Source organism: Cannabis sativa, chromosome 1 (genome assembly GCF_029168945.1).
Source record: "Cannabis sativa cultivar Pink pepper isolate KNU-18-1 chromosome 1, ASM2916894v1, whole genome shotgun sequence".
In the NCBI taxonomy this organism is placed as follows: domain Eukaryota; kingdom Viridiplantae; phylum Streptophyta; class Magnoliopsida; order Rosales; family Cannabaceae; genus Cannabis; species Cannabis sativa.
The window spans coordinates 1511576-1655754 of NC_083601.1; the positions used below are offsets into that span (position 1 = coordinate 1511576).

The window sequence follows — 144179 nt, forward strand, 5'->3', positions numbered from 1 at the left end:
AAATTTTTATTCAAAAATAACAATTTTTTTAGCTGAGGTTAATCCCAATTTATTAGATATTTATTGTTTTAACCATAAAATCATTTTTTTATTAATTTTAAAATAAATAATTATTAATCGTAAAACCCTATTGAACTCACCCAATTCGTTCTAAATATTAATTTCCCCACGCAACCACACAGTGCGATAACAGCTTCAGAATTCTTGGAGATGACTTCCCCTCAGAGAAAGGACTTCCCCTCCGAGAAAAGACTTCCTTTGATCTTTATGACAATCTTTTATTATTTGGTTCATTCATTTATTCAACTCTTGTCTCATACGCAGTGTGTGAGTGAGTGAATGATGTAGAAACATGAGTGATTCCTCCCTAATGGAAGAGACCAATGCCACCTCCCTAATGGAAGCGGCTATTACCAGCGACGGTGGAGAATTTGAGGCGTCTCAAATTGGAGAATTAAACTTCCAACACGTCGCCTTCTATTTTCGTCTCAATGCTTCCGAGTATCACTCTCAAGGTTCATTCACACGTACTCTCTAATTCTAGCTTCTTAATGTGGTTGATTTTTGAAAATTAGCAATTTACTTTTTACAGAGATTAGTTTTCTTTTTCTAATCATAATTGTATCAATTTCGTGATTGATTGATGTGGCGAAGTTTTCTGATTTGGCATTGCTTCTTATTGATGAAAATTATGTTTTAGAAATCTTCAATTAAATTACTCTGTTATTTTGCCAGTTTTTGTTTCTAGATTGATTAATTTTACAGTAATATATTGTTTATATTCATACTAAGTGAATCATCTTAGATTATTTATCTGATGATGAATTTATTTGATTGTTTCCCTTGATGCTAAATAGTTAAAAGTAAGATATTTGGTAAAAAGTATCATTAATATTACTTCAATTTGGTTTGGTGAAAACTCTTTTATTGGCTAATATCGTTTTACATCTCTTAGAGTGCATTTGAGTACTTTTAAACTCTTGTCTCAATAGTTGAAATCTTATTTTTCTTGTATTATATAAATATATATTTATATGTATATAATTATATAAAGTCATACATACACAAATGTATTTATAATTCTTCTTTTCCATAAGTTGCACTCTACTATTTTTGTAGAAAAGAAAAACTACTATATGTGCAATATGTGACAGTGTTGTTAGAATACAAAGTATCTTTTCTTTGACTCTGTTTATAGCAGGAGGTGTTTTAACCACTTACTGGTTTGGCTTCATATCAACACCAGGGACACTTCAATTAGAGGTTTGCTTAAATGTATCAAAGTAGATTGTCAAAATTTAATAGTGTGTTTATTGCTATTATTCCAAAGCAGATTGTCAAAATTTAAAAGTAGTGTGCTTATTGCTATTATTGTAGCAAAAAGTTTATTTAAGTTGTGTTTATTATTGTAGCAAAATTTAGTATACTTATCATAATTTTAAGTTGTGTTTACTTTATTATTCAACATTAATTTTTAGTTTATTTTTAAATTAATTTAAAAATAATTTGTAGTTAGATTATCAAGATTTTTTAAACACTAATATATTGCATTCAGTATTTACTTTTAATTTGTAACACTATTATTTAGATTAATTAAATATACATAAAAATAATTTTAAATAATAACTAACAATATTTTTTCTTCAATTATTTATTGTATTAAATAAAATAGAAAATACCTAATATAAAACTAAGTATACGTGCCTTGCACGTAACTTTATTCTAGTATTATATATGTATATATATATACCTTATTCAAACTTAATTATAATAAAAAAAAAGTCTTATTTATCGATTTTTTATTTTTCTGAATATTCCATAATTTTTTAAGGGAAATTTGACATTCCATGCTAAAAAAGGGAACATGGTGTTTAATTATACCTAATTATAACACATAGAAAAAATATACCAATCTTTCACTTTTCTTCCAAAAATACCCTTCTCATTTCAAACTTCCCACATTCCCTCTAACTACATTCTCTCTCTTCTTTCCCTCTCCCAAACTCACGAACCCACACCCAAACCCACGAACGGACGGACGCAGGAGCAAAGCTCCACCAAAACCCACGAACCCAGACCACCCTTCGAACCCACGGCCACCCAAACGAACGCCCCAACCAATCGGCGCCACCCACGAACCCAGACGTCGAACCCACGACCATACGCAGTCTAACCTAGACGACCCCTCGAACCCACAGCCACCCGCACGACCCAGACGACCAGTCGAACCCACGGCGACCGAGGAGACCCGCGAACCCACGACTGGAAAAACCTACACAGACGTCGAACCCAATACCCAGGTTTGTTCTTTATTTTTTTTTAACTTTAAATTCACAATCTGCGAAAAACCTGAAATGTATTTGTTTGGATTTATGAATTTTAGAGTTTGGGGAAGAAACTAAGTTTAGGGAGATAGATTTTGGGGTTTTTTTGATTTTGTGCGACATTATGCGATGTGTATGCGATATTTGTGCGATTAGTGATACAATTTAAGGTCTGGTTCGTTGTGGGATTGTGTGTGCGATTATGTGCGATTAATGACTACTGTAACTGCAATTGTTAAATTTGTGCAATTTTGTTTGATGTCTTGTGCGAGTTTGTGTGATTTATGACTACTGTGTCTGCAATTATTAAATTTGTGCGATTTTGGTCGATGTCTTGTGCGATTTTGTGCGATTTATATTCAAATATGTTGCCAGCCAGCAAACAGAATTAAATTATTTCTAGTAGTGCGATTTATATGCGATTTATGTGCGAGTTTGTGCGATATAGTATGTTATGCAGTGGCTGTTATGCGATTTCTGTGCGATTTCTATGCGACGTATATGCGATTTATAATCTTTCTGTTTGTATTTGCAGATGGCTTCAGAACTCATTCTCCCCTTGGCTGAGCATTTTCCTGGGCGTATCACTTACCGAGGAAATGGGTACTTTGCTTCAATTAAAGCAAAGTTTGAAGCCTTTAACCTGACCGAGAGGGTGAAGGAAACTCCTTTTGGAGTTTTTTGGAATGCGAATGATATGAAATTCTCCGGGGTGATTGTGCATCAACTGCTGTTGAGGAAAATGAAAGTGACTGAGGTAAAGAATGATGAAGTGTGGTTTTACGTGGGTAAAACCGAGGCCAGATTTGAAAGGTCTGAGTTTGGATTGATCACTAGCCTGAAGATGAGCGGTGGCCCCTCGACTGAAGAATTGACTACACTATGTGAGTCTGATCGGATATTGCGGGACTACCTCAATAATGCCAAACGGCTCACTTTCAAAACCCTTTGGCTAGCTTTTGAGGCGTGCGATGTGGCCGACGACGTGTACAAGCTGGGGATGTGTGCATTTGTTGAAGGTGTGCTACTATCAAGGGCTGAGGGTGTTTATATATGGTCGGATATGCTGAAGTTAGTAGAAAACGAGGAGAAGTTCTTTGAATATCCGTGGGGCCTTCTTTCTTATCAGAAGTTGTTGTCATCCACAGCCAAAAGTATGACTGACCTGAGGAAGAACTACATTGATAAATCTACTAAGAACAAGAAGAAAGGGAAGAAGGAGAAAAATATTACTCAACCTGAGGCGAAGTACAATGTCTACGGATATGCACCGGCGCTACAATATTGGGCCTTTGAGGTGATGCAAGATTTGGAGAAGAAGTACGGGCAGTGCAGAGGGACTAGATTCCCTCGAATGTTGAATTGGAGCACCCCTAACACGGTAACGAAACATGATGTGGAGCAACCTGATGTCGCTACACTATTTGAGAAAAGGGTATGTCAATCTGACTTTCTTTGTTGTTTTGGTATTTGTTTTGCTAAACTGTGATTTTCAACGATTTTATGCGATTTCAATGCGATTTTTGTGCGATTTAAACATGTTTTTTCATTTGCCTCTGTTACATTTTGCGAGTTTATGCGATTTCAATGCGATTTTTGTACGATTTAGACATGTTTTTCATTTGCCTCTGTTTTATTTTGCGAGTTTATGCGATTTTCGTGCGATTTTACTATGCTGAATACGGCTCTGCTATTTTCTGCGATTTTATGCGACATATATGAGATATTTGTGCGACTTTACTATGCTGTATACCAACCTGATCTTTTCTGCAATTTTATGCGACGTATATGCGATGTTTGTGCGATAATTAATATTTTTTTCGTTTTTTTTTTCAGATGGTTGTTCTTCAAATTTTGTATCCTCGGAATTGGGAGGTGGACTATTGGAAGAGCAATTGTGAGGGTGAGGTCCCCACGGTGGAAATGGGGTTGGATGAGGTCGAAGAAACGCAAGTCAGGGCGCAAGATTCGACCGCATTCCAGACCCAAGTCGAACGGGTGGCGGATTATGTGAAAAGGTCCAAAATTATTCCACCATCCCCACCCAAAGAAACACCAGACACCTCCACATCTGCCACTGTGCCCCCAACGCCTGCCACTGTGCCCCCAAGCTCTGCTCCAGCCAATGACTCCGACTACCTCTTGTTGGCTAAGAGATTGGAGAAGGTAGAAACGCAACAACTTGCGATTCTCATTGCCCAGACTGAGATGAAGGCTGACTTCAAGAGAAGTCAGAAAGAGATGAAGAATCTTATCATGGATCAAATTGCGACCGTGATAAGTTTGTTACAGAAGCAGCCTTCGGAGCCGACACAACCATCAGGGCCGGCACATCAATCAGACCCGACACATCCATCAGACAAGGCAGAGCCATTACAGACGGTACATCCATCACCGCCGACATATGATGATGATGATGATGTCTACCCAGAAGATTGGCAACCTGACGTATGTGACGTTCCTTCTACTCCTGACGCCATTGTCATTTCGCTGGGTGATACAGAATCTCAGGATGTGGAAGAGTTGCAGGGGCCACCAGCTGGGGTGGACTTCTGCAGGGTTAGGCGAAAGCGGAAGCCGATTTTCTTGAATGACTACACAGCTGGGAAGAAGAAACAACGACATGGGCCCGTGGTAGTAGACACAGTGAAACCGGCGGACTCCCGGCTGTTAAAATTTTTCCAGAAGTGGATCACTTACGCTAGGGACAACGACCGTCCTAGGGATGTTCACACTGGCGTAGCCACTCGATCCTGGTTCGTGAAATTGATGGTGCTGAACGAATGGCTCGACGATGCTGTAAGTTATTTCTTAACATAATTAATTTATTGTGTTTTTAAATGTTTATGCGACTTATATGCGATTTATATGCGATGTTTGCACTTTCTGTTAAATGTACACCAAGAAGCATCTGTTGATAGAAGCGGTTTACCTGAAGAGTGTGTGATGAATGAATCTCAAATAAGGCAAGTACATACTATTGAACAAAGAACTCAGGGAACACCTGATAATGTCCAAGGGATCAAAACTTTTGGGATTGCTGAAAGGGTGGGTGAAGAAGCTCCATCTTCTTGTGAATTTGTCACAAAAGATGAATTGATCGGTCTTCTTAAAGCTGAAAGAGGGAAGTCATCATCATCGATAGCTTCTATCAATTTTCATCCACCTTACTGTTGGAAATATTTTACCAGGATCTTAGATTTACTAACAAGTATGTTGTTTAACATCCTAAATATGAACTTCTAAAACGATATGAAATAAATACATATAAAGTATGAGAAACCTTACAGTGGTTGCAGCATAATATAATGTCTCCTTCCAGTCAGATCTCTAACCCTTGTATCCTTTCTGTCGCAGAGTATCACCAAGATCTGAGCCCGAATGTCCTTCTCTTGAAACTGAATTCTTCACAATCTTCCACACTGTGATTGAGGTACGACTTGATGTGTGTGGGCACTCACTCACTCACTATAGGGTTCGATTTTCAGAAGTGAAGAAGAGGAAGAGAGAGTGGCGGCTAGGTTTAGGAAGAAGGCACTCAGTTTTTCTCTAAAGGAATAAGATGCATCATCTTTTTCCTGAAGCCATCACTACCTATTTATAGTCAACCACCTAGGGTTAGGTTAAATTTATTTGGCATTAAAATAATGAAAAAATAAATTATAAATACCCTACATAAGTGGCCGGCCATGGTTAAGGATAATTTATTACCTTCGAGAGCTTGAATATGGCTGAGTGTATTGTGTTGGGACTATAATTTTTTTAGAAAGAAACATGTTTTTTAAATTTCTTATAAAGTAACTTGTTAAATAAATTTTATTTTTTCTTTTTGCTTCACGAAGTAACTTGGCACCTGTAATTTTCTTGGAGAATAAATTTTATTAAAGCATTAATTCATTATGTAGGAGAGTAGAATGAAAGTAGCTACTACTCAAATTACAAAGTGATTGGTGTACACTCAGTCATATTTAAAAGTAAGGTACCAGGTTGTTGGGAATTATTTTACCAGGATCTTAGATCTACTCACAAGTATGTTTATTAACATCCTAAATATGAACTTTCTAAAACGATAAATTAAACACATATAAAGTTAAGAAAACCTTACATTGATGCAGCGGAATAAATGTCTCCTTCCACTCAGATCTCTAACCCTTGATTCCTTTCTGTAGCAGAGTATAATCAAGATCTGAGCCCGAATCTCCTTCTTCTTCAAGCTTTGATCCTTCACAGTCTTCCAATCTATGATTGAGTTACTGCTTGTTGTGTGTGGGCACTTGCTCTTTCACTAGGGTCACGAAAAAGATGAAGGGAAAAGAGAGAGAGGTATTTCGGCCAAGGTAGAGAGTGAGGAAGGCTCCGTTTTTCTGAAGAGAGAAATTTCTGTCAGAAAGCTAATGAAAGCCTGTTATGAGACTGAGCCATCACTTTCTATTTATATGCAACTACTAGGTTTAGGTTTAGAATTATTTGGCATTAAAATAATGAAAATAATAATTTGAAAAATCAATATTAAGTGGCCGGCCACATGGTGTTATTGGGCCTTACTTAATTTTGCAATTTTATCAAATTTTATCTCTATTTTCTCAAAAACGCAAATTTTCCAATTCTAACCTTTTAAATGCCAAAACTAATTATTTAATAATTAAAATACATTATTAAATAATATTGTCATTTAATTTAATTATTAATTAGACATATAAAGTCCATTAATAAATAAATAAACCCAGAAAACTCTTTTCCTTACAATTTCACCCCTAATCAGTGAAAATTCATAAAATTAGACATAGTCTAACTTTAGAATTATAATTGATCAATCACGAATCAATTAATGAGTCTTACAAGCAGAATGTTCTCAACTAGAATGGGGACCATGGATCTATATGCTGAGCTTCCAATAAGTGAACCAAATTTACCAAGTAAATTCCTACTTATTAATTCTTCGTTGAATCCACTCTTAGAACTTAGAATTGCACTCTCAGACTTATATAGAGCATATTGTATGTTTCACGATACCAATATACTATCTCATTTAACCATTGTTATAATCTTATTGTGATTTAAAGATCCTCTATATAGATGATTTACATCGAGATGGGATTTCTTTACCGTTCTCACCCCTCAATGTATTTTGCCCCTTAAAACACTTAGCTACCTGTAAATGGTGTTTAGTGATCTAATAATTAGTCAGTTAAACAAGAGCTCATCCATTTACTTCTATTTGCTAAGCTCGAAGGGAATCATCACTTAACTTCTATACACCAGTAATAGCTATAGATTCCATATTTATGTTCAGCACTCCCACTCAATCATACTATCATGTTCCCAAAATATACGTATCACCCTGACCCAAAAGTAGGCTTAACTAATAAATCAAAGAACATGAATAACACTCCTGAGTTGAGCCTAAGCATATCAGGATTTAGATTCTTTTTAATCTTAAGATCAACTACTGATATTGACTTGGAAAGATATGTATAACGGTAAGTTTGTAATATCTTAACTTAGTTGCAATATCGGTCCAGTCCAATGTATACTCCATACACTCGAAACTAGTATACTTTACTAATGTCCTGGAAAGAACATAACACTTACTCCAAGTGTAAGTACACATCATCGCTGATTATCACATTAGTGTAAATCCAATAACACTGATGAAACAGGGACCAAAACTTTTGATTCATATGATCACAATCACATTCCACTGTGTTGACGATACTGTAATTGTGAATAAACATATGATCTGGATTTAACTGATTTTGTGTGTATGAATGTCATAAACATATTAAACATATTAAACCATTAGCATGTAAAATTCATGCAAACATCAATCACTTCAAATTTCTTATGTTGATTACTAATCAGATTGTAAAGAGTTTTATTTAGGGCATAAAACCTAACAAAGGTTACTTTCAAGAGCAATACAAAACCCTAAAATTGAACTAGCAGGTGAATTTTTTCAAGACATGATTTTTTTTTTTGGTTAAAAATTGTAGTCACAGCACAACAAACTCAACTATATTCAAAAGTAAGGTACCATGTTACTTTCAAAAGCAATAGAAAACCCTACGATTGAACTAGCAGGTGACTTTTTTCAAGACATGGTATTTTTTGTTATAAATTGTAGTCACAACACAACAAACTCAGCCATATTCAAAAAGTAAGGTACCAGGTTACTTTCAGAAGCAATAGAAAACCATAAAATTGAACTAGCAGGTGACCTTTTTCAAGACATGATTTTTTTTTTTTGTTAAAAATTGTAGTCACAACACAACACACTCAACCATATTCAAAAGTACGGTAGCAGGTTACTTTCAGAAGCAATATAAAACCCTAAGATTGAACTAGCAAGTGACTTTTTGCAAGACATAGTATCTTTTGTTAAAAATTACAGTCACAACACAACAAACTCAACTATATTCAAAACTAAGGTACCATGTTACTTTTAGAAACTATATAAAACCCTAAGATTGAACTAGCATGTGACTTTTTTCAACACATAGTATTTTTTTGTTATAAATTGCAGCCACAACAAAACAAACTCAGCCATATTCAAATGTAAGGTACCAGGTTACTTTCAGAAGCGATAAAAAATCCTAAGATTGAACTATCATGTGACTTTTTTCAAGACATGGTATTTTTTTATTATAAATTGCAGCCACAACAAAACAAACACATCCATTCGAAAGTAAGGTACCAAGCTACTTTCACAAGTGATAAAAACCCTAAGATTGAACTAACAGGTGACTTTTTTCAAGATATGGCCTTTTTTTTATTGGAAATTACAGTCACAACAAAACAAACTCAGCCATATTCAAATGTAAGGTACCAGGTTACTTTCAGAAGAGATAAAAAACCCTAAGATTGAGCTAGCATGTGACTTTTTTCAAGACATGGTATTTTTTTTGTTATAAATTGCAGCCACAACAAAACAAACACAACCATATTCAAATGTAAAGTACCGGGTTACATTCAGAAGCAATATAAAACCCTAAGATTGAACTAGCAGGTGACTTTTTTCAAGACATGGTATTTTTTTATTATAAATTACAGCCACAACACAACAAATACAGACATATTCAAATTAAGGTATCAGACCATATTCAAATGTAATGTACCATGTTACATTCAGAAGCAATATAAAACCCTAAGATTGAACTACAAGGTGAACTTTTTCAAGATATGAGAGTTTTTTTGTTAAAAATTACAATCACAACACAACACATTACTATGAGAACCAAAATAAAAACCTAAAATTAAAATTTCTTATCAATTTTCCTAAATAATAGGTTAACTACGTCAAAAATGTAATCAAATTCAATAGTTGCTTACCTTTGTCTATTTTGACTTCAGATTTTATTAATTTTCTTCATCGGCAGTAGGAACATGAACACTAAAATGAAGAATCATAATCACACCAAAGGAGAAAGAAAGAAATTGGAGGAGAACAAAGAAATCAGAGGAGAATAAAGGAAATCGCACAGAAGAATGCAAGCCACGATAGAGAATAGATGGAGTTTAGATATATTGGGTGTGGATTTTATAAATGGAAATATTCTTTTATATGTATTTTATTTTTTCCATTTTTTAAGTTTTTTTTTTTTCCAGATTTTAAGTTTTTTCATTAAATGTCCATATTTTTCAAAATGCATTTAAAGAATTCTATATTTATAAAACCCCCCCCCCCCCCCCCCTTTTTTTTTTGGGCTGATCTTGTAAGCCCAATGTAGAATCATGGCCACAACCTCTCTAAAACAAAGAGTTCTTTTAAAACTCTACTAAAAAAAAGGAAGGGTGATAAATTAAGAGAGTAATCACATGACATGATTCACCTTATTTGATTCTTTTGCTTATTTATTTATTTTTTAAAAAAGACATAAACATATATGAATTAATTCTCATTATCAAACCATGTCACTTACACATATTCTTTAGCTTGACGACGATAGTGTGGTACCACAATATTACTAGTACAATCAAGTTTTATATGTTATAAATCTTAATTTAAGAATACTACCGATGAAAAATTAAAATAAATATTTAGAGTTATAAAAAAATATATAATTACGTTAAAACACATATGAATATTTCTTTGTCATGTATATTATTTTTTAAGTTAATTTGAAGTACTTAAAACAAAAGCTTAATAAAAACGAGCTAGAGCTCATATGTTTCTTATCAACAACAGTTACAAAAAAAAGGGTACTTACGGTGTTTCCAAACACTATTAAAATTAAAAAAAAGGGGGAGAACAAGAAAAAAAAAACTCTCTTTACAAAAAAAAAATCTCAAACACGTGTCTACCACTCTTGATTTATTCTATAGTTATAGTGGAAAACTTTGGGATTAAGAACAAAAAGAGGATGAGCCAAGTCTCTTAACGACCTCCGTTCAAATGAGAGAGGATGTTCCTGAGTTTATTAGAATTACGATCGTCTCTCCATTTTTCAACGGCGACAAGCTTACCCTGCCAACTCGAAACATCACCCTGAAGTAGGGTAACTAAAGAGCATAAATATTCCACTGTTTCTTTAGATGAGGAAAGCTCCTCGGTTAACCTTAAGAGCTCAGCACGAAGCTCCTCCATATTTTCCGTGCCCGTATCATGAAAACACGAACGTTGCTTTTTGGTAGGAATAGGAATGATAATTGTGTCCTTCAAAGTACATTTGCCAGATGTGGAGGACGACATATTTGGAAGAGAAATAAGCAGATAATAGAACACAGAGTATGATAAATGAACCAAGCAGTTAGTCTTATTTATAGAAAGAAAACAGGAAGGTGTTAAGGAGATATAAGGAAATAAGTAGCTTCTTCCATCTAGCCTGACATAAAAGCAGTATACCTATTTTAGTAAACAAGTTATATTATATTATATTATATATAATTAACATATTACTAAGATGGAGTAAGTTCATAACATTTCTTTGTAGCTATTACAAAAAAAAAAAAAAAAGTAAGGTGCTACAAACTTAGGTTGTTGAGACTTCGTGACATCTCTCTACAGCCATTACGAATAGCAGGGTACTACAAAACTAGGCTGTTGAAATTTTATAACCTCTTTCTACAAGCCGTTGCAAGACCAACACTACCACAAAATCAGGCCATAAAGAGAAATAAAGTGGTCACACGTAGGCTTGGTACATGAAAGTTGAAAAAAAAAGAACTTTCTTTTAAATATCATCAAGAGTGAGAGGGTTCAGCGCCACCAAAAGGATCTGATAAAGGAACTTCAAATGTGTTGCTGAAAGGGATAACACGATCATTAGGACTAGGAACTGTCAATGAGACTGGATGTTTTGCATCTAAGTAATGACGAAACCATACTTGAATCTCATGTTTTAAGAGCTCTGCATCCCTATTGAATTGGGAACAAAGAAAATCCATATCTCTCTCGTGCTCAGCAAGAATGCACCTTAGCTCAGCTTCCTTTCTAGATATTACAGACAAAGCTTGGAGCAATTCAGTCCTAACAGAAATCATTTTTAGAGAAAGGTCATCAAAATGATCATTAAGATTGTCAAGGTGATAAAGATGATCGCGACATTCAGATGCCCTAATACAGTTAGTGTCATCAGATTCATTAAGCATACGTTCTAGAAAATGTACACGCCTATGCAAATCATTGACATATGATAGAGCATCAGAATGAAGCTTGCTTAACTCACCAACTACATTGAGAGGTGAAGGACGAGAAACATGGCTATTCACATATGACATTTTTTTAGCACTGCTAATTGATAAAATGATATGAAATAAGTATACAACAAGGTATATTTATAAGCAGTCTTCAAGGGATGTTCACCATAAAAAGTAGCAAAAGACTATAGAGCGCGTATCGAGGAACTGCATAGAGTGTCAGTATATTATCTACATAAAGAAAATACAATCTTCTCTATACAGACAGGGGGCTAAATGTTGATAAATAAAAGGGTATAATAAGAAGGGTTATTGTCTTTAATAGAAGCCCTTGGGTGAAGCAGTTAATTACAAATGAGATACAACCTTATCGATCAACAAGTTGATTAAAAGATAAGGTTAGTGCAAGGAGGTTGCATGTAGGGTAGGTTGTATGCAGGGAAGGTTATGTACTCAACCCCTATAAAAGGAAGGTTGAGAGGACACATAACACACATCAAAAGAAAAGAAAAGAAGAGTTTATCTCTAAAAATCTCAGTTTTCATCATTGCTCCCTATTCTCTTCCCTTACACACAACCATCCCGTCTCATCAATTCTCTTCCCTTACACACAACCACCATCATGTCTCATCAATTCTCTTCATACACACAACCATTCCATCTCATAAAAATTCTTTCATACACATCTATCTCATTCTTAATAACTCTCCCTAATTAATCACAACTCTACCAAAAATCATGCTGTCTATTTAGCAAGCTCCTATAAAAACCAGGTTGCCTATTTAGCAAGCTCCTATAAAAATCAGGCTGCCTATTTAGCAAGCTCCTATATAAACTAGGCTGCCTATTTAGCAAGATCTTATAAAAACCACGTTGCTTATTTCATAACCTTTATGAAAACCAAACTGTTCACACTACCTTCCAACACATCAGCTCACCAAGGTTCTTCTACGAATCATAAGTTATTCTATTCACAGTCATTTCTTTCTTCTTACAAACACAGTTATATGGTCTAATACACCTCCCTTATATACAAAATAGGTTAATCTAGGTCACCACATATGCCCAAGATTGATCATTTTTGTAAAAATATAAACATCATTTGCTCTTGATCCTTATAAATTTCACATTAATAAAGATGCACAACTGACTGTTTGCTATCGTAGACGTAGGCATATAAAATTTATTGAACTACGTAAATTTGTGTCTTATTTTTATTTAAAGCAGTATATATATGATATATGTATATATTTAGAGTAACATATATTTATATTATTAAATGTTCAGCTAGAATTCCTGAACAACAACAATGCCATTAATGGTACGGGTGCTATTGTTCATGACTTGGAAGGTTTTCGAGTGAGTTGTTTTGTAAAACATTTACCTGTCTTTTGTCTTTTAAGGAAGGGAGAAGCTTTGGCTCTTTCTTTTACTTTGCAATGGTCTCTGCAACTTGGTTTCTTTATTTCTTTTGTGGAGAATGATACATAAATGGTTGTAAATTTTATACTTTCCTATGTTGAAGTTGTTTTTCAATGAGGTTGTATCCTTCAGATTATTGTAATGTCTTTTCTAGTGCATGTCTTCAAGATGTGATGCTTAATGGAAACAAGTTAGCAAGATATGTGCTACAAATAAAAAATTAAATTATTTGTTTGGATGGAATTCTTCCACAACTTATTGGGTGCTTTTATAATGCATCTTTTAAGAAAAGGGTGTAGCGATGCATTTTGGAATTTTTTTTTTGTTTAAGTTTTTGTTATTTAAGACATCATGTAAAATTTAAAAAATTTGGAAGTGTTCAAATAATTTATTTCACACGAGTATAAAATAAAAGAGTCACGCGTGCAATAAACTATTTGAACCTTATTTTCACATGTTATTTTATTTTTAAATTTCTTAAAATTTTGTAGGATTTCTTCGTACATAATAAGTATGAGTATGGTTGGGTGGTGCATAATTCTTATGGTCAGATTATTATGGCTCGGATAGTAAGCTAGATGAGGGTAGTTGATCCTGTTCTTGCTGAAGTTATCGTGGTTAAAGAAATGTTGAATTGGTTGAAAGAAACACGACGACAAGATATGGTGGTAGAGTCGAACAGTTTGGTCACGATCTAAGTTATTTGAAGTTTGTTAGATATGATTTCTGTTTTTGGATTTTGCATTTTAGAGTGTAGACGAATTCATTCTAGTTTGAATAATGTTTTTTAAATTTTTATCAAACAATTTACTAATCGAATTGTTCATCATTTGACTAGAATTTCGTGATTAAATAATGGTTGTACCTATTCAAATTTTACAATTTCAAGTAGTTTATGTAATATTCATTTGAATAATTTGAGTTAATAAAATTACAATTCTATTAAAAAAAACAACACACTAAATAATTCTCGAGAATACATATCAAATACACCACTTTGTTTTATCTAATTTATTCAGTAGGGCAACTCGTGAAAATAAAAGAGAAAAAATCCCACATCGGTCGCTTAAGGTTAAAACTCATTTTCGCAAATGGCGCTTATTTTCGGACCTTTCCAAACCCTAGCTCCCTTTATATACAACACCATCGCTTAAGCATTTCATCAAAAACCTATGCGGCTCAACAGCACCAGCCTTCTCTTAGCCAGAGGTTCTTTCTACCCTGTTAACCTATTTATGTTTCATTTCAGGCCGGTGATGTTATATCATTCATGTATTGCCTACATTGTTTGATTATCTATTCTGATAAAATGCAATCACCTGATTTTTCTGAGGCCTTTTCAATGTCTTGCCTTTTTCCCCTGTGAAGAAACCCTAATGAGTTTTCGGCTAACGATTGAGTTGAGATGAACCCTCAATTCTCAATTCGTCGTCTTCAAGGTTTGGGTTCTGTCAAATTTGTCTTATTTTTGTTGCTTTCTTTAAATTTTGAAATCGCGGTGATGACTCCATAATATTCAAGCTCAACAGACCGGAATGCAGGCTTCTCATTATAGAGGACTTTGCGTGTCGATAATCCCGCTGAACTGAGCGATTTCTTTTATAAATCTCCATTCTTTTTATCTTCTTTCTACCAATTTTTTATGCTGTTTTTGATATTTTGAGCTTAATTTTTATACATGGGAAAATGTTGGTTGCAATGAGGATATTAAGCTCCCTCTTCTGATTAAAGTTGAGGAAACTCGCTGGCAGAATCGAACCAATAATTACAATTGCCACCACTGAGTAAACCTATCAAATCCCATTTGATTTACTTTTAATTTATTTTCTTTAAGATAGTTAAGAGATTTGCAGTGATGACTCCATAATATTCAAGCTCAACAGACCGGAATGCAGGCTCCTCTGTTTAGAGGACTTTGCGTGTCGATAATCCCGCTGAACTGAGCATTCTCTTTCTATATATGTTTTTACAACTTGTTTTTCTTTGATTTTCTTCAAATTTTTGTTTAGATTGTTCTTATCGATTTTGGTTTTCGAGCTTCGTTTTTTCTACATGGGAAAATTGTGGTTTCGATGAGGATATTAAGCTCCCTCTTCTGATTATGGTTGAGGAAACTCGCTGGCAGAATCGAACCAAATAATAATATTGCCACCACTGAGTTAACCCTTAATTTCCCATTTGAGGTTTCTTTTTGTTTTTTTTTTTCAACTTATAATTGGTTAATGGTTGATTAGGATGAAGCTCAATATTATCCAACACTTGATCTGAGATACTTTACTATCGATTGATGTCACTCGATTTGCTTCTGAATCATTTAATTGTATTTGCTTTATAATTTAGTTTTTATCTTCAATATAGATCTGAGATTTTAATCTCGTGATTTATGTTATGGATGAATTCGTTTTTGATTTTTTTGTTTCAAAGCTATTGAAACCATCAAGTGATGAAATTTGGAATAATCTTAGGACACCTTCCTACACAGTTTGCCAAAGCTGTGGATGAGAACAAAAATCCATTCTGATGTTGATGTTATGATAATTTTAGCTTTAATTTATTTTCTATTGCAAATTGATTGAAGCTATATTTTTCTTATTTTTTATGTATCAAATGATGATTATGGATGTCAATTCTCACGACGGTCGTCTGAGATTTTTCAGTGATGATAAACATCCTTTTCTTCTGATGATTCTACATTTTTTATGATGCTTACTTTTTCTTTAGGTATTTAATAATGTTGAGCATGATGATGATTGTTTTATTAGTCCGATTATATATGAATGGATCTATAACCTCCTACTCATTCTGAATGCCTTCAACATTATTTCTACAATCGAATTTGTTTCTTGTTTTTCAACAATACTTCTTATTTTCCAACAATATCTGTGTGTAAAATGATATTTTTTATTTTTAACTAAAAAAATCACTTCGGACATAAATATTCTTTGTTCGGGCATAAATAATAAACTGAAACACATCTTGCATTCTGGATCATTGGCCTTGTTTAGTAGTGGACAAAGAAAAGTGACATGAACAAAAGGTGCTTCTTAATGATAAATTCAATTTGGCAAAATGAAGTTGGTGATTAAATAATATCAAACCTGATTGAATCAATAAATTTTTAAAAGAAAAAACCCTGATTGAATCAATAGATGCCAAGCTTCAAAAGCTATATTTGCACTTGATATTGCATGGGTTCTAAAGCCACACTATCATTAAGATTTGCACGAGGGGTAAATGTGGGCTGCTTAGTGACCGTGGTTGAGAACAAATCCAGTAATAAAGACTACAATGTGCCTTATTACGGAATATTTTCTGCTTTGGAAATTTTTCTCAAGTAGGGCTGAATACAACCCCGAAGCTCAATTGTGGCATCTGATTTCCTCCAAAAAAAAAAAGTTCTAGGCGCCCATAAAATTTAATCGTATTATTTCAAAATTCATAGGCCTCGGTTATTTGAATGGCAGACGGCTGATACTTGTCAAACGAGAATCATTATTTAAAATGCCAATTTTAGGTTGGAGGCGCTGTAGTTATGAAAGATTTAGCAGCATTTTTTTTTGCTTTCAGGATCTTCATTCCAATTTTCCAAATAGCTTCTTCCTATCTAAATTGAGACCTGGTTGAGGAGCATGAAGTGGTACAATGTGAAATTTTATTGCTTTATGAAAATTGTTAAGCCAATGTAAAAGTAATCAATGCTTTTTTTGAACATTTGCTGCAGAAATTATCTGCCTATCACAAAAATCTCAGCTAGCCAAGTTGAAATGAGCTGTTATTGAAGTGAATATTTCCTTTTGCAAGTTTCTGTTTCACCAAAAAGAAGGCCATCCAGCTTTCAACGTTTGAATGGGATAATTACATCTAATTTAGCTTTTTCATAACAACATCAATCACCTCTTAGACTTGTTCTAGGAAATCCTGGACCATGAGAATAGAATTTTTTATAGTTAGTGTGTTCATTAGACAAGTTGCTACCTGCTCAATGAAACAACTATTTGGGGTGGATTTAGTTGGTGAGGTGATAGTTGGCAGGTTAGAAATGTTAGCTACTATTGCAGTAGCAATGGTGGTTGGAGATGCAGCAAATGGTGTAGTATATGGTTGGAGTATATAGTGCAGTGACAGGGAAACACACAAGTGGCATGGTTGAGTTCTAAGGACCCATGTTTGGTAATGGTGAGCTCCAGGTCCATGGTCTAGAAAGGAGAGAAGGATAAGACTATCAAATCCCAATTATACAAGATTGGAGACAAATATTCTAGTAACAATTAGTAAGGTTGAGCAAGGCAAATCTCAATCAAAAATAGATTTTCCAGACTAGGAAGTTGAGCATTTTTCCCCGAGGCAATGGCTTAGTGAGATCAGGAAGAGCCCGAATCCTCATTTATGGAGGCCTCAACGTCAAGATAGGTACCTCCCTGCTTCCTACCACAACCACCATGTTTCTTGTCTCAGAATTGGGTGTAACATTTTGTACAGTGGTTGTCGAGTGCAAAATTATTTGGTGAAAGCTAAAGTTAAGGTTCTCCTTTGTCAAAACAAAAGAATTTGCCAAGGTTTCCCTACACAACGTTCGTGGATAAGATACAATTCAGAATGGAGATTAGATATTTCAACAACAAAACTACCAGGCCACATGGTTATTGTATGCAGTACAGCGGAAGAACTCTTGAAAGTAAAACATTAGTGAGGTAGACTTTGTTTCCAATATCAAATTCAGAGTCAGTGTCTCTGTTTTGATGAAATTGAGGGCGTCAGACCTGTTGATCCTCAATGCAAGTAGTAAAGTTTTCTACCTGTTTTGCCCATTAAGTGTTGGATCAAACCAGTACGGAAAAGATCGTAAGTTTCAGGGAAGTGTAGGGAAGAAGATGGTGGTTATGGAGGAAGAAAATTAAAAGCAAACCAGGAACAAAATAACGGCCGTGGAGCATCTGCTTTATTGATTTTCATATATACAATCTAGTCACTATGATATTACAATCTTCGACAGATGGATGGTTTTTCCATTGGAGAGCTAGATTCTGTTGTGATCAAGTTACTCAGTTGGGTAGATGCAAAAACACCTATTGCCCTCAAACTTGAGGTGTTATTGGTGGTGCCCCTGTTCAAATCATTGGGGTTCACAACAACAACCATTTTATGACCCTTTTCAATTAGTAACTCTAGGACACGTCCAATTGATGTCGAACTTGTAACAAATGGTGGTTGGCTTCTCATCATAGTCCAAAGTGGTGCATCTAACTGCCAAAACAATGACAAAAACGAAAAGACTCATACATACAAGATCATAGGGTTGGATTGGATAAAGCACATTTTCATATCATAAAACGTTTCAAAGTAAGTTTAAAGTGTCGGGAAAACAAAATGAAAAATTACCTTTGTGCAGTCTTCTCTGTGCAGGAGACCAATGCAGCTACCCCTGTCGTCAATGATAGGTACGATTGGATCCTTGAAGAAACGCATGATAACTTTCCTCAAGTGCAGGGTCTCATGAAGTGGTTTTACTGCTTCAAATGGTATCATGAAAGTACTGACTGGGTCCTCCAGCATCACCTAAACAGAATATATTAATAAACAGAACCAATGATGTTACAAATCTAGAAGTGACAAACACAATGAGTGTACTTGCAAACCTTTTTGATACTTTAAATACCTGAGGAAGTAGATATGGACTCATCATAGATTTAGTAGATCCCGACAGTGCTTCTATTCGTAATGCAATCTGCATTACAATTGAAGGGATACTTGTGCAATTAGTAAAGAATGACCATTGACTACTAATATCAAATTCATTTTCTTGTGAACTCAAAACAAAATTGCAGACAAATGCTTGGCAGGATATCAACGGAATATTTGGAATGCATTCAAGACTTTAACTTGGCCACAATTGAAGGTGAGTCAGGTGAAAATGTTATGTTTTTATAAAACGTCAATCCACTATTCTTTGAAGAAAAAAATGTTGCCTTGCTGTTTAACATTTTATCATTTCATAAAAGAAGGGTAAAGAGAGACCACATACCATCCCTCCTCTACTTGTCCATGATATTGTTTTCCATTTTCTAATTATTTTTGAAAGGAAACCCATTGCCTGATCTACCTGGAAGAGAAGGGTGAAAAATGCATCAGCATCACACATAGGAGCTTGGCCAACAAATTTTATCTTCATCACACATGCAAATTACAATTTTTTTGCACCAAACTAACCAACATTATTTAAATCAGCATGGTAGAAATTGAGAAAATTCATCTCAATCCAAAAATAAAATTTAATACAATAGCTAAAGGGAAAACTACCTGGCCATAATTTAAAGCTGCTTCCATAAGAAGATGATCAGCTTCTTCCTGGAGAGAAGGATAAATTCTTCCGGCAGTATCTGGCCAAATGCGCTTATGTAGACTTCTTACAATATCATAATCTCCTTTGACAGCAAAGGAACGCATCATTGAAAGAAAAAGATGAGGCTTCGGTCGCAAGTCTTTATTCCAACCAGCCAGCTTTAGCATTTCTCCAAATATGCATAAAGCACCTAACATTTTAGACTTCCGTTAAACATAAAGATTTCATGATGAACATTCTGATACTAAAGCTAAAAAAGAATATTTTTATATACATATAAAAAAGACTTTCTGATATTGAAGCTATAAAAATAAACTTTAGTATCCTTCCAAAGCAGTAGGAAAATGGTAAAGAAGAAATTTAATAAGTCTAGCATTTGCAGCATAATGGATACACTTTATCTATCTATTAAGGTGCCATTACAAAGAAAATTCATGTAGGTCTAAATCAAACTCAGATACTATTACACATAAGTTATCGTCATTTACTATTTTGGTACATCATTTTAGTATAGCCTTTTTGAAAACAGAATGTGAAAACCAGTATTGTTCATAAACATGCTGCTTTGTTATATTTACTTAGCATAGAAGCATCGAAGTCTAGCTATGTAAAGTAAATAGAACAAAGCAGCATGTTTATTGTCGAAGGAAAATCAGTGATAAAATTATAAAAGAAATAAAAGAAATTTCATAATTTTTTTTTTAAAAAAAATCCAAAGGTTTAAATGCACTCTACAGAAGTAAGGTGGTTAAATAAAGAAACCTCACTACAAACAAAGCTAGCCTGCTGGCTGCTAAGCTTAAAGTTTGTATCTTCCAAATCAATCACGAATTGTGACATACCCTTATATGAGCCACAATTTAGCAATGCATCAACTATGGCTGTGTATCCTGTTCGATCTATAAAACAATCACCGTATGTTTTCATTTCCAATACAATCTTCTGAATCGTAGGGAGATCCTTTGAAAGCCCAAAACCCTGTAAAAAGCAAAGACAAAAACAAAGATATCAGGGCCTCAGATGAGATTCAGTTCTATTAGCAGGTATAAATGGGAAGGGGAAAGAATCTCTAATATTATTAATGTTAGTCCATTTTGAAGATGATACCTTGAGTAATGTAGTGTAGGTGACCACATCTGGGAAAAGATCACCTTCACTAAATGTCTCTGCTTTCTCCTGAAGAGATTAAGAAAAACAAAAATCTAGTTTCTTCATCAATGCAATTACTTTACGAAGACAATTAGATATAACTTCAGGCTCTAAACTAGCCTTTGATATACATGCTTGGGACCTTCATTTCCTCTAAGAAATGCATTGCTGTATCCAACTTGTTGGTCTTGACGCATGCAGAAATTAAAGTATTATAGGTGTGTCTATCAGGGATTAATCCTAGACGTAGAATTTCTCTATGCATGGATATGGTGCTTTCAGGAGAACCTGCTTTTATGTATCCCTGAAATGAGAAAAGCAGAATCCTTCAGTTGTCTTCTCAAATATGTAAAGATTTTTGCTTTCAACCCCAAAATCTAGCTCACTTTAAAAAACAATAATGCCAGTGCAGAACCTTCATTAGTAAGTTATACGCTGTAACAGAAAAACTCCCTCCTTCACGGAGGAAAAAGCCATATCGAGAAAGAAGAGCATTAGAACGACGTAAATCTCCTGCACTAAACAATGTAAGTGGAGGTATATTAGGGAGAAGCATATATTGGAGAAGTTCATATACAAGGATCAAAAAATCTTACATTGATGAAAGAAATCTTAATGCAATGATGAAAGAAATCTTATTAACTCTACTTATGATTTCATGCACTATTTTTCAAAAAATTAAAAATAAAAAATACTACAGTAACATTGCATCCCAAGGTCATTTCCAAAGATCATTTATGAAAGGACAAACTAAAAGTCCACGAACAATATTTCCATTGAGATGATATGGTATAGTGGAGTTCCAATGAAACGATACGAGGAAGAAACGCTAGATTCTATTATACTAATTTTGAACATATTGTACCAACAGTGTATCGCTTTCTATGGCAGAACTTACAGTTACATAGTACATACTTCAAGAAGCCAAGTGTAATCATTCAACTCAAACCACAAGTAAGTCCAATTCAACAAGAGATCCTACTAATTGCCAGTCAGGAGGAACATTACTTACTGTACTGCAATGCAATGCTAAGAAATACAAATTTCACATCTTTTTCATTTGCACCAAAAAGTCTTGAAGGTCTTCCAAGAAATCTTATTAGCTCAGGAAAAATTCATATCCATGCATCTCAAATTTTCACCTTAACTATAACACCATCCAGACATGTACAAAGAAATATAATTATTTTTGTTCAATTTCTTTTAACAGAATTAGTAACACACCGACCTGCTTTAACTAGAGCGTTTAGCAAACCAAATATAAGAGGTGCTGATAACTTTGGCCTCCCCACAGCAACACCTCGTTCAATTGATTCAAGCAACTGAAATGCATCATCAACTCTTCGTGCCTCACCTAATCCCTTCAATTAAAAGCATAACAAACACCAAATGACCTTTTGTTAAACAAAATGTCCAATTCTCCTGATCAAGAATTTCTCCAAACTATGATATAAACAAGTTAGCAACACTAGTTGTATCCCTACAGAAGGATTAGTAATACTAATATTGCTTGCTGGCTTGAATTAAGGCGAATATAGATGCTCATTTGTAAATCATACATTATATCAGCTCTCTAAATTTAGATACCTTCAAAAGAGTGCCATAGGTAATAGTGTCAACCCCACAACCCCCTGGCTTGGACATTTCGTCGAATATCTTAAGAGCTGTTTGGACATCCCCACAATACACGCATGCCTCCAACACTGCGTTCATGGCTATGGTGTTCAGCTTCCCATATTGTCGTTTTGCTATATCTACCTCTTCCAGTATCTATCATCATCACCACAACAACAACACCACCAACAACCCAATAAAAGACAGAGTGAAGACATAGCTACGTATGAAAATGCATGGTTTAAGATAAAAAATTAGCCAGTATAAGAGGACCTACTTGGTGAAGCTGTCTGCGGCGAGTAAGGTAGACGATGCGGGAGGTGAGCCGCTTGAGAGGAGAGCCAGTACGATACACACGACGTCGTATCGGGGCATATGATGATGAAGATGACGATGACGATGGAGAAGAAGAAGAGAGGATAGTGAGATAGTGAAAGGGTGGAGAAGAAGATAAGGAAATAGCTCCATTCATCGTTGAAGTGCTAAAAGCAGCCATGACTATTCACCTTACCCATCAGAAATGGAGAGAATCTAGAGATGGAAAAGAAGCCATTCGAGAAGAGAAGCCCACTCTTTTTGTGGATTACATGTTTTTATTTTATTTTATTTTATTATTATTATTATTTGTTTTTGATTTTTTGTTTTTTTTTGAAAACTTTTTTAACACCAACTTTAAATGTGGTTGAAAGAGTAAATTTTAGTTGTTTTACTAATCATTTTGCAAGGATTATTAAAAGCTATAATATAGAAATAGATTCTAGATAAGTAATGCTTGAGTTTTCGGAACCAGGATAAATGATATCATATAAGAATCACAATCAAGTTACAAATTTTAGTTTGTAAATCAATACAAAAATGATTCTTACAACAAATTTACCTTAGATCTTGATAACTCAATCAAGATCACAATCTAAGTCCTCTTAGATTTTGAATTCAAGGTCCCTTGAAGTAATCCAACTGAACTTCCTTCTATCTTCTGAAAGGATAATAGCCCCTAAGATAAATTTCCTTAAAGATAAAGAACTGTCTACCTTTGAGAGACTTGCAAACTGCTGCCCTCACCCTTCTATCTTCTGAAAGGATAATAGCCCCTAAGCCAACTGAACTTGTATTATTCAGTACTGCTGCATCAACCATAAGTATTGTATGTCTCTGTTCTTCTTGAGGATCTCTCTATGTACAACTTCTGAATTATTTCTATTTCTTTGAATAGTAAGGCTACTAACCTTGGCTCACGAGCAGATACAACAGTTCCATAATAATTGTCAATCCAATTAACAATTTGTTGTGGTTGTCCTAAATGTTGACCATGAGTAACTTTGTTTCTCTCCGTCCATATGGCCCAAGCACTAATAATAATTTTCTCAAACAAATCATTTTCTACCACCTCAGAAGCATATAATATCACATCTTTGAAATCAATTACCTCTCTCACCTCATGTAGAAATGTAAACTCCAAAAGTTTCCAAATTTCTTGTGCAAAGGGACACCAGAAAATAGCATGAGCATTAGACTCTCCTCCAAAACCACATAACTCACATGAATTATTAGAAACTATTTTTCTTTTTTCCAATCCAATACGCGTTGGCAAGATTTCATGGAAACCCCTCCACGCAAAATGTAAAATTTTCCTGGGTATTTTTAAACCCCAGAATTGCTTCCACCATGTTGAGAACACATCACTAGCTGATGAGGGTAATGACTTATCCAAAGTCATCGCAGTGTTATATCCACTTCCTACCGAATAATTACCATGATTAGTATAATGCCAAAACCACGAATCTTCATGATTGAATGGACTCAACGGGATGGAAGAAATACATTCTGCATCAGGAAGATTAAAGTGCTGATGTATTACGGTAAAATTCCAACATCCAGGTGACCCAATAAGATCTGACACTCTTGCCACCTCATACGCTGGAGCTGAGCTAGGAAGGAAAGAAGGTGGTCTTGGTAACCATGGGTCTCTGAATGTCCTTGTGTCTTTACCATTTCCTATACTCCGTCTAAGACCTTTTAATAACAAATCTCTACCCCATAGAATTCCTTGCCAAGTTGGTGAAGGATATGATCCCTTTTCTGCCTCTAGAATATTGTGAGCCTGAAATATCGTGCTTTCAAAACTTGAGCCAATATTGATGTGGGGTTCATTAAGATCCTCCATGCCTGTTTTGCCAAAAGAGCTTGATTATACTGACTAAAACGTCTAAAGCCTAAACCTCCATCACTCTTTGGTTTACAAATCTTATGCCAAGCTCTCCAATGAATTTTATGTTTGTTGTCAACTGATCCACACCAGTATCTTGCTATTATTTTTTCTATCTTATCCCCGATACCCTCTGGAATTTTAAAACAGGACATTTGGTAGGTGGGCATTGCTTGAATAACAGCTTTGACCAATACTTCCTTACCCCCTTGTGAAAAAAGCTTTGCCTGATACTCATGAAGTTTTGCCCATATTTTATCCTTTATTGGTCTGAAAATCTCAGTTTTGTTCTTTCCACCTATCATAGGTAAACCCAAATATTTTTCAATGGCCTCCGTTGTCTGCATATTTAAGGCTTCTGAATACAGTTTCCTCATTTCTTCCTTTGTATTTGACGAAAAACATAGAATAGATTTATTGAAATTTATTACCTATAAATTAGAAAGAAAGAATTAAAGCATAAAGTTACTTATCCAATTTTTAGAGCAAATAACATTTGGTAATTAATATAATAATGAATTAAAATTCCAATTACCCATACAACCAACTTTTTACCTGTCCTGAGCACCTTGAATAAACTGCAAAAAATTGTTGGATTGAATGCAATGATCCCTCATTAGCGGCCAAAAGAGTAGACTATCGTCAGCGAAGAATAGATGACTAATAGAGGGAGCTTCTCTCGCCACTTTTAGACCAAATATTTCTTTCTTGCTTTCTGCCTGCTTAATTAATGCCGAGAGACCTTCTGCACAAATGAGGAAAAGATAAGGAGATAATGGATCACCTTGTCTTAACCCTCTACTTGGAATGACTTTTCCATAAATGGTACCATTAATTTGGAAGGAGTAGGATACAGTTGAAACGCACTTCATAATAATATGAACCCATTCTTCCTTAAAACCCATCTTCAACATCATCATCTCAATGAATTTCCATTCTACTCTGTCATATACTTTGCTCATATCTAACTTCATAGCCACATAACATCGCCTACCATCTTTCCTCGCTTTTAGGTTGTGCAGGCATTCATAAGCAATGAGAACACTATCGGTAATGAGTCTTCCAGGAACGAAGGCACTTTGGTTCCCACTTATAACTAATGGTAAAAGAATCTTGAACCTATTAATTAGCATTTTAGCAATTATTTTATATGAAACATTACATAAACTAATCGGTCTAAAATCACTAATATTTTTGACTTTAGGAATAAGAGTAATCAAAGAATCATTAATAAGTGTCATATCAGCTACCCCCGATAAGCAATCAAGAATTGTTTTAGATACTAAAGGTCCAACAATGTCCCAATGCTTTTGGTAAAACATTGCACTCATCCCATCTGGCCCCGGGCTTTTATTTGCTGGCATACTAAACACTGCTTCTTCAATTTCCTTTAGAGAAAAAGGCTTTACCAACGTTTCATTCATCTCATCTGTAACTACTTGTCCCATTGCTTGCACCAAAACTTCAATATTCTCAACTGTAGGCTCAATTAATGTAAAGAGAGAAGTATAGTATCTTTTAGTAATATTCCCCATCTCATTATTATTGGTACACCAAACATTTTCTTCATTGAGCAAACCTAATTGAAAAATTAACCTTAATCAACTCATTAATAATTAACATAATATAATAATAGTAACTCTCTATATAGAAAAAACCATAGCCTTCAATACTAACCATTTAATCAAAATAACATTTCAAAATTATATTATCAATACTAATTAAACTCATAATTAACTTCAACTTCCAATTTACTATACAACTCAATGTACCTTTTATTGTATTATTCTTTTTTCTTGCATTTGCTTTTTGATGAAAGTATTTAGTATTTTGATCACCAGCTTGTAGCCACTGAACACGCGCTCTTTGCTTCCAGAAAACCTCTTCTTTCAAGAGCAAATCGCTAAGCTTCCTTTCTAGTTGTAATGACTCTTCTTTTGCTGCTCCCTCGCTTTGTAAATTATGTAAGCTTACAACTTTTGATTGAACCTCTTTAATTTCTTTAAATAAAGATCCATATTTACTCTGGTGCCAAGTAGTTAGGTTAGCAGCGCATCGTTGTATATTCTGAAGTAATTCTAGAATGGGAACATAAACGGGAGTAGTTTGTTTGAGAAGATTAATAAATGAGGTGGAAAAAATAAAAATAGGTGGCAATTATTGATTGGAGGGACAGGGTTGGGATAGGAAAATTTGGGACAGAAGATTTTTTTCCCTAACGGAGCAGTTTGTTTGAAAAGATTAATAAATGAGGTGAAAAAAATAGAAATAGGTGACAATTATTGATTGGAGGGACAGAATTGGGATAGGGAAATTTGGGACAGAAGATTTTTTTCCAAAACGAGCCCCTAATGCATTGGGACGTTGATACCGCGTGGACTTCATTGAGTGTGAAGGGAAGAGATAGGTATAGCCACATTGGGATATATATTACAAAATTAAATTTCCAATGGAATCTATATATATATGATAAGATTATATAAATAAATAAATTAAAAAAATTTATTAATCCACCAATTTATAATGATGATCATGCATGATATAAATTATATGATAAGATTATTGCTATTTTCAGTAAATATATATATGATCGATCCTCACTAATGAGAGTTGAATTTTCTATTTGATTTTGACCCATTGCGAATATATATATATATTTATATATATATATATATATATATATTGCAGTTTGATTGGTTATTAATTTTTCATTGATCATTAAAAGTTGAAATCCCCCAAAGATGGAGCATGCATGGATCAGCTGAGGTGCTTGTCTTGTAAGCATGATGATGCAAAAGTGAGATGATGAGTTATTTTCTAAGTAAGCCACATGGGTTTGGGACAGGAACAGACTCATACACATAAAATATGAGTTGAATTTATAGCAACTTGGTAGATGTGAATAGAAAGGAGAACCTTTTTTGCAACTGGTCCAAGTTGAGAATTTTTTTAGATAATGGTATTAATGTAGAGTGTGTGTCCTATAACTCCTCCTGGCACTTTGGTGACGCATATAGTACTGATCATCTTGGGCCATTTGAGAAGGTTAGTTATATACTCCATCGAGTGTAAAGTTGAAGTTTTATTAAATCCTTAGTATATATATAGAGAGAGATATACAACTTATAAGTTATATAAAGGGTCCATAATTAATAAAAGGGGGTCCTATATATATTTGCAGCTTTTGCATGTGAAATATCTGTGTTGCATAAACAATATTGCTATCCAGATATGAGACACATTAATTAAGAGAACTTCACTTTTTGAACGTGCCTATATATATAAATATATTATGTTTAGCTGCTAATTAAACAAGTCATAATAGATTTTTAACATAAATTCAATCTCTTAGTCCCCATCTTAGGAGCCATTTAAGAATCTAGATCTCTAGTCATCATGACCCAGGACTGGGTAGTGGGTAACCCGTAACTCCTTCTATTTATCTGCAAATATTACATTATATATTATATAATTATACCATGTATTGTGTACCTTTATGTTGGGTTGTATTGTATTTACTATCCTTTTTCTATGCTAATGAAATTTTTCTTGTTATGAGTTGTTTGATATTCCTGTTTTCTTTTTAGAGGTCGATGTGTGTCAAAGAATGATAGAACGAATCATTATTCGGTTAGAGGATTACCATTACGAGACTATATAAATGTTGAAAAATTTGTAGTAAACGTTTTGGTAAACCCCATCTGTTTAGAAGAAGAATTTTTTAATTTTTCTTATTATTGGTACTTTATAGTTATTTAAGATTATTTATACATTTTTAAAAAAATTCAAAATAGTTTATATAGACAAAATTAAATTAAAGTTAAACCAATTACTTGCCATGCGTACAACAAAAAAGTAGTCATACGTGGAATAAAATATTTGAATCTTATTTTTAATACTTGTAATTACAATGTACATGATCATGAAAAAAAATTAAAAAATTCTTGAAGTGCTAAACTAAATAAGCGATCTACCAAAAAGGGTGTTACTATATTACAACATGTTCTGTAGCAATCATCTCTAAAAATTTACACTAATATTTATTTATAGGAAAATATGCTGAAAGAAAAATGAGCCAAAAACAAATATAAACCAAAACTATGCAAAGGACTATTTTTTTTTCATATATATTTTTTAATATATAGATATTGGTTCTATATATCCTATTGGTATACTTCCCATCAATCCAAAAGAAGTCAAACAAAAAGGAAAAATAATGGAGAAGTAGAATCAAACAAAAATGAAAGAAGAAACAAGAGAATAATTTTGCCTTGGGTATATACATAACATAACCTGATCAATTATTGAAAGAGGCTCTTGTGGTTCTCCTTCGTAACATATCCCTTTTTCAACAATCATCGATCGACCCAATATGAAAAATGTTAAAAGGGGATCTTAAAGTGCTCTAGCTATTGTAACTTAATATCTATTCTCATATATTTTGAAAGCATTACTATTAGATATGTGTTACATTACCAATAGTTAAATATTTAATAAAATTTATTACACTATATATGTGAGATTCGATGCTTAACACTAGTAGTATAAATAATGTAATAAATTAGGGTACTAGGTACCATGTGTACTTTTTAGTAATATTTTTCTATTTTTATTTTTTTGAGAAGGAATATTTTTCTATTTTGATTTAATTAATAATGAATATAAAAAATACTAAGTAGGATTTTTATCTTTTAAACTTTGACATATAATAAACTATTTTCCTTGAACTTTTTTTGCCCTTAAAAATTCTCCTTGATCATAATTGAGATTGTTAAATTTAAGGATTTTTGTTCAATTTCATTCAATTTTACTAATTTAGTTATTTATGTACTAAATCATGCTCCCATATTTTGATATCTACCAAATCATGTTCTTCTAACTTTGTAAATTATACTTTTTGAACTTTCATTCAAGTTTGACATTCTTTACTAAAATTTAACAAAAGTCTTTAAATTCAATAATCTCAATAATTTAAAGAGAATTTTTAACGATCTTAAAAATTTAACGTACATAATTTAAACATGTTAAAGTTCAGAGAAAAATATCTTTATTAGCCAATAAAATACTAACTATTGATAATAAGTACTCACATCCACACTTAAAGAAACTTAATAACAATTTAAATATGAAAATGCTATCAAGTATATACTTTCCCAAATTAGATGTCGGCCTCAATTCTTCTTTTTTTTTTTAAGGTTGAGATTGAAAGTAGTATAACCATGTAGTTGTACGTATTAATTGCAAAGAAAAACAAAATAAAAATCAATATAGAATCCACAGGTTTTATTTTTTTTAAAACAAATCGATAATTTTAAATTAATTGAAATATTGAAATTATAGGTATTTAGGTCATTAAAAAAAATATTTTGACCACAAATTATATTCTTTATTTTTTTTTTTTTCCTTTGGAAGAAATAATACTCATTTTTAATAATTGAAAATTTGAGATGTAGTTTTAATTATTTTTAAGAAATTATATTCCGAATTGTTTATAATTAATAAAATTATGGGAACGACTATGTCGACTACAATGTTGAACCAGTACCATATCACACTACAAAAAACTGTTACTTTTAGTGACAACTTTTTAATCACAACATAAATTTTTTGTGACTAAATGTGATTTTTAGTCACAACAAAAAATTATTTGTGACTAAAATATAGTATTTAAACACAAGTTGTCACTAATTTAATTTTAGTCACAACAAGTATTGTGACTAAAAATTATTTAGTCACAACATATTGTAATTTTTGTAACTAATAATAGCATTAGCCACGGACCTTTTAATCACAACATAAGAATAATAATTTATAATTAGTCACAACTTTTTTATTTTTAGCCACAAATTTTGTTGTGACTAAAAGTAAAAATTTTTATAGTGTCATATGCTTATATAGTGCCTTATTGTATGCTTTAGTATGTTGTATGATTCTCAAGCTTTTTTTTTTTCTTTTACATAAAGATATATTAATTATAGTTAGAGCATGTCTCTTGTACATTTTTTTTTTTTAAAATTAAATAGTTTATAAAAGGCCGAAAGTAAGATCAAATAATTAAATATAATATTGCACCGATATATACTTGAAGTTTGAATCTTATTTTCTAAATACTGTATAATTTGGAATTTTTCGAAAACATATACTAAAGATTATTTGATGTAATTAACCGTAATATAAACAACAAAGTTTAATATGACACAGCATAAAAACCATGCCAAAAAAACCAAAATAAAATAGCATTTCTTTTACGTATACATACATTATTCAATTAGAACAACCATTATGGTATCATCAAAATATAAACAACTCATTTCATGAGGAACATTATGAAATATATAAATATTGTAAAACAAAAATATAGAATAGCTAGATTTTAGTTCAAAGATATATGATGTAAGATTGATGTAAAACAAACACATCATAATATTTATTCAAGTGGGTTAGATCTGATCTATGATGTGTGATTCGAATATATATGCACCAAGTCAAAAAGTGTTCTGGTACCAACATAAACATATCATAAGCCAACTGCCAAAGCCTATATAGAAAGATAGGTTTTTGGAGTTGCAGAGGTGGTGGTGCTCTATCTATGGTTGTATATTATGGCGCGTGTCGGTCAGCTAAATAACTAAAAGCTACACCCACTAACTATCATTAGTTTTTGGCTGTAACTTTCAGCTTTAGATAAATTTGAGAGTTGGGTTGTGGACGGTTTTCCATTTTATCTACCTGATCATAATATATATATATATAAAAATATATTTTCTATATTTTCTTTCTTTCAATCGAACTGCTTTTATATTATTTATGCCGAAAGTTTTGAACTTTTTAGTTTTTAAATCCAATTTGTTTCTCATGATTTTAAGACATCTCTTTCTTTCCTGTGTATAGCGCATTCAATTTGAGTGGAAAAAACAGGTTTGTATATTTTAACATATAAATGCAAAATATAATTCATTTTGTTAAAAGTTAAATTATAATGCAAAAATCTCACATAATTAAAATTGATCTAAATTTATATTACAATATAACATGATATAAAATTCGCATCATTATAAATGCTATACTTTTATATTTACAATTATGTTATTTTTAATATTTTATTATTAAATTTTAGCTAACATACTCCTTTGCGTTAAATGACTTGCATTATTATTATTTTATTATTAAATTTTACATTTAACTTTGCATTATTATATTATTATTTTATATTTTTTTTAATAAATTATTAAATTTTACATCAAGATTTACAATTATGCATTAGAGCACAATAATAAAAATTCATTTAAAAATATCATAAAACTACTTTTTGTATAAAATATAGCTCAACTTTTACATCACTTATTAAAGATGGTCTAACAGCATCAATCAAAATAATATAAAATTTACGAGTATTATTCTTTTCTTTATCAATTAGTTTTGCATTTTACTTTACATTCACCCAATTTTACTTAATAACTATTTAAGTTTAATTTTTGACAGTATTAATAACTAAGTTATAGTTTTGAAACTTCTGTAAGTACTTGGATATTAAGTGAAGTAAAATTTCACGTGGCAATCCTTGATTGGTCCAAGTCATTAAATTTTATTTTTTTCTAAAAAATATTAGTTTAAATATACCAATAAGAAAATAACACGTGAATAATGACTTTGACATTTAACGACCAGGTACCTACGGAGTTCTAAAAATATAATTTACTATTATCAACGCTAAAAATTAAGCTTAGGTATTTATTTGTAACTGTAAGTTAAACTTAAGTATAGATACTGCAAATTACTCATTAAAATATTGAGAAATATTCTTTAACTAGCTTTTAACATGTACCAAATCATGTTCCTTAAACTTTTCAGGTCATAATTTTTTTTAACTATTGAAATTGTTCGATTTAAGGACTTTTGTCTAATTTTATTCAATTTTATTAATGCATGTGGCGATTGTCCATATACTAAATTGTGTCCCTAGCTAAACTTTGATATTTACCAAATCATGCCTCTTAAACTTTTAACATATCAAATTGTACTCCAAAAATTTTCATCCACGTTAGACTTTTTTTTAGTAAAATTCAACAAATTCATTAAATCCAATAATCTCAATAGTTTGAGAGAAATTTTTAACGACCTGAAATATTTAAAAGATATAATTTAGTATATGTCAAAGTTTACGAGGTAAAAATTTAAATTAACATCTATTTAAATTTGTGTGAAGAAATAAAATAATCAAATCACTTATTCTAGTATTTCTTTAAAATAATTAATGCTAAATAAAAAAGACATGATCTTATAGTTTTGAAAGATGTAATCTAATAACTTTTTTCTTGGATTAAATCTTCAAAACAAACATTTGTAATCATCATTAGGGTCAAACATGAATATTGGAGCATTCTATAGGATTTTGATTCTAAAAAACATATACAATAGAGATTTGAATTGATCATTTGTCAACGCTAAATTTGATGCAAACTACAAATTTAAATGTTTTTTCAATATCATCTAATTTGCATAATAAAATCAAATGACATGATATCTAATATATAAATTGCAGAAAATGAAAATTTAATAACTCGTAAGTAACCAACTTTATCATATAAACTAAAAAAGTCACAAGTGTAACATTGAGGCGATAACTTCACAACTCAAATAGTATTATTATTTAAGAGTATTATTATTGAGCATCTTAAAGTGCTTAACACTACACTGATTTGGTATGTTGAGAGTGGTTAGAAATTTTTTATATTATTTAATAAATCGAAATGTGTAAAACTTAATATTAAATTACACCAATAACGTCACGTCACATCTTGCGGTACCCGTTAGCGTTTTTAATTATTTAGTGAGCATTGCTATTACACATCAGTAGTGTTTAACACCATTTAAAGGTGATACCATCTAATTAACTAAATACCACTAGTATCTTTTAACATTTCTAATCTTATTTAATTAACACCTTAAACTTAAAAAAATACACAATATTATATAACAAGTGTTGAATAGTATTAGCAATTTGTTTGTTAAATTAAAACAAGTGAAAATAAAAAACATATGACAACTCATAGTGTTGAATAGTAGTCCGTTAATAGTACTTCTAATTCCTCAAATTCATAGTGTTGAATACCGCTGGTATCACAAGTTAGCAATACTCCTAACTCGTCAAATTCAAAAATGATCCACAACTTTCCATTTGCAATGGTCTAATTGTGTGAATAATATGTATTTACTTCACACAAATGTAATATATGTATCAAAATCCAAGTGATCTTCTCCTTTTGTTTTGTGGGATAATAACCATATAACTTTTTATGTGAACAATTAAGTTGGGCCATAATTAGTTGAGAGAAGGTGGTAGATAATATTGGGACGTGGTGGGGCGAATTATCATCTCACAACCCGACAACTGCACCGTGTAACTATCATAAAGTATCGAGAAATGCTAAAGGGCACCACTGGTGCCTAGCACCCTCCTACGTGTCAATATCGCTATTAGTGCAATTAAGTATCGGGTCCCATATAGTTTAATATAATAATTTTTATAGAGTATCGCTAGCCAATTGCAAGTCGACACATTTAGAAGGTGCTTAGGCACCACTGGTGCCCAATAACAATGCTCTAAAGTATCATATCACATTCACATTCACATTCACACACACACATTCACGGGTGACTGACTGATCATATCCACATGAAATCCCATTTACCATCCCACTATAAAACCCCATTGCATATCACACACATCATTACACAATAATCTTCACTCTAACCAACCAATAACAAAAGCCAAATATATATATATTTTTTTTAAAAAAAAGACAATGTATCCCAATACACTCTATTTCTTCACTCTTTTTCTTCTCTTGCTTACTACTGGAACTGCTTTAGCATATCATTCAGGACCAGGTGGCACTAACAGGAAAATGTCTTCAGACCCATCTGGGGGTGGCAACGGGAATCCAACTGGGGCGACTGGTTCGGCTCATGGTCCTAACTGGGACTACAGTTGGGGTTGGGGGTCCAGTCCCGGAGCTGGATGGGGTTATGGCTCTGGCTCTGGTAGGTCCCCAAACGGGTTCGGTAAAGGCTTTGGTTTTGGTTCTGGTTCTGGCTCTGGCTCTGGTTCTGGCTCCGGTTCTGGCTATGGTTCGGGTGGGGCTCACGGTGGTGGATCTGGCTATGGTTCTGGAAATTCAGGTGGTGGTAGTCCAGGTACTATGAATCATTCGCCAGTAGGTTCCAGGGATGGAAATAACCATGGTTGATGTTCTAGAATATTATAAAACTACTATATATATAAAAAATATATATATATATAAGGGGTGTTGATGTTTTATTAGCTATATACATACATAATCTACTTAAGCATAATTAGTATGTTTAGTCCTGTTCTATGTTATAAAGTTTGTACTATATATTCAGATCGTATTAGAAGAGCAATTAGTATACAAATAAAAGTGTAACTGAACCATAAAATATAGTCTTAATCTTATTATAGCTAGTCAAAATGACCTTGACTCACTCACTATATGTCAAAAGATATAAATCCAAATACTAAAAAATAGAAGTTTAAGACTGCAGAATAAAACCAAATACACTTTCTGTACTGCCTACTGGTTTAGTTGCTCACAAGAATTTGGAAAGTGCATAATAAAGCTTTGTGTTTGGAAAGTGTTTCTACAGATAGTTACTCTGTTTTTTTTTCTTCTTTCATTTTTATCTATTAATTAAGAATACTAAGCAAAGAAGCAACAAAAAACAAATGCTATAAACTAAAAGAGACAACTATTATTATTAGTATGTTATCTTCATAAATTAATCAGAGAATAAAAAATTAAGAAAAGAAAATCCGATTGAAAAACTCATTGCCCATGATGGAATTGGGTGGAAAAATAATTCCATTCTCCTTAAATTATGGCCATGCAGAGTCTTGCCTCTCATTTTTTTTTTAAATCCCCCTTAGTTAAAACAATCACTGAAAATTTGAGTGACTATTACTTTATTTAACTGATTATGGCTAGCCGAAATCAATTTAATTAGTGCTAAAAATACAAATAATAGCTAAGGTATAGTCTCATTGCCGACCACTGGTGCAGACACTAGGGGTGTTCAAAAAAATTTACACACCTGAATAACCTGTTTAAACCAAACTAAATAAATTGACAAAAAAGACAACCCGTATAATCTAACGAAAAATTTAAACCGGCTAATAAATATATTGGACAAATTGAATATTATTCCAACTTGTTTAAATAATCCGAATAAACTGATTTATATATTTTTACTAAAATTATTTATAATAAAATATATAATTATATTTAATAGTGAACTACTTTACATTTTAATTTTATAATTTAGAGCGTTTAATTTTAACAATATTTTCAGCACAAATTATCAAATTCATGTGTTCAACACTAATTAACAATATTTATAACCAAACATAGTTATAATATTCCAATTAATCATATTGTTTTCAATTCCGCATACTAAATGACCAATAACCAAAGTTTCATATATGAACTGCATATTTGTAATGAATTCACATTTTTTTTTTTTAAATAAAAATAAATAAAGATTAAAATAGGACACATGATTTTTGTTTTGTATGTGGTACCCAATACTCAATTATATGGAGTGTAATTATTACATCAGTAAGTATTGAATAGGAATAGATATTTAATCAGTAAGGAAGGAAACATTTAAGCTTAACCAAAGAAAAGCTAACAAAAGGCACAAAAGGATTTGGCATAGAGAGATGATATGATTCCTCAATCATCTTCATCCTAAAATTAGAAGATGTTAATTTCTACTTTCAACATTTTTGCTACAACTTTGTACTTTCTACATTGTTTTAACAACACAAAGACAAAAGAGAGAATAAGAGAGTCACCTTTCTATCTAAATTCCACCTTTCAAAAAGCCAAATTCGGCCAGTGTGCAGCTATAGTCATAAGTCAACTCCTGCGATGGCCGTATAACCTTGATCGCAAATAGCATCACATGCGGCACTTTCACATCAGAATGATCATACATAACATATTGGGCTCTAAGATTAGGAGAGTTGCTATGAGTAATAAATCTAGCAACATTCCCCTGCATTGTAGCATCAATTGTGAAGTTACCTGTTGGAACTGAACTCACTTTAGGATAGGTAAGTAAACACACACGACCACCTTCCCATGAAGGTTTACTATATAAAATGTCGAACCTTTGATGAACTTTCTTATCCGGAAGAACTTCCCCAATGTACTCGCACACAAAACTTCCCTTCGGAATGTAAGATCTAGATCGAACACCCCATCTATTTGGCCCAGTCTTCAAAACTTCCAATTGGAGAATGATGCCATTTTGAGTTAACCTAGTGGTACAAGAATCAGAGCACTTACAACAAGAACCACACTCATAAATGATGGGGTTTGATGTAACATTACATCCCTTAGAGTTATATGGCCTTTCCCCACCATTTTTAAAGATGCAGTCACACTTCTCCAAGTCTGTGCATCCATCAACACAGGAGCAACAATAAGTGGAAACAGGTTCAATATAATTCGGATAGATGCTACTTGTGCTGTAGTCAAAGGATGTGAGCATCTCTTCATCTACTGAATTCTTAAGTCTAATAGGAACCTTCTCTTTTCCTTGAGATATGTCATTCATATGGACAACGTCCTTCTTGATTTTTGAGCACTTTGAATTGCCCACTCTCTCTTGAAAATTGAGCTTTGGTTGTTGCAAAGCTCTTGTTAACCTGAATTTAAAGACCAGCTTACCAAACTTCCCTCTTTCTTGCCAATGTTCATCAACATAGTACAGACCATCATACACATACATGCGGGTACTACTACTAGATGGCCTCTGACCACTCAAAGCAATATGACCAGATTCCTTTGAAATATGAACGTTACGAATCACTCTTACAGGTATCTTTGATTCCTCACTATTTATTAATGCAAGATTCCCTTGCTCATATTTCTGATCAACTAGTTTCTTTTTTGAACCAACCATTGGATTTCCACCTTCCCCAGAGTATATCAACATGCCAGAAGATATAATGTCATTTTCATAACGTTGGGCATCAACTACACTTGTTGCAAAGGGCTTCCCATCCTTCTTAATGTAAGCAATACCGCGAATTAATTGGCTATGAAGGCCGGCAACTTTGAGTTCAGCTCTACATTGAAACTTATCACCCACTTGAATTCCTGGAATAGGCCCTATTTGCTTAACAAAAATTGCCCGCTTCTCGTGCTCAAAATAGATCTTAGATGCCCTGTAATAAGCAACTACTGCGAATTTGAATTTCCCTGAGGCACGTACCTTCTTTAGTATGCTTTGGTACAACTCTAAAGCCTCCTTCACTTTCTTGCGGTTGTCTATAGCTTCTTCATGCAAAATCAAGTCATTATATTTTTTATTCTCACTATCATCATTAAGCTGCTCCTCCCTAATAAGTGATCTGCTCATTCCAAAAGCATCTGCGTCATAGTTAATACAGGATGCTGAAAGTTTGTCCTCAGCTGGTAAATTCAAATTGTTAGAATCGCTTCGGGAAGGAGAAGGGCAAGGGGAGACAAAAGTTCCACCAGTTGGAAAATCACGTTCAACATGCAGGCCTTTTCCAACACCAGGCACAGATAAGGCTTTCACCTTTTTCACAACAGCAGGATTTTGCATATGCTTTGCATTGTCACCCTCTTCAAATTTTCTCTGGCAAGTTGAAGAAGCAAGGTATCCACAACCGTCAGGAAAATCTCGAACAACACCAAATTTTTGCCGCTTTAAGTTTGGAGGAAAGTTACCTTTCCTTTTCATTGGTGAGTTTATGATGGCCATTATCAAACAAAAATTATGAAGACACCTGTGTAAAACCAAACAATGTATTAAGTACAGCATTACTGGGAGTCTAATACAAACATGGGCAATGCACAACAGAGTGAAATAGACCATCTATAACACATCTCAAAATAGGTAGCAATATCTAGAAAATGAAAAAAAAAACAAAAACAAAATGTGAGTTTGGTTGATGTTAGTTTCTCATATCTTGGATTAAGATAAGGAAACCTCACACAAAAAGTTTTGGTAATATAAAAGCCAAAGGGTCCTCCCTCCAAGAATCCAAGTCAGTAAACATCAAACATGTTCAAGTCAAAAACAAAAAACATCTAACAAAATCAAGAAATCATCTAATGACACGCAGTACACCCTCGTATAAGATCTTGGAGTCTGAAAACAAGAACTGCTCCCGAGTGTTATTATGGCAGACTAAGCCTCAAACAAATCATTCTTTATACCATTTGAATATTATAATATATTTTAAATTTATTATATGAGGAGAGAAGACATATGAGATAGATATTATAATTAAATACACCTTTAAAGAATAAATATTTAATTTATATAATTGACATTCCTCTTAGAACCCATTTTAATAATGTTGACCTAAATCAACTTTTAACATCCCCATGAGCAGAAAAGTCCACACTCTCACTGTTCTGCACTTTTGGTCATATTTTTGTTCGCAGAGGGAAAAATGAATGTGGGACACTTATACTCAACAGAGAAAACAACACAAAGAAAAATCAACGAAGAATAACAGTGAGTAAATTTCATTAACTACCAAAAGGGTGCTAATGCAGAAAAAGAAAGATCCTACTACAAACTAATTTTTCAACTGCAAAAGAAAAGGGTAAAATAAGCACAAATCACTTCAGAGACAAGGTTGATACATTACATTTCTCAGCAAAAAATCCATGATTCTGTACCACACTTACACTACTACATATAGTAACAAAAATCAAGAACCAAAAGAACTGGAAACATTTTACTAAAAAAAGAAAAGAACTCATGTGAGTGAGCAAAGAGAGATTGATAACGTCAATGGAGAAATGTGTTAGTACATAGATTAAGTGCACAGAATGATGAGTAGTAAGTACGTACCAGTGAGTATTTCACCCGAGAAAAAGCTTGAGAATCTTTCTTTGTCAAAATGAAAATGGCTGAGAATCTGCTTTCGTTTGACCAAAACGTTGTTATTGCATTTGTTATTATAATGGGCCCCTTCATAAGCCCAGTACCAATGTAAAGCTTTTAATTTTCACTGGGGTCCCTAAAATTAAATTTATTCTCAAATAAGTACGTACCTGAACTTTCTAGTTTCTACCTGCAATTATTTTAATTTATTATGCTCATTGAATTTTTTTTAACTCCAAACAATGTCCTTTCATTTAATTTTCTACCTGATCCCAATTAAATTCTTTTTATGAAAATTTGAAATTTGTCCAACCATACATTTTATTAATCAAACAAAAAGCTTATATGAAATCTAAAAATAAAGGAAAAATTGCAACCAAAATTGTTATATTAGTATAAAAAATTTATTTACACCCTATAAAATAATAAATATACTCTATTATTAAAAAGATAAATAAACTTAAATAATTTTTAAAAATAACTTTTAATATTTCTTAAAATATTTTTTTATTTTAATTTTATTTTCAATTTTTTTTTTAAATCATGTACATATATTTTTTTATATTTTCTAAGAAAATTTCATATAATTTTTCATTTAATTTTTTTGTCATTATATTTTTAAAATATAATTTATTTTTATTTGATAAGTAAATTCTTTAAGAATATAAATTGGAGCAAAAAAAATTAAAATAAAATGTAGTATAATTAAAAATATAAATTTAATATAAAAATATTAAAAGAAAATGTCTTTGAAAATTTTTGGAATGTAAATAAAATTTCTAATCTCTTAAATATGTAAATAATTTGTTTAGTAGCAAAAATAATAGTCATATTAGTGTTTTGGTCCGACCAACTGTAACGCCAAAACATATGTTACTTGAGTATCTGAGTGTTACAAAATATCATTACACTGATATTTTATGTAATTTTTCCAAAATATTTTAAAGAAAATCAGCTTATGAACCATGATAGTAAAGGCAAAAATCAAAATAAAGAATAGGGTAAATGCCATTTTGGATCCTGTGTTTTGCAAAAGTTACAGATTGGACCCTGTGTTTTGTTAAATGACAAAATGGATCCTGTATTTTCTAAAATAGTAAAAATAGGACCCTGAGCTTAATTTTTGACAACTTTTTTTTTAATACAACCAACTTGAAGACAATGCTTAATACGCACAAATACAAAAAATATAAACAGTTTTGTCATAGCACTTTTAGATCGGATTATAATTAAATTTTATTTTGACAAAAAATCAATTCAGGGTCCTATTTATACTATTTTAGAAAATACAGGGTCCATTTTGTCATTTAACAAAACACAGGGTCCAATTAGTAACTTTTGTAAAACAGAGGGTCCAAAATGGTATTTACCCTAAAGAATAAAGAGGGGCTTAAAAAGAAAATTTTGGAAAGAATCCCTCCACTTCACCACTTTTGTCTCGCCATTCATTTCATTTCTTTTCTCCACTTCCCCACTTCTAGTTAATTAGATTACCAAAATAAAGACACATGTTATTGAAAATAAGGGAAAAAAATTGCAAGGGGAGAGAAGCATCATCCAAAATCCGCGTAGAATTTTAAAAGTTTCACCATTAAATTCAATCCAAAAGTGTCAAATAATGAATTAAGTATATCATTATATGACATTAAAACAAGAATGAAATTAAAAAAGTTACGCTTGTGCATTTACAATACATAACACAGCACATGAATACATTACTATAAATATACATAATTCTTTTTCTGTCATTGACAAAATAAACATTATTATACCCTTTTGAAAAGATACATGTTATATTGGCAAATTCTTAATTAGCTCATGAGTATTTTGAGGATGATATTTCCTTAATAATACGAAATAAGCAAGAAAAAAAATTGTTATGAAAGATTTTACATGTTATGTTTTATCACGCAATGTGGTCGGTGATTATGCCAAGTTAAAAAAAAATAATGCTTAAAAAAAAGAAAAGGAAAATGTATGTGTTGTAATTTCAGGGGAAATAACTTTAAGGATTCAATCATAAACCTGCAATAATCTCAACACTTGAACATTAATAATGAACATAAACCAATTAATCAACACAATGAATCAAACCAGAAATCAATCAAAGAACAACACAAGATTTTATCTTGGTTCCGGTCCTAGAGATCAACATGATCCCTGGCCATACTCCAGCTGAGAAACATCACCAATTCTTCATTAATATGTGAATAAGAGAGCATCAATACAATTGCAATAACCAAAGCAACACAGCTCAGATGGCACTCGACACACACTAGAGAAAACAGTCACAGTTTTCTCTCTATCAATCCGAGTACACCCCTTGTTCTTGACCCTCTTCAAGAATAGAACTCTCAACTTAGAACCATAAGCAACTCTCTCTAATCCTCTCTTTTATTCTCCCCCTTCAACCTCTATTAATCTCTCTTTTTTCAAAGTGAATAGACTAGACACATATATATATAGGCCCCAACTCAAACAAGGATAGCACCAACTAACTAACTAACATAACCGAAAGTTAGTTAAGTTAGTTGGTTTAAGGAGTTGGATAGTAAGTTGGTTTAGAGGATCAACTTCCACAAATTTCCACCTTGATTCTCTAAAACAACCTACGAGAATCTTTTCACTGAAGTCTTGATGATGTGATATCTTGAAATGTTCAGCAAGAACCAATGTTCAGCAAACTGAGACAATGCATCAGTTTGTTGAATGTGAGAACCTTTGTTCCCATGTCAGCAGGGTTGTCACTAGTGTGCACTTTTTCCAATTCCAGAACCCTGTCCTCAATGTTCTCTCGAATCCAATACAATCTAATGTCAATGTGCTTGCTCTTCTCATGATATACAGGATTCTTGCACAGGTGAATAGATGACAGACTATCCGAATAGACTATCCATTTGTCTTTGAGCAGTAGCAGCTCTTGCAGTATTCCTTGTAACCATATAGCTTCCTTGAATGCTTCAGTGGTGGCCATGAATTCTAATTCAGTAGTTGACAGTGCCACCACTGGTTGTTGTTGTGATTTCCAACATATGCAGCTTTTGTTAACCATGAATACATAGGCAGTGGTGCTCCTTCTATTGTCCCTGTTTGATGCATAATCAACATCAACATAGCCTTCTAACCTCACATCAGATGTGTCTTTCTGATAGACCAGACCATACTTGATTGTCCCTTTCAAGTATCTGATCAGCCACTTTACAACATTCCAATGCTCTAACCCAGGGTTTGCCATAAACCTACTCAAAACACTTAGAGCATGTGCTATATCAGGTCTAGTATTGACTATGATATACATTAGACATCTAACAGCCATAGCACATGGTACACCTCTCATATTTTCCCTTTCAGTTTCAGTTTTAGGGCAGTACTCATTTGACAACTTGAAGTGCCCTGCAAGTGGAACTGCAGTGGCCTTAGATGAGTCTAAGTTAAACTTCTTGATCACCTTCTCAATATAGCTTCTCTGAGTTGGCACCATCTTCCCTTCTTGCTTGTTCCTCATGACTTCGATTCCCAAAATTTTCTTGACTGCTCTCAAGTCCTTCATTTCAAATTCAGAGTTGAGTTTGTTCTTAATAACTTGTATTTCAGCCTTGTCTTTGCTGATGATCATCATATCATCAACATATAGTAATAGGTACACAACCTTAGGTGTTCCTAGTTCCTTGTAGTAAAGACGAGAGTCAAATTTTGACCTTGAAAAACCAATACTCTGAACAAACTGATTAAACCTTTGATTCCATTGTCTAGGTGACTGTTTCAACCCATACAATGACCTTTTAAGCAGGCAAACCAGATCAGTTTTTCCATTTTCCACATGAAAACCAGCTGGTTGTTCCATGAATATTTCTTCATCCAGAAAACCATTTAAGAAGACAGTTTTGATATCCAACTGCTCAACTTCCAAGTCATTGTGTGCAGCAATGGCTAACATCATTCTAATGGTTTTGTACTTCACAACAGGTGAGAAGATATCAGTGTAATCCACTCCCTCAACCTGTGTGAATCCCTTAGCTACCAATCTAACTTTATATCTAGGTGGTTCGCCCTCTGACATTCCCTCTTTTTCTTTGAACAACCATCTGCAGGAGACAACTTTCTTGTCTTTTGGTCTTGGCACCAGAACCCAAGTTCTATTCTTCTTCAAGGAATGCATTTCTTCTCCCATTGCAGCAAGCCATTTCTTCTTTGATTTGCACGCAATTGCTTCTTCATAGGTAGTTGGTTCAGGTTCACTCTCAGATTGTATCACAACCAGGGCATAGTCTATCAAATCAGCTTCAGCATACCTATTGGGAGGTCTAATTTCTCTCCTTGACCTGTCTCTAGCCAATTGATAGTTGGTCAAATCTGGTTGATCATCTTGACTGGTTTCTGTTGGGTTTTGTGCCCTAAATAAAACCCATTTCAATATAATCAGATTTACTTATTAATAAAGATCAGAAATAACATTTTATGTTGCATGGTTCACATGATTTATTTCATGATTATATATATAATGTATGAATTCTATTTAAGTCCAGAACATATGAATTTGTTAATGATTATAGTGTTGTCAACACAGTGGAATATAATCTTAATTATATGTTCGAAAGTTTATTCCCTGATTTGTCAGAACACTGGATTTAGACTGACATGGTATAATCAGCGATAGGTATTCTTACACCTTGGAAAAGTGTTATGTTCTTTCCAGGACATTGGCAAAGTTTACCAGTATCGGATGTATGGAGTCTACATCGGAAGGGACCGGTATTGAACTTCGATTAGATATATTAGAATTTACCGTAATATCTATTCAATTCAATATCACCTGTTGATCCTAGATCAAATGATCTTAATCCTGATATGATTAGGTTCAATCTCAAGAGTGTTATTCGTGTTCTTTGATTTGTTAGTTAAGCCTACTTTTGGGTCAGGGTGATACGTACATTTTGGGAACACGGTAGTGCAATTGAGTGGGAGCGCTAACATAAATATGGAATCTATAGCTTCTATCTGGCGAATAGAAAATAAAGGATGATTTCCTTCGAGCTTAACCAAACGAAAATAAATGGTGGAGTACTCATTTCACTTAGTTGAAATATCATTTATACAGGGTTAAGTGTTTTAAAAATAAAATAAATTGGGTGTTACGGTAATTTAATCCCTTTACAGTGTAAATCATCTATATAGAGGATCATTGATCAAATTAGGATTATAACAATGGATAACTAATGACGTGTCTATATCGTGGAACATATAGAGCGTTCTATATGACTGAGAGTGCAATTCCAAGTTCTAAGAGTGGATTCAATAAGGAATTAATAAGTTAGGGAATTTACTTGGTAAATTCGGTTCAACTTATTGGAAGCTCGGTTATATAGACCCATGGTCCCCATACTAGTTGAGACCATACTGCTTGTAAGACTCGGTTAATTGATTTTAATTAATCAATTATAATTCTAAAAGTTAGACTATGTCTACTTTATGAATTTTCACTAAGCAAGGGTAAAACAGTAAATAGAGAGTTTAAAGGGTATATTTATTAATTGGGAAACTTTGATTAGTTTTTATTAATAAATAAAATAAATGACAATATATTATTTAATAATTAATTATAGTTATTAAATAATTAGATTTGACATTTATGTGGTTGAATGAGAAAATTGGCAATTTTGGAGAATGGGAAACTAGGAATGATAAAATAGGAAAGTTGCAAAAGTGAGAGGCTTGTTTCCATTTTTCTATGGCCGGCCACTTTGCTTCCCTTTTATCATTTTATTTTTTATTTTTAAATGCTAAGTAATTCAACCTTAACCGTGTGTGGTATTCTATAAATAGAAGGTAAAGGCTTCAGGTTTCACATAGAATTAGATCTCATTCTTTTCAGAGTGAATTCCTGAGCCACCACTTTCCTCTCTCTTTTCTTCTCTAAATTTCGAAATCCCTTGAGTGAATGAGTAGTGCCCACACACATCAAATGGTATCTCAATCAATAATATGTGTTTGTATGTTTTTAATATAATAGTGTCATTTTTATAATATTTTAAGTTGTGTTTTTCTATAATAATTAGTATTTTGAATAATAAATAATGTGTAATATTCAGTTTTTAAGTAATTTAATATTTTTATACATTTAAAATTTTAAAATAAACTTTATTTTTATAGTAGAGGATTCCCCGTCCCGTCCCCGCCCTATTAGGGGATTTCCCGCCCCGTCCCCGCTCCATTAGGGGATTCTCCGCCCCATCTCCGATGGAGAATAAGCGTGGATGAGGTAGAGATGAGAATTAAAATTCTTAACGGAGATGGAAACGAGAGAGTACTCCCCACAAATTTTTCACCCCGTGTGCATCCGGTGTCTATACATTTAAGGTCTTTGTTTTAATTAGTATATTTATTTTAGATCTATAAGTAGGTTGACCGTAGAAGATGAGTATAACGATCGGAACCACCACGAAACATAAAATATTATTTTGAAGTTTGGTATGTTTTAAAGTTTTACATTTCTTAAATATACTTACTAACAATATTTTTCATAAAAATTTTAGTTTTATTGTTCCGTCGAATTGGACATTGAGCAATGACCACCTTTTGAGCTCCATCAAATTTTTGCACATTTCATATATGAAATAATCCAAAAGAAAAAATCCAAAAATTTTGGTGCCAGTCAGTTGGTAACATTTTTATTTTAAAATTTTTTAATCATATAATAAAAGTAAAATTTTTATTTTGAAAGAAAAAATACATTCGGTAACTATTTTTATTTTTCAATTTTAAAAATAAAAAATAAAAGTGTGTTCTATAAAGTTTATTTTTATTTTTATTTTTTGATTTTATTTAAGTTTGGTCTAAGTCCGGGGTCAGATTCGGGTTCGGGTCAGATGCCGAGAGTTCAACGCTAGGGCTGTGAGAGGGGGTTTGGGTCCGGATCTGGTCAGAATCCAAAATATTGATTAAAAAAAACTGTTTAAGAAAATATTAAAAATGACTTTTTTTTTGTTTTTAAAATTTTGATTTTCAATTAAAAAATTAAAAAGTAAAAATAATTTTATACAACATATGTTTGAAAAATATCTTCAATTTTTTTTTTTATTTTAAAAATAGAAAATTAATTAAAAAAATGCCACTTTTATGTTCATATTTGTTCCAAATGTATAAATTAGCATGTTAACTATTTATAAATTTTTAGATTATAAAAAAAAAAAAAAATACTTGCTTCTTCGGAAGTTAAGAGATAGAAGAAGAAATAAGAGAAGAAAAATGGAAGATGGTGAACTGTATGTAGCGTAGTCAACATTCCAACTAGTATATATATTAAAGGAATATTCAAATTTCACACTTATTTTAGTTCTAAAAGGGAAATTTGATTTTTTATGCTTACATTTGGTTAAAATTTTTTTTCTAAACAAATAATAATTAATATTTGTAAAATATGATAATTTTTATGATATCCCTAAAATACCCCTATTTACATCACCTCATTTACACCATCGGACCACCCATCGGGCTACCCATCGGACCATCTATCGGGCCACCCCATCGGGCCACCATCGGACCACCCATCGGGCCACCTATCGGACCCATCGGACTACCATCGGACCAAATCTGCTACCAATTTTTTTTTTATGTTTTTGTGCATACAAAAGTAGCATCAGGTGACCATCGGACCACCATCGGACTACCATCGGACCCCAGGACTACCAATTTTTTTTTTTTTTTTTATGTTTTTGCACTAAAAAAAATATGGAAAATTTGAGAGGGGTATTTTTGGATTTTAGATAAAGTGGTCATATATTTTCAATGATGATATGTATTAGTTTAAAAATAAAATATTAGGGATATGTAAGTATAGAAAATCAAATTTCCCTTCTAAAATAACTAAGTCATTGGTTATGCTATAGAAAATCAAATTTCCCTTCTAAAATAACTAAGTCATTGGTTATGCTATCATATATTAGCGCTCATTTACCCTTTTAAACGAGGATATAAGAGCATTCATATATAAATATAGGAGGCCAGTACGGACCCCAATATAGGAATAGTGCATATATATATAAATAGGATTTTTTGGCATGGTTGGGCACCAGCTGATGCCAGCAATTTCATTCTGGCAGCTTTAAGCGTATTGTTGTAGTAAGACTATTTAAAAAGCTTAACCAATCACAATCATGTTAGACAGACCAGACTGTAAAGACAAAGAAAGTCTCCACTCTACATTAAATACAGATACATATACATATTCATTGACCAAAATTCATTACTTAAAGGGAAAAAAAAAGATCAAAACTGAAAGCATATTCAGACGTAGAGTTTGGGAAGATAGTGGACAAGCAAAAAAAGAAAACATAGTCAAGACATGTCGAGCTGCTTTTACACCAGACCATGTATGGCTTAAAAGGCAAGTCAAATGAGAAAGTTTTGACTTCTTACTAGGTTTTTTTTTCCCTTTTTCACTTGCCCAAACTCAAATGGGGTTGTGTAACTTTGATCCTCCCAAAGAAAATATTGGTATTTAAGCATTACTGCAAATTCTATTTTGATCATAACCCAAAAATGGCTAAACCGCTAGCTCTTTTTGGTGGGTGGATTCATCTTCATTGAAGCAACAATGGGTCTTAATAATAGGATTATTAGGAGTGTCTAGAGGAGACTGAATAAGTAACATTTCTTTTTGTAGGTAAGAACAGTAGGTTTGGAAAGTTGTAGGTGTCACGTTTAACTGAAATCTTAAACCAAACAAGAAGTCCACCTCAAGTAGGTTCATCTCTGCTGTGCTTATTCCTCCAACTTTAGCAAAGTAGGCATTATTGTAATACCTATTAAAAAACATGATTAAATGTGTGCATAATAAAGGTCAAGCTGTTCCATATATATACATTAAAAACATTCAATATAAATTAAAGAAAGTTTGTACTAAAACAGATAAATTGTACAGCTAAAATGACAGCTGCCACTCTTGTAAAGTAAGGCCAGTCAAACCATAAGAAAGAGTGTTCATAGAAGATAAGTGTTTTAATGCCAATCACTGAGTTGGAAATGCAAGTTGGCAAAGAAGTTTATTTTTGGGGCAGAGAACAAATGGCTTGATTGGACTGCATCTCATTTTCTTTTCACTGCCATATGCTTGTATTTTTCCACTCATTTTAGTTTAAAATTAATTGGCATACCATACCAGGCAGAGACAGCAAGACTGCATCACAGAGAAGTTGTCTAAAATTTAAAAAGGACTTTTCTCACTCTCACATGTAGTAATTTACGTGGTTGATTTCCACCATTGATGTCATTACAATTATGACTAATATTGTTGCTTGAAAAACCACTCGAGGCTAGCTCAAGTGGCCATAGGGAGTGCGTGTGTATTGGAGGTCCTGGGTTCGAGTCCCAAGTTATACTGTAATATATAAACGTTTAAATCAAAAAAAAAAAAAAAAAAATATTGTTGCTTGAAAAAAATAAGAGCATTTTCTCAAATTATGAGTGTTCAAAGTTCTAATTTCACTCAAAGGTATAGCCTTTTGGGATTTATAATTTTTTAAAATGATGTCAGACTCACTAAGAGAGGAAAATAAGTGTCACTACTATAAAATGATCATCAAAATCACTAGCAAAAATAACAAAAGGGAGCTCTAGTAGTGAAACAAAAAGATCCCATTTTCCAGAAAAAGAAAAGAGATATATCAGATCTTGTAATATCAAATTAAATATAAAAAAAGAAAAAAAAAACTCAACAAACACACACAATTGTACATAAAACAGATATATTATTAAACAAGCATATATAGAAACAGAGTAAAGAAAACACAAAAATTAAAAAAGAAGGATAAGAATTTGAATGTAGTACTTACAAATCGTCCATGAACTTGGCGGAGACCATGACACTGGTGATGAGCAAGCGATGAACATTAAAGGAGTTAATGGGCAACAATGGCTGACACTGAGTAAAACGATCAAGATAAACATAAGCAACGACGAAGCAAGAAGGGCTACAATTGGCGTACTTGAAGATCCTCTGAAGGTAGGTGTGGATGGAAATGGTGGGTCGGGTAAGGCCATGGAAGATCGAGATCTTTTGGGAGTGGAATGGCCGATTCAAGTCGTTTAACTCGGCAACTCGCTCCAGTAGAGATGAGAGAAACGTTAGAACTGTGGGCATCATTAGTGAGTCTTGAGTAGTGTCCAGCTCTACTTCTGCCATGGATGAGAATGAGATGAATGAAGTTATCTCTGTTTGGGTAGTCTTTGTATTGTGTTGTTTTGTTTGAATTGAAGCTTCGTTTTGTGTTTTGGTTGTTTCTTTCTAATAAATAAAGACTCTCTTCTCTGGTGCTTTTTATTTCTTCCACTGTGTATGTATTACGTGTGTGTTGTCAATCCTTAACATTTAAGCCAACCTGTAATAACTTTATTTATTTATTATTTTAGGGGAAAAAATATGGATTGAGGGAAATTAGTTAGTCAATCATTAATAATAACTAGGCTGCAATGTAATTAAGGTGCTGTCTGTTTCTGGTATAAGAGAGACGATTTGATCAAAATCAAAATCTCATCATACTTTTTCTGTTTTCTTTTTTTAGAAAAATATATATTCGTCTATGTTTAGAAGTTAAATTTTAGGAAGAAACAAAAGATAAGAAAATATAAAAAATAAGAATAAAAAAATGTGAAGAATAAAATATATATCAATTTTTGAAGTTAATTTAAATTGAAATTTTTTTGTTAAATTGAGTGTTTTTTTATATAATTTTTTTTTTTGAAATAAGTGGGGGTGCATCATCAATACACTTTTATTAAGGTATTGCATTGTAAAATTTTCTAATATATTTTTAATATTTAACATTAAATGGAGGTTTTAGGGCTTATGGCAATATTTTTTTTTGCATATATGAAATATAATTATGAAAAATTCTACAACATTCCTTAAAAGAGATGCACGAAGTACCCTCTATCTTATTTTTTGATATCCGAAAGAAATTTTTAATCCGATTTTTCTTCATGGTCATGTACGTTGTAGTTATTAATTGAGACATCGTGTAAAATCTTGAGAAATTCAGAAAAATTTAACTCGTTGAAAATAGGATTCAAACGGTTTATTGCATGTGAGAAGCTAATAAACTATTTGAACATTGATTTCTATATTATAAATTATTTTAAACTTTTCAAAATTTTGAAGGATGACTTAAATAAATACTATAACGTATACGATTATAAAAAAAATTAGACTAAAAAATTCTCTTGAATACCGAAACATATCAAGGGTGTATCGGTGTACCCTTTTTATGAAGTGCATTGTAAAAGCACCCTATAATTATAAGGACTACATTTCTTTGGTTAAGTCTATATCACATCCACATAAGGGGTGGTTTGATAGACTGTTTATCTGTTTCGACAACTATAAGAGCCTTTTAATCTAAGTTTTTCTATGATTGTGTATGCTATATTTAAATAGGATTACCAATAAATTTTTATAAATTTTGAGTAGTGTACAATGCCGAAAATAATGTTTAAATATTTTGTTGTACACGCGACTGTTTTTTCTTATACGTGTGGTAAGTAACTATTTGAACCTTATAATTTTTGGTAAGTTAAACTATTTAAAATCTTTTGAAAAAAAAAATGATCCTATATAGCTATAATACACCCAATTATGATTAAAAAATGTACTAAAAAACTTTTGTAGATTCCTAAAGACGGTCTACTAAAATACCTCTTTAGATGGTATACTACAGAAATTTCCCATTTTTTTTATTATTGAATAATATTGTTAAGTAATTAGTTTGGATAAATAGCGGCATAAGTATCCAAAGTTTTAAGTTTGTAAGTGACATAAACTCAATGTTTATTTTTAGCAGCATAAGTACTCAATGTTTGTAAAACTGTAATTTTCTTCCAGTTTTATCAGTACGGACTCTGTTTTAAATTTATTAAAAGGATATTTGGAAGTAACCGATACTACATATTTCAATCTAGACCCAATGATCTAAAATTTTGAATTTTATATGTGCCCTGTTTAAGACAATAATAGAGTCTGTACTGACAAAATTAGAAAAAAATTACAATTTTACAAACATTTGGTACTTATGCCGCTAAAAATAAATATTGGGTTTATGCCGCTTACAAACTTATTACTTTGAGTACTTATGCCGCTATTTACTCAATTAGTTTTCTTTGTTACTTATTAATTTGGGGGACAAACTCAAGTTTTGCTAATTAAAGTTTATACCAAATTTTCCTTGAAAAAATGTTCTATTTTTAAGAGAGGTTGGTGGTGTCAATTTTATTTATTTTTCTAAGTTGGTAGAATCATTTAGGATGGCGTTTTTCTTTTCCTTTTCTTAGAAAGTAATCGTATATGTAATGTACTATGCTCACATGAAAATTTGGGAAAAAATAAATATAGGATTACTATTTTTTTTCCTTTCTTTTCAATATATACATATGTAACATACATAAGATTTTCTCTTTTTTGGCTTGAAATTCAAGAAAGGACCACAAAATTAATGTATTTTTAGAACCACTTATAATTCATTCAATGATCACGCACATGCATTTTGTTTTATTGCATGATTGAAGGGGATACATAGGATTCAATTTCATCTATTTAAAACCTTTTACCTTTACGAAATATACATATTATTGTATTATAATTTATATGAGTAGATTATATGATTATTAGTAAATATATATGAAGCATTGAGTTGGTAACAAATTCATTAAAAAAAACAAACTAACAGCGTTTTTATGCGAAGGGATCGAATATTATACTTTCAACCACACCATAGTTGATAAAAAAAAATTAAATAAACCAACCAACACCATTGTGATCAGAGTACAAATAATAGTAATAATAATAAGACTAATTAGAATTTTAGCTCTTTGAACTTTAACATGTACTAGATTATGCCTCTTGAATTTTCTGACCGTTAAAAATTTCCTCTGAACTATTTAGATTGTTGGATTTAAAGACTTTTGTTCAATTTCATTCAATTTTACTAATTCGGTGATTGTCCAGTACTAAACTATGCTCTCCAGATTTTTAAATTTACCAAATCACGCCCCTCTAATTTTAACATGTGTCAAATCATACCCTTGAATTTTCATATATATATATATATATATTTATATTAGACTTTTCTTAGTAAAATTTAACATAAGTCTTTAAATTCAACAATCTCAATAGTTTAGGAAAAAATTTAAACGGTTTTTAAAATTTAAAAAATATGATTTAGTACATGTTAAAGTTCGGAAAATAATCCTATTTAACCTAAAAATAAATAAAAAAATATAAGTAGGTAACTCGTATATGAAAAAGTATCCTCATTCCAATTAGGATAATCACATATTAAATTCATCAATACTAATTTTAACAACATTTAGGGACGAGGGCTGGCAATAACCATCTCATAAGCAATCTCATCACATGACTTTATACTTATGTATATATGAATATAATTATTCTTTCTTTATCTTTGTTATTTTAGATAAAAAAAAAAAAAAAAAATCAATGATACCACATTTTGAATCTGCGCAACTCCTAAATGGTGTAAAGTTAAAGATATTGGCCAACTTCCAATTGAATTTCCATCAATGAACAACTTTTGAATATGCTTGGCACTTCTGCCTACCGTTATATATAAATAAACTTTAATCATAACTAAATCTACTTTTTCCTATCAATAGTATTTGAAAATAATTCAATTCAAATGTAAACTTGCACTTGCACACAATATGCTATCTTTCATTTGATGATATTCAAATTATAGATCTGTTACGTCAAGGGTCATTGAAAATTAATATAAATATCACTTTTAATTTCATGGGCCATGCAAACACCAGTTATTATATATCTTAATGTGTGGGTCTCCTTTCTTTTGTTTATATTTACGTAAACACCTATTTATTCCTTTATCTCTATTGGTACTAGAGATGGAAATTGGTCGGTTAATGTACGGGGAATGCAATCCCCGCCCCCATCCCCGCTACCTGTTTATAACCCCATCCCCGCCCCATCCCCGTCTAATAACCAACGGATTCGGGGTAGGGGAATACCCATCGGTTATGGAGAACCCATCGGGTATCCATTAAGGTAAAATGAAAAAACAAATTAATTTAAAATAATTGAAAAAAATAAGTTAAACTAATATTCTCACAAATATTTATTATGCATTCATAATTCATATAAGATAAAAAATAAACTTACTTAAAAAAAAAGCATAACCTAATAGAAAATAAAAACTAAATATGTGTCAAAGTTTGAAAAAAAAAACAAAAAAAATTATATATATCTATATCGGGGTCGGATATGGTGCGGATAGTATTATCCCCGCCCCCGCCCCATCCCCGCTTCGGGTATTGAAATTGTCCTCCACCACCGCCCCATTAACCACTAAGATGGGGAATCCCCACCCCATTAGGGGCGGGTCCCCGCGGTTACCCATCCCCGCGGTATAAATTTCCATCTCTAATTGGTACTATACTATTTTATTAAATTGGTATAGAATCTTCACATCATTTCACTTTAACAACGCATTAAATTATACACCAAATTAGTATACACCAAATTCTACACCGTTAGAGCATCTCCAAAGAGCACACCAAATTTAGTGTCACACTATCACTAAATTTGATGTCAAAAATTATTTTCACTCCAATGACAACACCAAAAATTATACTAAAAAAATATTCTTTATTATTATATTAATTTTTTAATAAAATAAAAAAAATATATTATATTAATTAACTAAAATCACTATAATTAACTAAAATGCATCCCTCCAAATAAAGAGTCACATGTGAAACTGACAGTTTAAACTTTATAATCAACGTGTTAAATTTTTTTGAATTTTTTGAAATTTTATAAGATGTCTTAATAACTATATAATATACACGATTATGAAAAAAAAAAGACTAAGAAAATGTCTTGAATGCCGAAACAGGTAGCAGTACATCAGTGCGCCACTTTTAAAGAGGTACATTATTTTTCGCGATGTTAAATTTTTTCAAATTTTTAAAAATTTTATAGGATGTCTTAAATAACTGTAAAGGTACATCAGTGCACCACTTTTAAAAAGATACATTGTAATTTTATAAATACAATTAATAATATAAATATATATACACATTAATTAAAAAAAAAGAGTGTATGCCGTGTGCTACAATGCACCATATACTGGAAATAAAAATATAATTTTTTTGAGAATGTGAATAAATTATTATGTGAGAATAAAAATGAAAATATGTAAAAAAAAATATATAAATTATAAATTTATAGGGATAAAAATAAAAATATACCATGACAAAAATAAATTTTTTTATTTTGTCGGTATAAATATAAAAATATTTTTTAAAAAAAAAAAATTATTAGAAGTTGAATGGATACATCATCCTATTTCACTAGGCGGCCAATAAATATATAGTATTATAATTTTGAAAATAATACAAATGGGGAGTTATGTCACAAGTTTTGGTCAAATACTCTGCAGAAAACTTGGTATGCTCTTATTTAAGGTTCAGCTCTCTAAAATATCGTTTTATATACAAGTTAGCTTGTCAAAATCGTCTTCAAACAAAGGATAGATTGCTGAGATTTGGAGTATAACAGAAAACAAATGTTTAATGAGTCACATGTGCACCTAATTTTTCAATGCTGCTACAAGTACAACAGCTAAACTTTTTGCTCTATTTTACAATGTATTGGTATTACAGTTCAGTAGAGGACATTGGAAGCTTGTTTGAAGTGTATAAAGAGGGAAAAAATGTCGAAATTCCGCAGTGAATTTATTGTGGCTGCTTTAAATATGTTGGTATACTGTGTTTGGGAAGCTAGAAACGTATGTTTTTGGGAACAAAAAGTATATACTTTAAATAATATAATCAAAAAGATTAAAAGTGATGTTTGTAATAGGTAGAGAGAAAAAAAATATAGTAGATAGTAATTGGTTTGGGATTTTGAGTTCTTATAGAGAAACTCTTAGCTAAGTTTTGAGTGATAATATTCACTCATTTACATCAAAAAAGAAAATAGTACAAATGGGGAGGGTTATTGTGACTCTATGTTTAAAAGGTTTATTATAAGAGTGTAATATATGAAATTGAATAAGTTTAGAAAGGAGATAATATAGAGTTGACTCATTATTGTTACTTAATTTCCAATGTGGAAAATTAAATCAAAAAGAGAAAATTGTCCCTTAAGATAGGTTAGTTAAGATGTATGTACCTTATTAGTGGTCCTAAAGAATTAAAATAATAATAAAGGAGTTAGCTTCGGTTGCACCAACACATGAGTAGTCTCTGGTAATTACTAATTATTTTTTTTTTTTTGTAGGGTAACCGATACAGGTTAAAATAACAAAGGTAACAAAGTTACACAACCAGAGGAGAATTTTCTTCCATCTATAATAGTTTATTGTCTATCCTAAGAGCATGCAGAGATACCCTAGGAGAGCTAGACAATAAAACCATAATATCAGAAAAGAAAACCTCAAAACTGAGAGTTGTCACTTCCGAACCACTAGTAAAACACCTGCAAAATAAAGAGAAATTAATTAATACATAATAAATATTTAATAAAAAAATGAAATTTCCCTTATAAATAAAATAAAATAAAATATGAAATTTTATATAAATAGTCACATAGAATTCTCTGACGTAGATACTTATTTATTTTCATCTCCATTCCTGACGGTGATTACACTACATTTGATGTGTTATTATTAGACCAAACTGACCTTACAAAATTAAACTAGCCATATAATAACTTTACAAAATCAAAACTAGTCATGTTAGCCTTACAAAACTAAAAATAGTCATACTGACCTTACAAAATTAAAACTAGCCATACTGGCCTTACAAAACCAAAAACTAGCCATACTAGCCTTACAAAACTAAAATAGCCATATTGGCCTTACAAAACCAAAACTAACCACATTGGCCGTACAAAGAAAACTAATTATTAAACTTACTGAAAGGGACAAATCGAAATGGAAGAGCCTGTAACTAAATTGAATTGAATATTTATAAACCGTTTCCTAGTTATATATATAATTGGTGTGGAAAAATTTAGACAATACTAAATTTGTATAAGTATTCAAATAAAGTTAGAATACTCAAAAGCAAATATGTGAGTATTTACTTAGAATAGCGAGTACTCAGACTTTAGGCTACTAAATAGACAAAATTGAAAATAGAAATAGAAAGAAAACAAGAGAATTATAGTAGTTCAGTCAGAACTTGATCTGCTTAGTCCACTTTTAGTAATGATTTCAGCTTAGTTTATTTGATTTGGATCACCCATTTATATAGAAAACAAGTGTCTTTTAAGATTCCATTACTGATCGACTTAGAACCGTTTTTACAATAAATGATAGTATTTAATTAGAATAAACGTTTAAAGAATAAATGAAGAAAATTTTTATTCGTTCTTGAATTAAGTGCAGCAACGTATGCGACTTGATAAGTTGTGAATTGCCCGTTCATATTCCAACACGCGAGCTCGCAGGCTCTATGGTGTTTGTACACGCAGGATGGCCTTTGGGCCTATTATTTGATTGTCTGCGTTCATATTTGATCGCATAGTCAGACTTTCTGTGTTGAGCACGTGGAACATGCGAGTCCCTGTCGAGTTGTCAAACACATTAGTCATTCAGACCAAACCTATGTAACGAAACAATCTTTACTAGTCGTAAGAGAGGCATACTTGATCATCACATATAATTGGTATATGCGCGGTCAGTATTAAATCCTCTTGGTCCTACTTATTCCTTTTTACTATGTAAGGCATAATATGTGATTAGACACTGTCTCGATCGCATCTAATTCTCATAAGTTTACATCAAGCGAGATTAGCTCTATTAGAGCTATCTATTGACACGTCATCCTTTTCACTGGGAACTGGATCCACATGTCAGTTATCTACAAGACTGTACTTATATTTCTAGGCAAAAAATTCGTATTATAACACATGCCCCTAGTTTTGCGATGATAATTGTTTGTCAAATAACAAAACTATTCATGAGGGACAGGCTAGTTGTTCTGTCACATGACGATGACTCTTGGTTGTCTTGTTAAGGGTTTTGAAATGACAGTCACATTTATTATTTTATTTTTCCAATCTACCACGTCATCAAACTCTTTGGGATTCGTGCATGCGTGTTTTGAGATAACCATTGGATTGAGTGACTTTTGATTTTCTAATGCCACGTGTCAAGATCCTTACAAATGAGACTTATTCATATTTAAACCCCTGGGATATGAATTAATTTACTTCATTTTCCTCTCATTTTCAGTTTCCATTGAGATTACTCTCTCTAAAATTTTAAGAGAAATCTTTTTTCAAAATTCAATCATTGGCTGAAGATTGTTTTGAAGTTCGAAAGGGTTTTTCGAAGTGATAATTAAGCTCAGAAGAATAAGCTTTTGGATCAAAGGTTGGTTTTTTTTCTTTCTAAAAACTCTCTTTGTTTAATGTGTTTTCTTTGAATAATCGCATGCCTTCTGGGTAGAAATTGCATGAAAATAGTAGGATAGGTTCTGGACAATAAAATCGCATGCCATCCGATACACCAATGGTCAGTGGTCTAAAGCTATCAGCTTATGGCGGTCCTCTTGTTGACAATCCTTAGCATTATAGATATATTGTTGGTGCTTTGCAATACTTAGTCATCACCAGGCTTAAGATCAATAAATTATGTCAATTCATGGCCAACCCTCTGCAGTCTCATTGGCATGTTGTAAAGAGGATTCTTAGATATCTAAGTGGTACCATTGACTATTGACTTCATCTCAGAAAACCAAATCACTATGAGTTCACTGTATTTTGTGATGTAGATTGGGTCATAGACCCCAATGCAGAAGGTAAACTTCTAGTTTTACAATATTCTTTGATTCTAATCTCATAGCTTCGTAATGTAAGAAGCAGCACACATTGTCTCAAAGTAGTATTGAAGCTGAGTTTTGAAGCCTAGCTCACACTATTGAACTTACTTGGTTGCACTCCCTATTTACTGAATTGCACATTGCTTTGCTTAAACTTCCTATAGTGCAGTGTGACAACTTAAGCACAGTCCTTCTTACTGCCACTTCAATTTTTCATGCTCGCACCAAACACATCGAACTTGATCTCTACTTTGTCCTAGAGATAATTCTTCAGCATTTGGTCCAAATAAAACATGTGACAGCTTTTGATCAACTTGCTGATGGTCTAACCAAACCAATTTCCAATCAACTGTTCTCTTTTTATAAACACAAATTTACAATTGGTGAGCCTACCAATTCTAAGTTTGAGGTGTGTATTAAGAACAGTTGATTACTGAGTTAGTTATGATGGTTGTTAGGTTCGATTAGCTGCCAACTGTCACTAGTTGGTTAGATTGATTTGTGTTTCTACTTTTGTATATAAACTCATGTAACTTTTACTTAATCAATTAAGAACTTTCTTTTTTTTCTTTCTCTGTTTGCCTTTCTCTTTCTTTGTTCTTTCTTCTTCCTCTGATTTCATTCTGCTTCAATGCCAAAGAGGATCAAACACCTCCAACATCTTCTAATTCTTTTCTTCACTTAAATTTTGTTTTAAAAGTCCCAGCTATAACTAAAATCCGTATTATTTCCAAACTTACTAATGTTTATGTTGAATTTCAAAAATCTTATTGTAAAGTCGTAAGACAACAATTTTTTTTTTTTGATAAACTCAAGACAAGCAACTTACTCATAGTCTATTCTATTTTATTTTGAGTTTTATTTTTAGATTCGTTTTGTCTGTACTATTACCACATGTACTACGAGTACGACACCGTACTCACTGAATAATACAGTGATATGAACGTAAAACAGATCATTAATTTGATTTAATATCTTTTAAGAGATGCTCCACTACTCCACTGCCCACGTGTTAGTAAGCTTTTGTGGCTGTTTCTTGTCCTAATGTTTCGTCAAAACAAGCCATATTTCATTATCAAGATAAAATCAGAGACACCCTAGGCCATATCCCAATTAACCAGATTCAAAGAAATGACATTTACGAATCATATTATTTTATCCTTTGAAATGTACCATTTTCAAAATAAAAAGGCATGGCATTCAATTCAGCTATTATATTGGTTACCATTAGAAATTAATTACTACAAGAAACAATAGCACATTTCAAAAATAGTTCATGACCCCTAGCAGTTTTTTTTAAGTGTTATTAGAAATTAATTATCTCTCATTTCAATATATGGTGCATTTTTGTAACAAAGTTGGACATGGATTAAGTTATTTTATACTTGCGACTAATAATGAGTTAACAAAGTACAATAATAATTTGTCGTGTATCTTAACTAATGTACTTAACGAGTTTTATCAATGAACATTAGTCCTTTATCAAAAAAAAGAAAAAATTACATTTACAAAAACAGTCAATATTACATTGTTGTCTGAAATCATTAGTTGGGGTCTTATAGCAAAAATGGAAAGTATTCGGTTAGGAGAGCGGCCATAATGTAATAATGATTCCACCAAAGGTGAAAACTTTCTGTGGAGGGTGTGTAATAAATGGCTACTTGTGGGAGAAGCCTTTTTGTAAAAAGTGTGTATAGAGGTGAATCTAACTTGCTGTTGGTATCGTAACAAAAGAGAATAATTTTGATCGAAAACAAAAGAGATGTATTGTGCATGTTCTTTGGGGTTTTGCACATTCCTCACAGGAAACTGGAAACTTGCTGATGACTTGTGTGACTGCTTTTCATCATATTTATGATGACTCTATTAACATTTCTTATGCAGGTGCACTCTATGTGCTCAACTGAGAAATTGACCAAGTTCATTATGGTGCCTTGGGTGATCTGGAATAGGAAAAATAAAAGGCTGCTGAATTGTCATGTTCAAACTTACGAGGATGTTGTGGAAGGGGACTCTATGCTGGATACAGGATTGCTCTAATATTGCTGCTAAACCAGTTGGTGCTCTGAAAAGACATGAACCAGATTGTCTCCACATCTTGCGGGGGTGGTGTTGGTGAACTGCGATGCTGCTATTATTAAGGACTCGTCGGTCAGTCTGTGGTTTCAGAGTTGTGATGCATGATGAGAGGGGGGGAAGTATCTTAGCTGTGGAATGAATCTGTGTACAAGGCTGGCTGAGGCTATGGCAGTTCGGCATGGTTGGAGAAGGTTAGAAAGCTGAACATTAAAGATTTTTGGATCACTTCAGATTGTGCGTAGTATATTAAATCTGCTCTAAAGAACAACATTATTAAAGAGATGGGTTGGGCCTAGTGATTGATGAGATAAATGATACAGGACTGCTCAGATTTTGCTCTTCTATTTTTTTACTCATTTAGAGAAGCTAACCTGGTAGCCCATAGTATCTATACGTTTGCTTTACAAAACAATGTTTTTTGCTCCTCAATTGCGATTGTTCCCTCGTGTGTTCTGGTTGTAATTCTTGCTTGTTTAATGAAGTTCCAGTTTTAAAAAATGATGGTCAAGTAAGATGGGAATACAGTACAGAAGACATTAATGATTGTAGAATGAGAGTGATATCTGTATAATGCAACACACGTAATTTGCCAGATTAACTAAATCTTGGACCAAGATACACCATAACTAGATCTAGGGACAATGCTGATAAAAACATGTACTTACAGAAACATGTATTGTTCAAACAGTAATTACACGAAACATATTAGACAACTTAATATATATCCAAATAAGCACAATATACTGGTTCTTCTTCATAGATTCAACAAAAGCACAAACCTTTGCATCATCCCAGCAAGTATTTACCTCTAAACGTACTAGACAAGATTGATTAGCCATAGCATCGAATGGGATCATTGCATCCTTTCTCCGTGGATTGTTTGAAACCAAAACGGCCTCCTTTCGCAAGGTACTGTTGATGGTACTCTTCTGCTCGGTAGAACCTCTTCGCCGGCAGGATTTCAGTAACAATCTTCCTACTAAATTGTTTTTGATACTTTTCCAGTGATTCTTTTGCTATCTTCTCTTGTTCAGGAGTGTAGTAGTATATCCCAGATCTGTATTGAGTTCCAACATCATTCCCCTGTTTATAAAAATAACAAGATGTTATTAAGTTGGCTATACCATCGTTGACATATGAGGAGTACTTGGGGTTGCTGCCAAAAGAAATAATCTGATAGGACTACGCTCCAATGAACCAGTGACACAACAAGAAGATCCACACTCTAGGCCTTGAAATCGAGAGGTCTGCTATGTCATGGCCATTTTTCAATGCTTTTCCCACATAGTACTAACAAAGAGCATCTCCCTATGATCTTATGTATTAACTTAACATGCACTCCAAGGAAAGCCCATAATTTTCAAAGATAGGCTACCTGTCTAACCCTACTACATAGAAAGGACTTGAACCTCAGATTAGTAAATCACATGCCTCACCATTTGAGCTAGCCTCGAAATGAATATGCAAGTAACCCAATAATTGAAATATAAACAAAACCACGATCAGACAACACAAAGACCACAAAAGAGCATCATAGAAAAATGATGAAAGTAAATAATGAATCTCCAGTAGAGTTCCAGACGCACAAGCACAAATTTAAAGGAGAAATATCAGTACACTTAATGGAAAACTCACATAACAATTATTCCACACCCAAAAAAACAAAAAAAAAACAACTCCAATTGAGCAATTCTCTTTCATCACCTTTTAACCACGCTTGATATGAATACTCATAGAGGATTACTCAGCAAATAAACAAGAGAGAATAAAAAAAGAACATTTCCCAGAACATGGGTCCCGTGGAAAGTTTAGGCATGATAATGAGCTCAAAATGGATCTATAAAATAATTCAACATCTCATAATTACTCCGTATGATAAAACTACAGCCACAACCCCAGTAGTAAATTACAATAAAGCACGGAAAAAAAGTTAGAAACAACGTACAGAGATATGTAACAGTTGTGATAACTTCAGCATGTGCAATTTTTATCATATAAAGTTTTCGCATTTGTTTATAATGGTTGGATAATTTAGACAGGGAGATCCAAACAAGACAGTAGGAAAAGATAGTTATAATGACTTTAACATATAAACAACTCGCTGGGTCTCAAATGATTATTTTTAAAAGAAAACAGGATTGTCTACATGATAGAAGAACAAATACAAAATAGATGCGGTTTGAGTCCCCAAATAGATAAGGGTATCGATGCATTTGTAGTATGTTTGTGTTCGGGGAGTGAAGATTTAAATTCTCTTCAATATTCCAAAACAAAGGCCAAACAAATTAAGCATCACATAGATGATAGACCAATACATATGCCCGAATAGGAAAAACAAAACCAGGATACCAAGAAGTTGGAAGAACCATGGATAAACAATTCACAATACGCAGAAGACAGAAAACATGGAAACAAGACACCAAGATGCACCAAATACATCAATCGAAAGCAGCAAATATAAATTTAATTTAACAAAAATGAATCAAGCATGGAAAGTCACAGACCCGAAATTTCACACCCCACAAAAGAATCAAGCAAACACAAGAATTATCATCCTATATCCAAGTAAAGAATCAAATTAACGATTACATACTTAGAACTTAGAAGTTATTATCATTACCAAAGCTACAAAATTTTGTCTGAGCTGAATTCCATAAATAAACAATAAAAATGCAAAAAATTGAATCCAAGAAACCTCAATTGCATACAATATTCTAAAATCAAAACCTCACCTGACGATTCGGCGTGGTGGGATCATGCCTGGCAAAGAAAGCATCAAGCAGAGACTCGTAGCTGCACTCTTTAGGATCGTACTGAACCCTAACGACCTCCGAATGGTTTGTCGTACCTGTACAGATATCCTCATAAGTAGGATTGTGAAGCAAACCCTGGCTATAACCCACCTCGGTCTTGGAAACACCAGGAACTCGCTGGAAAGCCAGCTCGACTCCCCAGAAACAGCCGGCACCGAACTGGGCAAACTCCTGGCCTGGGGCAGGCACGTCCTCATCGGGACCCTGGGCGATGGACGATGATTCGGAGGAATATTCAGGGGATTTGGAGGCGAAGCCAAGCTTGTTAAGCAAATTCATGGTGATGGAGGAACTGGGGAGAGAAAAGGGTCGGTGAGTTTGGGGGAAGGATGAAATGGGTTTTGGGCGGAAGTTAGAGAGAGAAGGAATGAAGGGTTTAGAGAGAGAAAAAGCTCCGGTGGTGGAGATAAGCATAAATGGGGTGGTAGAGGCGGTGGTGGTTGTCAAGGCCAAGTTTTTGAGCATTTTCTTATGTGGGGATGACGTGTTGCGTTTTTGATAGTTTTGATAGGTTGTGCTTGTTTCTTGTTTGAAACTACTTCTTTATTATTTTATTTATTTTTTTAATACAGAAAAATGTTTTATAATTTTATTTTATTTTGTTTCCTCCCCGAATTAATATTATAAATTCTATTTTTTGTTTATTGTAAAAATTGGTAAATTTTTGTCGAAAGTTGACGTGGCAGAGTCCTACTGGGTATAAACTTAATCGGAGTGGTCCCACTTTCAGACTAGATTATGTTTGCATGGCATATCCAATGGTCAGCGTCGTACAAAGGAAAAGAGTAATGTGGAGAAATGCATACCATAATTTTTCTATTTGAACAAAAATGCATACCATAATTTTGAAGTTACACGTTCTACCTAGAAAATTCTATTGGGGACCACCACAAGTGATTGCTTATGTAATTTTTTAAGTATAGTTTAGGATGAGAATTATAAGGTTTCATCTTATCATTAATTGGTGATACGTGGAGTAATTCATATTCTTATATATGACTTAATACTCTATCATTTATTCTATGTAGGACAATATCCACAATAATTTAGCATAAGTGAGCTTAACAAACCCCAACCTCGACCCTAGATCTCAGCTCAAATCTAGGCTTCGATTTGGACTTCGAAACCCATACCTAATACCTTAGATTAAGAATCTGGGAACTCGCACCGTAACCTAACCTCAGATCACGAACCTGAACCATAGCTTGTACCCTGTCTCGGACCCAAACTCCGATCCCGACCTAGACCAGAACAACCCTGCCCCTGGCTAAAATCTCAAATCTGAGCTCGTACCCCAAAACCTAGCCCGAACCCGAACTACCTAAACCTCACAAACACAAACTTCAAAACATGTACTCTAGCTTGGTCTCGAACCTCAGACCCTAAACCCCACACAGGACCTTAGGCCTCGACCCCCACCCAAATCCCAGTTTCAATCCCATCGAAATACAACTTAAGCTCTTAAAAATTACATTATAAGCTAACAGGGACCATTTTTTATGTGTTGAATAATACAATTGGTATTGTATTAAAATTTGTGATTATAATAATTAATATAATACAAATTTTAGTTCAAACATAACATTCAATTTATTTAATACAATACAACTCCTTTGATTATACAACATTTCTGAACTGTAAGAGTATTCTCTTTAACAATAATACTCTTTAACATCATTAACTATTGAAATGTGATGAATGATGAGTGATGAGTTGCGATAAGACTAGTTAATTTTTGCCACTACTGATTATTAGGGTAGGACATTTAGATCCAAAAACTAAGCCCATCTGGATGACACGACTCACGCGTACTTAATAAACTTGAAATTGACACTACGGAAATTTAAGTTTAGGTAGTGCCACCCGCAAATATTCGAGTTTAAGTCCGAGTGCACATTTTGGTGTAAATTCGAGTTAGGTTGTCACCCGACTACTACACATACTAACTTACTTTACGTGATTAAACCGCCACTACTACAAAATGATTGACTTTTTCCATGAGTTTATAACTGTTTTTTATACTATTTCTCATCAGTTTTTAAAACTGTTGGCTATGTGGGTGTCATAAAAAAGTAAAACTTTAAAAGACGATTTATAACTGTTGAAAAAAAATTACTTTAAATGAAAGTTTACAACGGTGGAAAAAAGTCACTATAAATATTTGTTTTTAAAAAATATTATGTATCTAATACTATTTAATTTTCCTAATGAAAGGTCTAAACAATTTTTGCACAAAAATTTATAATTGGTTCTTAGATTAGTAACACCTAAAAATTCTATAAAATTAAAATTAAAAATTTGTTTTAATTTTACAGAAGTTAAAAAACAAAATATTCAGAAGATAAACACAAAAATAAATTCACAAATACATATTTGAAGATACAAATACAAATACATAAACAAATATATATGTGTATTTATATGTTGAGATTGTTGGGCGAGCTTCTTCACGGAGGTGGAGCAACATCGATGGCCAAGTGGCTTAAGGGTATTAGGTTTGAGAACTCGACGAGCCCATCCATGACCTCCACTTTTGCCTATGGTGATCAGAGATGGCACCAACGTGCATTACTGAGAAATAACGAGGGAGAGAGAGAGAGAGAGAGAGAGAGAGAGAGAGAGAGAGAGAGGGTGGAAGGGGCTCAGGGATTTGGGCTTTCAACGAGACCATTCGTTGCCTCCATTTTAGCCAAATGTCGTCAGAAATGGCTCATCGGTGTGGAGCCAAGAGAAATGAGAGAGAGAAGTTAGGGGAGATGGACGAAAAAAGAGAAGGAGTGCTAGGGAGGGCGTGAGCTAGGGAGAAGAACTAGGTTTGTCGTCAGCCAGAGGTGGTTGGCCCTAGCTTGGTTCCGACGCCGCACAACAAGAACAGAGAAAGAGAGAGAGGATCGGGAAAGAGAGAAAAAATTTAGAATTTTCAATTTTTTTTTTTCATTTAGGGTTACACTATTTTTAGATATACCCTAATTAATTAATTAATTAAAATAAAACAAAACAAAATCTAATGCAAAATAACATGCTAAAAAGAATACAAAAAAGAATTTTTCCCAATAATTTATCACTGTTGAGAATATTAATTTCCAACACTGATAAATTGTTAAGTACACTTAGTATTTCCAACACTTATAAATTATCGAGAATTTTTTTTTTATTTAGTATTGTCCACGATTTTCTTTCGTTAGCAATAGCTATTCCAACGGTTTTTTTTCATTGGAGGAAAAACTTTCGCTTACCTATTATACCGATTTTCATTGTTGATGACTCTTATTCAGTGTTGGGAATAATCCAATACTACTATAACTATGATAATAATCTCTTATATAAAAAATAAACAATAAATATCTGTGTAATAATATGATTCGAGAAGTAAAACTTAAACAATTGTCACAGAAAATATATATAATACAAAATTGAATTAAAAGACCAGATGTGTATTAATTAATCAATTCCAAAAAAAAAAACATTTATCACATAATATTAAAAATTAAGCTCACTCACTCATCGTATAATTAATTTTTCATAGTATAGAAACAAGAAGTGCTAGAAAAGAAGCTAGCATAAGATGTGAAAAGGCAGAATAAGCTGATGAAGTAGGAAGGTTATTCTTATTATTATTATTGGCCTTGGAAGAAGGGTTGGGATAATCAGATGGGTCTGTAGTAGTAGGGGTGGCCTGGGGTGAGTAAGCTGAGGTTGGTGCATAAGCTTGATTATTCTCATGAACGTTAAGTTGAATCTTCATTCCTCCAAGACAGTGTAACTTGTTACCACACACAAAGAACATGTCTCCAGGTTTATTCAATGTGATTGTTGTGTTTCCTGCTGAGTATGCTTTCAAAACGTTTGTCGTATTGCAACTCTCATAATTTTCTTTTGTCACTTCACTTACACTGTGGGTTGATGAGTACTGGAACACTGCATATGAACATATAATTCATTAATACATGTACTTGAAATTTTGATCATAACTATATAACCAGCTATATGTAGTACCTTTTTTTGGGGTATGGAACTAGCTATAGTATTTTATTTGAATTTGCATTGATAACCACTTGAATTATTTTTTATTGACTATTTTACAAAATATTATGTATTAAATAATAATTTATTTTTATAAAATAATGACATTAAATAAATAAGTCTAGTATAACTAATTTAATATTTTACATATATTGTACTATTTTCAACCATATGTATTATTATTAATTTGTTCAATTAAAAAGAAAAAAAAAAGGACAAATTTAAACATATATATATATAAAAATTATTAGCTATAGTATAATTTGTTTGGGAATATGTGATTAAAGAGTACATATTTGTAAAATGAAGAGATATTTTGCTAATTTAATGGGTAAATACTATTTTGGACCCTCTGTTTTATTAAAGTTACCAATTGGACCCTGTGTTTTGTTAAATGACAAAATGGACCCTGTATTTTCTAAAATAGTACAAATAGGACCCTGAATTGATTTTTTGTCAAAATAAAGTTTAATTATAATCCGATCTAAAAGTGCTATGACAAAACTGTTTACATTTTTTGTATCTGTTCGTATTAAGCATTGTCTTCAAGTTGGTTGTGTTAAAAAAAATTGTCAAAAATTAAGTTCAGGGTCCTATTTTTACTATTTTAGAAAATACATGGTCCATTTTGTCATTTAACAAAACACAGGGTCCAATCTGTAACTTTTGCAAAACACAGGGTCCAAAATGGTATTTACCCTAATTTAATTTTAATATTACATCATGTGTTCATATTCATTTATTTAATATTTCACACATAACGGAGTCTTGATTTAAGGTAACTTGGTATAATTACAATTCAAGCTACAAATGAAAAAATATATATACTGTGTGTTAGACATATAAATAATTAAAAATAGTAATGTACTTATAATTACCAAGAACATCGCCAACGTTGAATGTCTTGTCCTTTGTCCATGAGTCGAGATTGGTACTTATATCCCACCCAGAACTATCTCCCACCGTGTACGTAGCTGCTCTACATGTTATGGCTGCACCCCCAAACATAACAATTATTATACCATAAACCACAATCAACTTTTTCTGATTCATAATATTAATTATAATTAAAAAGAAAGATAAATAGATAGAGAGAGAGATCACAATTAAGAATATAGAGACTAGACACACATCTCTATCTTGATTTATACATTGAGGGTTGCTTGTATTAGATTACCTAACTTCAACGTAGAGAAGGAATTGCGTTTTTCAGTGTATATATATTATACATCATTTTTCTTTAATCACTTGAGAATTCGAACTATGTGGCAAAAAGTCCATCCTAACATTATTATGTGTTTTGTGTAATTAAGAGTCGTGATAATGAAGGCAGGTGATTACCTACTTTTATTATATATATATATATATACTCTTAGACCTTAGTAGTATTTATATGTGCATAAATTGGGTAATTAAAGATAAATAAATTGTGTTGGTGGTTAGGTGTGGGAAGTCGGAAGATCTAGAGATGAATTGTTTATTGGTGTATAGAGCAGTTTAACACCTCCCAACCTCCAATTCTCTCTTTTTTATGAATTTGACAAATTGGCCTCGTAAGAATAAACACACCAATTAACTCACATTCCTTATTCTAAAAAAAATCAAACTATCATTAGCAATACCTTACCTAAGTATCCACAAATATGATATAATTGGTCCTAAAATACAATAATATAAATACATTAACTTACCCTTTGTAGTTTGTTTGTTGCACCATTTCTAATGATTTTTATACCATTCATATTGTTCCACATTATTTGGGTAAGCATTTTTTTCAATAATGATAAAATTAAATAAAAAAAATTATATTTTTTTACAAAATTATAATATATATATATATATAGCAATACATCATCAAGATGCTCTTATATTAGTTGATCATATATTTTTTATATGGAAAGTGTTCACTCTGTTTTTTCAAGACAAAAGATTTTACATGCTTCAACCAATAATTCAATTTAGTTTAAAGTAGAATAGAACTTGCAATTTTTAATTTACAATATATAGCAACATTTTGGTTTGCTAAGGTAGTGATCTAGTGTATAGAAAGACTATTAAAAACCTATTTATACGCAAATGTAAGCCATTAGTACTAGGGGCGAAGCCAGGACAAAATATTTAGGGAGGCCAATTGTAGTGACCGCTTTAGTAAGTTGGATTTGTAAAGGCAATTAGTATTAATTTCTGTTAATTTTATAATTATTTATGAATTTGTTTATTTGTGAACTCCAGTATTTAAGAATGAGTATTAGAGTTATAATTAGGGGTGCACACGGGTCGGATTTTCGGGTTTTCGGGCCATCGGATTCGGGTTTTCGGGTATCGGGTATTGTAAATCTACAACTGAACCCGGTGTTCGGGTTTACGGGTGTATCGAGTTCGGGTCGGTTATGTTCGGGTTGGGTGTACTCGGGTTCGGGTCCTACTGGGCTGAGCCCGAATTTTTAGTTTATGGGCCGAAGCAATGCAACCTCTGGGATGGGACTCCGCCGACGAAGAGAACCAGTCGCCGACTGGGTGAGTCGGACGAGACGATTCGAGTGGGACGGTGGGTGTGTGGCCGGCCGTGGGTGGGTGGGAGTGGGAACTGTGGGAGTGGCGAGTGGGACGGTGGTCTGGTGCTAAGTGATTGTGTGTGTGTCGTGTGGTGACTGTGTGTGTGATATTACAATTACAAATGTACATTCCTATGGAAAATTGGAAATGATAATTAATGAATGTGCAGTGCAGCAGCCCTATTGAATAGTTTGTTGAATAATGAAGTCTGGTGGTGGGTGGAATACGAAAGGAGTCATTTAGAATATGAATAGCAAGAGTCAGATATTATTTATTATTAATGTATTAATTTTTTAATAAAAAAAAAACCCACAGTTTTTAATTTTTATCATTTTCGGGTTGCGGGTTCTAACCCGACCACCGAAAACATGTAATATGTGACCCGAACCCGAAACCCGTAACAGTAATTTTCGGGTACAACCCGACCCGACTATACGGGTTTTCCGAGGGTCAGTTTTTTTGGCATCGGGTCGGGGCGGGTACTCGGGTTTTTCGGGTGTGCGGGTCCAAATGTGCAGCCCTAGTTATAATTTCTCAATTCTGGAGATTTTATTAAACTCTAGGGGTATTATTTGACTTACATGTGAAATATGTTATTTTTGTAATTTTTGCTCAGCGACAACGAAAAATGCGATGGATGGCTAGTTTGATCACATGGGTAAGTTTAAAACCTTATTTCTTAGTGAAAAATATTTTAGAGAAAATTAAATATCGGGGTTAAGCGGGGTTATGGAATTTGACCATTTTACCCCTAGCTTTATAAATACTTAAGTTATAACCTAAAGGGTAAATTAGTCATTTTGTTAAGTGAAGGTTGAGGTGGCAGCCTAGCTTAGTGACACCTAGCTAGATTAATTTCAGCAAGAGATTGATTAATCTCTTTTCATTTGAATCAATTAAGGAATAAAGAGAAAACCTAAAATTGAAGGAAACCTCTCTTTCCTTCCTCTCTCTCTTCGAAACCAGCAAGAACAAGGAAGATTGTTGCTGATTTGTGGTGGTTTCAGCAAATAAATCTTGGGAGAATCAAGCTAAGGTAAGCCCTAGTAATACCATTCCTTAGTTTTTAAGTTTTTACTTGGTTTGGGTTTATGGTTTTGAGAATTAATGGTTGTTAGCTAGGGTTAGGTTGAGTTGTAGTTCGAATTTTAGGGTTCATTTGAGTTGGTTTCAAGTTCTTGCAGCTGGTTTTAGTGTGTGGTGTTGGATTTATGCAAGTTTGAGCTTTGAGTTCAAAGCTTTGATCTCTAATGGCATATTTGTTTACATTGAGTTTTTCTGTGAAATACTGGCTGGAATATATTGTATATACCCTAATTAGGTACTCTGGAAGGTTTGGTTGCATTTGGTGGAGGATTGAGCACGAAATGAAAAATTTGGTGTGAACTGGTACAAACCGGGTAACCGGTTTTACACGTACGTGTAAAACCGGCTAGCCGAGTTTTGGCAGGGTCCCCGAATGCTTCGTTTTCTCAATTTTCGTCCATTTCAGTGCCGTGGTTAGGTGCTTCCTATTTCCAGAGTTTGTGTAACCCCTAGAAAGTATAGCAGAACCTAGGGTTATGGGTTCGGGTTTCCTGGGATTAGGATTTTGATCATGTAACTTACCCTGTTTTATAATGTGATTAAGGCATCCATCTAGCACGAGACTTTCCGTTCAGGTCGGCCAGCACACTTGAATCTGGAAAGAAGGTAAGAACTGAATATAATGTGTGATATCAATATCCGAGTGTATGTATATGTTATGTGTATATGCATGCTTAATGTGTTAGTTGTACTACCAACACTTGTACAGTTAAGGTATAGAGTGCATTGGTATAGTGAAAGTTATTTGAGAGTACATTTCAGTGATACCAGCACAAGTACGGAGAAGTACTTAGTGTGCGTGGTATATCACCCAGTGGTACTCAAGGTATGAAACAAACCCTACCAACACTCGTACAGTGAGGTACGTAGTGTATGTGGTATAGTGGCTATACCCAAGTATTGAACGTTCTTACTCATCTGTTGAGCCTTGTAAATAGGTGTATGAGCGCCTAAATACAAGTCGGAAATTATATAATATGTTATATGCTTTTCTTTTGGAGTCTGTCGACTCACAGTTTGCTTCCATGTGTAGGTAAAGGAAAGGCGAAAGCTGAACAGGAGTGAACCTGAGCTAGGATAAATTGGTCCGTAAGTTTTGGTGGGTGGAGAGTGTTGACAAAGATCAATTTCTCGCTTTAATTCATTGGGACGCGATTTGTCATCCTAAAGCTTGTGGTGGCTTGGACATTAATTAAGAGGTTTTATGACATGAATTTAACCTTGATTGCCATATTAGGGTGGGCCTTAGCTAAGGGGAGGATTCCTCATGGTGCAAAGTCTTTCGTGCTAAGTATTGTAAGCATGGTGGGAACTTTTAGAACTCCTTTTGCATAATAATGTCTCTTGAGGTGCCTAAGGCATTTTTAAAACTATGGATTTTATCCGTCGAGAGAGTTGTTGGTTGGTGGGTAGCATATCGAGTGTGGATATTTGGAGTTCTCCTTGGGTTCCTTGGATGGAGTGGGATGCTTACTTGGCTGCCTTTAATCCAAAGATTCAATGGCCTTCTCAATTTCGTCTTAACCACCTTATGAGGGATGATGGCCAATTGGACCTTGAGGCCATCTCCTATTGGTTTTGTCCGAAATTCATTGAAGCTTTAAGTGATTTTAAGGTTCTTCCTAGGGGCTCGAAAGATATTCTTATTTGGAAAGATTCTACTAATGGAAGCTTCTCGGTAAAGCGACTTATAAATCTCTGTCCAAATTTAGAGATGGTGGCATTGATGGGCTCTTTAAACAGCTGTAGAAGATCCATTTTCATGAAAGAATCAAACTTTTTTTTGTGGAAGATTGGCTTTGATTTATTGTTGTGTGGTAAGAGACTCAAGAGTTTATTTGGGAATAGGCGTGTTTGTGCGTTGTGTTTGAATGATGAGGATTCACTTGTTCATCTTTTTTTTTTCACTATCCTTTGGCGCGAAGTTGTTGGTTTAGGTGTCGTTGGGGTATTCGAGTGATTCCTTAGCCTTCTCCTCCTTAAGGGATATTCTCTCTTGGATTCTGAATCCTCTAGTGCCAGATTTCATACACCAACGTTCTTATTAGTCCTTTACTCATTTTCCTGCTTCCCTGTGTTTTGTTCTGTGGAATGCTCGTAACAAAGCTTTCCAAGATGGAATTGTGTCCTCTGGGACTCCATCATGAAATATGCTTTGGGATTTTTGTAGGAACCGTGTATGAGTGGTTTGGAGATTGAGGCTCATCTTAGTGTTATGAGGCCAACAATAGAGTTTGTAGTTTTGGAGGCTGATTAGAATATTTTTGTTGATGCTTTTGTAAAGGATAAGATGGCTTTCTTGGCCATTGTTTCCTTGGATAAATAGAAGTCCTTCATTGGAGCCTTTTCAGTTAAGGTTCAGGGATCGATTCCTTTCTCGATGGTGAGGCACTAGCTATCTGTCATGCTATCTCTAGATGCATCGCGAATTGTTGGTTGGGATGCTCATATTTTCTCCAATTGTAAGGTGACTGTGGAGGCTACAATTTCACTCTTGATCCCGAATTGGAAGGCTACTGCTGGTTTCTTGCAGTTGTTCAAGGTGTTATCAGACTATAATTCTTGTAAAATTTCCTAGTTTCCTAGGCTGTCAAACTCTAAAGCTCATGATCTTGCTAAAAGAGATGCGTCCTTAAATTTCTGTGATTTTTTCTCTTATGATTTTGTGTTGTTGGTGGCTGGGAACTAGACTGTTTTGTGTTTGTATTTTTTTTCTCCATTTCTTTTGGTTTAATGAAATGCTTAGTTTATAAAAAAATAATTCAATAAAAAAAAAAGACTTTTGAGTTAATAGTGTTTGTTTAAATCAACACCATTAGTGTCATTAATTACAACACAGGTGTAATTGATGTTAATAATAACATCAACCAATGCTATTATTAACAATTTTATTTACTAACTGACTATTTTTTTATTCTAATAATAGTGTGATATTGGAGAAAGTGTTTGGGTCTGAGTCCATTGCACACTCATCCACTTCCAAGCAAGTAACCAATGCCATTTCAAATTTTCAAAGAAAATCTTTGATATTGTAATTAGTTTTTCTATCGAGCAGGCAATAGTTTTAAACCAAGTACTTCATGGAGAGCATATTACTATAATAATATAATCAAGGATATTTTTAAGCATTTTTCTAGTCCCTTGAGAAAGTTAGTTACCAAGGCGAAGTACTTGTTGGAGTAGTCTTCTTCAAAAAAATAAGGACAAAATGAATGAATGTGGCTCCCAAGACCTAACATAAAAGTAAAAATGCACTAGAAAAGTGGAGGCGCACCCTTAATGACACATCATGACAACTCAAAAAGATGGTTGTACTCTAACAATCCATGATCACTTAATCATACTTTTTGACACGGCACGAAATCGACACAAGCCTAATTCGATACGAAAAATTTGTGATTAAACATGGTACGAAAAAATATAGGCTTAGTACTATACGACACGATAAACCCGAAAGCATGACACATAAGTACGAATAAATTAACTCAAAAGCATGACACATTAAAAAGTTCAGTAATTTGATAATAATAACAATGATAAATATTTATTTATCGATTAAATGTTAGATTAAAATCTTATTGTGGACACATATTATGTATAATGTATATGCTATTATAAAGTGTGATACAAAAATAAGTGACCAATTATGTTATGGATATCAAAAGAGTATTAAGTTATCATAAAAATATTGTGTAGACATAAGTTAATTTATAGTTTATTGAGGAGCCAAATTATAAATACCAAAAACTCATTCTATTATGAGCCTATAAATAGATAGTAGTCCTCAAGAAATACCAAGAGTTCTTGTATTCTCTCCTTCCCTATTAGAGAAAATACTTTAGAGAAATAATGTATTCTTGAAAGATCATGACTTTTTGCATAATCTCTAACAATGGCTCTAGGTTAGTGCTTCCACTCATCTCGTTATCATATTTTTCTTCTTTGATTTAGCAAATATTTTATAAACTATGATTTATGATTTTTTATACTAAAGCACTTTTAGAAACATGATTAGATCTGTGATTATATATATTTTTTGAGTGTTTTATAAACCCTAATATTAAAATAATAGCAATATTCAAATTATAATAATTATAATTATTTTTTATATGATTGTGTGTAACTATTATTGAAAAAAGATACAAAAGTAATTAAAACTATAAAATACACATATTTTAAGATTTAACTCATCAATTGTAATAAAAATACAAAAATATAGAGCACGAATTTGATCCCGTATAAGAAAACATGTTGATCTATTTAAGAAAAAATGACCGACCCGAATAAAAGCACGACACGAATTCGAGCACGACACAAAATTACCGAACTTGTGGGTCGTGTTGGACCTATCCTATAAAATTCTTAGATGACACGACACGACCCATATTTTTTTATAGCCTGACACGACACGATCCGTATTTTAAAAAGTCTCAAAAATATAAACAAAGCTAACACGACACACACGTATTTACAACTATGATCACACATTTACATTAAATTATTTCACATATCATGCTTAGAAATTATAATTTTAAAGTGAAGAAAAATCTACTTTTTGCTAGAAAATAATTGCTTTAATTACTAATTAAATTATGAGAATCAATATAAACATAATTATTTTTATATACTTAAGTGGATTATGAACCCGTAATATTATTTCCAAATATCACTGAAAATATCTGTTACTGTTATTTTTACCGTTAAATACTTTATTTTATTTTGTTAGCAAAAATCTCATCATTTTTTGAACTAGGTTAGAGTTTTAATAATTTATATTAAATAAGTATTTTCTTCGATCTCACGCAATTTTCATGAATTCGATCTTATTCTTCATAATCTCTACACTACAATATAAAAATCGTGCACTTGCGAGTTGATAAATATAAAATGTATCACATTTTGGTATAAACAATTGCTCAGCAAGCATACAACAAATTTTCACAATTTATTCGAGGTATTCTAGTCAAATATATTATCTATGTTTTTAGGAAAATAGTTTTAGAAAATTCTACAATGCACCCCCTTAAAATGGATATATTGATGCACCCCTATCTGTTTTAGCATCCGAAATAATTTTTTGGTCAAATTTTTTCTCATAGTCATGTACGTTATAGTTATTTAAGACATCCTGCAAAATTTTAAGAAATTCGAAAAAATTTAACACGTCGAAAACTACGTTCAAATAGTGTGTTGCACGCGTGACTATTTTATTTTATACGCGTGTAAAATAGACTGTTTGAACATTATTTTTTATATTGTAAATTATTCCGAATTTTTTAAAATTTTGTAGGATATCTTAAATAGATATAACGTACATGAATATGAAAAAAAAATTAGACTAAAAATTTTTCTAGATGCCGAAACAAGCTAAGGGTGCATCAGTACATCCATTTTAAGGGGGTGCATTGTAGAATCACCCAATAATTTTTAATAAATAATAGAAATATTAGAGCATGTTTGGAATTGTTTTCTGTTTTTTGTTTTAAAAAATTGTTTTTAGAAATGAGAACAAAAAATAGTTTTTGAAGTTTTTAAAACACAAATCACGTTTGGTTAGTGATTTTTAAAAACAATATTGACCAAAAGAGAATTGGTTTTTAAAACAGAAAACAACATTTTGTTGTTTTCAAAATTCTTGTTTTTTGTAACTTTGTTTTCTGAAAACTGTTTTTAAAAAACAAGGCCAAACAAGCCAAATTGTTTTTAAAAACAATTTTCTGTTTTTAAAAACAAAAAACAGTTTTTTAGTTATGATGCCAAACATGCACTTAGTAACTAGGTTATTTACTTCTGGGTTAAGAAAAATGGACGGTATCAATTTAAGATGGTTGTTTTTAGATTTAGTCTTTATATTAAGTTTGATATTCTTTTCGTTAAGATTTAAAGTGGTTGCAAATTTGGTTGAGTTAATTGCAGGATTGTTCTTTGAACTATGTTTGTTGAGGAGGTCTTCGATGAGGCCTTATTATTTCAAACTTAGTTTTAATAATCCATGTATATGAAGTTTAGATGTGATTACACAAGTAAACTAATTTGACATGGTTTTAACGAATGTAATTTATACGTCTTTTTAAATCAAGTTAATTTATATTAGATGTGTTTTATGAGGACTTTAAATGTAATGATGTTTTGGCAGGTTTGATCATAAGTAGGTAATCAAGCTTTTCTTTATGTTAGAATTTTGGGATAAGATGAATGGGATGCATCCTAAAATTAATTGGCAATGTGAGGAGTATTTCATTTATCTTATGTATCACAATTTATTTCCATACATTAAAAATGTGGGACTAACTCTAATATTTTTATGTGAACGTCAATAAATATTAATTGATAAAAGTATATGGTAATAAAAAAATGTTATTATAATGTAAAGGATAATTAAAAGTGTGAATTTATGAAGACATAATATAATGAACTAATCTAAACACGTACATATCAATAAACCAAAACAAAAAAAAGACAGTCAATATTATCAATAAAATCTCCCAATTTCCAGCCACTTTTTACTCTCCACCCTAATATCACTACTTTATTTTCTCTCTTGAACAAATTACACTAATAGTAATCCTACTCCTACCTTTTCATAATCATCATCATCAACTCCTATCTCTATTTCATAAGTATTACACATATAATTAACATATTAAAGAGAGAAGCAGTACGTAACTAATTATTAATAAATATATAAGAACATGTATAGATCTGCAAGTTGGAACCGAGTTTCGGATGAGTATAACACAGTTCAGTCGCCGCCTTCAATGAGAACGACGTCGTCTTTTGAGGAGGAGGATGAGCAACTTCCTTTGTATGATATGCAAATGGGTGATATGGCCAAGAAAGAGAGGGCTCGTCTCAAGTTGGCTGAAAATGCTGTCCATCTTATTCCTCTTGTTCTCCTTTTTTGTGCTTTTATTCTTTGGTTTTTCTCTACCACACCTCCAGGTACATATATAAATTATATAAATATGTTAATAAATGGAAATCTACAATCCTAGTAAAAAATAAATATATTGAAACTTTTTATTTCTTTGTAAAAATAAAATATATTTCTAAATGCAGGGCCGGCCCTGGGCATAGGCGGGCTAGGCCTGTGCCTAGGGCCCACCTAGTCCAGGGGCCCAAAAAAAAATTTTGCCCTTTTAAAATTACACAATTTTTTTGCTGATTTTGAAAAATACCATTTTTTTTCTAAATAAGGGCCCAAAAAATAATTTTTACCCTATAGCCCACTACATTTCAGGGCCGGGCCTGTCTAAATGAATACAAAATTATTATTGTATACTCTACTAGGACATGATTATGTTTTAATTAATAGTATAATTATAGTAAATCTCATACAAATTTTTAGAAAAATCAAATAATTTATTTTTTTGTTTCAAAGACAAACGTCTTAATAATTTGTATACTAGTATGGTAAAGAAAAAATTAGTTTCTTAATTAATTAAATGGTATAAATGTGAGGAGTTTTATTCAATATCTTTTGTATAATTTGAAAGTTTTAGAGATTTTGATTTTAAGTACATTTTGTGTTTTATAATTTATACATGTATATGTGTGTAGATGGAAGGTATAATAAAGGGGAGTTGATATCAGCAAGAATAGAAGGATTCATGAGCATAGAAGGGGAGATCGATAATGATAGTGATGGCACTCAAACAGGCATTATACCAACTGTGGATTTAAGATACACAAAATCCCCAAGACTAATTTCTCACAAAACATCAAAAAATATAGATAATTGATCATAAACTTGATTGATAATGTACTATTATTCAAACCCATTTATTTTTCTGTTTGCCTCCCAAAAATAATCTCATTCTTAGGTAGTTGTGTTTTGTATTAATATAATCATAAAGTTTTAAAGTTTTGCAGCGTAATTAGCTACTCAATATAAAGAATAATTAGTATTTTTTCCTCTAAATTTTTTATACTACCAAATTGTGCCCCTATAGAATAAGACTCGTATAATACTCCTCAGAATATAATTTTTACAGTAACATAGTCATTCTATCATATTTTATTTAATTTTATCTTAAAATGAGTAATGATAGTTGATAACTAAATACAAATTAAATGCATTTTGCTTTTTTTACTTTAATGATTAAAAAATTAAAAATAAAATATAAATTCTTATCCCAAAAATTACTCGAGTGATAAGGCACTGATAGGATGACACATGGCTATAGGAAAAGAGGTTGGACGACACATGACAAGTTCCTAACAACCAAATATTAAACAACATTTGGGAAATATGAAAATATTGCGTGGAGTATTGATATCCAATCAATGTACTTGGCTGGTCAAAAGGAGTCATTCAATTATACCCGAAGAGCAATTGCTATATCCTGGTCGGAGCATCCGACCGAGAGGATTGCGAATACCAAGTCCGGATTAGCATTAACTGTCAAATCCCTGAAGACTAGATCATTTTGGATGCATAGAATAGTGAGACTTAATTAACCTTTATTGTATATTCTGTAATTAATGTGAGTTACTCATTTGTAACTTTATAAATAGTGGGTCATTCTAACTATGGATTGGACCGAATTCTACCCTTTCACAAGAGCTTTTACGCTGCAAAAACACTATCTATAATTCTTGCAAAAAGAGTATCAATAAACTCGCTTGACCAGGTTCTTGTGATCTTGATATATCTCAAAGAAATACCAAGTAAGAGGAGTAGATCATTACTAAATTTGGGACCGAACCTCTATAAATATTGTGTTGTTTATTGCTTTTGTTAATTATTATTTATCAAGCATTTTTCATTACTATTTTATTGAGTCAGCGTCGTTGACTAAAAACGAGATCAACATAAATTATCATATAAAAACGATATTTTATTCTATTATTCATTAACGTAAAAAAAAAAGTGAAAGGTATTCAATTTGCATCAATTTATCAATTATTATCTACCACTTCACTCATTTTACGATAAAATTAAATGAAATGTAATGAAAAGACTGTGCTACTGTAAACGTTATATTTCGAAGGGTATTATATATTAATAAGTCGTATACTATAGGAACACGACTTGATAATATAAATAATTTAAGGGCAAAGATGTTTTTTTTAAGATAAAATTATTGTATAAGTGGTATGAGAATTTGCTCCAAAAAGCTTTCCAAGGCAGATTGTGAGTTGCTTGTTGACAAAATGACTAGTAGAATTCGAATGTGGAGCAGCAAAAACTTGTCTTATGCGGGTAAGATTATTCTCATCAACTCAGTTCTCCTCACTATCAATGTTTATTGGTCGCAAATAGTGATTCTTCCTAAAGCAATTATCCACAAAATTAACCAAATTTGTCATGGTTATCTTTGAGGGGGTTAATTTATCTAATGTTTCGAGGTATGTTTCGTGGAATGAAATATGTAAAGATAAAAATGAATGTGGATTAGACTTCAAGGATATTGCTTTATGGAATCTTTCTGCTATAAGTAAACATGTTTGGAAAATATCTAATAAGAAAAATAATTTTGAGTTAAGTGGATTGACTTTTGTTAACGCAGATTTTCGTTAACTAATTAATAAGCCTTTTCCATAATAAATTATGCACAGAAATTATGAGAAATTTGATAAGAATAATAATAGTAATAATGACACCAAGTTGTTTACATGGTTTTGCAGTTTACTCTGCATAGTCCATGAGTCTATCTTATTCAAGATATTTTTAGATACAGAATACAGTATTACAATCAGTGATCTTTTTTTCTCAAAGATTTTCCGTCCCTTTTTCTGTATAACCTGCCCCTGCCCCTATTTATAGGAATATATGTTGACAGTTATTTACGTTTAAATTTGAAATACATAACTGTTTTCACGAAATGTGGGCTTTGACCATGTTCCATTTTAACACGTGTAGAGCTAAAAATCTGCATAACTATTTGTTATTCTTTTCTTTAGGGTAGTGGACACTGACGTGGGATAGGACCATCTCGCTAGAGGCATCTCACTTTGTACATAGATGAATGACTTGATTTATTCATATGCTTTCCAGCAATAGCATGAGCACCAGTGTACTGAGCAAACTTAAGAAATGCTCTTTGACCATAAGGCCTTGCAGACTGGACAATCATGTCCTCCATGCTCCCAAGCTATTACACTTAGTTATATAATATGGATTATACGCTAAGTGTTTCAACAATCGATTTGCCTCATCAATACTTCCTTACATGTTGTGAGGTAGATGTCTCGCTATGCATTGTCCGTAGTTCCCTTAGGATTATGCTTTCCGAGGCAGTATGGTTTCTCGTCAATACACGAATTGATAGTTTGTGTATCCTTGTCTCACCTAAGACTATACAGTCAGCGAGTTATGAATATACTCTATTAACTCTATATTTAATGAGTTGTTCCATTTTGCATTTAATGACATAATCGTTATTATATATGGCAGTTCATATTCCATTTGTTCAACACGTGTCACTCTCTAAAGTACAGCTAAATTTCGGGTATAACAATTGCCCCTTAAAAAGTTTTTTCTTAATAAAAAGTACTTTTTAAATGATTACAAAGTGTATTTTGGTCTTAACTCAATTTGAAAAATTGTAGGCTTTTAAATTTGGCGGTTCATGGTTTCGAGGCACATCATTAGCATTAATAAGTCATCTTTTCTAATTCTCCCTTATTCCTATCTGTTGGATCTTTTGTTCTTTTAATCTGACAGAGATCAATCTCAAAGTATAAAACTGAACAGGAACCCTTTTTCCACCATTTCTGCTTTTTCAAAAAATTTCGAGCTTTTTTTGGCAAAAAACCATTCTGATTTCTTAAAGCCTTGCATGCCCTCCTTGTCATTGACATATTTCTTGCGCGTCTACTCGAATATATAATTCAACCTCAGGAATCCACATGAGTCATCAAGCCATTCATTCCGTCCTTGGTTGCAAAGCTTTTCATCGTGTGACAACTCAATTTCGAACAGTAAGTGATCCATCATCTTTCCTCTGATCTTTTTTCATTTTCCTGGGTTATCATCCTTATGCTGTTAATTACATCTTTGTCACTCCATTTGGTTTTAGCGATTTTGATTTAAATTTTCTGGGTAATTTTTAGGATTTAGGTAGAGTAAAAATTTAAGTTTATCATATTTGTAAGTCTCTGGTTAATAAATTTCATCCAGGAATTGGGATTGTTCTTTTTGTAGAAATGTCTTAATCTGGTTCTGAAGTTTATTCTCTAGAGTCCTTAGAAACAGAATATTCTAAGGAATTAGCCCTCCCGTACAAACCCAGAATTTTCAAACCTCAGTCCAAACTGGAGATAAACGATGCAAAAATTAGAGACCATTTAATAAAAACCAATCAGGACGAAGTTGCTAGTCGCTATAGGCGTATCCTACAAGAAATAACTGAGGGTAAACGTCGTTACTTGTGAGATGCAGCCTGGCCTGAACCCCATATTTTTCTTCTATTACTTTGGCTAAACCCTTATTTTTACCCAGAGTCACAATTGCTTTTTCACCTGGTGACCTGGACTTTGAAATTATGTCTTCCAAGCCCCGTAAGTCAAAGACTCCCCAAGATCTTAATGTCACTTTCGAGGCCGAGCTCATTGAGTCAAGAATAAGGGCTATAGGGGTCTATGTTGGTGGTGTTTTAAGCACTTGTGGCATCGATCAAAAGCGAGGGTGTCGTGTTAGATCCGTTGCACCTGGTGAATTCAGATGTTATCAACCAGAGCGACTTACCCCGCGAGGAATGCAAGGGGACCAGTGATGAAACTAGTGGCGAAGCTAGTACTAGTAGCTCGGCTGGGATAGGCGCTTGGAGCCTCGAGCATATCAGGGCTGGAGCAATTCTCCCCCTAAGAGAGTACTTTAAGGAGTTCATCAACCATCTTGGAATAGCTCCATTCCAATTGGTTCCAATTTCCTACAGAATCCTTGCAAGTCTAAAGGTTCTGTATAAGATTCTAGGATGGGAGTGTCCCACTCCCTTGGAAATTGTTTATCTTTATTCTGTTAAGGTAGTTCCGGTGAGGAAACATTGTGCAAGAGGTTTTTACTACCTTGGGACTCATACAAATGATTGTAGGATAATTGTAGGATTACCAAACAAGACCGCCTTTGAGGAAGATTTCTTCTGGACAAGTGGCCTTTCCCCCATCAACACAACCGCTTTTTGAATAAGATGTAAGTAAATGTTTATCTTACACTTGGTTTTGAATTACTCCATGTTCATAATTTTAGCCTCGCTGACTTATCTTATTTTATTTTGTTGACAGCGGTCTCAAAAAGACCAACTCCAACTCCTGAGATGGCCGAGCGGCGTAGGCTTTTGCTGGGTCTTCCTTTCGGTCTTCAATCAGCCGAGTTTCTTCTTACGAAGCCAATCTGAGGTCTGTTGGCCTTCTTGCTACAAACGAGTATACTTGTGATTACAAGTTTCCCAAGTATACATTGTGGGAGAAGGTTCCAATTCCAGCTGACAAGGAAAGTCAAGATTATGTGGCTTGGGTGCATTATCTCCAAAATGCAGCCCCTCGGGAAGCTGAAGAAGATGCATCCTGAGGTAATCAATGTGGATGGTACCCCACTGTTCTTAGGACAAGATGCACTTCGTTAGTAACTTTCAACGATAGTTGATATAACTTCTACATTTGGAACCCCTTCCTCATAGATTGTATTACCCATAGGTTTGATAGTTGGTATCTACCTTTCCATGTTCAACGTAGTTGCACTAGTTCTTACTATGGGATTGCCAAGTAATATGGGACTAACTTGGATAGAGCGAGCCATCCAGATTCAGAACTTTCCATTGTTGGAATTATTTTACCAGGATATTAGATCTACTCACACGTATGTTATTTAACAACCTAAATATGAACTTCTAAAACGATAATAAATAAACACATATAAAGTATGAGAAACCTTACATTGGGTGCAACAGAATAATATGTCTCCTTCCACTCAGATCTCTAACCCTTGAATCCTTTCTGTTGCAGAGTATTATCAAGATCTGAGCCCGAATGTCCTTCACTTGGATTTGGATCCTTCACAGTCTTCCAAACTATGATTGAGGTACTGTTTGCTGTGTGTGGGCACTACTCTCTCACTAGGATTTCCAAATTGTATCTTTCTTGTGTGTGTATTGTTCAAGAAGAAGAAGAGATGGGCGGCTATATATAGAGAAAAGGGAAGGCTCAATTTTCTGAAAGAGGCAGTTTCCTGAATTACTGAGTAATTGCTTAATTGCCTTATTTGGTGTGAGCCATCACTTTCCATTTATAGATAACTGCTAGGTTTAGGTTAGTAATTATTTGGCATTAAAAAATTGAAAATAATAATTGGAAAATGCACATACAAGTGGCCGGCCATGGGTGTTATTGGGCCTCACTTGGATTTTGCAGTTTCCACAATTTTATTTCTATTTTCCCAAAAATGCCAATTTTCCAATTCTAACCATTTAAATGCCAAAACTAATTATTTAATAACTAAAATAGATTATTAAATAATATTGTCATTTAACATAATTATTAATTAGACATATAGAGTGTCTTAATTAATAAATAAACCTACAATCTCTCTTCTTTACAATTTCACCCCTGCTTAGTGAAAATTCACAAATTAGACATAGTCTAACTTTTAGAATTATAATTGATTAAACATAAATCAATTATTGAGTCTTACAAACAGTATGGTCTCAACTAGAATGGGGACCATGGATCTATATTGCTGAGCTTCCAATAAGTCGAACCAAATTTACCAAGTAAATTCCCTAACTTATTAATTCCTTGTTGAATTCACTCTTAGAACTTGGAATTGCACTCTCAAACTTATATAGAGCATTCTATATGTTCCACGATATAGATATGCTATCTCATTTAACCATTGTTATAATCTTAATGTCATCAAAGATCCTCTATATAGATGATTTACATCGAGATGGGATAAATTTACCGTTTTCACCCATCAATGTATTTGGCCCCTTAAAACACTTAGCTACCTGTAAATGATGTTTTAGTGATCTAAGATATAGTCACTGAAACAAGAGCTCATCCATTTACTTCTATTTAGCTAAGCTCGAAGGGAATCATCACTTGACTTCTATACACAAGTAGAAGCTATAGATTCCATATTTATGTTCAGCGCTCCCACTCAGTCATACTATCATGTTCCCAAAAAATACGTATCACCCTGACCCAAAAGTAGGCTTAACTAATAAATCAAAGAACATGAATAGCACTCCTGAGATTGAGCCTAAGCATATCAAGATTTAGATTCTTTTAATCTAAGATCAACTAGTGATATTGACTTGGAAAGATACAACGGTAAGTTTATAATATCTTGTCTAAGTTCAATATCGGTCCAGTCCAATGTATACTCCATACATTCGAAACTAGTATACTTTACCAATGTCCTGGAAAGAACATAACACTTACTCCAAGTGTAAGTATACTTCATCGCTGATTATCACATCAGTGTAAATCCAAAACACTGATGAAACAGGGACTTAGTCTTTTGAATCATATAATCACAATCACATTCCACTGTGTTGACAATACTGTAATTGTGAATAAATATATGTTCTGGACTTAACTGATTTGTGCATATATTAAATATATATTAAACCATAAACATAAAAAATACATGTTAACATAAACCACTTCAAATCTCTTAAATTGATAACTAATCAGATTGTAATGGGTTTTATTTAGGGCACAAAACCCAACATCCACTTCGTCCACTTTGTGAAGAAGTCGACTACCACTACTGCGTACTTTGCTCCTCCTCGCCCTGTGGGCAATGCCCCAATCAAGTTGATTCCCCATATTTCAAATAGGTATGGTGAGGTCATCATTCTCAGTTCTGTTGGTGGTACGCGAGGTATATGTGAAAATCTTAGACATTTATCGCACCTCTTGACAATTTCATGCGTGTCTTTATTTATCGTTGGCCAATAATATCCTTGACGGATTATCTTCTTTGATAAGCTTTGTCGACCTGCATGGTCTCTACAAAAGCCTTTATGAATTTCCTTGATTATCTCGGTTGCTTCTATGGGGAGCACACACCGTAGGAGAGGCATTGAATAACCCCTCCTATATAATTTGCCTTCTACTATCGTGTAGCGAGGTATTGAATATAGGAGTTTTCGTGCTTCGTTTTTGTCTACAGGAAGTTTTCCATTGAGTAGATAGTTAACTATGGGCGTCATCCATATGGGCGAGGCATCTATCATTTCAACTTCCTCCTTTTCACATATACTAAGTTCATTTAGAACTTCAATTGGTACCAAATTCAGTTTATCAAGCTCATTTTGCGACGCCAGTTTTGCTAAGGCGTCGACATTTGAGTTATGTTCTCTTGGAATTTATTCAATTTTAAAGTAATGAAACTTCTCCAAGTTCTTCTGAACCTTCTCCAAATATTTTACCATCTTTAAACCCTTCGCTTGGTATTCACCTAGAACTTGATTTACAATTAAGTGTGAGTCACTGTAGCACATAAGATTCTTGACTTTTAAAACTTCAGCCATTTTCAAACCAGTTATCAAAGCCTCATACTCAGCTTCGTTTTTTGAGGTGTCAAATTGGAATCTTAGGGCGTAGTGAAACTTAAAGTTATCTGGCAAGATCAGTATCACCCTTGCACTCGAGCCATTTTCATTAAATGCTCTATCCACGTACAATTTCCAAGTTTCTGCGTCTCGCTGGATAAGTGGATTTTCATCTAGAATTATCCCTTTTATTAAGAAATCTGCCAAAGCTTGGCCCTTTATGGATGTTCTTGGGTGATAAGTTATGTCGAACTGCCCCAGTTTGATAGACCATTTTATCAACCTTCCAGACGCATCTGGTTTTGACAAAACTTGCCTTAATGGTTGATCGGTTAACACCTTTTTGAGATGTGCTTGGAAGTAAGGCCTTAGTTTGCGAGATGCATGGATTAAGCATAGGGAAAGTTTTTCAAGAGGGGGATATCTCGACTCTGCCCCTAGTAACATTTTACTAACATAGTAAATAGGTTGTTGTGCGTTCCCTCTTCTCGCACCAATGTTGCATTGATCGAATTATCCGAGACAACTAAGTAGAGGTATAAGGTCTCTCCAACTATTGGTTTGGCCAAAACTAGAGGTGTTGATAAATGTTTATTTATGCCCCGAAAGGCCTCCTCGCACTAATCTGTCCATTCAAACTTTTTGTTGCCTCACAACACATTGAAGAATGGTAGGCATTTGTTAGTTGATTTCAAGATGAATTTGTTTAGTGCTGCCATTCTCCCTGTTAAGGCTTGGACTTCCTTCGGCTTTGTGGGCGATGGCATCTCTATTAAAGCCTTAATTTTTTCAGGATTTGCTTCTATGCCTCTCGCGTTAACTATGAATCCTAGAAATTTCCCCGAGGAGACTCCAAAGGAACACTTCTTTGGGTCGAGTTTCATGTTGTACTTTTTGAGTGTTTCAAAGCACTCTGCGAGGTCTTTTGTATGATCTTCGCACTTTATCGACTATACCAACATATCATCGACGTAGACTTCCATGTTCTTCCCTGTTTGTTTCTCGAACGTTCCATTTACTAGTCACTGATATGTTGCCCTAGCATTCTTCAAACCAAATGGCATAACTTTATAGAAGTAAAGTCCCATGTTGGTTACGAAACGTGTATGCTCTTAATCAGGGACATGCATCTTGATCTGGTTATATCCAAAATATGCGTCCATGAATGTCATTAGTTCGTGTCCAGCAGTCACATCCACCAACTAGTCGATCCTTGGTAGTGGAAAATAATCCTTTTGACATGCTTTATTTAGATCAGAAAAGTTGATACAAGTTCTCCAAGTACCATTTGCCTTCGGGACAAGGACAGGGTTCGATATCCACGAGGGATAGCATGCCTCGCGTATAAAGTTGTTGGTTAATAACTTGTCCACTTCTTCCTTAAGTGCCCTTTGTCTTTCAGAATCCAAGGGTCGCCTTTTTTGTCTCTTAGCTGGTAATTAGGGTCGATATTCAAATGGTGACAAATCACTTTAGGGTCGATCCCTATCATATCTAAATGGCTCCAGGCAAATTGATCCTAGTTTGCCTTCAGAAAATTTATTAGTTGCTATTTTAGTTTTTCATCCAGATTTTTTCCAATAAACACACATTTAGTGGGATTTCCGGGATGAAAAACAACTTCTAGTTCCTCGATTGGTTTCAATTAGTTTTTTTTCTTGAATTTGAGGATCTAGATCTTCTTCTTACTTCTCGCCTTCCTCCGTTATGACTATCATTGATTGATGGTTGGCCCTTCTATTATGAATTCTACATGATAGCATTCGCGAGCCAATATTTGGTCACCTTGCACTACACCTACACCTACCTATGTTTAAAACTTTAAAGATAGGCGTTTGATTGAGCGAACTACCCCTAGTCCAATCAGTGCAGGGCGACCCATCAGTATGTTATAAACTGATGGTAGGTCAACAACTAGAAAATCTTGCATCAATGTTGTGGATAATGGTGGCTCGCCTACGGTTAATGGGAGTTTGATAATGCCTTGACTGGCAACAATATCTCCAATAAATCCGCATAAATTCACCATACAAAGTTTTAATTTTTCATTTGGCAATCCCATTTTCCTCAGTGTATCATTATAAAGGATATTTACTGAGCTTCTGTTGTCCACCAACACTCTTTTTACTCTTTTGTTGGCGAGCTGAATTGTAATGACGAGAGGATCGACGTGCGGATACCTCACGTGCTTTGTGTCTTCCTCTGAAAATACAATTAGAGGTTCTTCAGTCTTGACTTTCTTAGAAGATTTTGGAGCAAAAATTGATCGCTCGTTTTTTATTTCATTTACATATCTAAATTGGGCATTACTGCTTTCTCCAGCGAGATGCGGCCCTCCCGAGATGCCCAATATGTCCTCTCCTTCTACAGGATGAGGTTGTAATCTTTGGTTGCCTGGGTTATTGGGTAGATTTGGTTGGTTTTGTCCATTACCTTGTCGTCTTACATACTATTAAAAATAACCACGGGAGATAAGGCTCTCTATCTCGTCTTTCAACTGACGAAATTCTTCCATTGTGTGCCCTATGTCCTTATGAAATTGGTAGAATTTTGTTGGATCCCTTTTGTTTCTCGCATGTCTCATGGGCCCAGGTTTGCGAAATGCCACCCTGTGCTCATTTGCGAGAAAGATGTTTTCCCGAGTTTCATTAAGCTAAGTATAAATAGTGTAAATCAGCACATACTTATCGTGCTTTTTCTGTTTCTTCTTATCTTTGGCTGATTCTCTAGAGTCATCTTTTCTCTTGGTGTTAAAGCAACCTGGATTGTCAGCCTTTGTCGAGACGGTGCTTGCTGAGACAGTGCTGAGTTTACCTCCCGAGCCAATCTTTAATAATTTCATCACATTCCTCGCTTCCTCTTTTCGTACGAACACTTGAGTTCTTTCATTGAACTCACTGATGTTCCTCACCAGGCGACCTTGTAAATTATCCCAAACCTCCAACTGTTGAGAGGTCAGCCGTAATCTCTGCTTGAAGAGCAGTAAGTTGAATATTGTCGTTCAAGTTTTTAACTTTAGCAGCAGCAATACTAAAACGACTTAGGTAAGCCTTAAGCGACTCGCCTGGTTGCTGCTTTACGTTAGTAAGAGAGGATGCTTCAGGTCGTCTATCTCTTGCTGCCTGAAATCGTTTCTTGAAATCCTTAGACAGTTGTTCTCAAGAAGTGATTGAATGATGCGTAAACTTATTGAACCAGCTACTTGCTACCCCAGTCAGCGAGGTGGGGAATAAAATTTAGCGTAAGTTATTCGAGACATTGCTGGCTCGCATTATGGTATTGAAATTGTTAAGGTGAGCGACTGGGTTCGAAGTCCCATCGTACGGCGAGACATGAGGGTTTATAAATTCCTAGGGAAATTTAGAGTTCATAATGTGTGGATGGAAAGTCTTGGGTCTTCGTCTGAGTCATAACCAGCCAGTTTCCCATATTCCCCATCTTGGTATCTCCTGAATTTATCTTCCAACTCAATGATTCGCAATTGGATTGGATCCTCTTACTTTCAATTCATTGAGTTGTTGGCGTAAATCAGGTGCATTCTAATTTAAGCGCTCGCGTAAATCAAGTTGTCTTTGATTCAGATGTTCACGAAGATCTGGCTGTCTTCGTTCACGGTTGCTCACAGACCTTGTATCCGAGTAACTCTCAGATTGACAGCTCCTCGTATTACTCCTACTTTCTCGATCATTATTACGGTGAGGTTTATCTCCTCCTCACGTATGCCTTTATGATCGACTATGCTATCGGGATCTTAAATGTCCCGAGCTAGAACTTTCCTCGTCCTGCACAAGCCTTCTCCTTCGAGAAGGGTTAGATACACGTCCCCGTCGGGGTATGTGTATGCCTCCTCCCTATCAGCTCGAGAAGGACGTTGGGGGTGTCTCGGCGATAACCCACTTGTCCTAGGTTGAGTCCTAGGATTTCTCTCTTTATTACGATGGATCTCCTGTTCCCTAGTTCTGGGCTACCTAATGTTCTCGTTTCTACGAGAAGATTATGGCACGTCATTGTTTTCATTCCCCTAATTCGTAAATCCCTAGGGTTTTTGAGGTACTTCCCAACGAGGTGCCTAATTATTCTATTGTTCGTCTTTTGGAACATCCCTAGTTTCCCCAGGTTGTTCCTCTTGAGTATTCTAGGGATTTTCTTGATTTGTCTCCTACCTTCTAGTTCTCGAACCTCGAGGTCTACCTCGTGGCCTTCTTACTCCATGATTAGGTTGGTTTTGTACATTGTTTCCTTGAGTCGCCCTGGCTGCGGTTGCCTCTCTCTCCTACTCGGCATTTCGTTGGTTAGACTCAGCCAGACGTTGCCGGAGTTGTCAATTTTTCAATTCTACTAACGGTACATACCTAGTGGGATCATAGGCATCCTCGCTCCTAGGTACATAACCACCAGCATTAGTATTGGTTTCCTCATTCTCAGTTTTTGGGTTTTGTTCATGACCACCTTGGCTTCTTCTTGAATGTGTTGAACGTGTTGTTCCTAAACTAGGTGGCCTTTGTGAACCCATTGGTTCTTTCACAGGACGACGATTAGTCTCTTTGGGACGACTACTATCGTTTTAATTATCATAAGCCATGGACAAATTTCTTGTTGGTTAGGAGGGATTTTTCTGAGTTTTTATCACGTAGGCTCTCAATGAAAGCACCAAACTGTTAATGCAAATTTTTGTTAACTAATTAATAAGCCTTTTCCGTAATAAATTAAGCACAGAAATTATGAGAAATTTGATAAGAATAATAATAGTAATAATGACACCAGGTTTTTTACGTGATTTTACTAAAAACTCTGCATAGTCCACGAGTCTATCTTATTCAAGATATTTTTGGATACAAAATACAGTATTACAATCAGTGATCTTTTTTTCTCAAAGATTTTCCGTCCCTTTTTCTGTATAATCTGTCATTTATAGGATTATAGGTTGGCAGTTATTTACATTTGAATTTGAAATACATAATTGTTTTCACGAAACGTGGGCTTTGACCACGTTCCATTTTAACACGTGTAGAGCTAAAAATCTGCATAACTGTTTGTTATTCTTATATTTAAGGTAGTGGACATTGACGTGGGATAGGAGCATCTCGCTAGAGGCATCTCGCTTTGTACATAGATGAATGACTTGGTTTATTCATATGCTTTCCAGCAATAGCATGAGCACCAGTGTATTGAGCAAACTTAAGAACTGCTCTTTGACCATAAGGCCTTGCAGACTGGACAATCATGTCCTCCATGCTCCCAAGCTATTACACTTAATCATATGATATGGATTTTCCTACATGTTGCGAGGTAGATGTCTCGCTATGCATTGTCCGTAGTTCCCTCGGGATTATGCCTTCTGGGGCAGTATGGTTTCTCGTCAATACACAAATTGATAGTTTGTGTATCCTTGTCTCGCCTAAGATTATACAGTCAGCGAGTTATGAATATACTCTATTAACTCTATATTTAATGAGTTATTCTATTTTGAATTTAATGACATAATCATTTGTTGGGTTTTGTGCCCAAATAAAACCCATTACAATCTTATTAGTTATCAATTTAAAATTTTGAAGTGATTTATGTTTACATGTATTTTACATGTTTATGGTTTAATATACATATTTAATATATGCACAAAATCAGTTAAGTCCAGAACATATATTCATTCACAATTACAGTATTGTCAATACAGTGGAATGTGATTGTGATTATATGATACAAAAGATTAAGTCCCTGTTCATCAGTGTTTTGGATTTACACTGATGTGAAAATAAGCGATGAAGTATACTTACACTTGGAGTAAGTTTTATGTTCTTTCCAGGGCATTGGTAAAGTATACTAGTTTCGAATGTATGGAGTATACATTGGACTCGACCGATATTGAACTTGGTTAAAGATATTATAAACTTACCGTTGTATCTTTCTAAGTCAATATCAGAAGTTGATCTTAGATTAAAAGAATCTAAATCCTGATATGCTTATGCTCAATCTCAGGAGTGTTATTCATGTTCTTTGATTTATTAGTTAAGCCTACTTTTGGGTCAGGGTGATACGTATATTTTGGGAACATGATAGCATAACTGAGTGGGAGTGCTGAACATAAATATGGAATCTATAGCTTCTACTTGTGTATAGAAGTCAAGTGATGATTCCCTTCGAGCTTAGTTAAATAGAAGTAAATGGATGAGCTCTTGTTTCAGTGACTATATATTAGATCACTAAAACATCATTTACAGGTAACTAAGTGTTTTAAGGGGCAAAATACATTAAGGGGTGGAGACGGTAAATTTATCCCATCTCGATGTAAATCATCTATATAGAGGATCTTTAATCACATTAAGATTATAACAATGGTTAAATGAGATAGCATATGTATATTGTGAAACATATAGTATGCTCTATATAAGTCTGAGAGTGCAATTCCAAGTTCTAAGAGTGGATTCAACAAGGAATTAATAAGTTAGGGATTTACTTGGTAAATTCGGTTCAACTTATTGGAAGCTCAGCAATATAGATCCATGGTCCCCATTCTAGTTGAGACCTGCATCGTTTGTAAGACTCTATAATTGATTTATGATTAATCAATTATAATTCTAAAAGTTAGACTATGTCTAATTTGAGAATTCTCACTAAGTAAGGATGAAATTGTAAAGAAAATGGTTTCTAGGTTTATTTATTAATTAAGAGACTTTGTATGTCTAATTAATAATTATATTAAATGACAATATTATTTAATAATCTATTTTAGTTATTAAATAATTAGTTTTGGCATTTAAATGGTTAGAATTGGAAAAATAGCATTTTTGGAGAAATAGAAATAAAATTGAGGAAACTGTAAAATCCAAGTGAGGCCTAAGTCACACCATGGCCGGCCACTTCTTTGTGTGTTTCCCAATTATTATTTTCAATTTTAATTGCCAAGTAATTGCTAACCTAAACCTAGCAATAATAGGAAAGTGGTGGATCACACCAAATAAGGCAGTTAATCAATTACTCAGTAAAAGAGGAAACTGTTTATTTGGAAAGTTGAGCTCTCCCTTTCACTATAGATTGCCGCCCCCTCTCTTCTCTTTGTATGCCTTTGTATCACACGAAATCAAGAGAAAAAAGAGAGAGAAATTTCAAAATTCCTTGTGAGAGAGAAGTGCCCACACACAGCAAACAGTACCTCAATCATAGATTGGAAGACTGTGAAGGATCACATCCATCTGAATGACATTCGAGCTCAGATCTTGATTATACTCTGCGACAGACAGGAATCAAGGGCTAGAGATCTGAGTGGAATGAGACATATAATTCCGCTGCCATCACTGTAAGGTTTCTTAACTTTTATGTGTTTTTATTTATCGTTTTAGAAGTTCATATTTAGGTTGTTAAATCAACATACTTGTGAGTAGATCTAAGATCCTAATAAAATTAATTCCAACATCATTATTATATATGGTGGTTCATATTCCATGTGTTCGACACATGTCACTCTTTGAAGTACAGCCAAATTTCAGGTAGGATTATCCTCATCAACTCAGTTCTCCTCACTATCAATGCTTATTGGTCGCAAATAGTGATTCTTCCTAAAGCAATTATCCACAAAATTAACCAAATTTGTCATGGTTATCTTTGAGGGGGTTGATTTGTCTAATGGTTCGGGCTATGTTTCGTGGAATGAAATATGTAAAGATAAGAATGAATGTGGATTAGACTTCAAGGATATTGCTTTATAGAATCTTTCTGCTATAAGTAAACATGTTTGGACAATATCTAATAAGAAGGATAATCTTTGAGTTAAGTGGATTAACTTTGTCTACTTAAAGCAAGAGGATTGGTGAGACTATCAAGTTACACTAGAAGCGAGCTGGTATTGAAAGAGAATTATGCAAACCAAAGGCAAATTAAAGACTGTATTATCCCAAAGTGAGTTTCAAAACTTTCATTTTTTCATTGTTAGTCTTTAAATTAAAATGCACAATGAAGAGGTTAGTAGATGGAGATACTTTATGATTTGGGAAAGAATAAGTGTTCTTAAGCATAGAATAATCATTTGGTTAGCCTTACGCGAAAGACTCCCAACTCGAGACCATCTTTGCTATTTTGGTAGGATCCAAAACAATGACTGTTTGTTATGTGGAGGTGCGATTGAAGACCATAAGCACCTTTTGTTTACTTGCTACTATAGCAAGAAGTTGGACCAAATTACCAACTAGTGTAGGCTGATTTAAGGAGTAAATGAGTTAAAAAAAATGATACACAAGTTGCAAAAAAGGAGGCTCTCGAAAGGCAGGAACAAGGTGTTGATTTCTATAACCTCAGCAGTGGTTTATTTTGTGTGGAGTAGTAGGAACATAGGTGGCGTTTGGTTGGAGGTAATGAAATGGAATAGAATGAAAAGAAAATAATTTTCATTCCATTTCTTTATTTGGTTGCATTTTAAAGTATTGGAATGTCATTCCAATGGAATGCTCTTTCCACCATTTTGATGGAATGAATATTTCATTTTAAAAATGAAGAAAAAACCATTCCAATGTAACCAAGACAAAAAAAATTAATGCCTTTTTATAAATTTTTTTTATGCATTTTAAATTTTATTCTATTATATTCATATTCATATTCATATTACTATTCTCATTCTCATTCCTATTCTTATGTTTTCATTCATTTCAACCAAACGCCACCATAATTCTTTGGGAGCAAAAGCTTCCATCAGTACATGTCTCTATAAAAAATTATGCATGTTATTTGTACTAGATTGCAATATATGAATATTCAAAACTTTAATAGAATAGATCAAGATTGGGTGGGGATACTCATAAGAGCTTGTAATTAATTGTTTTCTTTATGGCTTAGCAACTTTGTTTATAATTGAGTTTTGTTGTGAATACAAAAATTACTAATTTACCAAAAAAAATTATCATATAAGATAAACTATTATTTAACAGAGTTAAAAAAAAATAAATTACTCTTTACATTTAAATTATCGTATGTATATAAAATGTTCAATCAATAATAAAAATTTACAATTGAACTTGAAGCTTGGCCTTTTTTTTTCTTGCACTATTATGGCTTAAGCTATGGCTATACTTGATAGTTTGAGGTTTTGTATCCATTTTGGCTACTTATATGTGGTTGTAGAGTCTGATTACTTAAATGTTGTTAATGTTCTGATTAGACAGACTTTGGATAATTCTTATTTAGGTTGCATTGTTAGAGATGTTTTATCTCTTTGCATCAATTTTAGCGAGTTGTCTTTCTTTTATTGTCTTACAATCTCTAATAGTGTGGCTCATCATTAGCAAAACTTACTCTTTCTTTGGATGATCACTATGTGTGGTGGCTTGGCTATTCTGATTGTATTAGTATCTCTTTGCATACGATCTTTATTGATTAATGATATTTCTTGGCATTCTTTTCCCAATTGAGGTTTCTTCCTTTGGGTTTACTAAAGAGGTTCTAATCATGAGGCCTTTTCTTCAAAAAATAAAAAATAAAAAAATTAAATTCAATCAAACCTATTTATCGATTCAATAGAAGCTCCAAAAGGTGAATAGAGTCCTAAGGCCCCTCTAAGATCATTTTTCAAGCCTGCTCCCATTTCAAGTCAATAGATAGATAAATAAACACATCCTATTGCATTGACAAGGACGCCCGTAGTGATTGATGAATTTCTCATCCTATTTCTATGATGTGTTAAATTCTAATTATTTATATGATTTTTATATTATTTACAATTGGCGTTAATTTTTATGACACTTTTTCTATGATAAGTTATTATTATTATTATTTAAAGAAAAATAGAAATTTCTATTAATAGGTAAATTATAAAAAATCTATTAAGGAGAATCAACGAAAATAGGTAAATCAAATCGTTTACAATAAAATAAAATAAAACTCTAATAACGCATTCAACTAAAAGACTAATAAGTCGCTTGCGGTGAAGCATTCAAAAAGTGTGAAAAATACTAGGTCTCCAATACGATTAAACATGTGACAAATCACACTCATTTATGACTATTAACAAAAAATCTTCCAATAAAAATTAAGCAATAACAACCTTATTATTTAAATTCAAATAAAATGAAATAATAATACAACCAATCTTATTTATAACAATCCAAAAGAATGACTGATCTATAAAATAAGAGGTCAATAAAAAGTAAGAATATCTCAAATTTGAATACGAACAAAGATAGTCATACCCCTACCCAAAAACGCTTTGAGACATTTAAGAATACATGAACAACCCAGAAAAGGGCAAGACTATAACCCCTCGCCATAACAAAATCTTGATACAACACCGTTATTAAAAATAAAAATAAGCATATTAAAGAAAAATAAGACACTAATAACAACAACACAATTATGATCTAATTTAAAGCCAATGAGCAACTCTCAATCATTGAGAGACACCTTTGAACCCATGGAACCAAAGCTAGACACCACCACGCCAACTCGCCAATCACCCACTAGCCTATCCTCTCTACCTCCTCGATAATTGGACTACGATCTCCAATTTCAGCCCCCAAATCACGACCATTTTAATAGGTCCAACATAACCTTGACACTCCCCAACAACCCCAACGACAAAAGGATGAACACCAGTGAAATTGATAATAGTGTGAGAATCAACAAAGCCCTACCAAATCCACGTTGTAAGGTCGAGAATAAGCGACGAGCCCTTTTCAAGAAAAAAATTTCAACAACTAGGATGAAGAAAAAGTAAACCTAAAAAGTGAGCCTCTTCGCATGCTTCATTTGGTCTTTTGTGTTTTTCTGATGATAAATTGGTGACTTTAAAAACTAATATACTACTTTAATAGTCACGGAGTAATAAAAAAAATCTCCTTACAAATTTTTTTTTGTTCATTTATGTATTATAAATAATATAATTATTTTAATAAATAACATACATATTTTTTAGATGATATAATTATTTTAGAAATTTTTATAGTGCACTCCCTAAATATTTTAGATAACATAATATATTTTTTTTAGATAATATAATTTAGGAGATTTTTTTAACATTTTCTTATAGTCGTGTACATTGTAATTATTTAAAATATTTTGTAAAATTTTAAAAAATTTGAAAAAAAAAATTAATATGCCGAAAATATAGTTCAAATAGTCTATTACAAAAAATATTAAAATATATAAAGGTAAAAAAACAATATTAGTTCATTTCCAATCAATTTTCATGAAACAATGTACACATGATTTTATTTCTTTTTTTTTTTTACCAAGAAAGAAAATGCTTTTCTTTTCTTTCACTGTTTCTCTCCTTCATATTTTCTTCCACCCATACCAAACAAAGATTAAAGAAAGTTTCTTTTCTCATTGTCTCATCCCGTGAAGCTGCCGACTCCTGCCATAGCAAAAGAACGAAACCTCTTCAGTCAAATTGAAAGTGAAATCGTGGCTTATGTACTTGTAGACTTCTCTTTTGTCAAGCTATGTTGGGATTAGTTCAATGGCTCTATTAAAAGTATTGATGGGGATTCTTTTGCTGATTGGTTCTCTATTCTTTCAGCAACAATGTCTTACTCTTCTTAGTCATCACTACAACAAAAAAGACTTTTTATCCTACTTTTTACACTTGAAAAAACTAAAAAGTGGGATAAAACTTTTGGTCCCACTTTTACATTCGGAACCTTAAAAACAAAGGCCTTGTTTGGCAAACAAACAAAAAATAGTGTTGAAAAGGCTATTTTTATGCATTTGCCAAACACAACCTTAACATTTTAAGTGAGACTTTTTATCTCAGCTTTTATCTAAGAACTGGGATAAAAGGTCCTCATATATCTGGGCCTCTTAATTGTTGGCCTTTACACACATATACAAGGAACATTTAGCTTTTATGGTTTCATTTTTTTAGGCTTACCCATTCCTTCCCACCCGATCTCTCTCTCTCTCTCTCTCTCTCTCTCTCTCTCTCTCTCTCTCTCTCTCTCTCTCTCTCTCTCTCTCTCTCTCTCTATGCAAAAACCATGACCTAGAAAACCCAAGCAACGCCCCAACCTTCGACGATAGACGACATAGTGACAGACTCCCCAGTCAAAAAAACCCCAACGATAAATGACCTAGAAGGCTGCGCGACCTCTCTGTTGGGTTTTGTGCCCTAAACAAAACCCATTTTGATATAATCAGATTTATTAATCAATATAAGATCAGAAATCGCTTTTCTATTGCATGGTTCACATGATTTATTTCATGATTATATTTAATGTATAAATTCTATTAAATCAAAAACATATATAAATATGTATATATTTGTTCATAATTATAGTGTCATCAACATAGTGGAATATAATCATGATTATATGTTCAAAAGTTTAATTCCCATGATTTGTCAGTTTACTGGATTTAGACTGACGTGATAATCAGCGATAAGGTATACTTACACCTTGGATAAATGTTATGTCCTTTCCAGGGTATTAGCAAAGTTTACCAGTATTGGATGTATGGAATATACATTGGAAGGGACCGATATTGATCTTAGTTAAGATATCATAAACTTACTGTTATATCTTTTTAAGTCAATATCAATGGTTGATCTTAGGTCTATGGATCTTAATCCTGATATGGTTAGGTTCAACTTAGTTGTATTATTTATGTTCTTTAAGTTATTCATTAAAGTCGACCAATTAGATCTTCTCGTGACATACAGATTAAGGACATGGTAGTTTAATTGAGTGGGAGTGCTGATCATAGATATAGAATTTATAGCTTCTATAGGTATTTAGAAGTGAAACGATGATCTCCTTCAAGCTTGGCTGAATAGAGATAAATGATTGAGGGCTCATTTCAGTAATTATATTAGTTTACTGAAGTATCATTTATAGGTAGCTAAGTGTTTTAAGGATAAAATACATTGAAGGGTAGAACGATAATTTTGTCCCTATTCAGTGTAGATCATCTATAGAGGATCTTTGACTATTATGATTGTAACAATGGATAATCATAACGTATCTATATCGTGGTACATATAGAGCGTTTTATATAATTGAGAGTGTTATTTAATTCCAAATCTATAGTGGCGCAAGGAGGAATGAATAAGTTAGAGAATTTACTTGGTGAATTCTAGATCTACTTATTGAAAGCTCGGTTATATAGACCCATGATCCTCTCACTAGTTGAGATAATACTGCTTGCAGACTCAGTTAATTGATTTTAATTAATCAATTATAATTCTAAAATCAGACTATGTCTTATTTATGAATTTTCACTAAGCAAGGGCTTAATTGTGAAGAAAATAAGTTTTGGGGTCAATTTGTTAATTAAGGGACTTTGTATGGTCTAATTAATAAATTACATAAATGACAATTTTATTTAGTAATTAATTATAATTATTAAATAAATAGTTTTGACATTTATAGGATTGAATTGGAAAATATGGTATTATTGAAAAGAAGAATAAGTGGTTGAAATAAAGTGGCAAAAATCTAACTAGAAATCGGTCTTATTAAGTGTACGGCCAAGAAGTGAATTTTGCCCAATATTTTATTCTTTTTTAATCCATATAATTTAGCCCTAAGCCCTAGTTGAAACACTATAAAAGGAACATGATACTCTCACTTGTCCACTTGATGCCTTCAACCAAATCAAACCTAGTTTTCTATGTCAGACAACTAGTAGATGAGAAAGTTCCTTCCTTAGCGATTTCAACCTCCTTCATTGTTCTTCCATATAAGAAACCCATAGTGAATGAGTGCCATGCCCACACATAGCAAGTCAAGTACTCAATCATAGTGAATAAGACGGGTAGTAACCAAACCCGAAGGAGAGAAAGAGATTCAGGTTCAGATCTTGATAATGCTCTGCTACAGAAAGGAATCAAGGGCTAGAGATCTTGAACGAAAGGAGTCATTATATTCCGCTGCAATCAACGTAAGGTTTTCTTAAATTCTTATGTGTTTATTTTCATTATTTTAGAGATATTCATATTTAGGATGTTAATCAACATACTTGTTAGTAAATCTAGATCTTGATAAAATATTCCCAACACTCTTTTCCCTTTGTCTTCTCTCTGCCCACGACTGATGGACGATTCCAAGGCCACACCGACTATAGATTTGAGATTCCAACCTCGAAAACCCAAGGTTGACGTCTCTTGAGCTCTTTTTTTTTCTCCATTTCTCCCTGTCTCACATGTTTTCTTTTTTGTGCAATCAGATGACATTGAGCTCATCATGGATCGTCGACGTTGAGGCTTCAACATGGTGTTGATAATTTTTAGGTTTATTTTGTTATATTGATTCATATTATGGCTATGTATTGAACCTATTGGTGTTATATATTGATTCATATTCTGTATTTTTTTTCCAGTTGTAAATCAATTTTTGGCTACGTATGTATTCTTAAATATGTTGATTCTTTCCTTCTTCTTTTTTTTTTCTTTTTTTTGTTCTAATTTTGTTTCTTTATCTGCATCCCTTATTTTCTTTTGTTGTGTGTTGTCTCCAGTTGCTTTTTTTTTTCTTTTTTGTAAAACTCAACCTTTATTTGTGTTTTTTTTTTTTTTATTTTTATTTCAGTGCCTCCTATAGGAGCCAATTCCATAAATTTTTTTTGATATATATATTTAAAAATTTTATCTTTTGACATTTAATCCAGATTTTTATAAGAAAACCGAGATAAAAAATCTCCTTTAATCCTGATTTTTATATGAGTTTTTATTAGGGGTGGCAAAACGTGTCATCGTGTCGTGTTCGTGTCATATTTTATGTGACCCGCTTTATATTTCGTGTCAATCGTGTCGACCTGTTTTTTGACTCGTGTCTAATTATCTCAACCCTAACCTGACCCGTAAAAAATCGTGTCGTGTTCGTGTCGACCCACTGTGACCCATTTTACTATTATTAAAGCTAAAATTGTAGAGAAAATTAATAAATTTAAGCTCCATTAAAAAACTTATATACATTTATGTATATATAGTTTGTTATATATAATAATTTTTTTTTTTTTAATTTCATGTTAAGGAAAAATAAATTTAAATTTTTTTAACTTAACATTGAATCACTAAATATATATTTTTATATAATTATATTATTATTATTATTATTATTATTATTATTAATTTTATTATATTTAAAAAAATCATGTCAAACGTGTCACATTCGTATTAAGCGAGTCGTGTCGTGATTGACCCGTTTTTATTTCGTGTCAAGTCGTGTCGACCCGTTTTCGACCCGCATATAATTTTCCCGATCCTAACCCGTAAAATTCGTGTCGTGTTCGTGTGCCGTGTCGAAACCCGTTTTGCCACCCCTAGTTTTTATCCCACTGACATATATCTCAATTTTTATTTTAGCAAGAATTGCGATAAAATACTCTTAAAAATCGGGATAAAATGCTTATTTTTGTAGTAGTACATGTTGATATGATATGTTGGGCTTTATAGAGAGTTAAGATTGGAAGGATGTGGGTTGGAATGGTAAAAACCCGATTGCTAAATTTGTTGTGTCGTCTGCTTCAGCTTATTTTAACTAATAGAAAAGTGTGAATTCTTATTCACTTGAAGATTCCTCATTTGCTGATGTGGTGATCAAAGTGCACTGGTTGCCACCTTATGATAATATGATTAAAAACAATGTAGACACGCCTCAATTTTCAATGAGAATAGAGCATTTGGGGTTGGTTGGCTCGCATAGGATCACCATGAAACCTTATTTTCTGCTGCTGCAATGGCTAAGCAAGGGATTGTAGATCCATAGTAGAGGCGACAAGTTTAAAAGATGTTTCCTTGTTTATTTGTAATAAGGCACAAATGTATTCTCCATTTGATTTTACTTGTTTCTAATTGTAACATGCTTCTCAATAGTTTGAGCAATGCGTCTCTTGTCTTTGTTAAACGATCTGCAAGTAATACTATGAGTTATTTGGTTAGAGATATTTATTTACATTGAGATTGTCGTAGTGGGATGTTTGTCTCTACTAATTCGCAAGCTATTCTTTTAGTTGATTTGCATTATTAAAAGAACATTTTTATTTAAAAAAAGTAAAAACATCAAAATTAATTTCTTTGCAATCAATTTTCGAGAAATACCAAACAAAGTACAAAATGATTTTGATTCTCTTTTCTTTACCGAGAAAGAAGATGCTTTTCTTTTCTATCTTTCACTGTTTCTCTCCTTCCTATTTTCTTTCACCCCTACCAAACACGGAATAAAGAAAGTTTCTTTTCTCATTCTCTCATCCCGTGAAGCTGCCCTAAGCAAACGGACGAAACCTCTTCAGTCTACCTCCCCACTTTCTCCGTCAACAGTCGCCGTCCTGTTCAGTCTTCGGTGAACGGCCGGCGTGAACAGCCGCTGCAAGTAGATAGGTAGATTCTTTTTTATTTTAAAATCTGCCTAAAAGCCTATTCTTCCCCGATCTTCTCCATAATTCTCTCTCCTGTGATACATTCACTTGATTAGAACCCGACTTAATCAGTTAATCCCCATACCACCTATTGCCAAATCATGTTAAGCTTTCACTTTCTCTAAAACAGGTTTGTCAAACCAACGATCGCGTAAAATCGATGATTCCCAATTCTTATGAACTCGTTCAGAATTGAGATTGCACCAGAACCAGTCCCCCCTTTCTTCCGCATTAGGATACGATTTCACGTAACTAGCAACATAATTCCCAATTCTTAAGAACTCGTTCAGACATAAAACAACGCTGTATTTCATGAACCTGAACCCCTCAAACGAGACCATGTCCAAAGACTAGACAAGACTTGCATTCTTCTGTTAACATTTTGTGCTAAAAGAAAAACCAAATAGGCAAGCATTTTTTTTGTTCCTTTTCATTCATTGCTAATGCTGATTGGTTTTTTGTTTTGTGTGGATAGTCTGTTCGGTCTCCCTTAGGTTGTACCATGGATCCTCAAAGTTTGCCTGCCATGCCTTTTCAAGTAATGCATATTTTCTCTTTCACAAATATTTTATATAAAGTTTCCAGTTGTTTCAATATAAATCTTATAAATCTTTTCCCTTTTTTCCTTTATAAGGGGAAAGAAACAACAGCAACAAATAATCAATGTTTAATTTCTTTTGATGCAGTTCCGGCCTCCTGTTCCCGCACAGCAGTCACAACAATTCATTCCTGTGACTTCTCAGCATTTTCAGCCTGTTGGGCGAGGTGTTCCACCCATGAACGTTGCAATGCCTCCTGGTCCTCCTCAAGCTCCTCAGCCCTTTTATTCCCAACAAGTGCAGCAGTTTCCACCACAACCAATGCCATTGCCAATTGCTCATCCGAACAGCCACCCCTTGCCAGTTGCTCATCCAAACAATCATCTCTTCCCAGTTGGTCATCCTCAGCATAGTGCTCAAACTCCAAACAATTTCACTCCTAATATAGTTGGCCCAGGGACACCTCTCTCTTCATCATATACTGTAAGTTTCACTAGTTACTCTCTCCTGGTTGATGATTTAGTTGTTGGGTTGATTATCATTTTTTTTTTTTTTTTCTTGAGGTAACTTGCTTGAATTGCAGTTCGCCGCTTCCTATGGTCAAATGCAAAGAGGTTTCAGTGATTCCACCCAGTATCAATCAATACAAATGCATGTGGTAAATGTTTCTTCAGAAGGGCAGCCTATGTTATCAGCTCAAAGCCAAAGCAGTGTTCCTGTTACATCCCAGCATCAGACTATTGAAAAGCCTTCAATGACAAACATCAGTGCTCCAGTAAGAGTTTTATATTTTTCTCCTCCTATGTGCTTGCCAAATTTAATTCCTTTGCTATCTTAACGGTCTTTTTTCATTGATGTTATTAAAATTTATGTAAAAATATCAGGTATCCAATGTTCAGCTCAACCTCATCCAATCAGAGTGGTTAGAACACACGTCTCCTGATGGAAGAAAGTAATAATTTTGATTGCTGTTCCCTGTCCTTGTCATGATTTTTAATAATTAGTGTTAATCATCAACGTAGCATTTCATCCAGTAAAAATAAATGGAATAGTAGTTATTCCAATTTGTTTTCAATGATTTTTTTTTTCTTAGTGATTGTGTACTTGTCTCGTTTACTGAAGTAGATAACTTTTTAATGAATGGTTCAGATACTACTACAATAGGAGGACAAAACTTTCCAGTTGGGAGAAGCCGGTGGATTTAATGACCCCCATTGAGGTGAGTCATACAAGTGAATTCATTTTCTTGATATAAATCTGAAGTACTATTTTAATTTGTTAAATCAAGCTTCAAAGCTCACATTGCCATGTTTGCTCCCAATCTTTATTGTAGAGTTGTGTGTAGTTTTCTTTTTTGTTGCTATTTTCACTGGTTTCCGTAAATGACTTTGTTAGTCCAGCGATGTCAAACACTGCATTTGGCAATATACATAAGTTTTTACGTTTCTCCTTTAGTCTGTATTTTTGTGAAACTTTTGCTTTCCCCCATTTTTATCGCAATAATCTAGTTTATTGTGGATGGTTTGTTGTATTATCTAACATTTTTAAGCAATTTCATTGCTGACATATCACTTTTGGTTGAATCAAAATCCATCCTTTTTGTATTTAATAGCTTTTACCAGTTCATTACCTTACTTGGTCATCATTTTGTGGTACTTGAGTTGGTACTGATGAATTTTTTACTCGTCACATCTGGTTGTTTCATTCTTATTTGTTTATTGATGTACTCGAAGGTATTCTCTTTACGTAAGGACCTCCGAGGTATTATGACCTTGTGTGACTTCCATAGCCATAAAGATGCTTACAGGTACATGCTGTGCCACTTTGTTGAGAGGTAGGATGTGCCGTGGGTCTTTGCTGCTTGGTCTACCCACTGTGTAGCCTTAATGTTGGTAACTCTGTCATTTGTATCATTTGATATTAACACTGACTTGTGTGTTAACTTCAGTCTTTTTTCATGGTTTACCACATTAATACTGTTGCTTGGTGAAGTATATTACTATTTGTTATATTTTACTTAATTTAATTATTTTTTTTGTTTTTGTTTTTTGGTCTATATTAAAATAATATTTCTGGTTGAGGGTATGAATGTTTTTTGTTAGAGAATTTTCTACACTATTTATTACTCTTTGATCAGCCTAAATATATATCTGACCAGTATCCTTTCTGACCTATAATGATTTCTCCTCCCTCTAGTATTTTTGTCTGCAAATTCCTTAACTAATGGAATTTTGATACCAAATTTGTGGCTTTGACAGAGGGCAGATGCATCAACTAACTGGAAGGAATTTACTAGCCCTGATGGAAAAAAGTTGGTCCACTCTTGGTCTCTTATAAGCCAATCTCTTATATGGTTTGCAATTTTTGTGGCCAATGGTGACATTTGAACATTTATTTTATCTGTGTTTCAGGTATTACTACAACAAAGTCACCAAAGAGTCAAAATGGGTGATGCCTGAGGAGCTGAAGGTAGGGGATTTTTTTTTTTTTGGTGTGTGCGTGAATGTTTAAACCCTGTGATGTTCAATTACAAAATCCTTTTTGCTCCTATTTCTTTTTTTCTTATATTTTCTTTACTACCCTTCTCTGCAAATCAAGTTGGCGCGTGAGCAACTAGCGAATGTATCTCTCAAGGAATCACAAGATAAAGCAAATGTATCACTCAAGGATCCACGAGAGAAAGAAAGTTGGCCTGCCTCTGATACTGTTTCTTCTCCAAAGGTTGAATCTGCACCCTATGTCGATACATCCTCCAAAGCCCAAGGAATAGCATCAAGTCCTGTTTCAGTGGAACCTATTTCATCTGCTGGTGAACAGCAAGCTGTGGTGGTTTCAAGATCATCTTCCTCCCCTGTTGCAGCTCCCACTACAAAAGCAAGTGTTGATGGATATCATAGCTCTATTAGTGTTCCTTCTACATCTAACACTTCGACTGAAGGCATTGGTGCTGTCACCACTGCAGTCACAGAACCAATGTATTGTTCTATGTTTTTTTTTTATTATTTTTTTTTATAAATAGCTGTGTTGCTACAATTGGCTTCTATAAGTTAAAAAATTTATGAATGCATATTTTGTAGGAATAATAGTGATAATTCAGCTCAGGATTTTACTGCTTCAGCTGGAGTATCTGCACATAAAGAGGTATTCCTTAGTTTATTTTGTATGGTAACAAATGCTTGATATAAATTCTTAGCAACTTGACACATTTAAGCATTGCAGGAAGCATTAAAAGATGTAACAGTAGAGATGAGTAAAGAAATTGCCGCAGAAGATAAAACAGTTGAACCAGAACCATTGGTTTACGCAACTAAGCTGGTACAAATTAGAATTTCGAGTCTTGTAGTCTGTTTTTACTTTCTTGGTGTTGTGCAATATTTTTACTATTTTCTTCTTCCTAGGAGGCAAAAAATGTATTTATGTCGCTGTTGGAATCTTTTAATGTTGGATCTGACTGGACATGGGATCGGGTAAGCGCCATAGTTCTAACTTTTTTTTTTCTTTTTCCTTTTAATAAGTCTGTATGTAGTTAAGTTCCTGACAAAACACTTATTGTATTAGGCCATGAGAGTAATAATTAATGACAAAAGGTATGGTGCTCTGAAATCACTTGGAGAGCGAAAACAAGCTTTTAATGAGGTAATATCTCTTCCCTTGTCTATGCCATGTAATATATTACGTATTTCTATCAATATCTTTATCCTTAACTATAATAATTGGCTAATGATTCAACACCACTTTATATCAAAATTAACAGAAAGTATACTTTGCATAGATGATTTTTTTTGTATCATTTATTTTGATTTGCATTTTTATGCCTCTGCTTATTATATATATATAATATAGTAATATTGAAAATGGTCTCTATATTTTCTTGAAAGTGTTCCATTACTATTTATAATGAAGGATATAACTATATAATGATATAATTGATAGAAATTTCTTCAATCAAAAATCATGAATTAAATCTGAAATTACTTCTCTTATTGGAAAATCTGAAATTACGAATAAAGTTCTCTCAACTAGAGCTACTGCTCTCCCATAATCTACACAAAATTCTGACTTCCCCTTTCCTTAGAGAGGCTCATCTAATATATATACTAAGCCCATACCCTCTATGACTAACAAAATATAACCATTAACCTAAAAGAACAATATTATCAGAACTCCTCACTACTAATTTTCTGAGAACCAATGCTATGTATCCCGAGAAAGCACCTTCTATAGGACCTTCCCGAGCCACTTGCAGTATTTGTCACGAGGGTGCTTCCATTGGGATACCCGACTTTTTTTACCCAACATAGACCAATATGCCCCAACACTACATCTTTGTAACAATTTTCTATTTTACTCTATTGTGGATGTCTACCTTAATAAGTCTTTTTCTTTGAAGGAAACTCTTATCTTTTGAACCTACACACAAATGGCTTAAATCCCTCTAAGATATCTCTATTCATATTGAAATAGAATATTACGGTCACAAGCTTTCAGAGGCTTGTTCTCTCTTGTACCCATTATTCGAGAAGATTGCAGTTGTCCACAAAAATGAATCTAATTGCTATTTTTCTTTCCCTCTCAAAAATACCTAATCCTTGCATATCCTAATGTACAAATTAGTGTATGCCACTTTAGCTTAAATGACAATTGTACAGTTAATTAAATGACTAGTAATAAGTCTATATTCTCCTCCTCCTATGACACGTGAATCTGACATGGGGCTTATCATTATCATTATTGCCCGTTCGAAGTTTCACCTTATCCTCAACAATGTGAAATTGCGTTTGTGAGGCGCACCTCACACCGAGGTAGAAAAAATTTGCACTAAGGCGTGTGCCTCTTAACAAGGATGACTGAGGCGTATGCTTCACATTGGTGAGGCACTTCTAATGGCACTGAGGGCTTGAGGCGTTGAAAAAGGTGAGGCGCACGCCTGAGGAAAAAAACAATGTGTGCTTTTTAAGCCCAAAACGATGTGATTTTAGCTTGCTAACTTAAAAATGCCTAACAAAACTCAAACTCATCAAAAAAATGCCCAATAAAAACACTCATAATATATCATGTAGGGTTAGCCACAGTGCCAGCCGTTCCCCTCTCCTTCCTTCTCCCTCAATCAGTACTTCACTTTCTGGGAGAAAGAAACGAAATTAAAAAAAAATCATAGCTGAACTGAAGCTGCTTCTTCTTTAGGTGCTCTATAAATATTTTTTCAGTTATAAAAGTTGAGTTTTACACCTCAAGGCTAAAAGAATGGCCTTCAAGGTGAAGACGTAATCAATTTGGTTAGAGTCTCAAACCTATAGGACTTTTCAAAGAGCATAGTGTTTTCTTGCTATGTTTTGAATGCCACCACCTAATCACATCAAACTCTTTTGAAAAACCATTCCTTCAATGTTGTTCTCCTAGCTTTTATTAGACAGAACAAGAAGATGTCTATGTGGATAGCTGAGCTCTTGAACATGCTGATTGTTAGTCCGATTTCCTCTCTTTAAAGTAATGTGGGTTCCAGCTCTGTCATAGAAGAGAATCTGTTTGGGAGTAGTTGCACACCAAGGTACGGAACGGATTTCAGAAGCACTCCCTTCAGTACTCCACCTATTCGCACTGTCATTTTGAGTATCCTTCTCATGGTCGTACGACCAAAAGTTACTGTGGAATTCTCCTCGCAACCAAATTTAGTTTGAAAAAATGCAAACCCAAATTTGATATCTCCGGTCTTCTTGGGGAGTATTTGGTTGTGTCTTCCAACTCCATTTTTTCTCCCTCTGTCGAAGACCCATCATTGTAAACAAGCCATCTCCTTTAGAAAAATGCCCATGTGGAGTAACCAAACCCAATCTGTCCAACATGTCATCCTCATCTGGATCATGAATCCCTAACTTATCAAGAGAAAATGCTACTCTTTGGAATATAGGGCTTGCTCTTACCGATGTTAAAATAGGTGATGATTGGGTTTGAAAGTCTGGTCCCAAACATTAGGTTGGGTCTGCTGTTTTCTTGGGCCCATTAGGTTGCCTTTTGAGCCATGAAATTTATGATGGTCGCTTAGGCTAATTTGTTAGTGAAGCACAATAATTTTTCATCACATGGGTTTTATGTAGTTGGCTTCTTCTCTCTTCAGGTGGTTGTTCTCTGTCGAGCAGCGACACCTTTGGAAAAAGACTTGATGTTGCTGTGGTCATAATTTTGGAGTTTCTTGTAACGAACAGTTGCTTATTTTTGAAGACGAGGACTTTCTTTGTTGATTTTCCTTCCCCATCAGAATTTGACAAATCCGATTTCTTTACTCGAAAATCAGTTCTGTTTTGAGAAAAAATATTGATAGTTACTGGGCATTGAAGATGATTGCTGGTTCTTGATTGACTTTTCAGCATCCTTCGATGATTTTGGAAAATTGTTGGTCGACTTGACTTGCGATTTAAAGAATTTTTGCAACTGGTTTTGGAATAGTAGATGGAATTGCCAAACTGCTGTAAGTCTCCTTGAAGGATTCCTCTAGATTCTTGCTGGTCTTCTCTTGAGTCTTAGAAAGCTGCTGTAATTGCGTATTGTTGCTGAAAGATGATGCTAATTTGGCCATTGCTAGACCTGTCTCTGGTACCAAATTTGATACGATATTTTCTCTATCAATTGCAAATCTTAAATTAATTCTGAAATTACTTCGAGAGGTTTGGATCTCTCCCAAAATCTACACAAAATTCTGACTTCCCTTTCCTAGAGGCCTATAAGGCCACTATAACCTACACTATGAACTAATATAATTAAAAAATTTGAGACAACTAATAATTAAAAAATTTGATAGAATGAAAAAAATCTAATTCAACCTCTCAAACAATTTGAATTTATTTAGATATTAGTAAATATATAAACTTAAAAAAAAATAGTGAGACATTAGTCATTGCTTTGTTTTTTATTAAGCTTTTTTGTAATTATAGAGTGATTAATTTTTATTATGTATTCTTATTCTATATAAAACCTGATTCTTAAAAATGTAATTTAATTAAAATATTCATATTGTTTTATCATAAATAGAAATAACAAGAAAAAATAGAAACCATTTCTTATGTTTACATTTATATTTTTAATTGAGAATTTTTTTTTTGAAAATTTTGGTATTTTTTACCAAGGGAAACCTTATTCGTTTTGCATTCCCTGTTCTCAGCTTATGTAGAAGCTATTTTTCTTCATTTTAAAATTTATCAGAGATAAAATTCCACATTATTGTTACTTAAATTTACAAAATATTAAAATCATGAATAAAATATTTTTTCAGTTTAGTAATTTTTCATTCTATACTCTACAGTTAATCATAAAACAGTGTTCTATATAATTATGATTTAAATATTTATTGATAGTCTTATGTCCAAGTTATTGGTAAAGCTAAGAGTTATTGGGTTGGTTTGAAGAGCAACATTTTATTTTATTCATTGTCAAAATTTGTCATTTTTTTACACAATCACACACACACACACACATATATATGCTAGAAAAAAAAAATATTTGGTCTTATTTCATTGCTTTGTGCTGCAGTTCTTGAATCAAAGGAAAAAGCTGGATGCAGAAGAAAGACGGATGAAGCACAAAAAGGCACGAGAAGAATTTAAAAAAATGTTGGAGGTATGTTTTCTACTGAGTTGGAAGCTTCTTGTAATCTATGGTCAGATGTACATACATGTATTTTACTTTGTTTATTTTTTATTGATTCAATTGCAGGAATCAACAGATATTACACCATCTACACGATGGAGGTTTGTCTTTCCTGGCATATGGCCTTCTTTAAAAATTTGTCCGGTTAGTTTTTCAGTCTTGTCGTGGTCATTACTCTTTTGCTAATCGGGATATATGGACTACGCAGTAAATTGGAGAGCTTATTTGAAAATGATGTGCGGTTTAAAGCAGTTGAACGAGATAGAGACCGGAGGGAGCTGCTTGAGAGCCATATTGAGGAACTCCTAAAGAAGGTATTTTTTGTATTATCAAATGTTTGTGGTGGATTACTTTTGAAATTCATCAGTAGTTATATCTGAACTTTATGGATCTTATGTGAAGTTTAAAAATAATACTGTAATGTTGGTTAGGAACGAGAAAAGGCTATGGAGCAACGTAAGCGCCATATAATGGAATACAGGCAGTTTTTGGAGTCTTGTGACTTTATCAAGGTACTTGTTTACTGTTTAGCATAATTGTCATATACTTGGTTTTACTCACCAGTCTCATTATTGCGTTCACGTTTTGACATTACTTTCCTGTTTAGGTAAACAGCCAGTGGCGAAAACTTCAAGATCGCTTAGAAGCTGATGAGAGGTGTTCATGTCTTGAAAAAATTGATCGACTGGATGTCTTTCAGGTAATTTATATTCTCCTCATTAGCTGTAGATTGAACCAGAGCCAGTTCTTATTTTATTTTGTTGTTCAGGAATATATACGTGATTTAGAGAAGGAAGAGGAAGAGCAGAGGAAGATACAGAAGGTTAATTGTTTATTTGCGTTGCCTTTTTTTTTTTTACTTTCTGCTCTCTTGGTTGATGTCTGATCTCAATTTTATGTCATTCAGGAGGAATTAAGAAAGGCAGAGCGCAAAAATCGTGATGAGTTTCGTAAAATGATGGAAGATCATGTTGTTGATGGCACTCTTACAATAAAAACTCACTGGCGTGATTATTTCATGAAGGTTAATATATGTGCCTTGGATTTTTCTTAGTAGAACTTGTATGAACTATGAAGTCTGGGTTTTTATATTCAAATACTAGTTGTCATGTGTTTTGTCTTGACCCTTAATTTAGTATTTTTCTTTGTGAGGTCTGAGGATTGTTATATATTTTTAGGTTAAGGACTTGCCTGCATATGTGGCAGTTTCATCAAACACCTCTGGCTCAACTGCAAAAGATTTATTTGAAGATGCTTTGGAGGAGCTTCAGAAACAAGTATGTTAACTATACCATTTTGCTTTCCTTTTTACAGTCTTCTGGTTGAGCATAACCGATTGTCCTGTTGCCAACATAATCTGTTTCATATCTATTTTGCCTTTTTCGGTCTCTTCAGTTGATTTTTGTATGACATCTCCTTGTTTATACCCTTTCTTTTTTACTTCTTATTCTTAATGCAAATATGTGGAAGTAGAGTCTGACAAACTAAAAGTTTGAAAGACATTTATTTAGCTGATACGATACTTAACCTTAATTGGTAATGTGCAAGGGAAACATAATAACAATAATGTTAAGGGAATTAGAAATTTTGGGACTGTTATGTGATTGATACCCAAATTGTTATGAAATGCTAGTGACTAGTCTTGGGCAGTAAGAAAAACTCTCAAATTCTCAATTCTTATACTTATAAGACGATCTAATGGTGATTGGAAATCAAATAATTAATCCATATTTCCATGCTTCTGGTTGTTTTATATAGTTACTTGAATGGAATTGAGCAGTTGATGTTATTTCTTGCATAGCAATAATTGGGTTTCAGTAAGTTTTCAAAAAAAAAAAAAAAAATGGGTTCAGTACGCTCTTGTGATCAATAATGTGAATGCTTTTAAATTATATATTTTAGACTTAGATCTAATGGTTTTTGTTATATAAAGAGCCTTATCATTGTACTTGTTTTTGAGTTTTTACTTTTCTAAAATGTGCTTCCAAAAAGAAAGTAAAAATTGTCCACTATTACTTTTTGTGCAGTATCATGATGATAGAACTCGAATAAAGGATGCAGTCAAGTCAGGAAAGGTATCATTTATTAACATTTTCTATTTGACAGACCTTAAAATATGTTTAAGGACCTAATAGCTGTCATTTTTCAGATTATGCTTTCATCAACCTCAACATTTGACGACTTCAAACACATGATTACAGGAGAGATTAGCTCGCCGCCAGTATCTGATTTCAATTTGAGGGTATATGATTTACTGTTTACCGCTCTGATGCTATTGAATTATATGATGCAACAGTGAAGATTCCATGGCTTATTTATTATGATCATCTTTGGATTGGATTGCTGTTTTCTCCCGCCGAGTCCCTTATGGGCTTGGCATCTACTTGGATAACTGTAGCTGTTATTTCAGGCTTTGCAAATATTATAGGATTAAGTAGGGTAGGGAGCATCAATTTTGAATTTGCCATGCTTTGCAAATAACAGTAGCTGTTATTTCATGCTGAGCTAGGTTTTCTTTTTTCATCATTTTTCGGTTGAGATTTCTGGGTGCAAAAATTGATTATTAAAATAATAAGATGTTTACTAAAATTCTTCATGGATAATTTTTTAAGTGTTTTTAGTAGGTTTAGTCAATTAACAGGCATTTTTCCTAGGAAGAGTACTTGGTGGTTATGTGTTTAAAAATGACTTCTTTGGAGACGATTGTTTCAGTGATCTGATGTGATTTGCGATTTCCATGCAGTTTGTTTTTGATGAGTTACTTGAAAGGGTCAGAGAAAAGGAGGATAAAGAGGCTAAAAAGCGTAAACGCTGTATGGAAGATTTTTCTGATCTGCTGTCTTCTACTAAGGTTGAGCTTACTGCAAGTTATAGCTCTCACTTTCTTATGTGAGTGAATGGGATAAAGTTCCCCTTCTGAGAAATTTACTGTCTAGTTGGTTTGATCTCTTACAGGATATAACAGCATTGTCTGGATGGGAGGACTGCAAACAGCTTTTTGAAAATAGTCAAGAGTACAGGTATTGCTTGTTAAAAGTTGGAACCATAATCAATTGGTTCTGATTCAGCTACTCATTTAAATTGATTCTCACAATAGAATTGGTTGTCTGATGGATGGTTTTGTGTCTAGAACATTGTTTTTTTTTGCTAAATGCGTCTAGAACATTCTTGGGTTTATGCTACCCGTAGGGTTTCTGACAATAGTTGCTCTGTTGGATTGAGTGTTATTAATGTTTGTCTGGTTGCTGAATTACCAAGTCACCCTTCTGGTAATAAATGCTTGATTTTATTGAACATTCTTGTGTAGTTCCATTGGTGATGAGAATCTCTGCCAGCAGATATTTGAGAAGCATGTAACACAACTTAAAGAGCGGGCAAAAGAGAGAGAGCAGGCGAAAGTGAAGGAGCAGAAAAGAAAGGAAGAAAAGGTATTTTAATTAGTTACAACAAATAGTTATATATATGTCAGTTTCCACTTGGTTCAGTTGGTGTACTTTTCTCATTCTTACACTCTGCAGACAAGGAAGGAAAAGGAGAGAAATGAAGGAGAACGAAGCAAGTTCAAGCACAGAAGGGAAAAAGAGGAGCACTTGGAGAAAGATGTATCTGACAATGAAAATTTTGATGCTGAAGGTCATTTGAACAAAGATAACAAAAGGTCAGGGAAAGACAGTAGTAGGAAGCATAGGAAGCGACATCACAATTATGACGACGGTGCAGATGAAAACGAGAACGATCAGTTAAAGAAATCACATGGTTCTAGTAGCAGCCACAAGAAATCAAGACGGGTATGTTGACGATGTGTAGAATTAATCCTTGTTATTCCTTTGTCTCATGTGTGATCCATACAAACTTGGAATGCTTATAAGCTCTGTCTTGTCCTCTTGTAGCATACATCTGCTTCTGAATCCGATCAAGAAAGCAGGAGTAGAAGACATAGGAGAGATCATCGGCATAGTTCTCGTAGAAGTGGTGATCTTGAAGATGGAGAATTTGGTGATGGCCGGGAGGATTCATAATTGTTTTCATTCTGGTAATTGCGCTTCTTTTGACCTTTTTTTTTTTTTTTTTTTCATAATGCTGGTAAGATATTTGTTGTTTATTTTTACAAGGATACTAGCCAACTAGTGTGCCTTTTAACAAATGTCTTACCATAATCCTTTGAATGAATATATTTGCTAGACATTATTTAGTTGGAAAGATAATTTTCATGAAATGCGTTATGGGTTCAAGATGGGAGTTTTATTAGTTATTTTTGGAAGGTTTTAATCTCATGTATACAAGCACATAAATTTAGTATCTGATCATTCAATTCGTTAGTGAACTCTTTTTCCTTGCTATGTGGGTTTGAGTTGTGGATAGGGTATGCTAGTAGCTATTGCCTAAAATCTCAAAGTATAAATATAGTTTCTTCATTTAGTTAGAAAATGATAAGCAAAAATTGAACTTAGTGCAATGTTTTCACCGTACTCAATTTATGTAATTCTATTATAAATTTTCTCTTGTATCTATGTTATGCTCTCTTTCTAAGGTTTGATATTTGTAATGCACTTGATATTTGTATACATGATTAGTGGACTTAGTTGGAAAGATAAGTGTGTGTGTGCCTTTTTAATTTTTACTTCTAAATAAGTAATGATCCGCAGATAACAATATTTACAATAAGTAACATGATGTCTTTTTAATGAAAAAGTATACCATTAGATTGTGTGGAAGTTTGGTGTGCTTTATTATTTTTTTTTTTTTGGATGATCTAGTTGAAAAAGAGAGTAATGGAGAATTGCTATGGAACACTTAGGTGACGTTTGGTTGGAAGGAATGAAAACATAGGAATAAGAATAAGAAAGAAAATAAGAAATAGGAATCAAATTTAAAATACAGAAAATTGATGAAAAAATTATTAATTTTTATTCTCATCTTGCGCATTGGAATGCACAATGATTTATCCAAAGGTGCATAATGGCTTTAACTTCTGACCATTCACTTTGAAAACCTTTCCCGTAGTTGGACTCACAACCTCCACCGCACCATGACGAAAAACTTTGGTGACTACAAAGGGTCCTATCCACTGAGACTTCAACTTTCCTGGAAAGAGTTTGAGTCGAGAGTGATACATCAAAACTTTTTGACCTTCTACAAATTTTTTTCGATAAATGTTCTTGTCATGAAAGGCCTTTGTCTTGTCTTTGTAGATTCTCGAGCTTTCATAGGCTTCAGTTCTACTAAAATGATGGAAAAATTATTCCATTAGAATGACATTCAAATACTTTAAAATGCAACTAAACAAATAAATGGAATAAAAACTATTTTTTTTTTTCATTCTATTTCATTACCTCTAACCAAACACCACCTTAGTGTTGAGTACTGTGCTTTATTGTAGGTGGGGTTTTACGTCATTAAGTTTGACAATTCTATTCATGGGTATCTAATACCATGTGTGCTTTTTAACATTAGTATTTACTAATTAGTTCGTGGTGTCTAATACATATATGTTTAGATATTTTGGCATTGCTTGCATTAGTAGTATGTGGTGTCGAACAGATGCATCTCTTAACAATTGTTAATGCTCCTATTGAAAGTTTGGGTTTTCTCAAACCAAGTGAGAGCCACATGAAAACATTGTAAACCAAGCTAGATAGAGCATATTGAACTCGAAAAATAATGATGTGTTTTTATGTACCCTTTGTGTTATTATTTTTTTAGGGGATAGGGGGGACAATATTGATATGTGCATAAAAAAATTGCATTAAATTTTTACACATACAAAGTACAAACCTGTCCTTTTAATGAGTTTTTTTTTTTTTTTGAGGGAATCATGTCATATTGGAAATTATGTCATATTGTCTAAAAGTTTGGTCATTTTGTGTACTTTCACTAACATACTGGTGAACTTTACATTTGTAATAGTGTGGTGTCTAACCCAATAAGTGTCTTAGTGGGTATCATACTAATACAAGTATGAGGTTCATATGTCAATTTAATGTTGTGGAACCCACTCTTATTAGTGTGCGGTGTTTAACAACACATGGGTCCTTTAGTAATGTTCTTAGTGATGGTATAATTTAGGTAACTAATGGTTTTCCTAAACTAACGTTGTAGACCAAAACAAAGCAGACTAATTCGATCAGTAATGATAGGGTTATTTGTGAAGCAGGACAATATATGTAACAAAAGATGTTCAACTTGTAGAGTTTGTATAAACAAAATGTGAAGTGTGAACAAGGCATTTGGACTTATAATCAGCACACCTAATTAGCTCTCTCTTTTCCTATTATAAATCCGTGAAGATATGTGTGTTTTTTTTTTTTTTGAGGGAAGTGAAGATATGTGTTTGTGTATGTATATTTATAGTTATGACTTAAAAAAAGCCATGAAAGGTAGAAGAACAAAGAAAGAGGCTTATCAAATAATGCTAAAGAAAGAAAGAGATGAGAAGAATTTTCATTACCAGATTGTCACACTTATTTCTTTTACTTTTTTTTTAGCACCAATATGTGAATATATAGATTGAAGAGGTATCAGTGGCATTTTATACAAGGGGAAATTATGTTGAACTACATGATGAATGGTGATGGTGGTGCATAACAGTTATGTCCCCTTATTTGATGCTAACTTATTTTTCATATTTTATTAGCTTTTATAACGTGTTATAATGAAAAAAATTGTTTAACTTGAACTAATTACACTTGCTTTTAAAATATAAATAAATAAAATGCGAGTTCTAGAAATCTATTTGACTTTGATGTTGAGAAGCTTATCATTTGAGCATGAAAAATGCTATTAATCACGACCGAGCCATTTGGCGGCGAACCTAGAAAAAATTGTAGTAGTTTCTTTTATTTGGGGTACAATTTTAATTAAGCGGAGAGAATTGGGTTTCACAGGATACATTACCTAGAATGGTTTTTTGCTTCTCAAATCTGAAGATTTTTTTCTTTTCTTTTCTTAAGATTAATTAATTGAGCTAGTATTTATTTTATAATATATAATATTTTTTTGTTTTTCTTTTTCTCTACATTACAATCTTCATCAAATTGTATTAAATTATTTAGTTTTAGAGTAATAGTTATATATAACTTGTGAAAAAGTAAAAAAAAAACATTATAAACAATGTGGGACTAAGCATGATTTTATTTACTCTTACAAATATACCTAGTATTGCTATTAGGGGTGTTCATTAGATCACATCCAATGTTTTTAGGCCCATCCAGATCCGATCTAATTATGTATTGGATGTTAGATTTTACCATCCGATTCGATTCAATTGATTTCAGTCATCCAATCGATCCAACATCCATTGGATGTTGGATTGGATCGGTTCTATCCATTAGATGTATTTCATATATGTTTATTGGTTTAATTTAAATTTATTCAATATTTTAGACTAGTATTTTTGGATCGGATCGGATCCATCCAATATTTTAAGTCCAATATGTATTGGATTAGACTGGATCCATCCAATCTAAGAAAAAAAGAGTAAAATTTTAATGTTAATTTTTATGTATACATATACATTTTACGTATAACATTATAAAATCTAATTACTCATCCAAACTAAATGAAAATACTAATTAGTTTAATTGGATGTTGGATGTATTGGATTTTTAGACACTCCATCCAACATCCGATTCGATCCGACCCAATTAGATATTAAAAAATAACATCCAATGCGATCCGATCACAATTGGATATCCAATGTTTGGCGGTCGGTTGTGATTGGATCGGTCGGTTGTCATTGGATTGGATCGATTTATGTACACCCCTAATTGCTATCATCAAATGTTTTAATTTTCCTGCGTAAAATTTTCTGTTCCATATATATATATATATATATATAAATTAGGAAACACAAGCGAATGTGCAGTTTATAATTTTTTTTTTAAATCATATATGAAAATATTATATTTTAAATTTTAATAAAATTAATATTGTAGAATTCTAGTTTCTTTAATATTTTGCTTATAATTTATCGAATTTCTATATGAAAATAATGCATTAGGAGAAACACCGTAATTTTTTTCTAGACCACCCTATTTATTTATTTTTATAAAAATAATTTCTTTTAACAAAGTAATTTAAAATACTACCTATAATAAATTTTAAACCTTTTAATAAATAATTATAAATAATAATTAATAAGATTGTGTATTTAGTTTTTAATAAATAAAACTATTAATAATAGTATGAATAAGATAATAAATTTATAATTTTACTATACATTAGAATTATATTTTTAAGTAAATATTTATTATCATACTAAAAAAAATTAAATTAGCCGCGCGAAAAACGGCTATATTGCCTAGTTATATATAAATTGTGAAATAGTAAAAAACATCTATAAATAATGTGGGACTAAGCATAATTTTATTAACTCTTACAAATATAACATCATATTTTGTTTGAAGTCAATTAACAATAGTATAACATAATATTGCTATCATCAATGTTTTAGTTTTTGATGCGAAAAATTTTCTATTCCATATATATAATTGTGTACCTGTTAGTCTTTTGTGTGTGAGCGGGGCTAAGATTAAGATCACAAATATAAGATAGCCAGTCTCGTCAGCCTTGTTGTGAGAAGTGGGAATAATGACAAAGTTGTTTAATGTGTAGTGCTAGAAGAACATTCAATACCTTCTGCAACATTATTGTAAGTATAACAAACATCATTATAAAAAAAAAATTGAAAAAAAATTATTTCAGTATGGATTTCAGGCATAGAGATTGATTAAGATGTTGTAATAAGAAGTTGAACATATTACTCTAATTTCTAATAAATATTTTGGTTTGTGTGAAGAGGGTTACTGAGAGCACCTTCAAGAATATTTTTTATTTTTTAGCTAAAATAATTAAAAAGTTAAAATATAGAGCCATTTTTATTAAATCTTGCTCCAATTATATTCCTTATTTTATTTAAGGGTTTTTTTTTTTTATTTTTACACTTCAATATATATATTTTTGTATTTTTACAGAATTTTACATAGAAACTCATATTGCAACTAGCGTTGCAACCTAATTTGCAACAAAAAATCGTACAGAAACCCCTATTGCAATTAGCGCTGCAACCACTTTAGAAACCCAAACTGTAAATTTGAAAAAAAGAAGTTAAAAACATAGTATATGGGCTAATTCCCCTTTATTTAATAGGAAAATTTAATTTTTTATTCTTACATTTGGTTAAAAAATTTTTCCTAAACAAATAATAACTAATATTTGTAGGATATGAAAATTTTTATGATATCCCTTAAATACCCCCATTTACATCACACCCATTTACACAATCGGACCCCCTATCGGACCCCACATCAGACACCCATCGGACCACCCATCGGACCCATCAGACCATATCTGCTACCAATTTTTTTTTTTATATGTTTTTATACATAAAAAAAAATAGCATCAAGTGACCATCGGACCCCATCGGACCAGATCTGCTACCAATTTTTTTTTTAATGTTTTTGTACATAGAAAAAGTAGCATCAGGTGACCATCGGACCCCATCGGACTACCCTTTTTTTTTTTTTTTATTTTTTTTTTATGTTTTTGCACTAAAAAAAAGTATGAGAAATTTGAGAGGGGTATTTTTGAGTTTTAGATAAAGTGGTCATATATTTTTAATGGTGATATGTATTAGTTTAGGAATAAAAAGGTATATGTAAGTATAGAAAATCAAATTTCCCATTTAATATTTAATTATTTTAATGATATTTTATAATTTAAATTTGTTAAATTCACATAAATTTAATAAAATAATAAAAAAGTAATTGTACTAATATTAAAAAAATTAGCAAGAAAATAGAGAACTCCTTATAGTTGGGAGTTATTTTTTTTAAGGTTCACTCTCTATTTTAGCTAAAAAGTGTAATTAGAAAACATGGTTGAAGATGCTCTAAGATAATAATTTGTTTAGAGCACGACCGTCTTAAGGTGATGATAGGCCTAGGGCAAAATTTAAAACGAGGCCTTTTTTTTATAAAATTAAAATAAATTTTAATTAAATTTTGACACAATGTTAATTTTAATTCTTTATCTCTATGTAATAAATAATTTTTTACAACGTAAGCTAACTCGATCAAGTAATATTTAATTACTAAGAGTATCTCTATTAAAGTACCATATATTTTAACACATTTGAAAAAAAATGTGTTTAAATTCTATATATTTTTTTAAAAAATAATAATAAATATATTATTAATAGTATCATTAAAAAAAAATGTGTTTAAATTATATATTTTTTAAATAAATAAAGAATAAATATATTAAGTTATAGGCCTATCATAAATAACTAAAAGACATTTTTTATACAGGTTTTTTACAAATAACTAAGTCTAAAAAGTAACTGAGAAAGGGATCAAACCCTTGACCTCATTACTAATAAATGATTCACTTACCATTTGTGCTATGTGTTTTTCATATACTTTTGTAAGCTAAATATTTATATATTATATATTTTTTATATGTGTAATTATATCAATTTTAATTTTTTCGGGGCCTCCAAAATTATGGGGCCTGGGGCCGAGGCCCCGGCTGCCCCACCCTCTGGCCGGCCCTGGTTTAGAGCAATGGTAAGAAAAACATTTAAGTCGTGTTTCTAAATCTAAAGTATTCATTATGAGACCCATATTATAAAATAATTTGTTCAAAATACATAAAAATTAGGTAAATTGTTGAATGGCTCATGATCAATACTTTCTTCATATCCACATATATAAGAATAATGATTGTGATACACTTAAATTGTACACACTATCTACACACTTATTTTTTTTAATATTATATAATCAAGAAATAAATAATAAATGTACATTTAAATAGTACTAGATAAATTATACGTGTAATATATATATATTTATATATATATATATATATTGGTATTATTTAGAAAATTAGGAACAATGTCGCATTTGTGGTTCGGGATCGAGGTTGGAGCTCAAGTGCCAAAGCTTGGTTGAAGTCGTAGTCGAGTCTAAGGTTTGGTTGGGGTTTAGATCTAGAGTTGGGTTTTTGGTCCAAGTCTTGGTTATAAGTTTTTCTTTTTTCTTTCTCTTTTTGAAAAAAATATCTAATAACTGTTTTTTGAATACATTTTGTGTTTTGATAATTAAGAAAATTAAGTAAGATACAATTAGGGGTGTTCACTAAGTATCCGATCGCAATCTAATCCGCACGATCCAATCCAATCTAATTCACAAAATGCGGATATCTGCACTTGCGCGGATTGGATTGGATTGAAAAATCTAAAATTCGCACTTGTGCGGATTAGATGTTGTTTGACCTCAAAAAGTAACCGATCAAATCCATTCCGCACTAAATTATATATATTTTTAAAAAATTATAATTATAATATATATTAATTTTCTAGTAATATTAAAAAAAACACAAACTTCTAATTTTTTAATCTTTTTTAACAATATATTGAGTTAGTGTATTTTATTTATTTTATAATAAAAAATACTAGAAAAATAATTCTTATTCACATCATATACACATAAATTTAAATATATATATATACTAACTTATTTATTTTAGTAATGAATACATATATATTTTAGTGTAAATTTAAAGATAAGTATATATTGACATATATGTATATTGGTTTGATTTATATATAAATGAAGATAGAAATAGATTATTATTGGAGATTAAGAAACAATAATCTTTTTTTAATTTTTTTTTCTATGAAATATTAAATAATTTATCATTGAAAAAAAAAATAACCGAACAAAAATAACCGATTCAATCCGCATTATTGCGGATTGGATTGGACTGGATTAAAACTGTTATGCGGATCGAATTGGATCCGAAATATAAAATCTACACTAAGTGCAGATTGGATGTTGTTTGACCAAAAAAATACGAGTTAGACCGAATGAACACGACTAGATATAATACAATAATAAATAGACTAGTAGAATCACAATTTGTTATATACAACCTTTTTTTTTTATATAAAGAATAGATATCTTGTTTTCTTTGAGAGAATATATAAAATAGATTTTAATCCTAGTAAAACGAAGGTTTGATTAAACATTTTTGAAAAATATACATTTTATTTAAATTATTTTTTTTAATTATTATATAAATTTTAAATAAACAAACAATGCCATATATAATCAACAAAAAATTACAATTATGTTTCATCAAATTTGTAAATCCCAAATTTTAACAACTTTAAAGAATAAAAAATAAATCCTATACTAGGATTTCATTAATTGAATAAAAATTATTTTTGACAGGATTAAACCTATGAAAAATAAAAAATAAGAAAATAATTTAGAATTAATAATGGCCCTATATGGAGAGGAACACTATAAAAAAATCTTATTTTTAGTTACAACAAAATTTGTGGCTAAAAGTAAAATAGTTGCGACTAATTACAAATCATCACTCTTATGTTGTGACTAAAAAGTTTGTGGCTAAAAGTATTAGTCACAAAAATTTGAAATTGTTGTGACTAAAACTAAATTAGTGACAACTTGTGTCTAAATACTATTTGTTGTTCCTAAAAGTCACATTTAGTTACAAAAAATTTATATTGCGACTAAAAAATTCACTAAAAGTAGCTATTTTTTTTTGTAGTGGAAGATAATTCGAATCAATTCTTGAAGTAGTTGTTTGATGAGGCAACTACACAGATTCCATTGGATGAATCTTTGGAGAAGATTTTGGTATTATTGGAAGAGATTTTGGTGCAGTACTATAGTTTATTATTGGCATTGGCTGAACATATATATAAACAATGGTACAATGATCATATAATTATTTACGTAGTGAAAGTTATTAATAATAATTAGTAAAGCTGAGATTATACACACCGGGACTATAAAGGAATTTGAAGAAAATGCATCATATTTGTCCAAGCTGCACCGGTTTTGAAGCTGAGAAAATTATATCAATAATAAATCTTATTATTTAATGACTCAATGACTGTACATTAATTAAAAGCTAATTAATAATTTTTCCCCTGAACTTTGACATGTACTAAATCGTGCTCCTTGAATTTTTTTTGGCCGTTAAAAATTCTCCCTAAAATTTTACCAATTAGCCTTAATTAAAATAACAGGGGTCTTAATTAACAAGTGACCTGATCTGTTGGTGTTGGTGGGCAAGAAATTTGAGACATAAGTAGATTGTGATTTGAATGGTCAAAAATGCTCTTTCTGCGTTTTTTCAATTCTTCAGAAGCATTTTGCCTCTTGAAATATTTTTGAGCATGGCTAGCAACTTGAGTAGGAGTTCTAGTCTTCACATACTTGGTTGATATTCCTCTCCAATCCCCTTTTCCAAGCATTTTCAGTCCTAGTAAAAATCTTTGATGTTCCTCACCATTCCATTGTTTGACTGAGAATAATTCAAATTCAAATATATAATAATTAAAAATCTTCTACATTCTTTTCAAGCTATAATTTATGCATAAGGAATACTTTAAAATAACTAACATTCTATATAGTGGCAGAGCAACTACATCTTTTAGTGGGGGCAAAATATATATTTCATAGAGAAAAAATTATTGAAAAATATAGTGTATGTTTGGCATCATAACTAATAAACTCTTTTTTGTTTTTAAAAACAGAAAATTATTTTTTGAAAACAATTTGGCTTGTTTGACTTTATTTTTTGAAAACAGTTTTCAGGAAACAAAGTTACAAAAAACAAGAATTTTGAAAACAACAAAATGTTGTTTTCTGTTTTAAAAACTAATTCACTTTTAGTTAATATTGTTTTTAAAAAACACTAACCAAACATGACTTGTTTTTAAAAACTTCAAAAACTGTTTTTTGTTCTCATTTCTAAAAACAATTTTTTGAAAACAAAAAACAGAAAACAATACCAAACATGCTCATAATTTTTGTTAGAAAATTATAAATTTTATGGGGATAAAATAAAAAATGTGATGGTAAAAATTAAAATATGTTAAAAATAAGAAAAATATACATTTTAAGAGTACAAAATTAAAGTATATAAGAACATAATTAAAACATATTAATTTTGTGAAGACATAAAATAAAATATTTAAAAATCTATGTATAAAAAAAATTAATATATAAAAAGTTGTACTAGGCAAATGGTCCCACTTGGCCCTTTTCATCCACTTTGATTCTATAAGAGGAGCTGATAAGTCAAATGAAAGTGGATTTAAAAAAGGAAACTTACAAAAAAAATTGAAATTTAGGATAATTTTTATAAAAATACTGTCATACAGAAAAATTTACAAAAATACTGTATTTTTATAAAACACCAGTAAAACACAAAACAAATAACTCAAAACACCAGTAGAACAACTAAAAAATACCAGTAGAACACCAGTAAAAACTTAACACAGTATACTACAGTATGAAACTTATAAAAAATACAGTAAAAAAATAAAAAATACCGCCTAGCAGTATTTTTATAAAAAAAATAGTAAAAGTTAGTATACCATGTAAATTTCTCTTTAAAAACTGTTTGGGATTTTTTATACAAGAATTTTATATTGGGCCAAGTATATTATAAATGAAAAACGAGAAACTCTTAAGTAATATGAAACTCAATAACTAGCACAAGTGGACCTTAAAAAAAATTATTGAGCCCTTTATTAAAAATAATGTGTGGTATTTTAAATTTTTTTAAAAAAATATATAAAATAATTTGCAGTATATATAGTTAAGTTTAACTTCTAATTATAAATAAATAGTTAAGTTTAATTTTTGACAATATTAATATATGAGTAATATTTTTGGAACTTCCATAAGTACCTATTAAGTGTAAATTCAATGGTCATATGATACTTTTGATTGGTTCAGGTCACTAAATTTTTTTAACCTTTATATAAGAATTCATTTAGATATACTAGTAAAAAAATAATAATTGGATATTGATTTGACACTTAGTTATGTGTTTACGCAAGTTCCAGAAATATAACTTATGTATTATTTCTCCAAAAAATTAAATTTAAGTATTTATTTGTAACTAAGAGTTAAACTTAAGTATTTACGCAGTAAATTACTTAAAGAAAATATATATTTAAAAATAAAACATTATTTTTGGGCCTTAAATGGGCTTACACGCACCTTTAACCCGCATTAACATAAGCTCACCCTTATTATTAAGAAATTATATAGGGTAAAAAATTATGCATGACTAACCACAATTTTATTCATTTTTCCAATAATTATAACATAATTTTGCCCTTATTGTAGTGAGTGAGTAGTGAGGGGTATAAATACCTTTTAGTCTCCCTTGAGATTCATAATTGACTTCTTTTCCATGAGAATTAGAAAGGATTATAGGTGATATGTCTCCTGATAAAAGTAACATCAATTCAAATTCAGTTAATATTTTGATTTGATCTATAATGATATTTATGTATAGCTTTTGAAATAGTAAAAATTTATTCATTGTTTTGTGTAATGACAGAGTATAATTACCTTTTAGTCTCTCGTGTGACCCATCATTGATTTTCTTTCTATGAGAAAGAGAAAGAGTTATAGGTGATAAGTGTTCTAAAATAAAAAAAAAAGTAACATCAAATCCTAAAATTATAATATGTGTATTCAATACTCTCAAAAAAAAAAAAAAAAAAAAAAAAAAACAAATCATCTATAATTACGTAATAATGTAAATAATTTTAGAGTGATAGTTGTATATAATTTTTGAACTAGTAAAAATTTAGAAGAGAGTTAATTATAATTTCTTACCTCTGAAATTATATACTAGAATATTTTTTTAAATTTTTGTTTCATAGCTGTATTTGTTATAGTTATAACATAATTTCGGTAAATTTTTGAAAAAAATTGAATAATTTACTGTACATTCCAGTCTGTGTGTTCAAAGTTTGAATTTATTTTTGGTACTATAAATTATTTAAAATTTCCGTGGATAATATTGTAAATATTCAACACTTATTTTCAAGTTAGGTAATGAGATTAACTAAGAAATTGTAATGGAAGGTTGAGATCAAAAATTTATTCATAAATACTAAAAGCATTTATGTGGTACTAAACGCTGTAAAAATTAACATTAAACTCAACAATTATTATTATAAATTTATTCGTTACTATAAGAAATTGATTTGGTGTATAGTTAAGTGATAAATAAATTAATTTTAGAATGATAAATTGTGAAATATTAAAAAACATTTACAAACAATGTGTGACTAACACTACTTGTATAAAAAATAGTTAGAATTTTAGACAAAGTTGCTTCTCAATTCTTATTTACCTTTTACCCTCTTTCTAGGAGAATAAGTAACTATATTTCCATAGTCGCAATAAACGTTCATGTGTTTAGTTGCTCCTGTAAAAGTTAACATTAAACTCAACTATTATTATTACAAATTTATTCGTTACTCAACATTAAAATAAGAAATTGATTTTGTGTATAGTTAAGTGATAAATAAATTAATTTTAGAATGATACTAATATAATAACTTGTGAAATACTAAAAGTTAGCTACAAACAATGTGGGACTAACACTACTTAGTACCTGTTAGTTTGTTATGTTCAAGTCTTTTTCTGATAGGATTAAGATCAGAAAGATAGCTAACCTCTTCGGCTTCATTATAGGAAGGGGGAATAATAACAAGGTCGTTTGATGTGTTGATGCTAGAAGAACATTTAATACTTTCTGCAACATTATTATGTAATGTTATTGTTTTGTCCATTGATTCTGCTGCTGCCGAATATAATGGTGAGTCTAGTGATATATCACTCCCAAATAACCTTATAAACTTGTTTGGACCAATATCATTATGCACAGAAGTGTTGTTTTTGCAAGTTCTTGAGTTATGCCCCTCTTCTTGACAATGTCTACATTTTCTACAATAGTTTTTCCTCATAATTTCCAAAAGAAGACACTTTGCACAACTAGGAGTAGAAGCCACTTTGTTGATTTTGTGAGGCAAATTGTTTTTTTCTTTCTCTCTCACGTATGTTTCTGCCAATTGTCAATTTTTTTTATGAATGCCAAGCAAGTCTCAATGGTTAATTTATAGATAGAAAGTTTCCACTTTTCAAATATGATATGACACGTGTGTTATCTTAGCAAGCAAACTCAAAAAATAAAATCTAGATAAACAATTGTATCTAAAATCTAGGAAAACTTCGTTCCAAATTTTATTATCTTATTTAAAGATAATAACAATTTTTTAAAAAATTATATCCTTTCAAAAACCTGTAATTTTATAAATATTTGTTTTATTCACTTAAAATTATTATTAAATTACTATCCCTTAATTATTTAACTTTAAAACAGTAAATTTAAAGTAATATCTTCGATATAAAAATAATATCTAGAAAAAAAATTGAGTAATCTGATTCGAAGTCAATCTGGACATGTTTTGTTAGGGAATGTTCGTGGTTTTTTTTATATTATTATTATTATCATTTTTTTTAGAAAGTTTATTATTTTTATTTAAACTTATAAATATAAAATATTAAAATATAATAAAATTAATTGATTATAAAATTTACATCTAAAATATTCGAAATTTGAATGATAAGCCAAATATCTATAGATAGTTAAATTTGTTTGTTTCCTTTTTTTATAATTAGATAGCATTTTCTCTAAAATGGATAAGATAGTATAATTGCAAATATTTAAACCAATACTTCTTAAAAAGATATTTATGCATATATTTATATACTTTTCTTTATACGTACTGTATATATAGAAGAAGCTCAATTTTTTTTTCACTTGCTAATAGTTTATTTAACATTTTTTTTAATTAGAAAAGAAATAAAGTATCCCAAAAAATTTAAATTTATATGCATATATATTAAATTTTTGAATACAATTTTATTAAAATTAAAAAAAATAAGCACATTTTATATTCATGCCCATAATACTTTCTTCTCTTTTTTTTTCTTCTAACTTTATTATCCATATTCTCCATTCCTATTTATACTGATCGTGGTCTTATAAGTCGATGCTACCCATTTTTCTTTTTCTTATATTTTTCTCCCTTGCTTTTGCAAATCGATCAACAACGATCGTCATCTAATTCGTTTGTGTGTGAAGAGATTGAGCGAAGGAAAGATCGGTAGCAAAAGGTAAGTAGTAGTAGTATTATATCATACACTATATTATTATGATGGTAGATTTGATTGGCATTTGTTTCTTCAACATATATATTATATATATATGTATATATATATATATATGAATATAAACACCAGTAGGAATCCATATAATCACTATATTGTGTGTTTTTTTTTCTTCATATATACGCAACAGACTAATTTGCAGTAAGAACTCCTAACTATTAATTTACTTGCAAAAAAATTATCAAATCTCATATTTTGATGGGAAAACATTTCAAAGTACTGTTCCGTTTACATTTTAAAGGTGTCGTCTGTCCAGCTATCTTAATTTTGCCCACAATGACAAGTCACTAAAAAATATCCTACGTGGCTATATTTTACAAAATAAAAATTAAAATGAGTAATTAAAATAAAATAAAAACTTTAAGAGTAATTTGCGGCAAAACCCCCTAACTATCAATTTACTTACAAAAAACCATCCAACCTTTAAAGTTTTTTTGGATGGTCTTTTTGCAAGTAAATTAATAGTTAGAGGAATTTTACTGCAAATTACTCTAAAATATATATACACACATGATGTCTTTTAACGTTTATAGTTGAAGCTTAGTGCAGTGTTGAATATTTAATTATAATTTTTTTTTTTTAAGAAATCAAAATCATTGTATTGCATAAACTCAAATTTACAACTTAACAACCATTACGACCTTTATAAACTATACAACTTGTAGAATCTGTAAAATTAATTTTGTTGTAAATTTACAATTGCTCAAACTATTCCAAGTCTTTTTATTTTATTTTTCTAGGAAAAATTGATAAAATTCTAACTTTCACCTCATCTCGAATGCAGAGCATTAATACATGGGTAACGATAGGGGTGTTCACGGATTGGTTTCGTCCCGATTTTTATAGTTTTTGAACCAAACCAGTATAAAAATTTTTTGAATATTAAAAACCATACCAGACCAATAAATTTCTCTAACCAAACCAAACCATTAAGAACGGTTTGGTTTGGTTCGAAACCACGATTTAAGTAGAATTTATAATTATTCATATTTTTTAAGTAATTGTACTACTTTTCTTAAGTTTTTAATTTTATTTTTCAAAATATATAGAGTAATTTGCGGCGAAACCCCCTCAACTATCAATTTACTTGCAAAAAACCATCTAAAAAACTTTAAGGCTGGATGGTTTTTTGCAAGTAAATCGATAGTTGGGGGGTTTCACCGCAAATTACTCTTAAAGTTTTTATTTTCATTTTAATTACTCATTTTAATTTTTATTTTGTAAAATATGGCCACGTAGGATAATTTTTTAGTGACTCACAAAATTAGGACTTAACTAGGCTGGACAAACGACACCTTAAAAATATAAAAATATAAACGGAACTGTACTTTGAAGGGTTTTCCCACAAGTTAGATGGTTTTTTACAATTAAATTGATAGTTGGGGATTTTGTCGTACATTACTCTACGCAATAAATATACCAAAAGATAGTAGCTTTTGGAATCCCAGGCTTCTCTCTCACTTTGTTAGAGTCCAAGTTTTGTGATTTTTTCATCATCGAAGATTATACTCTAAGTTTAGCTTTTTGTTTGTCTCCCTGCGATAAATGTAGAGTATGATGTGTTATATTTTGATGCAACATTTAAGACCATTCTAATTTTTGACGTAGCCGGTCAGAGCTTAAGTGGTATTTTTAGATATGTTCAGAACTTCTAAATGAATGTATTAAGTTGTAATATAGGTGACAAAATAATTATTTGTATATGTAAATATTTATCAAATTTTATTGAGAATGTTAATTTAGGTAAACTCTTTTCGCCATTGACATGAATTATTCTATTTGTATTTTGAATCTACAGTTGGTTAGGCAATTGCAAGGTTAAACCCTTTTGGAGATGACCCAACAACTATACTAAAGAAAATATTTCAGCTTTTAAATCAGGTGCTTGTTTGTAAAATTGGAAAATATACACCATTATCATTTATTACTTTTTTTTATTGCATTAAGAGATGGGGATGAGATATTAATGATATTTTGGTTAAGTTTTAGACTTAATCTATTCTTTAATGTTTCAATAGTTATTATATAAAAATTCAAAATATGCACGTGTTTCAGACCATTGAGGCTTAATCGATCAATCCTTAATCAATTGTAAATCATTCAATATTTCTTAGTATACATTAAGGGCTCGTTTGGAACGCCGTATTAGGTCGTATTGTATTGTATTGTATTGTATTATATTGAATTATATTTTATGCAATATTTTTATGTAAAACTATATATGGTATTAACTTTTATGGACACCTAAATATATAATATTTTAGTATAAATTAAAGTTTAACATAGTATTATATAAAAATATGATATATAATCCAATTCAATATAATACAATACAATACGATACGACCTAATACGGCGTTCCAAACGAACCATAAAATTATTATTTCTTTCACAGGTGGAATGCGATTGCCAGAGAACGCTAGTTTCAAACAGACTAGAGTATCCAAAAAAGGGAAAGATACTCAACAAACACATGAACAACAACCATTATCAACAACTTCTAGCACAATTGTTCCTCTTTTCAAATTAAGGACACTACATATCAGAAACATGTCCAATGGTAATCCAAATATGTGGCAGTCCCTTCACAGCCTCCGTTTTGACGTTGGATCATATTGTTGACATAAATTATCAGCTCCAAGGACTTAGACAAGTGAGGAGCTTGCAATAAATTTGTATTTGGTGGTATGATAACTTAGAGGAAATTCTTGAGTTGGATCAATGCCTCTAATTTGCCTAAGACAATTTCGATCAAGCTATGCCCTAAGATGACAATACTGCGAGACAAACTTAGCCTCCTTACCAATTCAAAAATGGTGGAGATTGAGGTTTGTCCTCTAGTTTCTCACATTGCAACCATGCTTAAAGATCCTCTGTACACTCAATAATTCAAACCCCCTGCTGTTTCAGGTATTATTTATCAGTTTTTCAATTTCATATTTGTTAAAGGTTGTTCTGTTGCTTATGATATTTTCATTAACAACTTGTCATAATATCTTTTGTTACGAAGCACTTTGTTTAGTTCAATTTTCATTTTATTTAAAATATAATTTTACGAACATGAGCTTTACTTAGAAAATATAACATGTTTTTTTATGAGTAATTTGCGTCATAAACACCTTAAGTGACCAGATTTTTGTAACTAACTGTCAATTCTAAAATTTTGGTGGTAAAACCCCTGAACTCGTGTTCTGTTAGCAGTTTAATATTTCTATCCATTTTTAGCTGTTAACTGCCATGGTGGAATGTCTACGTGGACACAGTGTACACTTGGCACAATTGTATTGATCCACGTAAATATATATTTAAAAATAAAAAAAAAAATTGTCAAGGATGAGACTGGGTTCCTTTGCTCTTAATAAAAGCACTAAAATGTTGACCTCGCTTTTAGCCAAAAACATTGAGTCTTTAAAGTGATGAAATTGAATGATCAATTACTATATAAATAATAAAGCAATAAAAAGAAAAATAATTTATAGAGGTTCAGTCCCATAATAATAGTGATACTTTTTAGTTGTGTTACTTAGTGAATGATCAAGATCACAAGATCTAGCCATGTGAGTTTCTTAATATTCTTGAGAAAATTTATAATTATTTTAACAACGTAATAGTTCTCTAGAAAATTAAATTTGGATCCCTAAACAATGAAATAGTTTCACTCTTTATAAGGAAGATACAAGAGTTTATTACCAAAAATAATTGAAAAATAATCGAGAAACTACATATAAATTCCTACCAATCTCTCAACTATATAAAACTAATCCCACAAATATAGTGATTCTAATTATGCTATAATTATGGTGATACTTAAAGAAAATATCTTAAGAAATTTCTAAATGTCGCGTCCTTCAGCACAGATAGTGATGCTTTGCTAGATACATGTATCCTGCTCGGAACATTGCGAGGTACATAGCTTGTTTGGATACTACCTACTGAAGAACTAGACTTTGTTGATTTAACCCTAAATTGTTCTATGGAACCTTAGGCCAGTATAACCCGTCTAGGTCTTAAAGTGAACTTCACGTGTCACCCTATTGAGTGCCATGTCACCCTGTACAGAAATTGAGATAATACTTAACATTAGGGCATTACTATTTAAGATCTTAAGTGTTGGAAATATTTTACCAGGATCTAGATTTATTAACAAGTATGTTTCATTAACATCCTAATATGAATTTCTAAAACAATGAAATAAACACATAAGGGTTTAAGAAAACCTTACATTGGGTGCAGCGGAATATAACGACTCCTTCCGTTCAGATCTCTAGCCCTTGATTCCTTTTTGTAGCAGAGCATTATCAAGATCTGAACCTAGATTTCTTTCTCTCCTTCTTGAGCCCGATTCTTCTGTTGGGTTTTATGCCCTAAATAAAACTCATTTCAATATAATCAGATTTGTTTATTAATATAGATCAGAAATAACATTTAATGTTGCATGGTTCACATGATTTATTTCATGATTATATGTACATAATGTATAAATTCATCTGAAACCCTTTTCACATACTTGATCCTGTTTATTGTGCCGTCAACACATTGGAAAGTAAACATGACTATGTGAATAAAGTTTCCTAGATTTATCAGACACAGGGTTTTACTGATATGATAATCTACAACAAGAGTTTACTTGTATTTGGAGAAATACTATGTTCTTTCCAGAACATTGGTTAAAGTAAAGCTCAGGTTGGATGCATGGAGTATGCATCGGAAGGGACCGATATTGAACTTTGACTTAGATTTAATTAAACTTACCGTAAAATCTATTCAAGTCAATATCGCCTAGTTGATCCTAGATCAAATGATCTTAATCCAGATATGATTAGGCTCAATCTTGAAAGGCTATTCGTGTTCTTTGATTTGTTAGTTAAGCCTACTTTTAGGTCAGGGTGATACGTACATTTTGGGAACACGGTAGTGCAATTGAGTGGGAGCGCTATCATAAACATGGAATCTATAGCTTCTATCTGGCGAATAGTAAGTAAAGGATGATCTCCTTCGAGCTTGACCAAACGAACATAAATGGTGGAGTACTCATTTCACATTAGCTGAAATATCATTTATACGGGGTCAAGTGTTTTAAGGAATAAATACATTGTAGGGTGTAACGGTAATTTAATCCCTTTACAGTGTAGATCATTCATATAGAGGATCATTGATCACATTAGGATTATAACAATGGATAACTAATGATGTGTCTATATGGTGGAACATATAGAGCATTCTATATACTGAGAGTGCAATTCTAAGTTCTATGCGTGGATTCAACGAAGAATTAATAAGTTAGTGAATTTTAGTGTTAAATTCTTGATCTACTTATTGGAAGCTCGGTTATATAGACCCATGGTCCCCCCACTAGTTGAGATAATATTGCTTGTAAGACTCATGTAATTGGTTTTGATTAATCAATTATAATTCTCAAATTAGACTATGTCTATTTGTGAATTTTTCACTAAGTAAGGGCGAAATTGTAAAGAAAGAGTTTATAGGGGCATATTTGTTAATTATGATACTTTGTATGGTTCAATTAATAAATATGATAAATGACAATATTATTTAATAATTATTTATAGTTATTAAATAGTTAGAATTGGCATTTAAATGGTTGAATTAGGAAATTGGCATTTTTGAGAAAATCAGATACAAAAGGTGTTAAAATTGCAAAATTGCAAAAAGCAAGGCCCAATCCACTAAGTTTAGGGCCAGCCACTTTTGTAGGAAATTTAAACTGATTTTTTCATTATTTTAATGCCATATAATTCAAATCTAACCCTAGTAGGAATGCTATAAATAGATAGTGAAGGCTTTAGGAAACACACTTTTCTTCTGACTTTTTCTATTCAGAAAAATTGAGCCTTCTCTCTCCCTATCTTTAGCTGACCACTCTCTCTCTTCTTCCTTGATAATTTCGAAATCCTTAGTGTATGAGTAGTGCCCACACACATCAAGTGATACCTCAATCATAGTGAGGAAGATCGTGAAGAAAGATCATCAAAGAAAGGAGTTTCGGCATCAAAGATTCGAGAGAAAGAGATCCAGGTTCAGATATTGATAATGCTCTGCTACAGAAAGGAATCAAGGGCTAGATATCTGAACGGAAGGAGTCATTATATTCCGCTGCACCCAATGTAAGGTTTCTTAAACTTTATATGTGTTTATTTATCGTTTTAGAAAGTTCTTATTTAGGATGTTAATAAACATACTTGTGAGTAGATCTAAGATCCTGGTAAAATAATTTCCAACAACTGGCCTCAGAGCCATGGTAATTGATTTACTTACATGTAATTTGGACTTTAAAACGATTGTTTGTATGTTCTTTGGATGGTATCATGTTGTATTGAGTGTTATTTGATGATTCATTGATGATTGTGAAATTTTCGTGAAAAATAATTGTTATTTCGGTTCTGGCATTATTTTTATTGGATAGTATGGAAAAAATTAAGCAAGTCAGCCTTTTACAGAACTCAATTTGGATTTTATTTGAATTAGTTATGATTTTTTGAAGATTTGACAAAATCGGGAAATTTGTCTTGATAGTTTCACGATCATGAGAACTGTCCGTACAGTTTCGAATTTTTTCAATTTTCTTCAATTTTTCATACTTTTTCATGGAATTAACTTCCAATTTTTTGTATGGTTTTGTATATATACTATTACTATTCCTAATTCAATTCTAATTATCATTTTGAATTAATTTAAATTTTTTTAATTTAATTCAAGATATTAGTGTAATTTGAATTTGAATAGAATTAGTATTTATCTTTTTGCTTAAAAATCTATCTTATTTTTAAATTTGATTATATTTTTTTTAAATTTAAGATCAGATATTTTAAGATATTTATAATATCTTTTAAGATATTTATAATATCTTTTAAGATATTTAAAAATATCTTATCTTTTAAAGATATTTATAATATCTTTTAAGATATTTTAAAAATATCTTATCTTTTAAGATTTTTTAATTAAATCTTTTTAGATATTTTGACCATATTTAAATTTAAAATAAGATATTTATAATCATGTAATTTTAAATAGATATAAGATATTTTGCTAATTTTTTAAATTTTGTTATTTTATTTATTTAAATTACATTTAAAAATTTGAAAAAAATATTTATTTATCTTTTCTAATTTTTTATTTAATTTTTATTTATAAAATAACATTTAAAATTTAAAAGTAGTTAGCAAATTTTTGAAATGATATTTAGGTTGGTTGAAACCTAATTTTTCAAAAATTGTAGGTTTAATTTTCATTTTTTTTTAAATTTCGAATTTTTTTTAAATTTTTTAAAAATTTTCGAAATTTTTTATTTTTTTTTATTTATTTAATTAATTATTTTCGAAATTAAATATTTATTTAAAATTAAATAAATCCTACATCCAACTATCCAAATTAACCTTGTTGCAGGAGTATGTGTTTTAGCTTATGTGTAAGTTTTTAAAACCTATTATTACTTGATTGCAAATAGCCATGGTTACTTTTTGCCAGATCTAATGATCTGATGGCTCCCTTGGTCAAGATAATAATTTGTAACAGGTATATTTACAATCTTCTTTCATCTGTGTATGACCTAGCAACATGATAGGACCCATCCAAAGTGTGCCTGTGTGAGCCTATGTGTTTAATTTTATTATAGATGCATATAGGTTAATGTTGCTAAATAAAATGTCATAGTCATTGATAGATTTTATTTAGGCCCATTTAGTTTTGGGCTTATTCAATTAATAACAGTTGTTCTTATTAAGGTTAAATTCCTCTCTTTTGGGCCTTGTGTGAGAGTTGGGAGCCATAGAAGTGGGTACGACATACCGAACTCCAAGACTCCCTCACACAAACCACCCCAATTGTGAAGGCCCATTTGCTCGATTTGAATGATCGTACTAGGTTAATTAAACTAGTTTAACCTAATAAAATTGATTAGCAACATAATTAATTTCATTTATTTTGAAATTAATTTAAGAAAAATATAGTTTAAGGAATTTTATATTCTAAGCTAAACTATATGTATTTTCTTGTATTTAATTAAATATAGAATTATAACCATCTAGATTCTTTCTGGAACTTAATTTAAATTTTTCATTAAATTTTCTTATTTAAGTTGATATTTAGTTATCTACAACTAACCAACTTAAATCTGAATATCTTTTGAATTTCAAATTTCAAAATTAAGTTGAGGAATTTTAGGCATTGGTTATTAAGATTCTTTAGATATTTTTTTTTTAAGTTAATATCTTTTCGAATATTAACTTAAAATGGAATATTTTCAAATTAAGTGGTTACAACTTAATTTTTGATATTTAATTAAATTTAAATTTGAAAATATTTAAGTTCTAGATTTTTCTAATACAACTTAAATTAGATATTTTTTCAAATTTTGTGGAAAAGATACTTAGTTAAATAAGATATTTTCTAGATAGTTATTTCTAGACTACTTATTATTTCTAATATTAAATAGGAAAATATTATACATTGTGAAATTAATTATTTATATAATTAATTTTGGTACAATTTATTTTAAGTATATTTTTCCTAGTATTGAACTAGAGATTAATAATTAAGCCTTCTTTACACTTAATTATTTATTTCTTGAATTTAATACATTTAATTAATTTGAAAATAAAATATCTAAGTTGATTTAATCATCATACTTAAATATTTCTTTTTCATGACATTTAATTAAAAAGAAAATTATTTTTAGTTGAAATTTAATTTTTCAACTAAATTTAAATAATTTTCAAAATATATTTTTTCTTTATTTTATTAATCAATTTTTCGAAATTGCATTTCTTAAATGCTGGAATTTCGAATTTTATTTAAAAAATAGATTAAGTTGTAAATTAATTATTTTAATTAATTCTTGGATCAACTTAAATCAATGATTTTTTCATTTATTGATTAATTTAAAATAAATTGAATTAAAGTATATTGTTAGAAATTGAATTAATTAGTCAAAGAAAAATCTAGATAGATGATATTTTTGCTTGAAGTATTTTTCTAGTGTATTTAATTAAATAGAAAATTAATATTTAAGTTGATTTTCATCATCATACTTAAATATTTGAAATTTTTCTTATATATTTAATTAAATAGGAAAATTATATTTTTTGTTGTAAATTAATTTTATTAATTAATTTTGGGCCAACATTAAATTAGAATAATTTTTCCAGGATTTATTTTTTATTTTAATATGCATTTTTCGAAAATTGTATTCTTAAATACTTTAATTTTTCGAAATGCAATATATATTTATAGAAAATTAAATTTGAGTTGTAAATTAATTTTGTAACAACTTAAATTGAATATTTTTCTAAATATTTATTGGAAATTATTACTAAGATGGAAATAATTCATATTATTTTCATATCCATCTAAGTAAAATTTATAAATATTAAATTAAAATTTATATTTAGAATTTTTCATTCTAAATTGGAAATTTTAAATAAATATATATTTAAAATAAATAGATTAAATAAAGAGAATCAAAGAAAATACAACTCACTTTAAATAATGAGCTTGATTATTATTAAGATATTCGATCTCCATTGTTGGTCTTACAAAAGTTAAATGTTTTCAATATAACCTCGAGACGCTAGACTTCGTCCCCCTATGGATGGTTATTCGTTGAACGCATTTAACACCGTAAGATTTCATTTGATAAGTGTTTTGTAAGTTTTCGTCTCTATTAGACTCTCCCCTACGGTGACTACTTAGAGATAAACTTATGAAACATGAAACAATGGTGGAAGCTCATAAAATGAGAATAACCTTGACTCTCGCCTACCGGGACAACGTTGGATTCTTATTTTGATCGAATAAAAGGTTGCTAGAATGGTTTCTATTTTAGAAGAGCTGACAACTCTATTCAATAAATGATGCTTTGACTCTCGCCTACCGGGACACTGTATCAGTTTGTTGAAAACCTTGGAAATTATTTAGGATTGTATGTTTTAGTATTTTCACTAGTCATTCCTACTTGCTATATGCTTATAATTTCTGAATTGTGTATGAATTTATATTGAACCATGTTATTTTCTGTTATTAAGTTGTAGTTTGATTTCGAATCTTCATTGTTGGTCTAACATGTTTGTTTTTCTAATGAGATAAATCCCTAATGGATTTTCACCATTAGACATACATAATAGTGTAAGATCTCGAAAGATAAGTATTGTATATGCGACATCTAACTGTTCATCAATTGATGACACCTTAGACTAGTATTTTTACAATATGAAACAAGAAGATTACATAAATAAGATTACTTTGTCTTTCTCTAATCGAAGCATCGTTGGATTCTTATTTATAAACGAAATTATCCTAATTCCTCTTAGCTTATTCATTTCGAATTAGCTTCAAAACATATCATTGGATGAATGGTCTATAAATCATTTCATGTCATTATATTTTCTCTTAAGAAATTAAATGATGTATATGATTATAATCCCGAAATTCTATTCCCAATTGATATAAATCCTCAATCTTAGAAATCTCCTACTTGTATGGGCAAATCTGACTTAGAGTTTGTATTAGTAGTGGTGGTCCAAGAAAGAATTACTCATTATATTTGGTTGAATTTAAGTCTTTGACTTTAATTTTAGAATCCAATAAATTTTCTTATATTTCTAATTCCGGATACAATACGATTACACTTTCTCAAGTGTTTAAATGTCCATCTTTTATTAATGGATTCAAACCGTATGGAATATGAGTTAGGTATTCGTGATCAGGATCCACTTGCACTATTCTAAGAACTCTTTGATGTAACTAAACCTATGTCATCAAAAGACACTACCACATTTTTTAATCTATGGCATTTGTATCTTGTTCATAGTGAATTTGACATGATCAATCTCTGCAAAGAGATAATATGCCTATATCCACTAAAAGTAGTTCATCTCATTCGCAGATGGATGTACATTCAGGGGTGGATATGAGTTTTTCGTTGTATTCTTAAGACGATAACTCTAGATTATACCTTTTAGCAAAGAAATTTGAAATGTTTGAAAAATTTCATTAATTTCTAGCAATAGTTAAAACCATTAAGGTAAGTGGTTAAAGATCTTGCGAACTGATAGGGGTGGAGAAATAGTTAGTAGATATGCAGTTCAAAGATCATTAAATTGATTTTTGAATTATATCCAAACTTACCTCCCGTAAATTTCGATTTGCATATTGATGATTAGTTACTAGTCGTTGCCTAAGTCCTTCTATGGTAATACAATTTCAGAATGATGTAATGGTTGTATACTTAATGTAAATCATTACTAGATTCATGGATGACCTAATCAAAATCTTAAGAAAGGCTAGAACTGTTAACTATGGTTTGTTAGCTTTTCTAAGTGATTAGGGGTGGACCATCCCATTGTCAATAGATAAGAAAGTGTTTGTTCAAACAAATACTACTTTTCTAAGAAAATGACTAAGTCTGAAAAACAAGTAGCAAATAAAGGAGATATTTAATTCTTGATTCCAAAAGTGTTCTATCATCTTATATAACATATGATGATCCCACTGCCTCTGTTGTCTTGTCACAACCGAAGAGATCAATACCATTTAGTTTTCTTCGACATAATTCATGGTACCTTGTCGTAGTGGGAGAGTTTCTAGGAACTCACCTTCTTATGACTTGGGAGACACAAGTGATTAAAATCCATTGTGAGTTTAAACAAGTAATGGATTGTCAAGATAAGAAACTAATAAGAAAGCGAATAGAACTATGGTTTAATCCATTCACATGGAATAACCTAAAGTTTTCTATTACAAGGACATAAAAGGAAATTTTCGTTTATAAGTCCATTCAATGGACTGAACAAAACTTCCTGTTCCTAGTATTATAGGTTTGAGTTTATCTAAACCTATGGCTTGTGGTATACCTGGTAATTACTTACTCTAATGCAAGCAACTTAAGTAAGATGCTGAAGCATTTTCTTTCTAATGGCAATCTATAGAAGCTTCACAACTTCTTAGGCATAGATTTTATTTATCTAAGGAAAAGTCTTAACTATTCCAGAAAAGATAAAGCCATGAAAGAATTTCTTACATCAACAGTGAGAGGTCTTAGATATGCTTTTGTATGCCTTAGACCAGACACTGCCGTTGAGTGGGAGTAATGAGTAGGTATCGCATTAATCCAGAGAAGAACATTGGAAGACAATCAAGTAAATCTTAAGATAAAGAAGAGGAACTATATGTTAGTCTATAAGAGTGTGTTTAAAAACTCTTAGACTACACCATATCAGATTTCGAAATTTGCCTTAGTGCTAGAAAATCTTTCTGATAAGATGGTGGTTACTGCGGGGTGGAATAGTGATTTTGGAGAAGTTTAAAAACCTATCTGAAGTCTCTAGGTCTACCAGAGAGAGACTGAATGTTAAAGCTGCAGGAAAGGTACTTATTCAGTCTAAGGAAAGTTCTATACATCTTTGGCACCATTCCAAATTGCCTTAAACTACTAGTGTTAATTTCCTGATTAACCAAAAGTAGTTGCCAAAGGTATAGAATCCAGTATCCCAAGAGAGTAGACATATAGAGAGGAATTTCACATTATCAATGATTTTGTGATTAAGGAAGAGTAATGGTGGAGAAAAGGTTGTGGTTAATTCAACCTTTCAGATCCTATTATGAGGAGTTTACTACTACTACACTTGATTTGCATATCAAGGTGTTGAGATTATTTGAAACGCACTTTTTGTTTTATATTAGTGCAAGTGGGAGTTTGTTGGGTTTTATGCCCTAAATAAAACTCATTTCAATATAATCAGATTTGTTTATTAATATAGATCAGAAATAACATTTAATGTTGCATGGTTCACATGATTTATTTCATGATTATATGTACATAATGTATAAATTCATCTGAAACCCTTTTCACATACTTGATCCTGTTTATTGTGCCGTCAACACATTGGAAAGTAAACATGACTATGTGAATAAAGTTTCCTAGATTTATCAGACACAGGGTTTTACTGATATGATAATCTACAACAAGAGTTTACTTGTATTTGGAGAAATACTATGTTCTTTCCAGAACATTGGTTAAAGTAAAGCTCAGGTTGGATGCATGGAGTATGCATCGGAAGGGACCGATATTGAACTTTGACTTAGATTTAATTAAACTTACCGTAAAATCTATTCAAGTCAATATCGCCTAGTTGATCCTAGATCAAATGATCTTAATCCTGATATGATTAGGCTCAATCTTGAAAGGCTATTCGTGTTCTTTGATTTGTTAGTTAAGCCTACTTTTAGGTCAGGGTGATACGTACATTTTGGGAACACGGTAGTGCAATTGAGTGGGAGCGCTATCATAAACATGGAATCTATAGCTTCTATCTGGCGAATAGTAAGTAAAGGATGATCTCCTTCGAGCTTGACCAAACGAACATAAATGGTGGAGTACTCATTTCACATTAGCTGAAATATCATTTATACGGGGTCAAGTGTTTTAAGGAATAAATACATTGTAGGGTGTAACGGTAATTTAATCCCTTTACAGTGTAGATCATTCATATAGAGGATCATTGATCACATTAGGATTATAACAATGGATAACTAATGATGTGTCTATATGGTGGAACATATAGAGCATTCTATATACTGAGAGTGCAATTCTAAGTTCTATGCGTGGATTCAACGAAGAATTAATAAGTTAGTGAATTTTAGTGTTAAATTCTTGATCTACTTATTGGAAGCTCGGTTATATAGACCCATGGTCCCCCCACTAGTTGAGATAATATTGCTTGTAAGACTCATGTAATTGGTTTTGATTAATCAATTATAATTCTCAAATTAGACTATGTCTATTTGTGAATTTTTCACTAAGTAAGGGCGAAATTGTAAAGAAAGAGTTTATAGGGGCATATTTGTTAATTATGATACTTTGTATGGTTCAATTAATAAATATGATAAATGACAATATTATTTAATAATTATTTATAGTTATTAAATAGTTAGAATTGGCATTTAAATGGTTGAATTAGGAAATTGGCATTTTTGAGAAAATCAGATACAAAAGGTGTTAAAATTGCAAAATTGCAAAAAGCAAGGCCCAATCCACTAAGTTTAGGGCCAGCCACTTTTGTAGGAAATTTAAACTGATTTTTTCATTATTTTAATGCCATATAATTCAAATCTAACCCTAGTAGGAATGCTATAAATAGATAGTGAAGGCTTTAGGAAACACACTTTTCTTCTGACTTTTTCTATTCAGAAAAATTGAGCCTTCTCTCTCCCTATCTTTAGCTGACCACTCTCTCTCTTATTCCTTGATAATTTCGAAATCCTTAGTGTATGAGTAGTGCCCACACACATCAAGTGATACCTCAATCATAGTGAGGAAGATCGTGAAGAAAGATCATCAGCAAAGGAGTTTCAGCATCAAAGATTCAGAGAAAGAGATCCAGGTTCAGATATTGATAATGCTCTGCTACAGAAAGGAATCAAGGGCTAGATATCTGAACGGAAGGAGTCATTATATTCCGCTGCACCCAATGTAAGGTTTCTTAAACTTTATATGTGTTTATTTATCGTTTTAGAAAGTTCTTATTTAGGATGTTAATAAACATACTTGTGAGTAGATCTAAGATCCTGGTAAAATAATTTCCAACATCTTCTTCTTGTTGATTGGATTCTTCATAATCTTCCACACTATGATTGAGATACCACTTGATGTCTGTGGGCACCCACTCTGTCACTCAAGGCTGAATAATTGAAGAAGAAAAGAGAGGAAGAGGGTGGCGGCTAGGCTATAGGTAGAAAGCTTAGAATTTTTCTCTGAAGGAATGAGATGCATCATCTTTTTCCTAAAGCCATCACTACCTATTTATAGGTAACCACCTAGGTTTAGGTTAGATTTATTTGGCATTAAAATAACAGAAAAATAAATGGTAAATTCCTTAGTGTGGACGGCCATAGGATTTTATTGGGCCCCACTTTACAATTTTGCCATTTTGTCATTTTTTCATCCCATTTTCTCAAAAACGCTAATTTTTCAATTTAACCACTTAAATGCCAATTCCTATTATTTAATA

The 144179-nt window shown here is 32.1% G+C and overlaps 10 protein-coding genes and 9 non-coding genes across 23 annotated transcripts; 13 read left to right on the top strand and 6 right to left on the bottom strand.

The window, feature by feature from the left end:
- The first annotated feature begins 2583 nt into the window (after positions 1-2583).
- On the top strand, positions 2584-5805 carry LOC115706679 (uncharacterized). The gene is made up of 2 exons (XM_061102264.1): positions 2584-3759; positions 4161-5805. The coding sequence occupies exons 1-2, from the start codon at positions 2860-2862 to the stop codon at positions 5142-5144; spliced, it is 1884 nt and encodes a 627-aa protein (XP_060958247.1). The 5' UTR covers positions 2584-2859; the 3' UTR covers positions 5145-5805.
- An 8824-nt stretch (positions 5806-14629) lies between these two features.
- On the top strand, positions 14630-14720 carry LOC115708480 (small nucleolar RNA SNORD34). Its single transcript, XR_004009979.1, has one exon. It is a non-coding gene; the product is annotated as a small nucleolar RNA SNORD34 (small nucleolar RNA).
- Positions 14721-14873: 153 nt separating this feature from the next.
- On the top strand, positions 14874-14977 carry LOC115708497 (small nucleolar RNA Z107/R87). The gene has a single exon (XR_004009993.2). It is a non-coding gene; the product is annotated as a small nucleolar RNA Z107/R87 (small nucleolar RNA).
- Positions 14978-15070: 93 nt separating this feature from the next.
- Positions 15071-15170, top strand: LOC115708526 (small nucleolar RNA R30/Z108). Its single transcript, XR_004010018.1, has one exon. It is a non-coding gene; the product is annotated as a small nucleolar RNA R30/Z108 (small nucleolar RNA).
- A 56-nt stretch (positions 15171-15226) lies between these two features.
- Positions 15227-15331, top strand: LOC115708499 (small nucleolar RNA Z107/R87). The gene has a single exon (XR_004009994.2). It is a non-coding gene; the product is annotated as a small nucleolar RNA Z107/R87 (small nucleolar RNA).
- A 113-nt stretch (positions 15332-15444) lies between these two features.
- LOC115708527 (small nucleolar RNA R30/Z108) lies at positions 15445-15544 on the top strand. Its single transcript, XR_004010019.2, has one exon. It is a non-coding gene; the product is annotated as a small nucleolar RNA R30/Z108 (small nucleolar RNA).
- A 64-nt stretch (positions 15545-15608) lies between these two features.
- Positions 15609-15697, top strand: LOC115708510 (small nucleolar RNA snoR31). Its single transcript, XR_004010005.2, has one exon. It is a non-coding gene; the product is annotated as a small nucleolar RNA snoR31 (small nucleolar RNA).
- Positions 15698-15814: 117 nt separating this feature from the next.
- On the top strand, positions 15815-15910 carry LOC133033821 (small nucleolar RNA snoR31/Z110/Z27). The gene has a single exon (XR_009685883.1). It is a non-coding gene; the product is annotated as a small nucleolar RNA snoR31/Z110/Z27 (small nucleolar RNA).
- A 72-nt stretch (positions 15911-15982) lies between these two features.
- On the top strand, positions 15983-16070 carry LOC115708493 (small nucleolar RNA Z161/Z228). Its single transcript, XR_004009989.1, has one exon. It is a non-coding gene; the product is annotated as a small nucleolar RNA Z161/Z228 (small nucleolar RNA).
- A 47-nt stretch (positions 16071-16117) lies between these two features.
- Positions 16118-16188, top strand: LOC115708478 (small nucleolar RNA Z105). Its single transcript, XR_004009977.2, has one exon. It is a non-coding gene; the product is annotated as a small nucleolar RNA Z105 (small nucleolar RNA).
- A 2101-nt stretch (positions 16189-18289) lies between these two features.
- Positions 18290-23073, bottom strand: LOC115703561 (pentatricopeptide repeat-containing protein At5g10690-like). Its single transcript, XM_030630789.2, has 12 exons — positions 22763-23073; positions 22459-22641; positions 22100-22232; positions 21287-21384; positions 21014-21175; positions 20830-20898; positions 20565-20700; positions 19680-19912; positions 19405-19482; positions 19039-19107; positions 18762-18938; positions 18290-18626 (listed from the first exon to the last, which is right to left on the bottom strand). The coding sequence occupies exons 1-12, from the start codon at positions 22979-22981 to the stop codon at positions 18360-18362; spliced, it is 1824 nt and encodes a 607-aa protein (XP_030486649.2). The 5' UTR covers positions 22982-23073; the 3' UTR covers positions 18290-18359.
- Positions 23074-34413: 11340 nt separating this feature from the next.
- Positions 34414-35152, top strand: LOC115708235 (glycine-rich cell wall structural protein 2). The gene has a single exon (XM_030636453.2). It carries the CDS (start codon positions 34498-34500, stop codon positions 34939-34941), a length of 444 nt encoding a protein of 147 aa, XP_030492313.1. The 5' UTR covers positions 34414-34497; the 3' UTR covers positions 34942-35152.
- A 1117-nt stretch (positions 35153-36269) lies between these two features.
- On the bottom strand, positions 36270-39954 carry LOC115705091 (histone-lysine N-methyltransferase, H3 lysine-9 specific SUVH6). The gene is made up of 2 exons (XM_030632329.2): positions 39614-39954; positions 36270-38534 (listed from the first exon to the last, which is right to left on the bottom strand). The coding sequence occupies exon 2, from the start codon at positions 38507-38509 to the stop codon at positions 36575-36577; it is 1935 nt and encodes a 644-aa protein (XP_030488189.2). The 5' UTR covers positions 38510-38534; positions 39614-39954; the 3' UTR covers positions 36270-36574.
- A 7865-nt stretch (positions 39955-47819) lies between these two features.
- On the bottom strand, positions 47820-50002 carry LOC115704697 (cyclin-U4-1). Its single transcript, XM_030631897.2, has 2 exons — positions 49477-50002; positions 47820-48447 (listed from the first exon to the last, which is right to left on the bottom strand). The coding sequence occupies exons 1-2, from the start codon at positions 49824-49826 to the stop codon at positions 48189-48191; spliced, it is 609 nt and encodes a 202-aa protein (XP_030487757.2). The 5' UTR covers positions 49827-50002; the 3' UTR covers positions 47820-48188.
- An 11100-nt stretch (positions 50003-61102) lies between these two features.
- LOC115705870 (peptide methionine sulfoxide reductase A1) lies at positions 61103-64018 on the bottom strand. The gene is made up of 2 exons (XM_030633317.2): positions 63313-64018; positions 61103-61663 (listed from the first exon to the last, which is right to left on the bottom strand). Exons 1-2 carry the CDS (start codon positions 63856-63858, stop codon positions 61412-61414), a joined length of 798 nt encoding a protein of 265 aa, XP_030489177.1. The 5' UTR covers positions 63859-64018; the 3' UTR covers positions 61103-61411.
- Positions 64019-66897: 2879 nt separating this feature from the next.
- On the bottom strand, positions 66898-68602 carry LOC115706650 (stellacyanin). Its single transcript, XM_030634367.2, has 2 exons — positions 68295-68602; positions 66898-67311 (listed from the first exon to the last, which is right to left on the bottom strand). Exons 1-2 carry the CDS (start codon positions 68467-68469, stop codon positions 66914-66916), a joined length of 573 nt encoding a protein of 190 aa, XP_030490227.2. The 5' UTR covers positions 68470-68602; the 3' UTR covers positions 66898-66913.
- Positions 68603-77484: 8882 nt separating this feature from the next.
- Positions 77485-78982, top strand: LOC115703731 (uncharacterized). The gene is made up of 2 exons (XM_030630964.2): positions 77485-78000; positions 78619-78982. Exons 1-2 carry the CDS (start codon positions 77751-77753, stop codon positions 78798-78800), a joined length of 432 nt encoding a protein of 143 aa, XP_030486824.1. The 5' UTR covers positions 77485-77750; the 3' UTR covers positions 78801-78982.
- Positions 78983-102623: 23641 nt separating this feature from the next.
- On the top strand, positions 102624-116405 carry LOC115705432 (pre-mRNA-processing protein 40A). 5 transcript variants are annotated; one of them, XM_061102288.1, is made up of 29 exons: positions 102660-102855; positions 103369-103431; positions 103580-103915; positions 104016-104207; positions 104317-104384; positions 104582-104651; positions 105691-105758; positions 105844-105901; positions 106031-106407; positions 106510-106573; positions 106652-106747; positions 106831-106899; positions 106991-107068; positions 110957-111043; positions 111140-111174; positions 111282-111387; positions 111505-111585; positions 111681-111773; positions 111843-111896; positions 111981-112097; positions 112252-112350; positions 113101-113148; positions 113223-113315; positions 113817-113924; positions 114029-114093; positions 114381-114501; positions 114592-114861; positions 114964-115106; positions 116078-116405. In XM_061102288.1, exons 2-28 carry the CDS (start codon positions 103396-103398, stop codon positions 115090-115092), a joined length of 3018 nt encoding a protein of 1005 aa, XP_060958271.1. In that variant the 5' UTR covers positions 102660-102855; positions 103369-103395; the 3' UTR covers positions 115093-115106; positions 116078-116405. The 5 variants fall into 5 exon arrangements, with proteins under 5 accessions (XP_030488627.2, XP_060958271.1, XP_060958277.1 ...); XM_030632767.2 differs by lacking the exon at positions 116078-116405 and having other exon boundaries at positions 102624-102855; positions 105691-105743; positions 114964-115413; XM_061102294.1 differs by lacking the exon at positions 116078-116405 and having other exon boundaries at positions 102661-102855; positions 103024-103431; positions 105691-105743; positions 114964-115413.
- A 6947-nt stretch (positions 116406-123352) lies between these two features.
- LOC115706863 (uncharacterized) lies at positions 123353-128198 on the bottom strand. Its single transcript, XM_061118895.1, has 7 exons — positions 127538-128198; positions 127274-127348; positions 126481-126555; positions 126280-126354; positions 124158-124414; positions 123889-123951; positions 123353-123793 (listed from the first exon to the last, which is right to left on the bottom strand). The coding sequence occupies exons 1-7, from the start codon at positions 127887-127889 to the stop codon at positions 123701-123703; spliced, it is 990 nt and encodes a 329-aa protein (XP_060974878.1). The 5' UTR covers positions 127890-128198; the 3' UTR covers positions 123353-123700.
- Between the last annotated feature and the right edge of the window lie 15981 nt (positions 128199-144179).

Coding starts and splice junctions, on each gene's coding strand:
- LOC115706679 (XM_061102264.1), top strand. CDS start 2,860: ATGGCTTCAGAACTCATTCTCCCCTTGGCTGAGCATTTTCCTGGGCGT. Junction 3,760..4,160: donor CTACACTATTTGAGAAAAGG/GTATGTCAATCT, acceptor TTTTTTTTTCAG/ATGGTTGTTCTTCAAATTTT.
- LOC115703561 (XM_030630789.2), bottom strand. CDS start 22,981: ATGGCTGCTTTTAGCACTTCAACGATGAATGGAGCTATTTCCTTATCT. Junction 21,385..22,099: donor AAACGCTCTAGTTAAAGCAG/GTCGGTGTGTTA, acceptor TGTTTAGTGCAG/GAGATTTACGTCGTTCTAAT. Junction 19,108..19,404: donor GGACAAGTAGAGGAGGGATG/GTATGTGGTCTC, acceptor ATTGTAATGCAG/ATTGCATTACGAATAGAAGC.
- LOC115708235 (XM_030636453.2), top strand. CDS start 34,498: ATGTATCCCAATACACTCTATTTCTTCACTCTTTTTCTTCTCTTGCTT.
- LOC115705091 (XM_030632329.2), bottom strand. CDS start 38,509: ATGGCCATCATAAACTCACCAATGAAAAGGAAAGGTAACTTTCCTCCA.
- LOC115704697 (XM_030631897.2), bottom strand. CDS start 49,826: ATGGCAGAAGTAGAGCTGGACACTACTCAAGACTCACTAATGATGCCC. Junction 48,448..49,476: donor GCCAAGTTCATGGACGATTT/GTAAGTACTACA, acceptor GTTTTTTAATAG/GTATTACAATAATGCCTACT.
- LOC115705870 (XM_030633317.2), bottom strand. CDS start 63,858: ATGCTCAAAAACTTGGCCTTGACAACCACCACCGCCTCTACCACCCCA. Junction 61,664..63,312: donor CCACCACGCCGAATCGTCAG/GTGAGGTTTTGA, acceptor TTTTATAAACAG/GGGAATGATGTTGGAACTCA.
- LOC115706650 (XM_030634367.2), bottom strand. CDS start 68,469: ATGAATCAGAAAAAGTTGATTGTGGTTTATGGTATAATAATTGTTATG. Junction 67,312..68,294: donor CAACGTTGGCGATGTTCTTG/GTAATTATAAGT, acceptor GTTCATATGCAG/TGTTCCAGTACTCATCAACC.
- LOC115703731 (XM_030630964.2), top strand. CDS start 77,751: ATGTATAGATCTGCAAGTTGGAACCGAGTTTCGGATGAGTATAACACA. Junction 78,001..78,618: donor TTTCTCTACCACACCTCCAG/GTACATATATAA, acceptor ATATGTGTGTAG/ATGGAAGGTATAATAAAGGG.
- LOC115705432 (XM_061102288.1), top strand. CDS start 103,396: ATGGATCCTCAAAGTTTGCCTGCCATGCCTTTTCAA. Junction 111,586..111,680: donor AGTCTTGTGACTTTATCAAG/GTACTTGTTTAC, acceptor TTTCCTGTTTAG/GTAAACAGCCAGTGGCGAAA. Junction 114,502..114,591: donor AGAAAAGAAAGGAAGAAAAG/GTATTTTAATTA, acceptor TACACTCTGCAG/ACAAGGAAGGAAAAGGAGAG.
- LOC115706863 (XM_061118895.1), bottom strand. CDS start 127,889: ATGAGGAAAAACTATTGTAGAAAATGTAGACATTGTCAAGAAGAGGGG. Junction 126,355..126,480: donor GTCACACGAGAGACTAAAAG/GTAATTATACTC, acceptor TACTTTTATCAG/GAGACATATCACCTATAATC. Junction 123,952..124,157: donor CACCAACACCAACAGATCAG/GTCACTTGTTAA, acceptor TAATTTTCTCAG/CTTCAAAACCGGTGCAGCTT.